We start from the raw sequence: 121,896 nt of genomic DNA, 5'->3' as shown, positions 1-121,896 counted from the left end.
AAACACTTTGACATTCACAATTTGCTCTTCTAGTGTATCGGCAGTACATATTCTTCCTGTTCTGTGAAACAGTGTTTTGACAAGTGAGTTTTTGCAACTGATTGGAAAAAAGCTATTGAAATTGAGATAAATCCCATTCCATATGTCTTTCCTATCAAATGAACGTTGAACTGTACCATCCTTTCTCCGTTTCATCGTGATATCGAGGAAATGGAACTTGTTTTGTTTTTTATGTTCCATAATGAAATGGATGGGCTTCATTGAAAAATTTTAGCAGATTTGTTGCATGTTGTTAATTATTACATACGATGAAGGTATCATCAACGTACGTCGAATAATACATCATTTCATCAATCGTTCTTTTGAGCTTGGTTCTTTCAAAGTTATCTTAGTCTCAGATCACTGTTTAATTTACTGTCTCACTGCTTATTTAGGTTAGTTCATTGTTACAGTTGATATTGGTTTGTGATCATTATTGATTTTTAACACACAAAACCCTGAACAAGCCCTTCATATTAATAATATTTTCATACGAATTTTCATTCTTTCCTTATAAAAAAGGATGTGTAGATATAATAATAGATGAATAAATAAGTGTAACGTGATCCATATAACAGATGTTTTGTAATACTTCCAGGAAGTGTCTGAATTGTAATGGCAATTAATAAAATTATTATTATTAATGTAAAAAAGTGCTTTTAATCAATAAACTTATACTGAACATCTGAAGACATCCATTAGCATGTCCTTCTTCTCATGATCGATATTTACACTTTATTAAATACTACTTTAATAATTTTGAGCAAATAATGGATATTTCCAGTTCAAGTTTCATTAACAGAGCATATCTTTGACCTACATTGATGAAGAAATATAGATCCTTGGATCATTTGAATCAACAGGTGAAAATACCTCATTGATGCTTATTTTATGGGAATTAAAAAATAACAATAATAATTTAGTTACATTTCAAATAATTAAATTCAATGTATTCACTACAAGACTGATAAACAATAAACACGATTTTGAAAAGGTTTGCAAAATTTCATGGGATTATCTTCATTACTATATATACATATTACTAATCAATAATAAACAGAGCAATGATTCATCTCCTGTAAAACACGAATTCCATTATATCCGTGAGAAAGAAAAGTTCGTATTGAAAAAAAAATGGACATCTGACTTTCTTTTCCCTAGATCCATAGTAACTTATTCCATTATGTATCATCATAAATCTATTTTGGAACTGTGTTATTTCACAAAGTGGATTTTTTCAAAGATGAAGTCAAACAAATATACTTATTTTTCTGTCTTAAATATTAGTCTATTTATCATTCTATCTAGTCTTTCTTTACATAAAATAATTTATTATTAGTAAGGCCATACATTTATGTATATAAAGTACTCTGAATAAATATGCAGATAGATACAAGTAGGACGAAGGGTTCAGTAAACGAATAAAAGTGTTTTTTATAGTTCTCTCACTCCCTTTGATTGTTTTTAGATGGTTAAGCTGTAAAAATATGAAACTATTCAGTAATGATAATCATGAATAATTAGTTATTTCATTTATGGAATCAACTAATTTGTACTTACAAAATCCTTAATGCAGGTACATGTTTGTAGTTACCATAAGAAATGATATGTCCGTTTTGTATAATAATATAATCTTTAAGAAACATAGTTGATTCGTTTTTACACAAATAAACTGAACGAAAATTTGCAAACCAACTAGTAGTTATGCACAAAATTTGATACACACATTTGCACACACTAAAATGTATATTGTACCATTGAAAATTTGTTTAAATCTTTATTTTCAACAACAAAAAAGACAATAATAAAATAAAGGTGATTTAATAATCTACTATGCGTGTCAGAGCACAATCATCACAATAAATAACTTTTTTATTCAGATAATTAAAATAAAGATGTGTATATTGTTTAATACCTATCAATGTAAATTAAATTAAAAATAGTCAATTCAACCTGTAAACCATCTAGTTCATTGTATCACTTCTCATGTAATCATTATTTAAAAAGATGGATATTTTCTGTAAAACTAAATGTTTTACATCAATTCATACTATAATTATGACAAAATGTATAACTTTATTAATTATTTATGGACTGATAACTATTACAATATCTCCTACAATTATAACTTGTCAAAAGATTAGTTGGGGCCTTGTTCATTCAATGTAAGTGATTTATATTGTTTCTATGGGATATATTTTTTTAATGTAAAAAAAATTATAATACTGTTTGTTGATCATTTTCAATATTTATTTAAATGAAATTGTTTAATCTTTGTCGTTAGGTATATTTCTGTATTTTTATATGATTTTTACTACCCTTTTTGATGTGACTAGTACAAGATGAATATTGAATTCACTTTTAAATACCTTAGAAATATATATATGCTTGCCTGTGTTACGATGGAACAATCTACTGATAACTAAAATTACTATGCTAATTGAAATAATCAAACTTCAAACTTACAGATATCAGGAAACAGTAGCATTAACTAATACAGGACTCTCAGTTAAAATAGAATGACTATGAGTTATTTATCAATTTTAAAAAGAATGTTTAGTGAAAAGTGAAGATAAGATTTCAGTGATCAATCAGGTTTCCTTTATTCCCTATCACATTAAAGTGATATTAAATTTGTCTTTAATCTAACACAACTTCAAAAACTCTAGAGTATCTGTATCTAAAATCCTAAGCTATGATCATCATCTTTGTTTAATGATTATTTAAACGTCAATAAGATTTAAATCAATCCTCTTGATGAGTTGTTAAATCAAGAGTACATAAATTATAACTGGTTTATTTTATGTTTCCTTTTCGAATTCTTTGTTATTATTATGCATGTTTAGATATTTAGAAAATATTCTGAATAAATGCACATCATCAGCATTAATAATAGATGATACTTTGTGAATACATAGCTAGCGTTATAATATATAGTGATGTTTGACTAAAATAATCACTACATACTATGGTATGGATTCCAGGGAAAATAAATAAATAAATCATCATTCACAGGCACAATTAATTCCACTATCAGTTAAACTTAGCAACATTCGATAGGAATTCTTAGATTTACAGTCTCAAATTCGAAGAAATTCCAAATGCGTGATAAATATTATATCCATAATGCAAACTTGTTAAGGTTATGATACAGTACAGGATTATAATAATTTGGTCATAATCACTTTTTTGTATTGTCCATAAAATGAATCTTCCTTCTAGAATATCTCTCCAAGAATTCACTTGATTTCGCAATAAAGTCGATTAAAGCTATAAGTATATTTTGTTACGTTGGATATTTAATCTCATAGTTGTTTCTTCATTTTACAATTAAAGTAAATCATCAGTACTTATGTGTAAACAAGTGATTAGATGCTACATTTGAAAAATAAATAGTTGATAAAACGAGTACAAAAGTTCTTATTTATAAAACATCATAGTTATTTAGATGTTGATTTTATCAGGTCTAATATTTGTAGACACTTATTCTATATTTAAATAATGCAAAATTCTATTACTAGAAATGACTGAAATTATAGCCAGTATGGTTTATATAACCTTTGAAATTTCAGACATTATGACTTCCTGTTTTCATCACGTACTCCCTTAAGTGCTGAAATATGTATATATTCATTATGCATTTTTTTACACTATCATACTTCATATCTCATCATTTGGTTTATTGTTATTTATCTATACTTGATATCATTTTGTGTAATAAAAACATTTTGTTAAACATTCCTAACGAATTCTTGTGAAAATTACAGAAAATATTAGTTTTCTTTAATTAGTTGACTGGTATGACTGAGGTGAAAAATGACTAATGATACATTTTGTTACTGGTCAGGAAAACAAACTAGAATAAAATGATATTTGAGGAATAAGTTCAGTTGTAGAATGAAAAATTAAACGTTTTCTTTAACGGTTTTATGGAAGTTATATTCATCACATAGTAAAAAATACCAAAGTATAATGGTATTGAATCAACATTACTTTCAAGTTTATATGGTGACAGAAATTTATTCTAATTGGCCTAAGAAATGGTTGTGGAGATGTGGTAAAGTTCCATATTTAGAACATAAAGGATAAGCCAAAAAAAAGAAAAGAATTCGGTGTTATACACAACTCCACGACATTGTAAAGAAAAATGTAAAACAACTAATGTCTGATTTGTCTCTTTGTAATAACAATCCAAAGTTATATAACAAAATTATTCATAAAAGTATTTATTCTCTCTGAAAAAAAGATTCATGTCTAATTATGAAATAAAAGTTTGAAAACTTGTGAGAAATCCCATATTGATTCTAATTTTTGATCTGTTTCATCCATTTTTATGGATTTTTCAGTTTTTTCAACAAAAACCAATTCATTTAGAATTTACAATAGTCCAGCTGTAAGTTTATACAACACATGGTAATCGCCAAAGCGAATTCCTTTAACAATAGATTAGGTCTAGAGACTAAATTGTGGTCGACTAAAGAAATATTCCTTTAAAATATTACAAATATACTTTGTTTCATACTGAACGTTGAAGGTCCGTGTCGCAGAATGATTTTGTATGACAATTATTAAAAGCTAGAAAAGACTAAACAAACTCTTCATCCTCCTATACGACAGATAAGCAGTCCGCATCCGTAGTTAGACCTGGGATTGAAACCAGGATCTTCAGGTTGATAGTGATTATCCTCCAGACCGGTGAGTTAGCATTCAGTGGTGTACATTTCTAACTTGGGACAATTTTCAATATTGTGCAACTCCAACTTATTTCCACTGACGATATTTATCTCAGGTTTGACATGCATAAACTCCATTAATCATGGCTACCACTAGAAGTCTGAGAATTACCTTTCAATGTATCCATAATTTTCTCCATCTGATTTCATCATAGTTTGAATGAAGTAATGACGCATTTGTTGATTTACTGTGATACGTTTTCACACATTTACAGTTTTTAAGTCTAGTATTCTAGTCTTTTTTGTTGTTATTTTTCAGTTTTCATAAAGATGATAATTTGACTGCTGCGTTTTGTAAATACTTGTTGTGACAATTTAGAATGATCGTAGTTTTGTAATAAGAAGATTCCACTACAGTTAAGTTTACGATAGCTTGAGAAAATATTGTTTCAAACAACTGTATCTCTTTAGAAAATTAATAAAGTCCTTCACACGCTCTTCTAGAATAAAAGTTTCTCAACAGGAGTAAAAGAATGTTAATGGACTTTCTGTTGTTGTTCATTATGACAGTTCAATTTGATCATTAATAAGTGAAGAAAATTCTGTTTTAGGCTTTCAAATGTAAAATAAAATAGAGTTCTAGTTTTCGTACCAGTCAATTATAGTATTTCAAGTGTTCAGTTAGTTTATTTGTAAAAAGTAAAACCCTGGAATGAAGATGCAGTAATTTGATAATTAAAGCAACTTGCTTTTCGATGTCTTTACATAATGAAGGACTCATAATATAGCAAGATTTTGCGCCTTTATTCTAGCCATCAAAGTAATAATTAACAAACTTCACTCTAAGACATTTAATGCACAAGACTAACAGATTATTAACTAACAAATTGGAAATTTCATACAGTTAGTTTCTTTTATAAATTTTAACAGACCAAAATCAGCAATCGATGCAGAATAATATGATTCCACATGAATTTGTGTTAATTACTATTCTTGCTATATTAAAACGTGAAATGACATCAGTGACTCACGTTAAAATGTAAAGACCTCACCAACAGACCTCAACATTTAGTAATCAATCTATGAGAGGCAAAGGATGTATGAAATATAGTGTTAGCAGTTCCATATAGCTAAATGACTTTAAATGGTATTGAACTTTATATTCTTACTTTTGGATTTCCGAGACAATCGTAATATTCTTTTAAAAGTCGTTATCAAATATATTTGTTAGATAGATGGATAAAGGACAGGACAAACTAATATGATCAAATACACTTGCATCATATTTATAGACAATCCTATCTTGGATTATATAATGTCGTGCTGATCGAATTATGCTCTAAGTTTTGGAATAATCATAAGATTAACATAATGAACTAGCTAGTATTTTATACATTTTTTAAAATGTTTGTTAGTATACGACTGTATGTAAGTCCAGTTCTTTAAAACTAGTGGACAGACTTCTTGTCAGATTCCTTACTAACAAAAATCTTTAATCCGGTCTTGTCAATATTATTGGGATTTAGTAACGAATAAAGATCACTTTGTTTATAATTTAATATAAGATATTGGTGAAAAGTATCGATAAGAACATCAATAATTATCATTAGTCTTAACTGTTTAATGTGTAATACTTTATCCTTAATTTTTAAATCATGTTTAGAATGGTTAAGTATAAAGATTAGAAATAAATAAAATATTCTACATCGCTTCGAGTGACCTTTTTTTAGAAATCCTGTAGCGAAACCACGTGTTAAATAATTAGTTGGTTTAATTCAAATTACAGAAGAGTTTCAGCCACAATTTTCTAGAAAGTACGTAAACACTGGAATAAGATCTTTCTAAAAAGTCTGCTACTACTATTTAGAAGGATCCAAAAATTTGACACTTAGTGAGAATTGTGTAAATTTTTGAACATTATATCTCTTACCAATCTTAACTTGGATTATACTACGGCTTGTTCCCAAATGTTACGACAATTACATTTACTCCAAAATACTTAGGTAGTTAAGAAAATACAATGTCTCTACGAAATTTGATAAATTTATACCCAGAATTTTATGGATTCTCATACTTATGGATTATATATTGCTGGTAGGAATAGTTTTTTTAGAATCATATGCACAATAGATAGATAATGGCTAGCAGTGAAATCCAGGACGCACGTTTCGTCTTATTTGGGACTCGCCAACTGGATGTACCTGAATCTCCGAGTTGATCTTCACTTTGGGACTCCAACCCAAATGGCTATCTGGACTCAGTGGCTAAGTGGATAACACGATGCCGTTTGAAGTGAACGGTACTGGGTTTGAGTCCCAGAGTGAACATCAACTCTGAGATGCAGATACATTCATCTGACGAGTCCCAAATAAGACGAAACGCGCGTCCTAGATTCCACTGCTAGCCACCATTATCCATCTTTGCTTATAATGTTTATGAATTAAGGTAATATCAAGGCAATACACACGGTATGCATACATGTCAACAAGAGACTGATCAATTTCAGTTTTAAACATCAATAGGAATATTCAAGTAAAACAATATCAAGTGAATTCATATCCATAATAATTTTATCAGAGAATTCCATACGTAATATGCATAAAAAAACAGTTAAAGTCAAATATAACACAAAGTAATTTATTTCAAAATATACTGTTACCATAATTAATAAATTCAGTAATCATGCTTATACACTTAGAAAATTTACTGTACATATGTCAGCATTATTATTATTATTATTATTATTTTAGTATAAGAGATTTCTAAGTTAAATAAGCCTAAATCTTATCAACTAAGTCATAAATCTATGAAAAATTACTTTAATAATCTTTAATGACTTTTAGGTCACTAAGATTTATTCACACAAATAATGTAATGATCATAAAAATAAAAATTAAAAAAATCTTTTTTATTATCACTATTGTGTTGTTTTTTTTCTCTTTTTATTATATTAGATTAACCAATAATTTGATTAATCAGTGAACTTTATTAGATATTTATACTGTTGATGGAAAGAGTATGATTGAAATTGAAAGAAAAATCAAAATTTCATTCTTTGTTGAAATTCATGAATTTTCAATCTTCTTGAACTTGGATTGAAATACTTAACTATTATTCTAATATTCATTCTATTTATGTGGTTGACGCCTGTTACTCAAATTTTCTAGAATATAACAAATGTCACTGTTCGATTTTCACTACAATTTCTAGGTAAATATATTACTTTAACTCTAGATCAAATGTCAGATATGCAGAAGCGGAATTTAATGTGACATTAAGTAAATACTTGGTATTATGTATTTTGAAGTACAGTTGTTATTAACAACTCACTTCTGATTAATCTTCATTCATCTTTAAGCAAGTTGTTTGGGTAAATTTAAAGTCATATTAAAATGAATAATGAGACAATCGATAACACTGTCGATAACTCTCACTAATTGGCATATGACACAAAAGTTCTTATTTTGGGTCTGTATTTCAAACATCTTAATTCTGATTTTTAAATCTATTTTTCTTGTCTTTGCACACACTGCCTCATAAATCATTTTTTGAAATTGTTGGTAAAAAAATATCGCTACATTCAGTTAAATTGTGATTCATATCAGTTGTGTTTAGTTAACGCTTAATTACTAATAGGCCAAACCGTATAGAAGATGAATATTTTCAAAATTGATAGTCATAGGTGAATGTAACAGAACTTGCTAGAGTTCACTTGTTTTTGAAAAAATGAAATGTTCAGAATGTGGAGATCAATTCAATAAACACTGCAACAAGATGCTTTAGCGGTTATTATCGTTCAGAGAAGTTCAGTAAGATGGGCGGTAATTTTATTATGAATACTCATCAATAGTAGGTCATACCAGATTTGTGTGACAATCAATCGACTCATTATAGCCCAAGAAAGCTCTTCCTGGATTTTTATGTTAATATTTATGCTACTCATAAGTAGATAAACACAAATCAGTTAAATTATCTTGATGACGTAGGTAGAGGGATAAATTCATCTCTGTACGTGAGTTTAAGAAACATAAAGATTCTAAGATTACGACCCTTGGTTTAAAATCTATCAACTAGTATGATGTTGGAGAATGGACTGCATAGACATATTTTAATGGCAGGTTGTAGTTTATGAAAGCTTATTCATAACTTCTTAGAACCCATTAAATCAAGTTACCCTGACAGATTTAAATCATCAGAAAATTCAACATGTCCGGAGTGAACAAGATAATCACATAGTTAATCTTCTAATAGAATATAACTTGGTTGAGTACTTTCAGAAAATTCAAAGGAACTAGAAAAGGCTATTCCTAAGAAATAAACACAGGAAATGTAAACTTTCTAAGCAACTTGTTACCTGTAGTATATTATACGAAAATCATACATGGATAGCCAATGTTAATCCACATGTACGTAAAGACTGAAATGATGAAATAGAAAGGCGATCCAATAATTGGTTTATGTGGCCAGATAATCTCACATTTTATTATGCTTATAAAACGTTATCGTTGGATGACTTTCTTCTTTCGTTATAATATACTTCAATGATTTTTCTGGTTGGCGATCTTTAGCGAGATTCCTTTGTATGGGGTATGATTTTAACTTTGCCTCTAGCCCTACTGCTTTGTCCGAGACTGCAGCCGAAAGTTACTTCATAAGGATTTTACTTTCATGAGTAATTATTAATTACCAGTAGTTGTTTCATACCACATATCTATTCACCTTTAAACATTGAATTTAAACGAATAATAGGTTCACAAACAGTTTTAAGCTGATAACCGATTACAAACCTTACAATCACGAAAGTGGATACGTACATCCATATGGAAGTTATGGAGAATACCTGTATTAGCATTATATTTGATCAATTTAGCGTTGATTTGAGATATGAAGGGTTTTGCTTTTAAGACCAGTTGGTCTCTCGAAGATACAAAGCAGTACGAACTTACTCTCTTTAGTTCATAGGTCTCGAATCCCGGGTTTATATTGTACTGTTCAAGTAATAATCAAAGAATTTGCTTGTTAAAATTACCTGAAAACATCAGCAATACTAAATATTAAATAGTGCTAACCTTGTATCACTTCCTTTACTGGATTGTAGCATCGTCAATTATGCTCCAAATTATTATACAGCTCGTCACACGTATGCGGCAACGACGTTCGGGTAACCGTTGTTAGATGTTACTCAGTGACCGTACTGGTATATACTTATAAAGTCACTAATTTTCAAACTCATTTAACTTCGAACCACAAGAGCACTAGTAGTAAAGTGTATGTTTACAGTTGTTTCAACACCACCAAATTAATCAGAAAGTTTGAGATTTATTTATTTATTCACACATAAACATTAGTACAAAGAAGAACCAAAATATATTTAAGCCACATAATAAACTGTTAAATTTCTGTGATAGCTACGATACTGCCCGGCTGCTCAAACGGAAGCAGGGCAATTCAACTAACATATTTACCTACAAATTTAATGGAACAGCACATTGTAATACAGTTATGAGGAAAATACACTTCTAAAGATCTATTTTATTTACACTTTTCAGGATATATGAAAATTAAACATTATCACCTTTGCAAATTAGTGTATTCTCCCGCTTTATTATTTGTATTGGCTTGGAACTGTTTTTCACTAGGCTGAATATATATATATATATATATATATATATATATATTCTATCCTCCTACTCTTTTCATCTATCATCACTTCAACTAGAAAATTCAACCTTAAGACTACTGGTCTCACATATTAGGTGTACACACTTTTTCCAACTAGTAATTCTTATCTTAGTTTCAATACTTTTAAACAGATTGTCCATATTTTAAATTTACAAAACTGATTATTAGCAGTTTGAATTATGTTTTATTAGTGATAAATCATTTTATTTTGTACATCTAGGTCAAGGATTTCAGTTTTTGTATTGGTTCTTTATTATTTTTTTTGGAAGAAATATTTCATGTAATTCATGTTTAACAATAACAACGTTGAACTTACTTGTGTCAATAGTGGTCATGTCAATGAGTAAATGATTGCAATCTACACTCTTTTTTTCTTCTTAAAACATAATACTTTGTCCAGTGTCAAATTGATTTATCTATCAATTCATGAATTAATTCCATTTTATTTTATTGTTTTGTACGATCTAATAAATAATTAGAGAGGGGATTTGTGGATATTATATTAATTTTAATAGTTGCTTTCATGAGTCAATTGAAGCTATACCATCATGGATAACACGGAAGTACTAGGCAGCCTATTCGTCCTAGTATGGAACTCCTCAACAGCGCGTATCCATGATCCAACCTCGCGAGATTCGAACCCAGTACTTATCAGTCTTGCGTGCGAACGCTTAACCACTAGACCACTGAGCTGTTATCCAACGGTGTTACTGTCCAACATCAAATAATCCGCAATGAATGCACACTGCTGAGGAGTCCCATACTAAGACGAAACTGCCATCCAGTGCTTTCAAGTTTCCCATGGTAGTTTAACTTCAATTGACTCATGAATTCAACTATAAAAATTAATAAATATTTGTTGCATATAAAAATCTAATTCAGAAAAAAATTGACTTTGTTCTGAGTAAGATTTTTAAAGTGGATAAAAATATATAATTTTTGAATCATGTTTAAGCTAGAATACTTAAATTGAATGTATACTAATCCTATCTAACTTCAGTCACTATCATCTATTATGAAAGTTTATCTATATGAGATCAATTTAATATGAATGTGAACTATTGAAATATGCCATCACATTTATTCCAATTAAAATCATTAGTTATTTACTTTTCAAAAAAGAAAACATGAATTTCAGTTTTTTATTTACTTATACATTGTTGAATGGATGATGAATCGATTACTTAGTTGATTAGTTTTTCTTTTCTTTTCTTTTTGTCATTAATTCGATGTAGTAATCTGTTATGGATTATAACTACTTCACATTGTATATAATCGATAAAAATATTCCATTTGTAACTTAGTCATAGAGATCATTTCTATTGACCAGATAATAGAACTTAATTCTTATGAAATCAATAAGGTTGCAAAGAAAGCTGAACAGTTGGATAGCTTTGAAATTATTTGTTTGATTCTTTATGAAATATTAGACCCACTTGAATGGCCCAATGTTCTTAGTTCTAAACATTATACGACTAACAATTACAAGTCTTTACACTGTGCTTCCAGGTTTTTCATGGTGGTCTAGCTTCAATTAACTCATGATCTCAACTATTGAAATTACTGTAATATCCACAAAAACCCCTTCTGATATTAATCAACATATGCTCACTAGTGACTGCCTTCAAAAGGTATTTCCTAGAGTTCTAGTGAATAGCAGTGACCAGCGGAGTTCAACCAGGTCTGTTGTGAGATAGTAACCCACTGGTGACAATGGTGAATGTGCCTCTCAATTTTGTGGATTAATTGAATTTAGATATTAACATCGTTGGATGTCGGCCAGCTCAGTGGTCTGGAGGTGAAGCGTTCGTGCACGAGGCCGATAGTTCCTGGGTTCGAATCTCTCGAGGCGGGATCATGGATGTGCACTGCTGAGGAGTCCCACAATAGGACGAAACGGCCGTCCGGTGCTTACAGGTTTTCTATGGTGGTCTAACTTCAATTGACTCATGATCTCAACGATTGAAATAATCCTAAAGTAAATATGTCATTCTAGCTCATTAAAGAATGTTAACATCTAGTTAGGTAAAAAATGTTAGCTATTACAAATTGTTTAATAAGATTGTAATGAAAGAGGAATTAATAAAAGGATTTTGACCAATTGTTTTTGATTAATTTCTTCCATGGATCATCTGAAAACTCACCAAACTAAAGGGTTCAGTTTTTATTACAATCATTAGCTCTATTGTTTTTTTTTCATATCCTATCTCAAGGAGAAAAATCATTTATAATTTATCGTTAATTGGAAAAAATTCACACATCTTTATTCTGTGAAGGAGTGAAATGTCTCAACTACAAATAATGTCTAAAAGATCTTTGATGACTCAGAAATCAAAACGTAAATGATATTTTAAAAAATGCTAGAAATTTATACCAATTCAATATTTGCAGATAACCAATATTCTGTTGTCTGATCATGAATGATGATCGAATTTCATCCATCAAATTTCAATGTGATCACTAGTTTAAAAGACCCCAGAGTTCTGTTCAACCTTTAGTAGACAGTAACAGAAATATCTTCAACTGCATTTTAGGTTTAACAGTAATAAACTAAGAAACGATGACACAGGGTTATACTGAATCAAATCCTACAAACAACATTTTCTCTTTCAATAATGTAAATATCTCTTATTGGCTATTATCAACTATTACAAAACTTAAGTTGATATCTTGCCTTCAACCATCTAAAATAATACAGTCTCATGAAGTATGAAAATATTCATACTTTCTTATTCATAATAAATAATGTTTTGGAAATTTTCTTCTATCAAATTCATTTCATTATTATGATTACTATAATCTTGACACTGTCCATGTTGTTGTTGTTGTTCTCTTTGTTTATTATCAACAACAAAAAATCTATAAAACCACTCGTCAGGAAATATTGATCAGAACAACAAATTACGGTTGATGACATCATGACAAAGCTGTATTACGTAATAGAAAATTTTAGTAATCATTAGATGATATGTTGTTTGTTTGTTTTTCTTTGATAAGAATTTCAGTAAGAATGAGAATATGAAATAATGCAACTTTACACATATATATAAGCACAAATAAGCATTATCAGTTTTACTTTGCTTGACTGATTTATTTGAAGATATAAAATTATAAACTACTAAATATAGAAGCTTGTCAAGATAAAGTTTAATTTATGAAAGTGATAAACAACACATATATTCACTGTCTCTTATTACATTACCATTGATTAAACAACATAATAAAACATAGAATACAGATGATCACAATAGGTTAAACTGTATTATCAGTAGAATTTATAACATGAAATTGAATGATAAGAAACCTGAGCTGCATTTAAATTAAACAAATCTGATAGAACAAAAAAGCACATTAAATTTACAAATGAACTGTACATCAGTATCTAACAAATAATATACTATTCCAAACAGCATCTGTTCACTTTAGATCATGTTTACATAGTAACTTTTAAACAGGACTATGAGTAATGGTCTAAATGGGTGTTTGTAGTTACATGTTTGGTTGTCAGGGTCAGTGAGATTATTGCAATTGACGATTGGAGACATTAAGAGACATGACTCAGAATCTGTGAAAACGTTCAATTACATTTGTTCTTTGTTTTGCCTTATACCCTATTTCTCAAATAATTTCGAATTCACTCTTTCTCCTAAGATTATCTACTGCCACTGATACTACTACTCCAGTATAGCGAATGGAACTTCAGTGAGTGAAAAAAACTAGTCGATAATTCTTGGGATTTTCTTAATGAATAATGATTCGTTCTTAAACTTTCAAATTCACTGTGGAATAAGAGCATAAATTTGTTGACTATTGATTACTAGTTTTACATAGTTTCTATGTATCTTGTAAAGTAATAATTGTAGTCAATTGGCTTACTTTTGGTTCATTTGGCAATTTCAATAGAAGCACAACGATAATATCCCTTCAGACTGTGTCTCTGAACTATGCAAAGACGATTCATGAAGCGAAAATTACTAATGTTCTTGAAGACAACCACAGTAATCCAAGTGAATAAAACCATTAGTTCTTCTTTAATAATTTTAAAACAAACACAGACTGTTGTAATATTGATTTAGCTTATCTTTCATATTGCACAATTCATTTAACTAGTAGGAAGAATCAGAAAAAAATTGGATCATATTTGGTGGGTAACCTACACAAAACAATACGTCTGTACTTTTCAAAAGTATTAATTACAAAAATTTCAATAATACACACATACTATAATAAACATATTTTTTATTATATCCTAGTGAGTAGAAAATTGTATTTCTAATGTTTCGTGACTTACTGTAAGCCACTTCTTCAGAGTCAGTAAATAACTGATCGAAAACATTGGAAATATGATTTTCTATCCATTGAGATATAACAAAAAATATACTTATGATTAACTTTCTACCCAATACTCAATTTATATGAAACTAACAAGTCCAACCTTGGTATTGACACCTACCAGCAAGTTATAAATCAGTCCAAGCTAGTTGACTTGAAAAATGTTAATTCATAGGTTTAAAGCTGCCTAATAAATATCTGACAGCACGTTTAAGAACATAGAGTCTATTTATAAAAGTATTTTTAATGAGTATGGTCTTCGTTTTCCTTACCATTTCAATGATCGAATACATTTAGCCTGTTTTTTAAACTTTTGATCAAGATTACTGAAGTTAAAAAACGACAGCAATCATGTATGTATGTATAAAAATTGTTTTATACAACAACTTATTTGATACCATATTGGAAATATAAAGATTGAAATGTAAAATTAAGTAGATTAATTATGTTCCAAATCAAGTACGCAGTTAATTTTTATTCATCAGTATGGAATGTCGCCATGAAAAAGAATGTAGGATTTACATAACACATTGATTGCAATGATTATAGTTTGTTCACGAATATTTCCAGTCATTAACCTGTTGAGTTATTCCATAATAATGTTGAAATAATGCCGGTTTGTCTTGAGAGGTTTCGACGCGTACTTGAATTTATGATAAGTCACCATATTTCTTATTATTATTTGTGTCTTACTGATGAAAGCGAAACCAAAAAAAGACTTAGATTTAAAACTATTTTTCGAATTTTGCCGACAAGCCAACATCTTAAACTTAAAGGTCTAATCTCTTACATTGGTGACCTATTCGTAAAGTTATTCGATGGGATTTGGATTAGAAGATAGAATGCTGATGACTAAATGATTCCTAACTCTATTTATTTCTGTGTTATATATTATCTATAAAAATAAAGTTTGCCCAACTATAAATCGAAAATCAATTTTCTGTCAATGGATATGAGATCAGTGGGAATTCTAAGGAAGAAAATAACATCTAGCCACTTTACATAGATGTAAGCCAATTAACAGACAGTACCAATCCTAGTAGAACATTTTCTCTTAATCATAAGAAAAAACATCACCCATAGAAAACAAACCAAGAGATTTCTATAAGTCAGATTACTGTTTATAACGTGATTTTTATAAACTTCGATTTCATATGTGTATGACATACGACAGTGTAAATGTGAAATTTTATTAAGCCCAGTATGACCAGTACATAAGTTGTAGAATATTGAATTTGTGATGAAAATACCAAACATTCTAATTTATTCTTGCAATGGCTACCTAGTTTAATTTGGTGTACATTAAAATGATGTACTATGGAAAAATGTAGGATTTATGTCATCGAATCCAATGATAATTCCAGTTGGTTTAATTGTTTTTGTGAATAACTTCAATCGAAACTATCTATCATGCGCTGTCAAAGATTTTTATTGTAAAGAAATTAATTGTAAAAGACCTTCCGTGCAATATTTAATGTAAAAATCATCAGAATGAAAATCATCATTACATATAGTACAAAAACCACAGCATCTAATGTGTAAGCTTATTCCAGTTGGGAATATACTCTATTAAATTTTGACATTATTAATTTGATTTCATCAACAATCTTTTATTCATACACTTTTATTTTCAAAGATGAATTTATCTTAAACCTGATTATTCCATTATATTAATAATCTGAATTTATAGCTTTAGAACTTGGTAAGAAGTTCATAAAGAGAGAAATATATGTGTATATATTCTTTGTTCCACCAACCCAACCACACTTGATCGCGAAACTCTGGAAGATGTATAATCCTTCACGAACCTGGGAAGTATCATCGATGAACAAGGAGGATCAGATGCAGACGTAAAATGCGAGGATTGGCAAAGCAAGGGCCGCATTCCTATAATTAAATAGCATATGGAACTCAAAACAACTGTCTGTCAACCAATATCAAAGTGAGAATCTTCAATACGAACGTCGAAACAGTTCTACTGTACTAAACTGAAACTTGGAGAACTATTACAACAATCATGAAGAAGGTACAAGTATTTATAAATAGCTGTATACGCAAGATACTCAACATCCATCAACCGGACACCATCAACAACAGCCCTCAGCTTCCAGCTGAAGAGGAAACTAGGAAAAGATGCCTCAAGTGGATAGGAATATACATTGTGGAAATCATCAAACCGCATCACGAGGCAAGCTCTAACTTGGAATCGTGAAGGGAAAAGGAAAAGAGGAAGGCCAAAGAACACATTACGTCAGGAACTAGAAGCAGATATGAAAAGGATGAATAACAACTGAAAAGAGCTGAAAAGGATTGCCTAGGACAGGGTTGAATAAAGAGTGATGATGGGTAGCTTACGCTCCTTCACGAGGAGTAACAGGCGTAAGTTGTGAAGTAAAGTAAAGTATTCTTTGTTCATATACCTCTGTTTCATAAACAAACAAACCAAAACAACTAAAACAAACAAAAAAACAAGCAAATATCGATGTATTAATAAAGTAAAAGTAATCAGTCATTCATTAATTTAGTTATTTCTTATTTACATACAAAATGAAACTATGAAAATTTATTATTTTCAATATTCTCATTAAAAAAATAGTAAAAATTTATTATTATTATTATTACTATTATTATTATTATTAGAGATAATTTATATCCCTACACTAAAGAGTTCATCATTGTATAAACCAGTAATAAAAAGGTCGACTAAGCAATAATTCAAATTTATTTGAATTTTAATCTCTAACAATAAAGTCTGGATTGATTTAACTGATAGGATGTAGATTTGATATTTATGCGCCTTTATTTATTTAATTATTGAAGGCCATATATATGAGAGCTTACAACAAAAAAGAAAGAAATATTTAGTAGGATATTTGACAATAGATTGAAGCACAAAAATACGAATATAATCTGAACATGAATTATGCTGATTTCACACAAATACACACACACATTTACATATATATATATATATATATATATATATATATATATATATATATATATATTGACATAGAATTAGAAAGAGAGTGAACATTGACCAATCCAATTAGAGTTAGTTACTGAATAGCGTTAAACACAACTTACTAGGAGGTCACAATTTACAACCACCCTTTAGTTAGATTGAATCATACATGTAAACAATATATCATAGACATGTATATATGTATTTTGTTGAACAAGAAGATACACGAACAGGCTAACATTTATCATTGTTTATAACATTAAAATTTTTGTTTCATTCATTTATATACCCTTTGTCAGTGAATTATGATTTATGAGCTTCTATTAAAACTTAATATAAACGATAGGAAATTCTGTCAGCATTCAAAACTCAAGTCAGACTATTAGTTAATTTTCTCTTTCTCGTTTTCTCTCACTTCTATTTTATCTAACATTGTACATATTTAGAAAAAGATTGCGGTAACTTTGAGCGGTTTATTTACATTCAAAAAAGAAAAAAGAAAAATCAATATTCTTGGATTATAACAAATAAAAAGAAATAACTTGAACACCTAAAAAAAAGAAAAGATCAATCCAGTGAAATGATAAATTTGTACAATGAATACCAGCCTTATTATTGCATATTATTAAAATTAAACTAGTTTATAGTTAAAGCACAAACCATAACTATAACTGTGGATATGTTTTATTTAATGATTATATTTATTACTTGTGAATGATACATATAAGAATGTCTGTTTGGTTAAATATTCTACTATTTCTATGTTTGTTTACTCTTAGTTCACAACTGAGGGAATTACTTATCACAGATATACCAGATGATAATCTTCAATCAAACAGTTTATTACAATCTTCAGAGAATAATAATGTTAAACAGAAACATGATGCTATTGATGGTGATTCAACATTAGTAAATAGATTAGATAAAACTAATCACAATACTGAAGTATATCATCGTCAGACAAATTCTGACTTACGTTTTGTAGAAGCATCAAAATCACAAAGTTTAAATTATCCACAAACAAACAGAAATTATATGAATCCAGATTTAAACACAGATAATTATAATCATGAACGATTAAATCAAACTCAGTTAAAACAAACAATTCAAGATATGAACAATAATAATGACAATATGATGACAACAGAAACATTTGTCGGTCCCGATGGAAAATTACAAATGAGTATATGTGATCATCCGAATGGATTTTTACGAAGACAAAAAAAATTATGCCGTCAGTATTTGCATTTAATGGAAAGTGTGATACGTGGTTATTTTATGGGTTTAAAAGAATGTGAATATCAGTTTTCTGCACACCGATGGAATTGTCAAGGTCATAATTTAACTATTCGAACAGCACCGAATAATGGAATACAGAAACGTCTAAGATATAGAGAATCTGAACCGAAGAGTGATTTGGACAATTCACAAAGAAAATCTGTACGTATACAAACATACTTAGATAAACTATTATCAAAAGGTAATGTCAGTTATATCAACCTTTTCTTATAAGCAAATGTTGTTTGGATATGTTTAAATATAAGTCGACGTAATAATATTCTATCTTGTGAATCAGTGACGAAATCGTGTAGGTACTTGATTCTCAACTACTGGTCTATAAGTTCAATTCCTCTGCATTACGATTTGTAGGTCATTGCCTTATAAATATTTATGTATTTGGCTTTTATATTTGGCTAATTTGAACAAATAACTCGATGTTATTCCTCATTATGAGTGTGAGTAGATTTTTGTCCAACTGGTGACATTAATTATGATTACTAGTAAAGATGGTAACCAACATTATAAAATTATTTAATCTAAAGACTCCTTATTTTGTTAAAATTCAGTCTGAAATGAGTTACTGTGGATCTTTGAAAGCATAGATATTGGATTTTACATAAATGTTTATCAGCTTGTTATTTCTTCATGTTTTCAGTTCATTTTAACTGTAATTTTCATAAATTTCTCTTACTAGATAATATATATATATATGGGTGAAAGCGTAATACTCGTAGGATTTTGCGATGACAGAGACGATTTGCAGCTCGAGTAGAGAATTTTCTTGATGTCGCATTCTCTGAATAGAACTGTTTAATTATCAAGATCTCATTATCTCTCTAGATAACTTCATCTATCTAAACTTCGAATAGTAGTGAGCTATTTACAATTCTTCTTAAGTGAATTACAGTTTGTCATGTCGATAACACAGATCAGAATAAATACTGTAGGTTTGATCCCTTTTTGAAAAACAAAACGGTAAATTCACAAATCCAACAGATTTGTATACAGACAGGAAAAAATATTCAACCATTATTTGCTCCAAGTCATTTGGTTTACTCCTATTTTGTGATAGTGTAAATCCAATGAAGTTAGATAAAATTTCATACCTAACTAAAGTGAGAGGTCCTATTATGGCAGTTTTATCTATAGAGAAATATATTTCATGAATACTAACAACATTATAGTCAATATTAATCAGTACATTTTGTCTCAAGTCTTCAGTTTTCATGCAGATCTTAATCATAATTCCTGAACAAATTGTGCCGGTGATAATAATTTTTGCTATAAACTGATACCAGCTAACGAAGCGGTTGTAGCCAGGGAGGACCAGATGGCTATTTTTTCTAGATAGGAGCTTCTTGTCAATGCACAAAGGTGAATCTATTTAGAATGGACTCTATAAACATTAGGTTGCAACAAGAACACGATACTTTTAGGCCAGTGAGTCGGCATGTAATAATCAGGTTTACAACTTCAATTGGTTCGCAAAATGAAATAACGATTATTGTTTTATGAAATCTCTATGAAAAGTCAAAACAGATGAATTCAACCGAGTCACAAGTGAAACAGTTATTTACCGAAAAATGAGATAAGAATCACGTTTTATAAGAAACTATTCAAAGTTGAAAATCTATGTCGCTAGATATCGATTCGGTGGTTCAAGGATGTTTTTAGGACTTCAATCTCATATGGGGTTATCCCTAACTAAAACTAAATAATCGTTCAGGGATCTATGTCTTCCGCCGCTTCTGCACTTGGCAAAACTTTCATGATAATTAATTAAGTTTAGTAAATTGCGTTACTTAACATTAGTTAGTCTACGTTCAGTGGTGTAATATTATTTTTGTGATTTACGTGAAATGATTAATTGAAAGTTATTCTTGAAATTGTACGTTTGCTAATTTAATACAAATAATCCAAATACTGGCTGAGAGTTTCCTTTTCTTTAGAATAGAAGTTAAGATCAATGTTTAGCTTCAAGTGTCTAGAATATCTTCATCCCAGATAAATACTTACCTAACTAGTTATCATTATTGATGTGTGTGATTTATAACTACTTAAAACCACTACCAACTGTATAAAATTACATGTACTATATATTATTTGATATCTTTACGAACAAAAATTAACTATATTGAGTTTAAGCCTAAAATGTAATCACATTCACCGTAATTATTTTTTCAATGCCATATTGGAAGATAAATCAAATAATTCAACATAAAACTGTACAGATGTTGAACATAAGTTCATTTACATCATAGCTAACACTTTTATCTCAAACAGAACAAAATGTTATCCACAGCTTGTTCTCAAGTACAATCAAGTTAGTGTTTCATTTGCATTAGTCAGTAGATAGTTTTTATCATGTACATTAACACAAATATCATTTCATAAATGATTCTGGATTTTAACGCAGAAGGACTGTTCTTACGTTGATCATACATATAGATAAGTTAATATGATAAATATTATTTATCGAAAATCCGAAAATTATTCTAAATAAATATAAAATCTTATTGTTTACTCAATCAAAGATGGAAGCTTATTGTTTGTAACCAATATGGAGTAGTAAATTTATTGTTTTTTTCAACAGTGGAGATCATTTCTTCTTTCTTCTCCTTCTCATCAATCTACACTATTTGGTAACTTAGTAATAACCAAAATCCTGTTGTCTAGTCCTTAGTGTCAATCGATTGTATCGATCGAATAACCATTAGGTTAATTAAATTAACACAATGGTACATTCTGCTAGTAGAAGAATCGATGATGTACGTTTCACCACATTTAGAACTCATCATTTGAATACACCTGGATCTCAGTGATGATGTTTATACTGAGACTCAAAATCAGTAACTCGTAAAGTTAAACTACCTGATTTTCGACGTTGTGTATTGGAATTGGGTATGAATAAACAATAATTTACAGTAAGGAGTAATAGTAAAATCTCTGTTTTTATATACCTCTGTTCCTGTATACCAATAAAGTACTGAGAGTATGTAATGATATTGGTAGATTTTACCTCATATTTTCCTATAAAAATAATTAAATCAGATAGTTTATTATGATCGTGTTGTCTGAATGGATAGAACATAAAATTACTATAGTACTAAGCCAGATTAAAGGGACTTCGTAAAGAAAATAAACTTGCAAGATTCAAGAATGAAACGTGGAAGGAGTTATTTGCAGAATAATAGATGTTATCATGGCTTAATTTACAAAAACAGTTAAATTTTATAATTTATATCAGTACAATTAACAGTTTAGAGAGCGTCATATAGGGTACTTCTTAGCATCCGATTGGTACATTCATCAAGCTAAGGGAAAATACCAAAATATTTATGACATCCAGAACAATGCTCTATTAGGTGGAAAACAGAAATAAGACACTTCACTCATTTTTGGATATGATATAATAGATATATAAAAATTTGTTTTCTGGAAAAAATAAGGTGAAATTAAACGAACACAGTTCATGTCTATTAAAATAATTAACATTTAGGGTTATTCTATTGGGATCTTTTAAAGTCCCATACATGTTGCAGTCTATCTCACGAGATAGTAATAAATTTGCAGATCATGGTAAATAACACAATATTGTTGACTTTTAATGACTGAATAGTTTGGATTATATGACTACAGAGTAAGAAGAAGAAGCGATTTAATAACATTGTTAGTCGAAATTAGGTAAATATCTGCGTCGAATATATTAAGCACATCCTGGATCATATGTGTTTTCTTTATGTAGGTTTACAGTGAAAAACTTTAGAATAATCTAAAAATGTCAAAAATAAGAGGGACAGTTTTTTATCACCATTAATAGTGGACACTGAAGTAACCTAATAGATAGGTACCATTACTAACATTTAACCTGATAATTTCATATAAACTGAATATTTGGTGAATTATTTACAATAATAAATTAATAATCTATTTGTGATACCCCAATATGTAAAATTTTAATTTTCTTCTCATTAGAGTAATGCAAATATATTATTATATGACCTAATAAAATTCACAAAATGCAGTATAATTACTGATTAAGCAAAAGGTGTAATGAAATGGATTATCGTTAACCTACATACAGAGTATTCCCCCTCCCTCCATATACAAGAACACGAACATTAGTAATATTTTATTCTATTTATTCGTTTCACTCTTGAATATTTCCATCTCCTTGTTCACAGGCCAATTGATTTCAAGAAATGTATTATACATATATTATCTGGTAACTAAGTTATTATTGTATAAATGATTTCTGGAATATTATCATTTTACAATACGATAATAATTAAGTACCAACTGAACAATGGAAAACTAAATAACATATTGAATAATTTAGTAGTTTTGTTATAAATCGAGTAGTTTACTATTGAGTGTAATTACCTGAATCTTACCGGGTAAAAGTTTTAGATGACAAACTCTCAAATTAATATACTGGAAGATAAACACTTCAGTTAATCTACTTCATTTACAGAAATACCAATACAATATACTCATCAGTAACTGCTTAACAAAAATACTGTATCACGAGTTATTCTATTTAAGATGACACGATATTGAATAATCATGCTACATAGTAATAAAATAATAATAGTTCAAGTTTACGGAGAGACTATAATCTATAGACGAACCAATCAGATATAAGATAACAGGTGTTGAATTTTGGTGCAAAATCCATTCATCCATTTGAATAAATAGCGTGTTTTGCAATATAGCTGATATCAATTGGTGATGGAAACTCTAGATCTAGTTCCTAACACTGACCATCAACTGTAAATCATAATTGTAATTACTCACACTACTTTATAACCGTCATTTAGTCCTATTTAATAGGTGGACATTCTTAAGGTCACTTTAGCGTCGCTCATAGATCATCCATAAATTATAGTCTTACCAAGTGTACCAGACTTCTGCCTTTAAAGAAACTAGAATTTAAAATATTCGAAAAATGACTTGAAATTATTTTTTGTGACATATGATTGTACTCGAAGCTCATCTAATTAGTTTCGCACCATATTGTAAATGAAGTTATCTTTTATTACGGAAATTGCTTGTTCTTAGATACTTAACCATATAAAAATGCTATTTTTCTCTTCTGGTATTATTCCAACAATTTTTCTTTTTCTGCTGTATACAAGTGTAATAACGTTGCAAGGGACATGTTGATATCTAAATTAATTATGAATTACTCTCTTTTTCGAATATTAATAGTTGAAGATTCTTAAACTAGAATAATTTTCCAACAAGTATCATTTTGAAAAGAGCAAGAATAGTTGAGATCATAAGTCAATTGAAGCTAGACCACCATGGAAAACCTGGAAGCACCGGACGGCCGTTTCGTCCTATTATGATACTCCTCAGTAATGAGTATCCACGATCCCACCTCGAGAGATTCGAACCCAGGAACTGTCAGTCTCGTGAGCGAACGCTTCACCTCCACACCACTGAGCTGGCCGACATCCAACGGTGTTAATGTCTAACTTTAACCAATCCACAAAGTTGCGCCACCGTACACCATTGTCTTCAGTGAGCTGATATCTCACAACAGACCTGGTTGAACTACACTGGTCACTTCTATTCGCTAGAACTCCAAGAAATAATTTTTGAAGGCAGTTACTAGTGAGTATATGTTGATTAGTGTCAGAAGGTCTAGCTTCCATTGACTAATGACCTCAACTATTAAAATTACTATAGTATCCACAAAACCCTTTCTGATATATATATAATAAAAATTGTCATGAAACAATTTTTTTATATAATTATTACAAAACAGGACGAAATCCACGTCCTGAATTCCACTGCTAGCCACTAACCATATTTGTTTATATTGCTTGTAACTTTAGGCGATATCGAAGCAATTCGTATAGGTTTCACATGTACCAATAAGAGTCTGATCAACTGCAGTCCTAAACATTAATAGGAAGATTAAAATAAACAATACACAATACATTTAACAGTTGCTTCATTTGTAACTTATAACAAATTCTTGTGTCCATTATACTTTTTCTTAGATAAATCAATATTTCTAACAGGAATTATTAATATTACAAAGAACCTTTTAAAAGTTATTCAGTATATAGCTAACTTGCAATGAAAAATTATTACTAACTAGTGAGTTATATGAAATCAGAGAGCACTGAATAGATATTTTGTCACAATCTGATAACTCATCAATAGTTCGTTTTGATTTTCAACTGTTCATCAACTGATGTTAGTCAAGTGATCAAAAGGTAACTAGAAATTATTACTGTAAAATAAGTAATATATCATTGATGATCATCGATGATGACTGAGGAGCCCCATACTAGGACGAAACGCCCGTCCAGTGCGTCTAGGTTTTCCATGATGGTCTAGCTTCAAATGACTTATTATTTCAACCTGTGAAATTTCTAAAATCTCCACAAACCCGTTCTGAAAATATGTTTAAGAGTGATTAAATTAAAATTGATTCAATGTTTATGTTATCATTTTTACATTATCATTTATGTTTGATCATAACCCAGTAACTAAAATCAAATAAGAAAAATCTTGTTAGATATTTATTTTTATTAATATTCATTTGACAATTTAACTTATAAAAATTGTTTTCAATTCAGTCTAGACATTATTCTATTCAAATGAACGAAAGTCAGCATCCACCACACTATATAGAAAAATGCACATACCTACCTCATGTGTAAACATTCATACATGTATACATGTGTACATGATTACACTGTAAATAGATTCTATCGGCACAGTAACAAATAAACTCAAAAAAAATTAAATATAAAAAGAATAATTAATTTTCTCCTTTGGATGTTTTTGCTTCATATATACTCATTAAAAATTCAGTTGAACAAAGCATAAATTACATGTGATTGCATTCAATATTTTCATCTTCAAAAAAACACACACCATTCTTTGGTTAGTTTATTCGATCGAATAACTTAGATGACAGCCATGTTGTCTGTTCACTTATTTACATGTGTGAGTGTGTGTACCGATGTGCATGGAAAAATGACCTGATAGAATGTAGAAAAACGACCATAAAATTAAAAAGACATATTTATGTATTCTGTTGTATATCTATAGACTGATATTATTTTTAATAGGCGATATATAAAGATTGTATCGTATTTGAAAATGGTCATTATGATGTTCTAATTTCTGGAAGATATCTGGAACTAAATGATTAGGTTATTGAACAATAAATACTGCCATGATCAATTTATATATATAATATCAGTGTAGTAGTCATATGACTGTTTCCCTTTACGAATTTGAATAAAGCCAAAAAGAACAATTGAGGGAGAATAATATAATTTCGCTTTATTTCACGGTTTCTCATCAGTTGCATACAACTGTACTAAAAATTTAATCACTTGTTCTTAGCAAGAATTATAACACTAAATTGTATTATAGTTAAAAGAAATTAATGCGTAACTACAGGACAAAAACTTCAGAAATCATTCCCTTATTCGATGCTAAATATGTTATTTGCTTAATTTTTTTAATTATTTTAGACATACGTTAAAACACTAAACGAAATACAAGGGATAGAGAGACTAGAAATTGATAAGTGGAATTACCGCCCAGAATAAAATCAGTTTACCGTTTCACACTAATGAGGTCTAACTGTTCGTTCATGTTCAAACAACCTATTTTCTAGTACCGAATACTTTTGTTTGTCATTCTCTTGTTGAATATAGGAAAAATAAAACAAAATGTCAGTTCACTCATTCGATAACAACATAATTAAGATAATTCCATGTCATTGAAATATTCGTTCCTCAATAAGACGACACCTTGATACGAAATATTTTCAGATATGTTCAGTAAATCCGAGCTCTGAATTTAGCGTCAGTAAGGCTAATATTCTATCCATAAGTTCATAGTATGCTGGTGTTTTTCAGTAAGGCACTCTCATAATTTAAGATAACTACTGCATTTTCAGAAAAGCGAAAAGATCCATTACTATTAAGTTTTTTTTTTTACTGTAAGCAATCAGATTATAAAAACTATTTTATCTCTGGAAGTTACCCGTGTAAATTCTTTGAACTCTTAGTCCATGTATATGTAAATGCTAAACTAAATAATTTGATTTTCTAGGATTGTGTATAAAAAATTTTCATCAAAAGCAACCAAATTTCTCCCCATAATTAGCGATCACCTAAAAATTATATAATCATTTTAGCATATTGATTGAATAAACTAGTGCTAAGTTTAGTGTCTATAAGAAAAAAGTAAATAATTATATGCATTAAGCTTATATAGGAAATATTACAAATAGATGAAGACGGATGAGTTAATAAGAGAAAGTTGAGCTCGTTATATATATATACTTAAACCTGTTACCCCTGACAAAAGACCATAGGCCACCCACCAGCATTCTCTAATCAACTCTGTCTTGGACAAACCTTACCAGTTGTTTCCAATTGCTATTTATTTTTTTCACGTCTGCTCCCAATTCCCGATGTGATATTTCCTTTGGTTTGCCTATTTTTATTTTGCTGTCAGGATTCCAAGTTAGCGCTTGCCTCGTGATGCAGTTTGATGATTTCTGCAATGTATATCCCACCAAACTCTAGCGAATTTTCTTAATTTTCTCTTCAGATGGAAGCCGGCTTGTTTCCTCTCAAAATAGGTTGTTCCTGACGTAGGTATCATTACCAAGGTTTGATTTGATAACTTCGAATAAATTGAGCATTGGGTAGATTGTTATAAATAAAAGTAATATATAAACTTGGGTTAATTTTAATTTGGTTATTTATTCTCTGAAGAAGTGGCTTACACTAAGTCACGAAACGCCAGGTCTAATTCTTCTGTTACTGATGGTTTTCGGCTAACGAATATTCAGTATCTTGCACAGACGACTGTTTATAAATACTTTTACATTTTTGATCATGGTTGTGGTAGTTGTCGAAATTTCAGCTCCGTACAGTAGACCTGTCTCCGTGTTGTATTTGAGAATGTTGCTTTCTCCCTTGTGTATGTGTGAGGCCTACTGCTACAGAGGCTGCTGTTACACTGGTCGTCTTCATCTGCATTTGTTCGTTTGTATGGGATAGAAGGGTCAGATCATCTGAGAAGTCCAAATCGTTTAGTTGTATCCAAGTTATCCATCGTAATTCGTGCTTCTCCTTGGATGTAGAGGTCTTCAGAATCCAGTCCATTACCAGAAGAGAAAATGGGAAGAGTAATTAGCCTTGTCTGACACCTGTCCTCATCAGGAATGCACCTGTCCTCCGTGCACCACCTTGCAGTGCAGTCCGTTGTACGAATTCCGGATGATGCTGACGATCTTCTCAGGTACATCATAGTGTCGAGGAAGTTTCCATAAGGTTCTCTTATCTGCGCTATCAAACGCTTTCTCATAGTTAAGCAAGTTATTATATAGTGACTAGTTCCATTCGACTGATGGTTCAGCGACACTGTTGAAAACGTTTCTTGGTATTGACAGTAGTGTGATGCCTCTTTAGTTCCCATGTCTGCTCGGATCTCCTTTCTTTGGAATCTCGATGATGTGTTCTTCTTTTCAGTCCATCGAGACTTGTTCTTCCTCCCAAATCTCCCTCAATAGAACGTGGAGCGTGCTTCCAGTTACTTCTATATCCAACCTCAATGCTTCAGCTCGTATTTTTTCAGGTCTTGCTGCTTTCCCAATCTTGATTTGTCTGATGGACACCCTGATTTCTTCGATCGTTGGTACAGTATATCTATAGGAAGGTTTGTAGGTGCTGATTTAATGTCCGGTGGATTCAATGGAGCTGGCCTATTCGAGAGTTTCTCAAAGGGTTCTACACGCCTGTTTCTCTGTCCTTGAATCTCAATGATTGGCTTGCCTTTTTTATTCTTGACTGGCAGCTCTGTTTTACCATATTTCTTCGTTGCATCATATAGTTATCTGGCATTTCTCTCGCTTGCAGCTCTTCTGAATCGTGCCCAAGGTATAGGAAGGTCTGTGCGTGCTGCTTCGGTGTCTGTTGGGATTAGTGGGGCTTGTCTATTGAAGAGTTTTTCAAAGCGTTTTACTCATCTGTTCTAGAATCTCAGTGATTGGCTTACCATCTTCATCCTTGGCTGGTCACTTGGGTTTACAATATTTACCTACTTGTTTCTTCGTTATATCATATCTTCTTCTCTTGCAACTTTTTGAATCTTGCTTAGGGTATCTATAGAGAACTGCTCTCTTTGATAGTGTTTCTTGCGGTCCAGCACCTGGTACGTTGAAGTTTGTGCTTCTTCGATCACTTCTTAGTTGTTCTCAATAGTAGCTTCCTCTTCTTTAAGTAGATCTTGTAAGGCTTGAAACCTGTTGCTGAGAGCTATCTGGAATTCGTTGCGTTTGCTAGTATCTTGAAGGAAAGCTGTATTAGAACGTCGTAATGCTATTTCTCCGGTTGTCCTGTGCTTGACCACAGCCAAATGGTGATCCACGGTCATATCAACTCATCTCTTTCTTCTCACTTCTTGCATTGATCTTAATTTTTTAGTGATACATATGTGATCGATCGGGTTCTCCGTAGTCCAACCTAGTAAGACACATGCAACTCTGTGTATGCGTTTGTGGAGGGGTATAGTGCCACCTATAACCGTTTTGTAGACACGTTTGAGAATCTCTCACCATTCTCGTTCCTTTATCCCAACCAGTCCTTGTTATCTTATGATGTCTCCATACACAGTGTTGTCCATTGCGGCTTAGCCGTTTAATTTTCCCATCAGGATGGTCAGATAATTTGCTGGGCACTTCTCTAAGGTCAACTACAACCTATTACAAAACTGATTTTTATTGTCTTCACCAATATGATTGTTGGGTGCATAGCAATGGCGCAGAAGAGTTGTAGCTCAGGTGGATGATTCTGATGGAGTCTTGTTCTCTGAGCTGGATGGTTTGATCATGGATCTTTCATCTTTCTTCTCAACGATATCATCAGCAAAAACTTCATCGCTCTTCTGAAGGACGAAAGCTCCACGACCAAACCATCCAGCTCAGAGAACAAAAGTCCATCAGCAGTTCATAGCAATGTATAACATTCTTTGTGATCCCTTCCTTCTTTGTTTTGAAGGACGCCTTGTTGATTTAAGATCCATGAGTTTCCAATCCTGTAAGTGGTTTTCGTGGTCCTCTAGACAACATCAGTGCGAACTCCTGAGTGACTGGTCCTGCCGGTCTCCCACATTTTCAGGACATTCTATGTACCTATATTAGTTATTGCTCTGGTTGTCAAATGGAGCATCGGCCTCGTGATTTCCGAAGAATCTCAGCCTTCACGACGGGGTGTCATAATTCTTCTGAATGAAGATCCTTTAACTCCCAGGACAGAATCTAAACGTTTTAAATGATTTTTCGTGGTTAACGCTTTTTAGCAAGGTTTTACTCTATGAGATGGAATTGTTGACCCCATGCCCAACTCTCCTCCTTTATCCACGCTGTGGACTGGCAGTATATATATATATCATACATGAATACGAACTGTTTAAGAGCTTAGTTATAAGTAACTTAACTGGATGAACAGGTGGTTACCAATATAGATTTGTCGTCGTACAATATATATATTACAACTAGTAAGTTCTATTTTCTCATTTGAATTATCAATGTCACCTCGTTTCACAAACTCGTTGAATTATCAAAAATGCACGAAACTGTCAATTAAATTGAAATTTTAAACACAAGTGTTAATCTAGTGTATCAATGAAATTATTTACGATAAGGTTGACAATGAACCTAAAAGCTTATTAGACGCTTCAAATGAATTCCATGAAACTCGGAACATGAACTATATGACACGATGAAAATTGTCTTAAAATATTCTAGAACTATCAATCCAAGTATTTATGTAAGCCTGTCCAAGTTTAATTTCTTAACTATATTTGCACTTCATAAAATTTATTCTTTATTTTTCAAATTCCTAATTGTATAAATAATGCAAAATAACCAACTGTATTATATTGTATGTAGCTGGAGAGAAAGCAACGTAATACAATGAATTCATCGCATTCTATAATTAATGTCATTCATTATCATCTTTTTAAAAAACACAATATTACACAATAAATCGTTAATATCACAAATGTTTACTTTAGTTTAAAATATTTTATTGCCTTTTTTGTCATTATCAATAAGTGGTTAAAGCAAACACTTCTAATGTTTTATTCGATAATGGTATTATTATTGATATCGGTAATAATAGTAGTGGTAGTAATGATTATTATTATTCTGAATATTCATCTTCATTTCTTCATACCCTTATGCTAATATTTTATGACAAATATTATCATGATATATTACCATGATCAGTTATCAACAGCATATGCAATAATTATACAGTCATTCTTGTTGTGGTGTTTAATTTTATCATTGTCACATTTATCACGTAGACGTAAGATGTTGTTTACAGATAAGTAATGAATTTCGTTACATAAAAATATGGTTACATTGAAGTGTGTATGTTCATATAGATATTTAGTGTTAACATAATTTATAAACACAGAAATATCTTTGTTCGACATATGTTCGTATGATCACAGGGGCAGATAGGTATTATTATGATTATATTATTTCCACTTTAGGTCAAACAATCTTGTTTTTTGGTTCAAAGGGATATTTATTAAATTTGAAAAGAAATCACTAAAATAATTGGGAGTTTAAGGAGACTGTTCAACATAGAACTTAGCTTCTATCATGAAACGGTATCAGCTGAATAACTGTAAAAAACCAAAGAATGTTGAATAATTGTTTCTTTTTAGTTTACGACTTCTCAACGGTGTACATTGATTATCCCATTAGGAATATAAACTAGGATCTTTGGTTCACACAACGAACATGATACCTGTGGAGAACTAAATCTAATTACTTTAAATTTCCAGCTTTGTTTGATAAGATATTCGACTGCCAGTTTAATAGATGGTAACTATCTTACTCTCAGTATTCTGACACTCGATGTATAATCGATAGTATTGACTAATAATCATGCAGCACTGCAAAAAGATTAATGTTAGACAATGTGGGCTATTGTATTCTAATCCATTAGTTACATCTTGATAGAAAAACCCGAAATTTCTTAGTGTGATCATGTAAAGGTTCGTAAATATGAACTGTTAAACCATCTAAAAACTAAGATAAACCCTTGTCCAGCACATCATCATTTCCAACAGTCCCTTAACAAATGTCATTTTATGACAAAGAAAAATTCCAATCGCAATAGAATTTGAAAATGATTATCAGATGGATCTTATAAAATCTTGTTAAGATCATGTTGTAAAATTTCGGCTGCCTTAACAGCATATAATCGACGTTTTATATATTGTCTAAATTGAAGTTTGAATAGTAACGGGTGTCCTAATTTGAAAATAGGTTGGTCGGTTAGACTAAGATTTATTAATAAATGTGGGTTTTTTCAGGTTTATATATGAATAACTAAATAAAATGCCACACATTTAGATGTTTTTGAACATTCGGTACGGACAAAATTACTTAATTACTTACTTACGCCTGTTGCTCCCAATCGAACATAGGCCGCTGTCCAGCATTCTCCAACCCACTTTGTCTTGGGCCTTCTTTTCTAGTTCTATCCAATTGTTTTTCATTTTTTTTCATGTCTGTCTCCATTTCTCTACGCAATCTGTTCTTTGATCTTCCTCTTTTCCTTTGGCCTTGGGGATTCCATGTGAAGGCTTGCCTTGTTACGCAGTTCGGTGTTTTCTTCAATGTGTATCCTATCCACTTCCAGCACTTCTTCCTGATTTCTTCCTCCGCTGAGATCTGGTTTGTTCTCTCCCACAGAAGGTTGTTGCTGATTGTTACTGGCCAACGGATCCCAAGTATTTTTGCGTAAACAGCTGTTAATAAACACTTGTATCTTCTGGATGATGGCTTTCGTAGTTCTCCAAGTTTCCGCGTCATATAGTAGAACTATCTCGACGTTTGTATTGAAAATTCTGACTTTTGTGTTGGTTGACAGTTGTTTCGAGTTCCAGATATTCTTCCGTCGTAAATCTACTGATCTCGCTTTGCCGATCCGCGCCTCCACATCTGCATCAGACACACCGTGTTCATCAATGTTGCTGTCCAGATATGTAAACGTTTTTACATCCTCCAAATCCTCTCCGTTAGGTGTGCTTCGATTGGTGCGTGTTGTGTTGTATCGGAGAATCTTGCTTTCCCTTTGTGTATGTTGAGATCAATTGCTGCTGAGACTGCTGCTACACTGGTGGTCTTCTCCTGCATTTGTTGTTGCGTGTGTGATAGAAGAACCAGATCATCTGCGAAGTCTAGATCGTCCAACTGCATCTTAGCTGTCCATTGTATCCCATACTTCCCCCCAGATGTTGACTTCTTCATGATCCAGTCGATCACCAGGAGAAAGAGAAAGGTTGAGAGTAAGCAACCTTACTTGACACCGGTCTTTCCCTCGAACAAGTCTGTCAGCTGTCCTCCATGCACGATTTTGCAGTTTAATCCATCATAGGAATTCTGTATGATATTGACTATCTTCTTAGGCACGCCATAGTGTCGAAGAAGCCTCCATAGTGTTGTCCTGTCCACGCTATCAAATGCTTTCTTGTAGTCAATGAAGTTGATGTAGAGTGATGAATTCCATTCAATTGATTGTTCCACAATGATCCGTAGAGTTGCGATTTGGTCTGTACACGACCGATCCTTACGGAATCCAGCCTGTTGATCTCGAAGTTGGGTGTTTACTGAATCCTTCATTCTGTATACGGTTTTGTCATAACGCTCAGTTTCCTACGTATACACGGATTAGATGCTAATTGCCTCAGACGAATATCTACACCAGATTCCCCCCAGTGTCTATTCTACAGGACTTCAACATAACTCGGATCAAGAACACGTGATTAGCCTGACTAGAACATATATATATTCCCACACCGAAAACCTACAACAATCTGACACAATCCCAATAATAATCAGGATAGGAGAGTATATAACTCGTATAACGTCTGTCAGACTATCTACTAGTCTGACTAAGCAAATGACCAATCATTATCATCCTCGCTCACACATCAGGTTTATAATATAACTTTGGAGTTAACTTATAATGACTTAACTATGATCCCGTGAGCGGGATTGTGGTTGCGCACTGATGAGGAGTCCCACAATAGGACGAAACAGCCGTCCGGTGCTTCCAGGTTTTCAATGGTGGTCTAACATCAATCGATTACGAAAGTGATGGAAAATTTACCGACAGAAGTAAACTCAAACTCTCAATCTAGTGGTAGAAATTTCGGAATTATTCTCCGGAAAGGGGACGTTGAATAGAAACCTCATAATCTACAATACTCGGTTATTCAAATTCAGATGGTACATAAAGGTTTTTGGTGCAAGTTAAACTAATTCAAATATTAATCTACTTGAAAGCCACATCCGTTAAATAACGCACTTTTACTTTTAATGATTTGTATGATTATTATCAAAATACTATAGTATGTGTGTCCTGATTAAATGTATCCAATGTTAGGTTATATTCACAATTTATATTTAGGAGAAACAGAAAAACTGGATATCGAGGAATTGAAAAAAGTGTTCAAAAATATTTGATTATATACTGTTTAATTACGTGGGAAGGTGAGTATTTGGATGGATAATAATACAATATGTAGTCAAACTTAACACTCATTATCAATAAAGTTATTAGAATAATTGATGACGAAATAAACGGAACAGATGATAATCTCTTCAATAAATCCTCTTCAGGTTCTACAATTAAAACCTTAAACCCTGTCATTTTTTGGATTATGAACTTTGATGTATAATTGTAGAACCTGAAGAGAACTGATTGAGAAGAATATTCTTTGTTCATATATCTGTGTTTTAGTGTGATGGGAGTTTTTCAGATAATAATCTGCTGAAACTATTGTTTCTGAATTTTGTAAAACAAGCTGCCACAGTTCAGTGGCAGATATTAATTTTTCTTATACTCAGTCTGTAAGGCATTAAACGTATTCCAATTGTTTGAAGCTTCCCACTCAATTTCATTTTGGTAATCCGGTTATCAGATATATTCGTCAGGACTGAATGTAACTCAAGTCATGATAAGGTTCAGGCCAGTGATCTCCACACCAATTAATCAGACCCAGACAGACTAATCTATCGAGTTTAAGTTTGTAGTAGGTGTTTCTTGAAACTATTCACAACACAAAGAAGATAAATGAAAAATTCAACCAAATTTATTCATCGTACGTAAAGATTCCTCCTATAAAATCTGCATAAATCTAAATGATGCTGATGTAGAAAGAGGTGGAAATATCTATAGACAATATCAAGAGTTAGTATCACGTACATATGAGTGATTTCCAGTTGGTGACAAAAAGTCGACTCAACAGATAAGACGGTTATCAGCTGTTGATTAATAGAAACCCTCAGTGACTTACAATAGTAATATCATTTGCACAGAAAATTTATTGGTCGTAAAATGTTTCTTCATTCTACTTATTAGCTAATATAATATAACGAATTAGAAAACAAGAAAATCATTAGGTTATGTACCGATTGAAAGTGATAATCTTCTGATTACATAAAACTAAGTGCTAAGTATATTAATTGAACGATTATTTCAGCATAATCTATTTGAAGTTATACTATTTCACTGTAGTCGTAGTTGCCGATAGTTAGTCTACAGGAGTGCATATGTCACTTGGCCATAGGTTGGTTTATGAGCACTGTTTTATTAATGATATCCTGTATAATTCATTCCAAATTATTTGAAAGTAGATTGCGTTAATCATTATGGTTTACTAGTGACAATCAATTACTACTTTCAAGGTCTAAATAATTAAAATCAGACTTCTTTGATCTCTTTGGGCTTTATATATATAATACTGATAGGTTGAATGGCTCTTCAGAGCTGATTTTCATCACAATTTAGTATTAATTGAAAAAAATTTTAAAATCAAGATATACTGTATTGGATTTCCATATTAAGCCAAATGTTTGTAGTATCACCATACTCGGTAATAATTATTTGTTCACTGATATGAATTTGTTTAGTTTTTCATATAAATTGTTGGTGATTGAATAAATGGGTTCTGCATTGAGACGGTAACTCTTGATGATTCTGAATTTAGATTTCAGTATATTACAAACTAACTGACGTTTCAAAGACAGATTATTAGACCCAAATTTAGTGGGTAAAAAATATCTTGTGTCCTACTAGATCATTGACTTGATCCCATTGAAATGCGTCCGCACGATGAATCTCAATCTGGAAAAAAGTTATTATCCAATGTTCTCTAGTATTTAGGGCTTCTCTGATTCATTTCTGTCCGTCATAAAAATGATCACTAAAGATAAATTCGTCTCACTTGATATCCATTGATATATATATATATATATATATATATATATATATATACTCATGAATTGAATAATACCACTTCATGACAAAACGAATAAGAAAGTCTGACTGTATACGTTTGAGTTTGTTCAAGTTAATTTCAATATTTTAAGGTTGATCCACTACAAAGTGCATTCGTATATTTTTAAATTACTAGAATAACACATTTTATATAATCAGAAGTTTTGTGGAGATTTTAGTAATTTCAATAGTTGAAATCATGGAGAACCTGGAACCATTGGACGACCGTTTCGTCCTAGTATCCGACTCCTCCATCGTGGTCTAGCCTCAACTAGCTCATGATTTCAACTATTGAAATTATCAAAATCTCCACAAAACACATTCTGATAATAATCATCTGCTCACTAGCCACTGAAATCAAGACGCGTTCCCTGGAGTTCTAGTGAGAAATAGTGACCAGTGGAGTTCAACCAGGTCTGTTGTGAGATATCAGCTCACTGAAGACAATGGTGTACGGTGGCTCAATTTAGTGGATTATTTGAAGTTATACATTAACACCGTTGGATGTCGGCCAGCTCAGTGGTGTGGAGGTGAAGAGCTCGCGCGCGAGACTGATAGTTCCTGGGTTCAAATCTCGAGAGTTGGGATCGTGGATGTGCACTTCTGGATAGTCTCATACTAGGACGAAATGGCCATCCAGTGTTTCCAGGTTTTAAATGGTGGTCTAGCTTCAATCGACTCATCATTCCAACTACTGACATTTTATATTGTCAATTTAGTTAGTTAACTCACCACCAATTGTACACAAAATATTATTTATCTTGGAATGTGTATTTTACGCTGATTTCATTTTATTCTTTAAGAGAAAAAAAAAACTTCAAACCAAATAGGATACATAAAATAAATAAAATAACACGATTATCATGATTATTGATTTCGGATTGTTTTCTCCCCTTATTTACACTGTCTTTTTATGTTATTTTCATTTTGTAGTCAGTAAAACAATCTATCAACCTATATGTTATATGTCTGTACAATTAGTAATGAAATTTTGATGATTAACATGACAAGGCATAATTTCTTTGTTTTTCTTTGATGAAGAAGAAATAGACAGTTGACAATATAATTTAAAGTGAATCAACTGTTTATTTCTTTTCTTTAAGTTTGTATCAATTCTATTTGATTATTTGGAAATAATTATTAATAGTATTATTATTTCTTACTTATACTTGATACAGAACTGTTAACATTATAAGATGACAACCTATTTACTAATCCTTAAGTAACTCATATTCATTTTACAGTTTATGATGGCCAAGTTTAAAACTTTTGACATTCAGGGATGAATTGTTCACCTAAATCTTTTTTTTAGATAAATTCGATAATTCACTACCATAATCTGTCATAGGATCGATTCTATGACATTCAGTCTCTCCGGTAAGCATCATAGGTTTAACAATCAAATCTACGGTAACTTCAGTGACATACAGGAATAAAATAGGTGGAGCTGGCGAAAAGCATCTATTATGATTAGATATTGCCCACATTTATTCATTATTTTTACCCAAGTATATAGATCCACTGAGTGATTACCATCTTATGGGGTTAAATTTGTAATTTTACTTATGGAAATCTCAGAAATTTGAGATCAACTTCAACGAAAAACATATCATTTTAGAATAATTTTGAGTTTCACCTTCGTTTTGTTATTTTTTCTATCATTTGGTCAGGTTTTACGCATGATGGGCAGAATGTTATTCTCAAAAGTTGTTTCTGAATAAGCTCAATAGTTAGAAGAATAAGTTGTTTTTTTCTTTTCACAATTTCCTACTATGAAAATGACTATTTGACTTCAAATTTCTATGCTAAGATACATCAGCCTTTATGGAATTTCACTAGATCAGTATTTTCCGTGAATGTTGATTTGCATTTCATGTGTCACTAATGAACACAAATCTAACCTAAATTAAATAACCCCTTAACAGTGAGATGATTATAAATAATTTCTATTACAAACTGATATCAGAAGAAATGTTGAAAACGGATATATAATAAGTCAATCGTTCGTCATATTATGTTTATTATACAGTTAGTACATCTGAACCACATCTAATCTAAGACTCTCATATCTTTCGTCAAGTATATTAATTGTAGTCTAGTGAGTTAAATTCCAATAATTCGTATCAACCGAGTTGTGACAGAGAAATCAATATGTTTGCATTTGTTATAAAACTGAGGTGGCTAGTCTTGATTATCCTTCGTAAACAAATTAGATGTACTAATTATTTTCATAGGTGTATTCAGCAAAAGTACGAAGTTCTAGTACTAGTTAACATCTGTAACGATTTATTAGTCTGATGAGAATTCGTTTTCGATTAAAATATGCTCTAGCATACTTTGCTTAGTTTTCCCAGATTTACAATGGTGGTCTAGCTTCAACTAACTCATGATCTCAACCACTGAAATTACTATAATATCCACAGAACCCTTTCTGATATTAAAATAATAATTGTTTTTATTAACAACAATATTTTAAGTATAATATCCTATGGTATCCTATGAAATATGAATTTTAAATTAGAATTCGCAAATAATATGAAAATATGTATGACCTCTAATGTCTGACAGTGTTTTCTGGGTCTATTTACGCATTAAACTCCCAAACACATGATGTATATAAATATGCATACCTAGATATTTAGAAACTAACAAGTTTACACTTTTCTTTGGAAAAATGAAATTTAATCCTGACTAAACTAAACAAGCAAACAAAAGACAGCTGGAAAAAAATTGTTTTTTTCTCTTGACAGTTTTGGCACTCGTTTTTTTCCCTTGCTCTTTTTTGTCATTTACCTTCAGATTAACTGCACTAGAGACACACATACAAGTACATAGACAAAGTAGGGTTAATCTACCACAGTGTGTTTAGAGATGCATATTTATGTTTGCGTGTGTGCGTATTAATGCAACGTAAATTAAGCAGTTAGTCAGTTGACTAATTCACATTCGACAGGGTTTGTCTTCCTTCCTCTTGATATATATATATATATATATATATATATATATATATATATATGCACGTAATGTTGTTTCGTCTCTGATATCGAACTTTTCATTAAATGTTCATGACGTCACATGATTCTAGTAATAGTGAAGTTCGATTATAAATTTCATTTAATCTCATGGCATTTTTGTTTATTTATTTCTCTCGTTCATTATAACCAGTTGCTTTTGTTTGTGTTTCGAAATAATAGAGGAAATTTCTGTTAAACTCAACAAAAATTATCATGTAGAATTTATTTGCATTTATTTAATCTATCTACTTACTATGTCAATAGTAAACGTTAAATAAACATTTCGCATAACTGTCTACAAATGAACTTACGAGTTCAGTTATACATATCGAAAACTAGAAAACACTGGGTAGGTGTTTCATCCTAGTATGTGACTTCTCAATAGTACGTATGCACGACCCAGCCGAGGGTCATGTCCAAGATCTTCAGGTCTCATAGAAAGCACTTGACCTTGAAAGCAATGAGGCAGAGCTAGACGATTTATATGCCTAACTTCAATTAATCCATGATATTAGGTATCCATCTTTTAATTTAAATGGTGGCTGACTGCCTCACACAAGATATGACCGAACATTGCTCACAGCTTCTCACTAAAACTCCAAGATCCTCTTCTCGAAACCAGTCAGTGGTGATCATACAATAATTATCAGTATGGTGGTCTATGGAGACTGTCTTCATTTTTTTCCGTCTCCAGTCTGGATGTTTGGAAACCAACATTTCCAGCTGTATTAATGGACAGTATAGGTTTAAAAAATAGTGTACAGAATAGCAAATGATCAAAAATCGCCTTACTAGACTTACACGTTCTTATAATGTTTTGCTCTGATCAGATTTTCTAGCTGTAAAATATCAGCCAATTTTCTGCTAAAACAAATGGTAGTTAGTTTTAGTTTTGTTAGTACTTATAATGAAATAAGGTAGATTACCAATTTCGTACGTTTATCATATCTGTCTGTTTGAAATTACTTTCTTGACTAAAATCACAAACTTCAAAAACGATGACTTGAGCATTCTATGGCTAAATTTTCCAACAACGAATTATGTGCAAAAAGTCTTTATGATGTCTGAAAATTCGATTTAATGTTTTGTGGATATATTTGTATGATCAAGGATAATTTGCATTATAGACTCAGAACTTTCATGTTCTGCAGAGTACGATGATTATGGATCACCTGGTAAAATTCCACTGGTATACAATATTTATGGGCCTCAAACTAAGACAAAACAACCATTCAGAATTACACTGCTTTTCAAAGGTTTTCTAGCTGACATCAGTTACTGAATTAATTTTGATAGTATGAACATATGAAATGAGTGATAGCTACCTGAAAATAAACCGGTTATTATTAGAATAATCAAAAATCTTATTTCTGTTAACTTTTGTTGTCTTCGTGATTGGGAGAATTTATGACCAAACAATACGCAACTCCATCCCACTAGACATGGTCGATAGAGGTCATCCAGTAGATAGAAACAAATCATATAAAATAATCTATCGAATGCCTACTACTTCTCCTTATGGAGTTCGATATCTTTTCTTATATATAACAACAGCTACATGTATTCGAGCTAAAGATCAAAGTTCTCGTATTCATTAGAAAATTGTAGCATCATTATGTCTTTGTCCGCCAAAATGGTCTTAGTAATTCATTTTACATATTATTACCTTCCATATCCTTCATTCATTTATTTTTCTTCACACATTATTCAAACATTTTCTCCGGTCTAATTATTCGGAAACTTCTTGCTACGTAATTCTGATAGTTTTTAATAAACTTTATAGTAGTGTCTATTTTTCTAGTTTCAAGCCTACTTTCTTCTTTAAAACATTCATTCAAGCCCTTATTATTCTCATCATAACTAGAACACACACAACCAATTTGTACTTGTTGGTTGTATACTATTACCACTGTCTCATAAACTGCCTTGATTAGTTTGATATTCTCATAAATGTATATAGATATTACTGAATATCAAAGTGGAACCTGATGAGAATCTAACTGAAATCAATACCGTTTGCTTAGATATACCGTTCTAATTTACAATATGGGAATTTTTAATATTTCAAGTTAATAATCAATTACATATATTCCTTACTTCATAACGACATTAAATAATATTGCAACAATAAATAATTGACATTTTTGTAGGATAATACGAGAATAAGAATCTAGTGGAATTTAATTGAACATTTGCAGTGCAGTGTGTTAGTTATAATGACCTGACATTTTCAATTCTCCATCAATTGAAGAAAAATTTAAATAATTCCGAAGGCCACAGCAACGGAATACAACCACGGTAGATGAAACTTTCTGTGTTGACTTAACAAATAAAAGACTCCCTTCAAATGACTTTTCAGCTGGCCAGATTATACATTTATAATTACTGCATATTTTGCGGCAAGACTATAATCTATGGATAAACCAATCAGAGTGTAATTAATATGATTGAGTGCAATTACCTGAATCTTACCGGGTAAAAGTTTTAGATGACAAACTCTCAAATTAATATACTGGAAGATAAACACTTCAGTTAATCTACTTCATTTACAGAAATACCAATACAATATACTCATCAGTAACTGCTTAACAAAAATACTGTATCACGAGCTATTCTATTTAAGATGACACGATATTGAATAATCATGCTACATAGTAATAAAATAATAATAGTTCAAGTTTACGGAGAGACTATAATCTATAGACGAACCAATCAGATATAAGATAACAGGTGTTGAATTTTGGTGCAAAATCCATTCATCCATTTGAATAAATAGCGTGTTTTGCAATATAGCTGATATCAATTGGTGATGGAAACTCTAGATCTAGTTCCTAACACTGACCATCAACTGTAAATCATAATTGTAATTACTCACACTACTTTATAACCGTCATTTAGTCCTATTTAATAGGTGGACATTCTTAAGGTCACTTTAGCGTCGCTCATAGATCATCCATAAATTATAGTTTCATCAATTTCGCTATTGAAGATAATATTTGACATTATTACAATCTACGATTAATCTAAGAGACGATAATATCATGATGAATTGTAATGCGAAATACATGTTTTAATATATCCGACGATCTCTGGGTTTCATTAACTGTTGAGTTAATATCAGTCTGTGACAGAAACTTGTGAATAATTGATTAAGTAATGGCATGTGCAATTACACATAAAATATATGTACTGTGAGTTTAGTGTATATGGTTTATAAAAAAATAAAATAATTTTTCAAAAAAATATTGGCATTCCCAAAGTTTTTGTTTTCGCAGAAATAAAATAAAATAAAAATAAAATTGTGACCTACGATGGAATTTCCATGTTGTTTTTCTTTTCTGAATTAAACTAACAATAATTATGTCCTACCTTCCATGAATTCTGAATTGACAATTCGATAGGTCAGTTCAGTTAAAAAGATACAGTAAAACTATAGCATATGGCATTTAAATTTTATTTATTTAGTTTTATTTAACCTAAACTAATTCTCTCACTTAATATATATATATATATATATATATATATATATATATATATATATATATATATACGTTAATATTCTTGTTATTTTGACTTTGATAAGTGTACAAATATTTTTAATAAAGGAAATGAAATCCCCATAAAATTTAGTTCCATCAAATTCTTGTTATTATTATTATTATTGTTGTTGTTGCTGTTGTCATTTTACCTGAAAAGAATTTGCCTAATTTTGATTAGAACTATATACCAGAATGTAATATTAATGAATGATAGAATTTACTAAACTAGTTTGTAATATATACTAGAAAAATTCTGAAATAATTTATTTGTATCAGTCATTTATATATTGAAGCATCAGTTAGAATGTATATGTATTCAGTTGAGTGCATAACATTACGTAATGAGTTAGTATTTTATCTTATACACTATTTCTGATATTGTAATAACAACAGAAAGTATTATCATCAACATTATTCAAGTTACTTCAATAGTTGAAACCATGAGTCAATTGAAGCTAGACCACCATGGGAAACCTGGAAACACTGGATGACCGTTTCGCATCCACGATCCCACCACCCGCGAGCTCTTCACCTCCACACCACTGAGCTGGCCGACATCCAACGGTGTTAATGTATAACTTCAAATAATCCACTAAATTGAGCCACCGTACACCATTGTCTTCAGTGAGCTGATATCTCACAACAGACCTGGTTGAACTCCACTGGTCACTATTTCTCACTAGAACTCCAGGGAACGCGTCTTGATTTCAGTGGCTAGTGAGCAGATGATTATTATCAGAATGTGTTTTGTGGAGATTTTGATAATTTCAATAGTTGAAATCATGAGCTAGTTGAGGCTAGACCACGATGGAGGAGTCGGATACTAGGACGAAACGGTCGTCCAATGGTTCCAGGTTTTCCATGGTGGTCTAGCTTCAATTGACTCATGATTTCAACTATTGAAATTACTAAGATCTCCACAAAACCCCTTCTGATTATTCAAGTTAATTGAATATTGGTTACCTGCAATTATACATTTTACTAACTTCATTTCAGAGGAAAACTAAACGAAATTTTGTCATACACGTTAGCTACTATGAACTAAATAAAGTTATACTGTAAAATTTGTAGTATTGATCGAGTATACAACCAATTGTTTTCATATCATTTAGAAAGAAAAAAAATCATGATTTAACCGAGAGGTTGATTATACTTAATTATGGATTGTATTGAATAGGTAAACTGTGAAAATCAATGGAACACGGGATAATTGTTTTTAACCTACTTCTAGCCTCTTTAGAAGTACATACAACTCAACTCAGGATGAAAATCGATTGGAACGATGATCTTGTCTTATCGTAAATTTATCACTGTTAGGAATATAAATTTTAAATGTAGGTAGTAGATTACTGGAGAATCCTAGTATTGGATGTACAATTATAAAACTCCTTTATGCTGTCTTGTTGTACTTAAAAAGCTTAAATCCTGATCGTACTCTTTACTAATTTATTTAAAAAGATCGTTTTGTATACCTCGAGCATTTTAAATAATATTAATGATAAGGGGAAACTATATTTACTTAACAGTCATTGATGGGATAGAGGCTTTGACATTTGCAAAAAATGACTGATTTTTATCTAGTAAACCGTTAGAGAAACAAGTGTTTCTTCATGGTAAGGAATTTCTCAGGAGTGCACATCCATGATTACTTCAGAGATAATACTTAGAACCTTCAGGTTTCGCACCGAGCATATTATCTTTATATCACTGAGTAATCCCTTTAATCCTTCAGCTTTATTACAAAAACACTATTTAATTAAAACAAAGAATCATTATGGATACTGGGGTCCATCTAATGCCCATTTATTTTACTGAACAACAAATTAACACTAATCAGCCTTATCTGACAGAATATACAGAGATATGAATTATAACTTAAAAAATAGTCTAGACAGGAAGACTTAATAATTCATATGAATACTGTCTATTTACTTATAAGATATATATGTTATCGAACTGTTCATGGCATACTAACTAATAGTTGTTTTATTTTGTGGGCTGTTATCTTGTAGTTGAATAATTGGAAAATTATCCATCGACGAAGAGTGTTAACGCTGTTAATTTTGTTGAATATTTACAAAATTTTCAAGCAATTTACAGTAAGGTTATCAAACACACAGACATTTATTCAACATAAGTATTCTTATAAGACAAATAATTAACAATAAGGTTATCAATGACTCTATAAATTTCCTTCAACCAACTGTCATTCATTGAATATTCATAAATAGAATGAAAAAATATCGGAGAATAAATTTATTTCCCATCGGAACAGTGCTACAATTTTAAAGATTTTGAATGAACAAGTCGAATTAAAATACTTGGTTGTTACTCGTTGACCAAGTTCGGGTTCATGTAATCAGCTACGAGTTATATGCTCTATATGATGGTTATTGATACTCTTTGGCCATTGAAACCATAGTAGATAGAACGATTTTCGAACATGCTATCTGAATTTAGATAGTAATCCATTGACCATAAAACCATCACTCTTTTTAAATGACTTTCGTTTCATTTGAAAAACTTGTTACCATCAGCAAAAGTTAGTTGACATCAAACTATTGAAATAAGATTTCTAGTTTAGCGGAAATTTTTAATTTAATAAAATATCTCACAAACATAAAAAAATTAATTTACTTATTTTAGCAATGCTTTTATACGACAGCATTATTTGTATATCACCAGTTTCTTCAGTGTCTTGAAATGCAATCACTAAGACTAAGCTTCATAATAGCTGCCACTCGTCACCAAGATACATTTGCAAACATGGAAGAACTGAAGTTACCTGTAGGATTTTAGCCTTTGTCATAGTGTCCTATTCAGTGACAATAATGGTAAGCTATTCAGATAACGACTGATTTTCTATAATACTGGAATCCTTGCACTAATGGACTATTTGGTAGTAAAAGGTGTTATATTTTCAAGTCACTAGTCCTGATAGAATTCTATCAAACAAACTCCATGTCTTTGTTCAAGTCAATAACAAATATTTTAAATTGTCATTGTAACATAGCCGAAAACGCTTTATATTGGCCACTAAGTAAAACATTGCAATAACTGATGCTTCAATTAACCATGATATCAGTACTGAGCTGTTCATTTTTAGATAACACCTAACCGCATAGCTTTCTACACTAAAGGTGAATAGATTTTCTATTAGCGATTGTTGTCTTCCCTTAAACTAAGAGATTAAAATCGCTTCATATCTTTCTTTCTACTAACTAATTCTTTCCTCCTGTACTATATCCTTATACACAATCTTTCTTTTATATATTACCACCTTTGACCTAACCACTGCTATGAATCCGGTGTTCATCTTGCTATGCTAATGAGGTATGGCAACCTGGACCGATGTATATATGTGCCTGGTCCTACGTTGTAGCTGACTGACTGACTGGCTGACTGACTGTTGAAAAATCTTATAATAAATCAATACCGCCTTATGCATAAGGAATTCCACTAAATGCGTTAGGCGTTGAACTAGTCTGCTACAGCTTTAACATTAGGTTGACATTATTAAGAACAGACTTTTAAATAAGAATTGCTGGATTACTTTACGTGCAAATTTAGCTTGTTTGGTGGGTAAGTAAATGGATCTGTTAGATTAATTATGAAAAATGTATTTAAAAATAAGATGATCATTATTCAACATGAAGAAGTTATGAGTTTTACAGTGATCAAAGTCAGTATTGTACAAATCTCTAGACTTTGACAGAAAAATATAACCACAAAACATAAGGCTGCACAATAAAGATTATTCCAAATGCATATTGAATTAGTAGTTTGAAGATAACAATTCCAAAAAACACAAAATATTCCACCCTATAAATATTGTTTGGAAGCTTTAAATGGAATAAGACCCAAAACTGTGACCTATTGGTTGAAGACGGATTCCGTTATATCTTATTAACTTATCCAGATTATTTACAACATTATTCTAGGTAATTATTTGCCTACCTATCTTATTATTACCTTTGGGCAAAAATAGCTCTTATGTCCACTAATATGTTGACCAGTTTAAAACATCTGGTAGTATAAAAGAAAGGCAAATATCTTATTCAGACATTTCCAGTTGGATATATTTCAAACCAGGTGATTTAAATTACAGAAGATTTAACACATGACTAGTAGACTGATACGTAATTCGATGTGGTATTGGTAGTAAAGTAGAAATAACCGATATCACTTCCATATGTTCAGTTAAAACAGAGAGAGAGTCGGTTGATATCAGAATAGTTAAATGAATTTGTGTTGTGAATCACTAATGCTTACACTACATCGATAATAAGTTTCAACTAGGGTGGACGATTATTCAGTGGGATGGACTGTATTTGTAAAAAAATGAACTTTACATGTATGAATCCCAAAATTTTATAAAATATTTGAGGTATCTAATCATCCAAACGTTTAGACATTATACACTATAATGAGTATGTGCCTATTAAAAAGATCAAGCTTAAATGGTAAAAATCTATTTTCCATCAAATAGTCAAAGTATTACAAGAGAAAATACGACAATTTTCTAGTCCAGATGATAGTAAAGAATTGTTTTGGCCACTAATTTTCACCTGCACGACAAAAGTAAATTTCACAAGGCGTAAGTAGATCCAGTTTATTTCGTATTCTTCTCCCGAAATATGAGAGGTTACCACTTGGTTATCTATATAATTCTTCTGATTATCACCAAGACTACCACAGTTCATTTATTGAAGATACCAGTATGTATATATGAACCTAGTATGATCCAAAGTCATGAAAATAAATTACCAGGAAGTTCCACAGACTGTGTTTTGTTCCTTTTAAAACTTTTTTACCAAACACATATCTGTAATTTTCACAAAAATGATACCCGCTGTTGAGTTTAGATACTCTTTACCCGGTGTCACAATCTTATAGAAGGTCGGTTGAGGCTCGAATGGCCTAGCGGTACATGTTCTGACCGCGATACTGGATGATGTAGGTCTGAATCTCACAAGTAGCATAAATTTCCTCAAAATTTCAGATACGGCTTCAGAAGAAATACCAACTAGCCCAAAATCTACATTCAGAGCTTTCCGTCAACTTCATTCAATCATCTAACAAACATGGAACAGTGCGTCAATCTGTGTTTTTGTTCTAAACATAGATAGTAGACTAGTGAACCATATATTAGCGGAATATCAAACACGTTTACCAATAAAAAACATTCATAAAAATGTCCATAACAGGGAAGTGAGGGATTTTTTCATCAATAAAACTGCCTGGTAAAATGCAATTTTAAATATACATACATTTTAGTACGTCAGTTTATTGCATATATAAGAATCCTAAATATCACTATACTGAAGTTAATTTATTTACAATCACACATGATCTATTCTTACCGAATAACATATGATTGTTAAAATTATAATTCCGAACTACCTATTGAAAACATTATGAAACAGACTGGCACGAGCTTTGTCACCATTTGACCAACATATTTTGACTACATTCAGTTAACTGAACGATTAAAGAATAAATATTTGTTTATAGATTAATACTAACCATAAAAGAGTTTTACAATTATATATTTTCTAGAAATTTAACTGAATATGATTATTTTCTATCAACTATATGAAATACTGAATGTAATACAACAAATACAATAATACACCAGTTCACCGGGAATTTTGAAATTCTAGGAATTTTACTGAATTGCAACTTAACTATCTTGATCGGATGACTATGAGAGTCATAGTAAAACAGAAATGGAACATTTAGTTAACTGAACGAAATTAATATCGTATGATTCTTTCTACAAGATAACAGTCTGAATAAATAAATTCACATGTTACTCATATTTACTAGAGTTCTATAGTTTATTTGCCACTTAGAGGAATCAAATAGTTTTACACGGTGATTCAAAACAACGTCGAGTGATCGGGATTTCGACCTATGAATTACTGATTCATGATATTATCTTTAGTAATTCGTTATCCCACTTTTATATGTTTATCCGCTTATATTCGTGTTGAATTCCTTTTAAAAATATATTATCTTTATTCGATTTTTTTCGTAGGTACAAGGGAATCTGCTTATGTTTTGGCTGTCACATCGGCTGGTGTGTCACATGCAGTCACTAAAGCATGTAGTAGTGGTTTACATGATAATTGTGGATGTGACAGGACAATATATGATCATCCTAGAGAGCCGAATTTTGAATGGTCCGGCTGTTCAGACAATATATATTTCGGAGCAGAATTTTCAAGACAATTTCTCGACGTGCGTGAACGCAACAGGTTGAAGCGTAATCCGAAATTAGGCCTAACCAATTTACATAATAACTATGTAGGAAGACATGTAAGTTTACATTTATAATTGTCGTATACAGTTCAAAATATTTAATGTTCACCTGACAATTAACAGTTTTCATTCCCAGTCAACATAAACGACCATATTCGATCGAATAAGCAAGGTATCCTGGCCATTAAGTTAAACAATGTCGAACCATAATCTACTATACTTAGCTTTGGTAATGTATTCAAAATCATGATATTTTATCGATTTTTTAAGGTTGCACGATTAATAAGTTCATCTCAGTAATAAACGACTCAAGAAACTATCAATTTCAATGCAACTACGGTAAACATATCCACATCAAGAACTATGTATCTACCAATATAGACACTTTATTTCACATAGGTCTTCCTTAACTGTCTACATAAATGTCAGATACCGGGATTCTGATGATAGTAATTCACACTGTTGGCAAGTAGGAATTATTTAACCTATCTACATACCAGGATAATTAAAGTTATATTATGAAATGTGCATTATTTTGGTGTTCATTCCAATCTATTAGAAACAAGTGGACTAAATTTAATATACGAACTATTATTTGTATTACTATTATTGAGGGATATCAAATAAAATTTGAAAGGTATTTATTGTCCTCTCTCTGTAAGTGAAACATGTTTATGCCAACATTCAATTCATAATTAGACATTAACACCGTCGGATGCTGGCTCAGCGGTCTAGTGGTTAAGTGCTCCCGCGCGAGACCAGTAGGTCCTGGGTCCGAATCTCGGAGGGGGTGGGGTCGTGGATGCACACTGATGAGGAGTCCTACAGTGGGACGAAACGGCCGTCCAGTGCTCCCAGGTTTTCTATGGTGGTCTAGCTTCAACTGACTAATTATCTTAACCATTGAAATAAACATTCTTTCTGTTAAAATTTCAAAGATGTTAGTCACAAATCTAATTGCATAGTGAAAAATTTAATAGTAAACGTATATAAAAATCATCTTCAAATCAAACTTGTATTAGTGATTTTGAGTATAACAATAAACAGAATATCTAGAATCAATTTGAAGTTTGTATATTTGACAATTAATCCTCACACTTCTAATGTATTAGAGACCACAGTTCTGGCAATTAGTCAACTACTAATAATAAATATCTGAGGCATAGTGTGTATCAAATTCAAGAGACATCCCTTTTGGAAACAAAGGAAATAAATATACCTTTCTTCAGCTCCAACTGCTAATAATGTTTAAGTATCCAATTATAGTATTTTCAACCCACTGGTTCTGACCAGTCAGAATATGTACAAAAGAAACTTAAAGGGAACGACAATATACATCGATTCCCAAAGAAATATGTGAACTTAATTTAATGCGATAAATTTTCATAAGGGTTTCTAAATAATTGTATGGTGTGAGGATAATATTAATAAAGTTTCTACTAGGGGTTTTCTTTCTGGAGATTCAAAGACATTTATCTTTGGAGTGTCAACTGTTATTCCACATTTAAGTCTAGATTTGTATAAAATACATTACGATCAAGACGATGATTTTTGTAATTTATTTCTCATATCTACATTTGCTAATTTCCTCAAATAAATCACACGAGTTCTATATGTCATCCATCATCATGGTGTGAATGTGGGTTCCGTCAACCAGACCCAATTAATGTGCAACTTATTATCAAAATATCTGTTACTTAGGTAGTTGTGTAGCTAAAATGGTTTCATAATAAATCATATCTAGTTAGTTTAATTTCTGCCTTTCATAAATACCAAATTAACCTAGGTAGTTGTATAGATACTTTATTGAATTCTCATCACGAACTGACGTTATTTGGATTACCATTAAACCCCAAGGAAAACTGAAGATTGTTTTTGAGACTAATCAGCAGGTTCTGAACTTGATTCCTTGAGAAGTTATGAGTACATAATTCTAAAAAGTCTTCTAATGTGATGAAAGAGTTGTTATGTGCTTTTTAGCACCCTCTTGTTTTCTCAGCAAATTTGCCTACATGATTATCCATTTCATCTTGCCAATTTTCTAATTTCTAGTTTATTATTATATACTTACGCGACTAAATTATAAACTCCCCTGTTGATGAAAAATGTATAAACCGTATAACTAGCATTAAATAAGGAGGAAAAAGTAACATGTTGATTACTTTTAATTCTAATACATTTCGAACATTTTGTTCACCTTTTCTATATGCTATGACATTTCATGAAGTGTTTGATTTTCTTATCATGATAACTGTCTATGCGTACAGGACTATTATCACCACTATTACATGTAATAATGTTCATGCCACTACTAATGTAGTTACATTTTTTACGTTATTATTAATAATGATGGTAACATTATTTCACTTGACCATAATCTTAGTTACATCCTATTCCCCTTGAAACTATTAGAAGTATCAAGCTGATTATTGTACACCAGTTTCTTTATCTCTGTAACTGTTTTACTCTCTTAACCTACTCCTATATATTTTTGTTTTTGCTTCCTTCCTTTCTTTTATTTTGTTTCTTTCTTCATAGACTTGGTATTAATTTTTCTTAACCTATAAACAATTTATTCTTTGGAAAAGAACTATTTTAGAAATTTAATTTCTCTCTCTTACTTTCATAAAATGTTCATCAACTTTTCCCTTCCATTTTCTTATATTATCTGCTAACTAAGTAACTTCACTATCATTAACTATCAAATAAATCATGTTACTTCTAACGATACATATATATTACTTAGATGTGTATACAGTCAGTTGACTATTACTAGAAATTGGTTCCAATGTTCATACTAGTAATAATCATAGTAATATTATGTATGATAACATAATTGTTTGTTTGTTTTTAATATCTTCAACGAAGATCAATGGTAATAAGATGAGTAAACTAGGTGATTTGATTAATGATCATTGAAATTGAACATATATAATAAATAACCCAATGTAAGTTATAACTAATGTACGGGGGTGGGTTAGGGTAATATGTATGGGTAACTGACAAAGATTATACCAAGTCTAAAAGTTAAGTGATAGTGTAGAATATATATATATATAGAAAGGGATGATCATCATGATGGTTACATTAGGAAATGATGATAAATGTGGGAAATTATTTTTAATCTAGGGGTTAACTAATCATATCAATACATTTAATATAACCATATGCGCACAATACACATCATCTAAATTCTATTTGCATACACATTATATGGTTGTTTTGGTAATCATCTGTGTTGCGAAATATTTTTTACAAATGTAGTAAAAAAATTACGTCAGATCCAAGGTTTTTTTGACACTTGTTTGTGAATTTTTACCAAAATAGGCGTCAAAAGTGTTCTTTCTCGTTAATTTCTTTTTCCAATATTTATCCTCTCACAATCAAATTCGTTTAATGAAATGTGGATGTATATTGCCTTGTTCCTTTATAACACAATTGAACACTCACTATTCTGCCTTACACACAGACAAACATATAAAATTATATGAGAATTAAACACCACCTAGGAAATCTTCAACATGAATGCTATTGAACTGACTTGTTAATAATTAGATGGGTGCTTACTTGGAATAAATTTCATTGCCTGACATTCTGACTTCGATGTATTGTATGAAATACGTAAGCAAAAAAAGGAAGCTTCACGTTAAATAGATACGGTTTATGAAATAGAGTATTTATACTATTTTTCTTGACGGGAGGGTATATCACATAATAATTTTTATGGGGATTATATAAACCATTTGGATACAAGTAATGTTTCACTTATCATCAGGACTGATTAATAACTTAATGGATAGTTGTTTTTAGTTCATCGATAAATGGTAGTGGAGGAAATACTATCGTTTTTATTTAACAACACAGATTACACACCTATCATGTACGCAATAAGATGATAGAAAAGTCAATTATTTTCATCAAAATCCGGCTATAAACATAGTTTCAAAAACACTCCCCAAAACTACTCCATATTATTATAGTAAATATTTAATGAAGTAATTAGAGATCTGAAGACAAATAGGCCAATTATAATGGGCAATAATGATAATTAACAAACAAAATATTTAATTTTAATCGTGGATGCGCACTTCTGAGGAGACCCATACTAGAACGAAACGGCCGTCCAGTGTTTCCAGATTCCCCATGGTGGTCTAGCTTCAACTGACTCATCATTTCAATTTGTAAAATTTCTAAAATTTTCACAAACCCCTTCTGTTAATGATAATAGTTGGTTAACGTGAATTTAAGAAAAATTTTTTATTAGCTTTATTCAGTATTATATTTTTCGTACAATATAGAATTCTCAGCACAAAGTATTTCAACAAGTTTCCGTTTCTTACTTCTTGGTCGATCCTGACGATAAATATTGAGTGATCGTCAATTAAATGTTAGCGGTCTAGGAAATCGACATCAAAATAATGTACATTCTTTTTCCTGAATATTGCCAACAACCACGATATCTCTGATTGGGCCTTTTGTAACTTGTACACCTTTCAGAAACGCAGTAGAAGTTTGAAGACTAAGCTGATAATATTCTGTAAAAACTGGGAGAAAAGAAGCAAAGTATTCAGTATTAATGAATAATGGCCTATTTCAAATTTCTCATTGATAATAATAATAAAAATTAAGATTGTAATGACAAGATTAAAAGCGAGTTCATGTTTCCGTTCAGTAAAATATTTTATCTTTAATTCAATGTAATATTTATATATGGTATTCATTTAGTATCACAATTTTTGTATCGATTTGGTGTCCTGTTCACTCAGTGTAGCATTCACCATTCCTTGTATGAATTCCGTTGTAATATTTGCTTGGTATAATATTCGGTTGCATAATTCTAATGTAAAATCAAGTCATATTCCTATTACTTCACTTATGTACAGTATTCGATGACCAGTGATCGAATCCCTGAAAAATTTGTACGTATATGAGTGTATTCAGTTAATAAATTGTTGTCATAATTTTGGATGCGAATGAAGCCTTCAACTGACATCAGTTTTTGTCCTCTCTCATGTGTTTTCCAACTCTCAGGTTCTCTCCTTTTCAAAGTCCTATTTTGCACAGTTGTAGAAAAATCACTTCATCATCCAGTTATTCTATAGATCTTAGTGATTTTAAGCAACTATGTAGAATAAGATATGAGAACAGTTAAAGGCGATAAAGAGCATCATTACTTCAGTCGATAAACATTAATTTTTCCCAAGTGTAATTTCATTTACAATATTTTTCTTTTATTAATTTTTAATTAGATGGTTATCAATAAAATGGAAGTTCAGTGTAAATGTCATGGTGTAAGTGGATCATGTGAGATGCGTACATGCTGGAGATCGCTACCGAAATTTCGACATTTAGGTGCACAACTACAAGAAAGATTTCATGAAGCTATACAGGTCGCTTATATGCAAAACCGTTTGGTTTCAATGAAAGCTTTAGAACAGTTAAATAAAGAATCAAACGGAAACGCGCTTTTACTTTCGCACCCCGCTTTATTACCATCGTCAGTATCTGGAGCATCATCATCTGGAGCAGCAATGTCATCACGAGTTAATCGAAATACCTTTGATTCGTTAACTAGTTCAACATCACTATCTCCATCATCTTTACCATCACCAACAGAAAATGATTTAATTTATATAAGCGAATCACCAACATTTTGTCATCATGACCCGCGGTACGGCAGTATCGGTACATATGGACGTCAATGTGACGAAAATTCCCAAGGTTTAAATAGTTGTCATTATTTATGCTGTGGTCGAGGATTTAAACGGCAAACATTTGTTCAACAGGAAAGATGTGATTGTAAATTTCAATGGTGCTGTAAAGTTGTCTGTAAGACATGCCGTAAAACAGTGGTCATATCAACATGTAATTAATAACTATGAATATGCACATATAAATGCATCATTTTACGGTTTGAAATCATTTTATGTGTTTGTTTTCACTTTCGTACACTAAATTCCCTACCTCTATGATTCTCTTCACATCTATTCCAAAAATGCTTTTCTCCCATTCTTGTATTACAAAAATGTCTGTATTGAAATTGGATCCATTGCTAATAGTGACAAAATAGCAATCACAGTCATCATGATACTATTAAAATGCCTAAACCCAACAGGAGAGATTACAATCAATTGTGACATGTTGAAAACAAATAAAAAACTCATCAAGTTGTTGGTATTTTACTACATGAAGGAAATTAGAAGACTATCATGAATAATCAGAAATAAACTTTTTTTAATGAGTTTAGTGTGAGTAGTACAGAAAACTGAAAAAGACCAAAATAAACAAATGAATATACATAATTTACTGTTTTTCTCAATTCACTCTTTTCTTGTTCACTGTTTTTGTTGTAAATGTTTATTTTCTTAATATACTAACTATAACATGTGTATATTCTATTTATAGTCACTCATTCACCAAATCAATCAGTTAATCACAATTCATTATTCTTAATCTTTATATGATAAAACAAAGCATAAAATGAACACCATGAATGATCATAAAACGAACTCATCTGTTGTATTTTAATATACAAATACATATTCATTTTGATCTGTCCAATATACAAACATGTAAACATTCAGCTATTTATGAGTAAAAAATACATAGTGAAAGGTTACGTTCTGAAGTTGGTCTTTGTCTAAACACTTCCTTGTGATTAATTGATATTATCAACAACATGAAAGTATCCAACTTAATGAGAAAGTACTGATTTTCAGAATTATCAACACTTTAAAAAATACTACTTATGAGTAGCCCAAATAAAAATTCTAAATCATTTGACTGATGAGAGTTATATAATCGTTGATTAAGGTACCGGAGGAAAATTTAGTTTTATTTTCTGACTGATATCATTTGTATAAGCATGGAAATCCTGGGATCAGATATTGACACATATATTCATCGTTAATATTCTAGTACACAGAACGTCTTCATTTATAGTTGTTAAGTACAACATTGAGTGAAAATTCATACGTACCAGACACATTCTGCACCCTTGAAACCAATATCACGAATATACTGTTAAGTCAATTGAATCGATAACAGATCGTTTGATTCTCACTTGATAGGGAAATAGCAATCATTGTGTGACACTAAGCTCCTATATGTAGTGGTTTCAGGAGACCAGGAATAAGGTCCCACGTACTCGAATTGTTTGCATTAGATGAACGAGGTGACAAATGAACGTGAGAAGGGTTAGTAGTGGAGATAGGAGTTATTAAGAGGTATAGGAAGAATTTGATAGTGACCAACTTGGTCTCGTGTGCTGTTACGGGTATGAGAGCCGATGTCACTTCCCGGCTTCCCACAGCGTAGAAGGGTATTTATTGAGTAACCTGAAAAGGAGGTTTGATTAGTAGTGGTTTTAACGACCAGGGAGCGTGATCCCAGAGCCCAAGGGACAACTGCTTGAGGCTGGTCACGCACGGTCCTTTCGTGGGAGGTTTTTAACGTGTTACCTCCGTTCTTCGGAAGGCCTTACCGTCAGAGACGGAAATCCGTGAGGTAAGGTGAGGTGTGACATATCTAAACGCGACCTTTTCTAACCCCTTCCTTCCTTGTGGGAAGGCAGCATCGCTGCAGATGCTGGTTGTCCAAAGGAAACACCTTACTGCTGTCACACCCCTCTACAGTCAGCAGAACGACTTCGCTCTCAGACCTTGAGTTGCTGCTTTTAGTCTTACCGTTCTCCAATCGACCTGCCTGGCATGGTAAGACTTATAAGAACATATGTTCCAGCCAATATAGCCCGGTTGGGTCATTACGTAGGCAATCCCGACCACCACGTCAAGGTAGCAGCTACGGCTGCTTACAACAAAACGATCTAGAATCCTACAGTTTTGTTAAGTGCGAAGTATTGTCTACACTGTGTCAAATTGAGAGGCTCATGATGCTAATTTTGGAGTGTTATTCTCTAAACCTAAATGAATAGTGTCTGCTACATAGGTAGAAATATCAAGGACATAGGAAACTTGTTGAGTGAAAATATAAGAAGACAAATAATATGCAGGAGGTATTAAGATGAATTTGAGAGTAAAGTCAAATGTTAAATATGTTGCTCTTAAGTAAACGACCACCCTTTATGAAATATCTGCAGAAAAGTCTTAATTCAGTTTATCGATCCGATTTGAGAAACTGGTCCTTCAGTACGAAAAACTGGCCACTTTTTTACAACATACAGTTTATGTAGACCAAGAGTACCATCCTCGCTAAATAGTTTTAATTCTTCTTTTAACCAATAATGTTGCTAGGCACCAATTACGTCCTCAAAACGGAACTTGTTACTTCTCTGGCTTTTATAAATGAAATAAAAATGCAACTCGTTTACCAAGTACAGATTTATGCGCTTAGCTTTGAGCCGAATCATTTATGTGACGCCAACCAAATTTTCAATCTTTTAGAAATTATCATGTCAGCCTCGATGACTCGGACATATGAACTGGTTACAAGGTTCTTCTATGAAGATAAAACAAAGAATAGAGCACTAACCACACCAAATATTCTGAAGTCGAGGTTTGTTCAAACTAAATTGTGATAACCAACAAGCTTAATGGATGGAATTCTGTAACCATTTGCTAGCAATGTTATATATATATATATATATATATATATATATATATCTTGATAAATTAAGTAAAGATCTTAAATCTAGAAATGAATTTTAAGTCAATTTTCAAACACCTGCTTCATTAAGATCAGGTGCTGTCGATAAACTATAATGTCTAATTTCTAAGAAAGTTTCTGCTAAAATTCATATTTACTGTTGAACTTGCATCAGTTCAGTGTGATGATATAATTCATTTGTGTACTGATTGTAACTGAAAAAAAGTAGAATCATACTTATATCCTTGCAAATAGATACACAAGATATAATAACAAATTATTCAAATGTACTTCTATTTAAAATGACCGATTTACAAATAAAAACTAACATTTAAAATACGAAGACCAAAAGACACAGAATAACATTTTACTGTTCAATGGTTATTTTTAAATTAATAATATTTCCAAAATCTGGAGAAGAATAAGAACTAAACGAATATGGATAACATGTAATATAATTCATGGTCCCCAAATATTGAATTCATAACAATTAGATAACTATAAACATAATGTCTAGATCGTATCAAAAATCTAACATAAATTCACAACATATTTTTAGAAGAAATTAATGTAAAGGAGTAAGTTTTTCAGGGTTTCCCTTAAAACAAATGTCCATTCTAAATGGTCTTTCGAATTATTTTACTGACAAAATAAGAGTAGACAAGCTATAAACAAATAAATACAAATCTTGTAAAATAGATAAATAGGTAACATGGAATAAAAACGGTCCGAATGGGAATAATTATTCTGGCTACTGCTCAATAGTATATATATATATATATATATATATATATATATATATATATATATATATATATAATATATATGAAACTCATCAACCATGGAAGATTCAGTTTTGTTAGTTAAACTAGAAAAAAAAAACGAAAAAAGTATTAGTTATATGTCGATATAATTAGTTTAGTTATATAACGAGCTTCGGGTTAGGTGTGTATCAATTATTAGACTAATGAAAGATAGTGAAGTGGTTGACACGGTCAATTACTTCACCTATGTTGGAAGTCTAACCAGATTTGGTGTCTAATAAAATCTTCATAGGAATACAAAAAACTCAAGTGACTATCGCGAACACACGACACTTGTAGTGTACGTAAGATTTTAGTCTGCCAACCAAAGAAAGAGTATACTGCTTTATAATTTGCTGTTCTACCTTATGGATATCAAATGTGCACTTTAAAAACAGAGGATATTCGTTCGTTACTAGTACCTAGTCACAGGTGCTTTCAAACATCATTAGAGCACTGTGGTACCATCCGGTTAGCAACGTTGAGATTAAGCATAAGGTACTGAGAAAACATGTCAAATCGGATGGTAAGGTGGTGGTTAGTCTTTATAAGCTTAGATGGTTGGGACATGTATTACATATACCTAACCACCACCGAACTCGACAAGCAATGTTTGTTGGTGTAAGGGTAAGTTGGAAGGTATATAGGAGTGGCTAAACCAAAAAGTGACATTAGACCATGAAGTCACTGACTACTGAACTGAGCTGTGTAGGTAATTGGAGACTAGTTGGTTCGGATCTGTACGACTACCGTGAGCAGTTTTAAGAATATCTTATACATTTCTATTTCAGGAATCCATTTTTTCTCGAATCGCCTAATCTTTCCTACTATCACTAATACTGTCGATGTTCCCAGTAACTTGGGATCGACCTATACTGATATAGTGTGACAACCTGAACCGACGTACGTGTGCCAGGATCTACGTTGCGCATGACCGACTGGTACAATATCAAAAAGATAATTATTTACCCCAAAATATTACGATTACCAACATTATTAATTATAACTCCCCTTTTCATATGATAACAATTTTTACAGATATCAATGAAATAACGTTTCTCATGCTTTAATTTCCACTCACATATTATTAAATAAAGCATGTTAAAAGTTTATTTGTAACTAAAATTTAGGCCGTTTACAACTGATGAGAAGATAAGCCTTGCAATTTATTGTGCTCATTCCGTTTTAAAGTATCTACAGAATAAGATGAACGAAATACACCATCGTTTTATTCACAAAGTGTTGTTTAAAGAAAATACAAACTCAGATATTACAGTCTATAGCTAATTTACAAAAAAAATCAACACAATATAACAATGAAATAAATTGCCGACAAATTCCTTTCAATAAATATGCTTTGTGTTGTGTATATCGAATGATAAATATAACGAATAGTTATCAGTTATTTACTCTTAATATTGTACTGGAATAAAAGCTTTGCAATAATGTAAACACTAAAATAAATATCTAATTGGTATTCATTGTTAATTTAGCTACTTAAGTGGTGATAACCGTGTAGTTGTGAAAAGTGATTAACGTTCACTGAATTCTACGGCCCTATATTGAATGTACTAGTTAGCAGGTAAAACTAGCGGTAAGTATAGTTTGAAGTGGTACCAAATACCTGTAACTCTGAATCAAGTAAACAAATATTTTACTGTTTTTAGGTCTCGAAAATCAAAAATCAGCATAATCTTTCTTTGAAAATTAAATAAAAGTCTTGAAAAAGCATCTTCTGAGTAAATACGTCATTCGAACACGATTTACTTATTAATAATAACGTTAACGCTGGTAAGGGTATCGAGAAACAACTAGTTACATAGCATTACAGCTTCAAATAAAAAGTATACACGAATTAAACTATTGCTTGCACATCTCCGATACACAGGGTGATACCGGTGAAGTGTTATACGTTCATAGTTTTAAATCTCAACCGAATGACGTGCAACTGAATAACTATTTCTTTCGGTAGTATGTTTATGATTTAAATGTGAACTAATAAACGAAACATGAGTTTTGAATCTGCAAATAAAGCTCTAATTATATATCTTTATCTGACTGAACGGTACTGCAATCTACTACATATCTGGAACAAATATTATATCATTTCCATCGTTATGAACACTAGATTATTATTGTTGTAACTTGAACAAAACACTGGTTTAGTCACTTGTTATAATTGCAGAAAAGTTATTACTTGCTACTTACTAGGAATGAACAAAGACTGATATGGTTCGAAGCAAAGAAGAAGGGGAGACTGCAGATAAAGATTTATTATAAACTACGAAAAAAAACATCGAAAACTATGTATAAATACACTAAACTGGGTAGTAGTTGACACATAAAAATGTCATAATTAGATTTTTTAAAAATTAATCTATCACTTAAGAAGCATACCTTTAACACGTTTCTGAATTTCCACGAAATGAAAAGAAGCCAAGAATTTATCCAAGTTAAAAGATATTACATCACTCTTGTTTAGTAATTTTATCAGTTTTGATACAACAATTTTTAATCTAGCAATTTGTACATTGTGATCAGCTGATTCTAATTTAGCCACTAAACTGTACAAATTGACGCTATCTAAAGAGTGAAGTAAAAAGAGAATAAAATACTTATTATTACTGTTGTTTAGAATATGAATTATGTAAAATGCTATGACAGTGTGACCAAAGTGTATCACAGATCAACGTAAATATTTTCCACAAGACACATCTTTCCTTTACCATTAAATTAAAACATTTGATACAATGATCAAGGAATTATAGTGGATATACATCTAGGTCGGTTACTATTTACCAAACACATAAGTGAATTATTTATGATTGCTTTGTACTTTATATACTTAACGGTACACGTTACTGGTCACACTCCCAACCTTATCGATGTTCAAGCTTCCCAATACAGTGTATTGGTGTTTATAAAGCATTAGCGACAGGATATTAGGAAAATAACAGTAGAACCTAACTTTTCAAATGATGGTTATAATTATTATCAGAAAGATTGCTTCCAATGTGTTATTTATAATGTCTTACATAAAATCGGCGCCCAACTACTGGGAAACTATTTTTTAAAAATCTACACGAAGGTTATTGCATGCTATAAATCTTAAGTAAGATATTACAAACTAACTACCTAACGTTAATTAGGCGCGATTATTGTTTCGAGGTAAAAAAAAAACTAAGCAATCAAAATGCTTAGTACTTGTAAGGCCAAAAAGAAAACAAAAGAAAGACCGTTTTGTGATCCAATTAGTGTTATAAAAACTGATTGCTTTTAACACGGTCGACTGGTTAGCCTAAAATATTAACGCAGATTATTACGTTAATCAAATTAAACTAGAGACTAAATCAACAAAACAACCAATGTACCACATACTTTGATCACATAACAGATGACTTTCAAATTTGTAGGTACAGAATTTCAATAACGAATCTTACTTAGCTTAAAGTGACAAGCTTGAACAACAGTCAAAAGATGAGGTTGCAATTCAAAAATTTCGTTTGCCAATGAATTTTCATTCTGTAAAACAAGATCGAATTGTAATCAGTATAGTAAACGTTTGTACGTCCGCGAAAAATTAATCAAAATGAGTTGATAATAAATATGATAGTAACATTTTAAGGTCCGTAGTTTATGCATCCATGTTCCATACATATATTTCATTAAATTTTCATCAAATCAATCAATTATCTTACCAACTCATACACTATAGGCACACCTTTTATTCTTCAAATAATAAGGTAAACAAGATAATTATCTTAGGGATGAGGTCAGTCTAAAATGGATTATGACTCTCCATTAACCGGGTTAAATAATGAATAATTTGTGCGCTTACATATTATTTCTTTTTAACTACAAGATTTTCATTACTCATAAGTCATACATCTGAAAACTTACTGGAAGGTCTGGGTGTATCACACAGTTTCCTGTGAACATAGAATTGTAAGTAACTTGGTCTGTATGATCAATAGATAAGTTGGCCAAAAAAGAACGTAGACAACGCCAAGAAAGCTTTAAACGTGTTACGGAAGCCATTATATCACACCAATCAGTAAGCGAGACGATACCTATTCGAAGTCAAATTTAATAAGTTTATGTATTAGACAAAGGATGAACAGTATTAGTTACAAACTAGATTATGTAAAAATAACCCTTCATTGACTTTATCTATCTCTATGTTCTTATAAGTGAACCAAGCCAATTATGGGGGTGCTGTGAGTAGAACTTGTAAAATCAATTCGAAATAAACGGATATATATAGGGCAAACTGATTACTAGCAAGTTTGCTACCTGACCCGGAAACACGATAAGGAATATTAAAAGCTACTAAATTCATTACCAGCCAATACCCTGACTTGATTTATCCACAGACCCTATCCAACTTATCTCTATTCAAGTCAACAAACATAGAGAAGTTGAATAGCTCTCCCCCAAAATGTCAATAAGTGACATCTATAGAAAAAACACTGATGTGCACAGATACAAATTCATCCCAAGTATGTAGAAATATATTTACTGAGCCAAAATTGTTTAGTAAAAGAATTTATGAACATCAGGCTTTAGAAATGATAAATATGCATTTTGTTTTCCCATATAAACTAAAAGTGCCATCATTTTCATTCAATAAATAGAATATGTTCTCGCTCAACAGTTACCTTGGTGATAAGTAATATTTAATTATTATCCTTAGTTTGAACTAAAACACAATTCTTTTAAGCCCGAACATATTTTACTCGTAAAATAATTTAATGTTATAAAGGTCAAACGAGAAGTCACTTATTGCATCGAATATCCTTTAAAACATCTACAAAGGGAAGAAAAAGTGATAAAATTACATAGTGGCTGCTTTACTCGTCCTATTTTCCTTTGCAAATACAATGTAAGGGCACTAACCATTTATTATATTATCCAAAAAGCAGTAACAAACTTATAACCTGGTAGTCATAACAACTATAGTCAATGTATATTATTGTTGGTATGTAATTCAGCTAAAGAATACTTTTTTTAAACGAGTGCATTTTCGAAGCTATACAACGATACATAAACAATGAACTATCATTAATAAAATAAACTGATTTGTATATATCAGAATATCAATAAGCTATAATCGTAGAATTGGTTAAACATGTTTATTAGCAAAACAACCAATTAAAGAGAGATCTAAAAAACTCAATGAAAGAATATTTAGTCGTTAAATGGTCGAACTTACTAAATGTGAATAATTAATAATCAAACTCAATAACTGAGTAGTTTAATGTACTCAACTGTAAAGCAGAATTTCTTGTGTGAGGTCTAGTTAAACTAATTAGTACCCTGTCAAAGTAGGCGGAGTGCAGCATGAATCCAGAATCCAATAAGGTGAATAATTAAAATAGAAATAGTGTTGTGTGGATAAAAACCAGGAACCACATACAGACAGATTTGGCAAAATTTAAATAATGTATAAATTGAAAAAAAAGATCATGTCTCCTCTTACTTTAACAAAAAAGTAAAAACATTTATATTAACCTGAGTTATAAATGTCCAGTTGACTGAAACATCCCAGGAGCTTTTCTTTACGATGAATTATCCGTTGCCATAAACACACAAATGCCATATTAACAGGATCATTTAATCTGAAGTTATTATCATAAAATTTATTAAAGGAAATAGAACAAAGTTGATACTTTCACAAAAAAAGTGCTAAAGATTATTTATTACAACAACTTTTCCTACCTACATTTGAAATACAGAAAACTATTTGAAATGTAATATAGAAGCTATCAACAACAACAAAAAGTATAATGAACAAACAAACTTTAATATTATCACTTACCTAATGTGTAAATTTTTTAAAAAATTCATTAAATGTAAACTTAATTTAAATATCTACACACTAATAAAGATTATAATATAATTTAGAAATAAATAGTCATTGCTAATGGCAACTAAAATAACTTATTTCATTGTCAACATTTATTACAACTTATCCTAAGAAAATAAAACATAGTTATCATGTTATGTTATCTGTGTAAGAATATACAATATATAGGAAATTAGATTTGGCAATGATTGTTAATAACCTACAAGTTGTATCAGTAAATTGTGCATCTTAGAGATAACAGCAATGTGAAATATTACACGTATTTCATGCATTCGAACAATGATATTAATAAAAAGTTTTAAACAAGACAGTTCAATTTCGCTGGTTTCTTGATGGATCCATACGATCTAAATGATTATGTAAATAACCTTTGCATCAAAGTAAATGTATAGGACTTTTAGATTCAGAATTAGATTTTATTTATATAGACAAATGGGAATAAAAGAGTATTAAGTGTTTAAGAAATACTAAAATATGATAAGAGATGAACATACTTAACATACGTAATGATAATAAGTACTGGGATCTTAATTAATTTAGATTGCAATCAAATAAGACAAACAGAATTTGATGACAGATGTGTAATCAAAAGTACTTTTAAGTCAAAACAAAAGGAGAACAATGCAGAACTATCAAAGAAAAAATGGAAACGTGAAAAGATGGATACATTTTTAACACTTATTTTCAGATACAATAACTTAGCAGTAAAAACCAGTAGGTGAACTAAGTATATTTAACTTAGAATATTTACATAATCCAGCCTGTCTTTTCACTGGAGCAATGTGGTTGATAAGACAATTCAGACTAAACGTTCCTATGTTTGCTAATTCATGTCCTTTATATATACGCAGTTTATTTAAATCTACCTATTCCTCCTAAGTTGAATAATATACATTGGGGACACGTCTCCGAACAAAGAAGACCTAATTTTTCAACTGATTTTCTCTACAAAACCGCTGGATTGAATGATCATCATAATTATTTTGGTCTTTCACACAGAAACAATGAATTACTTCCTTTCTAGGTTCACACTACCTTCTCAAAAACCTTAATAGATAACCATTGTGGTGTAGAAAATGGTCAATCACTTTCAGCTTGGATCGAAATTCTTTGACCCAATAAAAGTTCTTTAGTGGTGATCATGAATATATTGAAGTCTGCAAACACTATGAATGGAAATCTCAGAGATTCACCGCAATTTCAGATGAATAGTTGTAAAAACATATGACAAAAACGTTGTATTCTCGCGATCGCTTTTCTGTGTCGTCAGTGAAACTAGACACTAAGTATCACCATCTGAATGTAATTAAAAGATCTACTAGATACCACTGAATATCGATAGTTGTATAAACTGATCAAAACCCTAAATAAATAAAATACAAAGAACTTACGTCCTGTCATTATCTAATAATTGATCCTGTATTCGCATAAGAACAAATACATTCACATAGATGTTAAGCGATGCTGAAAAAGTATTTTTTGGTACACATTTTATCGGATACAGAGAAACAGTAGCGTTTGGGTTGGTTATTTGATTGGACTCCCTACCAGTAACACAAGCATAAGCACCCTCATTACTGCGTAGTGTGAAATAATCGAATGATGAAAATATAGTTAAAACTTTTCCTGAGTGGGAAATATGCCATCCTTCCATATGGCATTCATGAGATCGAATAATCATAGAGAAACCTGTTGTACCCAAGAAACTATCAGTAATATCGGAACCGAAATAACAACCTGCACCACGGAAACCGTTGGGTCTACATCCATCTTTATCTTGAGGATCACTCCATAACAAATCTAAAACCTAATGAAACAAAAAACAATAGAAGCACAATAAACAACTGCATAAGAACTAAAAATATCATTGAAAATGTTCACCAAAACATTAATGTGAAATCAAAACCGTTAGAAAAAGAATCGCTTTTCAGTTCTATTACAAAACCATAAAAACAACATTCATTAATTTTTTACGTAGGAACAGTTAAACATCCATTTGTTTCATACCTGTTGCCAATCATTAAAATTTACACAGTTATCCCCATCCAAACATGGTTGTAGAAGTGAGGAAAGCTTTGGAATAAAATTCAATAAAACAAACAGAGAAAAAATAAGAGCAGCACATTATATGATCAAACAATTAGGTGAAAGAACACCCTTTAAAATTAAAAGTATCGTATACGGATACAGATAATCCACCCTAGGGGAGTTAGAAAATCCTGATCCCAAACCAATGGTGCACATGGGCTCCAGGATTCTAAGGAAACAAATGGCGTATGAACCAATTATTGGTCACCAAGTACCATGGAACTGCATCTCCAGACGTTGCTCCACTGACTTGTGAATTAGACTTTTAGGTCAAAGGCTTGGAGTGTGGTACCCTAAGGAAACCACCCGCTTCGGTTTGAGCATTCGAGCAGTATCCCAGCCCTCACACAAATCGAATGATTTGTGGCGCATATCTATCTGGTGCCTTCTTGTACCAATGTTTATGTGTTTAAATAAATAAAAAATAATACACACCCACAATATATCCTTTGCACTGATCATAGGACTATACTAAAGTTAACTTCAAGGGTTAATAGAATTTCCAAAATATATCGTGATTGAAAAATTTAAACATTATTCATATATATCCAAAAATATAGTAAGTAAAATTTAGATTTTGTTGAAATACACTACATTTTTATTCGTTATAACTAAGTTTACAATCTATTAATTTACATAAGATTGTATCCCCATCTTATTATTATTTAAATCTAAGTATCTTCTTCATCGTTTTGAATAATTGATCATTCCAGTTAATAATCCTGAACTATCATATATTACTTTCACAGTAAAACTACTAATTTATATTGTATTCTAACTATACTACTATTTATCTGGTCTATTATTTGTAAATAAGATGACCAATTCCTGATTTTAAGTCGCTAATAATTAAATCATATTGGTTAATACAACATTTACAGTTCACATGAAGTGTATTCAAAAAGATAAATAAAAAAAATACGACAAATTCATTATATTCTGCGAATTTTGCTTTTCTTGTTTTGTTTCGACAAATAAAAATTTGATATTTGTTTTAATTTTTAAAAAAAACTAATTTTAAATCAAAATAAGTCTGCTTTTATCTCACTTTAAATCTATTTAGAAGCTTTAATTTCATAAGATCTGTATGTTTTGATATACCACCATGGCAGATAAATATTCTTTCATTGACGATAGCTCCAATTGGTAGAGAGCAGAACAATTTGTCACATAAGTGTATTAAATTATTTCTATCCTTCTACAAATTGATAAGATAATAATAATAATAATGGGCTAAAGTAATCGAATGGATTTTTAGATCTTGATTTCAGGACAATTTTATGATAAGTAACTGAAAAGTCTTTTTTTTAATATAATGGTTAGTTTATCTATTATAATTTGGCTTATAGGATTAGTATTTTTATTCTTCATGAAGGGAGTTAAATTCATTATTCATTCAATCATTTCATTTCTCATTATATGCAATATATTACAAATTATTATTTAATTTCCTAGCATATTATTTCCCGACACTACCCTTTATATAATTAATGAAATCAAGGTTAATGATATTTCCATACCAAAAGAATAGTAGAACATAAGACTAAATTCTTCCAAATGTGAATTGTTTTACACAGCTAACAATCTTAAAAAATACTGTTATATATTTAGGTTCATCAATCGTTAATTAAGTGAAAGTACTTCTGATGAAAGTTTACTACAATGTATCAACATTAGACAATCCGTTTAGATATAATAACTTAACTAATAAGAAAATATTTACTAATGATAGATTACAATCAAGTGTTATAGCAAATAAGATCAGAATATTGAGACATAAATAAATATTATTGATAAAAATTAAAACTAAACGGTATGCAATAAACTAAGAGTTAAAAATTCCCAAGCATCGCTTAACTCAATGATCCATGCAAACTAGTAAAACAGACAAGAGTTAAAATAAATCAAATCAATACCAGTTTGTAAGTTGACTAACTATTGTGGACAGGTACAGATGTCCTAGTCAAGTTCGATGAAACAACCATAATAGAAAAACAGGAGCGAAGGAGAGAGTCTATTGAGCTATCGAATGTGTGCATAAATATTCATATGTATATATGTACTCTGTAGAAAATAAAACCCATTTCTTAGACAATTACATGCACTTGTCCCTTAGGACATATCCGATTGGTACCAAATGACTTTTTCATTCGGCTACTTCTGATTACCCCACAATATTAAAACTCTTCTAATGGTTAGACATACTTCCGAATTAGAACAAAATTACTACATTAAAAACTATAAACAACAAGAAAACTTCGAGATGAATCTCGTTAAAAATTTAATTAAGAATCCTACTAATTAATGTCTGAAAAAAATGTTTTTAAGATACAATTACAAGATAGTTGAATAATGAACAGACTACATTAATGAAGTCGAAACTGTAAAACGACAATACAACTTACAGAATATTTATTTGATAGTTCTTTTACAAATCCATACCTAAACAAGTTTGCAACAGAATAAAACTCATTAGAATGCAGAAAAAGCTTTAGTGAAGATAGCCGTCAGTAAACATTAAAGTACTATTAAAATAAAATGGATTGAATCCTTACTACTATCACTGTCACTGCCAATAACAAATTCTCACGAAGTAACATCTAAAGGTTTGGAGTCGTGGCTTAATGTGTTCGACTTTCTACTAATAAGTCGTATGTTCGAGCCCCACTCCACCTACTTCCGTTTGGGCACCCGAATAATAACCTATAAACATAAATTGTGGCTGGAAGCCGGGTATACGAATGCATACTTTGTGAACTGCATGAAACATATAAAAGTTATATATGGATAGTCAGCAAAAACAAGAGATAAGAAAAAATAGAACACATGATACTGAATTTTAATACTCATATACAAGTCTATATAAGAGAAAGTCGAGTAATTTAAATATATAGATACAATGGAATAAAACATTTTGAGTTTAACCATTAGATATATATATTCTTATGAGCTTTAGCAACATTCAGTTGACCCGTGCACGCGTTTAGCTACTCACAGATAATTACTATTCTTCTAAAAAAAATAGGGCGTAATCGAAATAATAATATCAATAAAAAATATCGGCCGAGTATTTATATGTTTGCATAATGCAACTGAAAAAAATTAGGGATCTATCTAATAAACAGTAAGTAAATGTGAAGACAAAATGGTCAAAGGTGAAATGATAAATACACAAAATAATAAATTTTTGATAATACCATAAACATTTCGTTTACTGGAAGGAAAGAACAACAATAAGTCTCAATAATTTATACTACACTTTATAAAGAAATAAGATTGTTGTTTCAGAGAATAAAACAAACTAAACTTTCAATTAAATTATGTCCACTTATAAATGACGTAGTAATTTCATAAAATGGTTCACAAGACATTTCAAAAGCATTTTTCATAAAGCAAAAGTGTGTAAACTCCATAATAAGGCAACTGACTAAAATTAAGTCGACCCCACAATAAACTAACACCGGCTGGCGAATTAATGAAAACTAGTAAGTGATAAACAGCTGCTTTATCTAAGTTTGAGATTCGCTAACAGTGTGTACCTACTAGTATCAAACATAGCAACTTTAAATCTCGCAGCGAGTACAACATCACTAAATCACTGGCAAGGTCGTACATGACACTAGAACAAAACAAATCCGCAGTTTTTCTCGGTTTTTAATTGGATGTGCGTCAGTAATGAAGACGAAGTTTAAATTGGACAACTCCCAAACCTTTAAAAATTAAATGAACATTTGTAAATGACTATTATTTTGTAAAAAAAATCCGAAGTTAATTACAACTAACTTTTAAAACTGCCCAGGTTACACAAATATTCTCTTTACGTGATGAATAGTCGGGTACGCTTAAAAACTGAAATACAAACTTGAATATTTTCAAGTCGAATATTATTTTTTGACGTACAGAGAAGGGCATATAATATATTGTTAGATTTATAATAAAAACTAACCTTTCATTCACCATGATATCTTCGTGATTTCCCCGATTAAGAAATACATAGGTTGGGTAAGTTAATACAGCCATTAACAATAAACTTAACACTTCGACTGATTTAGTTCCTCGATCGACAAAATCCCCATTGAATACAAAACGATTCCGAGAGTTCGGTAAACCAGTCTATAAATAAGATAAAGTTAATATGAGTAATTCATGAAGCTTAGTGAACACATCTTTTAGAAATGTAAACTTATGGATTTTTTTGTGTTTGTCAAGTTTGACTCTGAATGGAAATAGTATCATAGCTGTTAGACTGAGAAACTTTCCATCATGATAAGACTGGTTTAACATCGGGTAGTTAGAGACAAGAAGTCCTTGGTAATTACACATGGAAATCGATCGATGGAGCTATATAAAGACTTATAATTAGAGAGAGAATGACTTGTTGATACCTAATAGCTAATTGATGGTTGGTTCAATAAAAAAAGGTTTAAAACGTGATTCGAATGCCCAATTATTAAGGTCTGTGACCTCGGTATTCGGATATGTAAATTTAAAATTTGTGTCTAGCTACTTCGAATTTGCAGATATTTGCTGCTGGTAAGTGACAACAAAACTAAAACTAGATTTAAGACATCCAATTTAACCTATTCAAAGACCTAACATCCAAAGCGAATAGAACAGAAATTTAGAGTACACTAATTTCTTACTGCCAATGTAGCATAAATAATCCCGATTCGCTTTTATTAAAGCTTTTAAGTACTTATCTTTACTGTATTAACGTTTTTTGAATTCATCTCTACTTGGTTTATAAGAAAAACTTTAAAATCCATTTTAGAAGCATCTCAAAATACATATGATTTTTTGTGGTTAACATCATCGGTTTCTGTCATATTCTGCATTTGAGATATTACGAGTCAAGAGCTTACACTATAATGGGTACAGACTAAAAGGAATCATTAGAGATCGAACGAGCAACATATACTAAACTTTAAATGATACTTAACACTGAACGGATAATAATGAGATAAGACTAAAATTTGTAGAAAAGATTTTAGTGTCACAAGATAAGGCAATCTTACAGATAAATACTGCTGATTAACTACTGCCTATATGGCTGAGGAATAAAAGCAACAAGATAGTTTGCTATCAGTGATCAATCAGTTATTTTTGGTGGACCCAATAAAATGTCTAGAAAAGCTTGAACTACCATTTTGGAAATAACTCCGAGTATGTGGAGAAAGGAAGACATTGTCCTTATTCAATGTTTGCAATAATTGATATCAGAAATATCAAAATCTATTGATGCAATAAAGTTTAAATACTGTTTATCGTCCATTAAATAATTCGTACACCTTTATGCGCCCCCTAATGCCCTGGTACGGCCGAGAGTGGGGAGAGTCCGCTCTCCCTCTCGAAATACTCTCACACGACCGCGCGTATTCAGCCTCTGCCAGGGAAGTCCTACTCATTGCCTTCTCGTGGCGGGGCTGTTGTTTACGAAAATGAGAGGACGAAAAGCGAATGTCCGGCGCTTTAACCGGATCCCAAACCAATGGTGCACATGGGCTCCAGTATCCTGCGGGAACAAATGGCGTATGAACCAATCGTTGGTCACCGGCTACCATGGGATTGCATCTCCTTACGATGCTCCACTGCCTTGTGGGTTAGACCTTTAGGTCAAAGGCTCGGGGAGTGGCCCCCTAAGATAACCACCTGCTTCGGTCTGGGCACCCGGGCAGTATTACAGCCCACACACAAATGATGAACTCTCTATGTCTGTGGAAATTACTTTTCTCGCTTCGAAAAACAATCAATTGATTCAATTTATTATCATTACAATTATTGTCATTATTAATACTATTATTATTATTACTATTATTGTCATTATTATTATTATTATTATTATTATTATTATTATTATTATTATTATTATTATTTTCCACATTATTCACCCTCTTTTATACTTATACAGCGGCTCGTCTTTGGTGGAAATTCGACTGTATCTAAACGTTCTCGTGTCAATGTCCGGTTGAAAATTGTATGTTACCACCGAATATGAGTACTGAAGCAGTTTTTCTGAAACCACGTGCACCATTCAAACTGGCTGCCTTCAACGTTCGCACACTTATGCAGGTCGGACAACAGATAGGGCTGGTTATGTCTTTGGAAAGTTTTCATATCGATGTCTGCTGTCTATCCGAGACCCGTATTCAAGACTCTGGTGAAGTACTACAAATTCGATCTCCATCTGTCGCTTCAAAAGCTTGTTTTACGTGCGCTTATCCGGGGACCCTGTGGCATCTTCGTCTGGTCTCGCTGGCGTTGGTGTCGCACTAAGCGCTAGAGCTGAGGCAGCACTAATCGATTGGATCCCCATTAACAGTCGGTTATGCGCTGTTAGATTAGAAAGTTCCATCAAAGTGAGAAGAAATCGGCGTGAGAAACGATGTCTTTTCGTCATCTCCGCCTATGCCCCGACAGATTGCAGCCCGGATGCAATCAAGGATGAATTCTACCACCAGTTAACTGTTCTTCTCCAGAAAGTGCGTTCGACAGATATTGTAGTACTAGCCGGAGACTTGAATGCTCAGGTCGGGCGTCTAGGCACAGAAGAGAGTCGTTTAGGTGGCCGATGGGGACTCGTTGGTCGCAGGTCAGATAACGGGGACGGGGACCGTCTACTGCAACTGTGCACAGACCACAACCTGTTTCTGGCTAACAATAACTTTCGGCACAGTCATCGCCGATGTGCCAACTGGCGTCCTCCCTCTGCATCTCAAGCCTGGACTCAGATTGATCACATCGCGATCAGCTACCGCTGGTGTGGTTGTGTACAAGACTGCCGCTCCTTTTGGAGTACCTATCTGGACTCTGACCATGCCTTGGTCTGCGCCAATCTTACCTTACTTTTCAGTGGACAACGAAGTGACCGCCATCAACGGATTGATATTAGCAAGCTGGTTGCAACTTCTGTTGCTAGTAAATATCGAACCGAGCTAGCTTCTAGGCTAGCTACCACTCCACCGAAAAGTATAGATGAGCATTGGTTGCAATTGCATGACGCCATGAAAATGGCGGGTACAGTCAGTTGTGGGTTCGCGAAACGTCCCGCTTATAAACACTGGGTTTCTTCAGGCCCCTTACAACTCAGTGGAGCCCGTCGGTCTACTCCGGGTGACCGTGAGTTTGACCATAAACGAAGGATGTTACGTAAGGAAATTGGGCAAAGCTTGCGTAAGGACCGAGAAGCCTGGTGGTCGAAGCGTGCTAATGAGCTGGAAGCAGCAGCTGCATCTGGTAATTACCGGAAGCTCTTCCAACTCATCCGAGCCACTGGCAGCAAGAAGTCTGGTGTGAGTGAAACAATCTGTGACGATGATGGGATGCCAATCACTAACATCCATAGACGTCTTGGACGATAGGCAGAATTTTTCGAAGGGCAGTTCAACTGGCCTGCCGCTCCGGCAGCACCGGTCAGACTGTCCTGCTCTCCATGGCCGGTGACGACTGATCCACCAAATGAGGCGGAAGTCCGCAAGGAACTCCAACTCTTGAAGCGCTACAAATCACCTGGCCCAGATGACTTACCTCCGACTCTTTCTAAAGATGGTGGTGACTTTTTGACTAAGGAATTGACGACGCTGTTTACAAAGGTTTGGGAACTAGAGAGTGTACCAACGTCATGGAATGAGTCGATAGTTGTCCCTATCTTTAAAAAGGGTTCACGTCGTTCCTGTAACAACTATCGGGGGATAAGTCTACTTCCGATTGCGTTCAAGCTATTGGCTTCCGTCATACTTCGTAGGTTGTTCAAAACCCGAGAAAGATTGACTCGCGAGGAGCAGGCTGGGTTTCGTTCCGGTCGAGGATGTATTGATCATATCTTCACCCTCCGCCAAATGTTAGAACACCGTCATACTTATCAAAGGCTAACAATCGTAGTATTTCTTGACATTGGGGCCGCCTTCGATTCGTTGGACAGAACTGTTCTCTGGGATTGTCTATTGAAGAAGGATGTGTCTGAGAAGTTTATTAACATCCTAAAAGCCCTATATACAAACACCTCAGGCAGAGTGAGGGCATACAACCACCTCTCTCCATTGTTCCATTCGAGCAGTGGGGTTAGGCAGGGTTGTCCAATCTCACCATTCCTCTTCAACTTTGCCATCGATGACATTCTGGAAACAGCTCTAATGGATGTAAGTAATGGTGGTGTGGATCTGTTGCCTGGAGAAAGACTTCTCAACCTTGAGTATGTGGATGATATTGTCTTACTGTGCGATAATGCCCAAGCAATGCAATCCGCACTTAATCAGTTGGCAATCGTTGTCCGTAGGTACGGTATGTGCTTTGCACCTTCGAAGTGCAAAGTACTTCTACAAGACTGGCAGGATTCCAATCCTGTACTCACCCTGGATGGTGAGCAGATAGACGTAGTCGAGAAGTTCGTGTATCTGGGTAGCTGCATAAGTGATGGTGGTGGCGTGAGTGATGAGATCAATGCACGTATAGTGAAAGCCAGAGCGGCTTATGCCAATCTGGGCCACCTTCGGCGCCTTCGTGATGTTAGTCTGGCTGTAAAAGGTCGGATCTACAACGCGTCGGTGAGAGCAGTTTTGCTCTATGCTTGTAAAACCTGGTCTCTCCGAGTGCAGGACGTTAGACGACTCTGTGTTCGATCATCGCTGTCTCCGAAGGATTGCTGACATTCAGTGGCAACACCATCTCAGTAATGCAGAGGTTCGGCATCGTGTGTTCGGGCACAGAGATGATAATTCAATTGGTGTCACCATCTTGAAACACCGACTTCGGTGGCTTGGACATGCTCTACGAATGTCGTCCCAGAGAATTCCACGTCGTGCATTATTTGCTGACTCTGGGACTGGTTGGAAGAAGCGGAGAGGTGGTCAGTGCATGACATGGTGTCGTGGCATGAAAGAAAGCTGCAAAGGACTGGCTTCTGTTGGGCCTTCACGACTCCCTGGCTGGGGTCTGAGAGATGGTGCTACACAGTGGCTAGAGACGTTATCAGATATGGCTCAGAATAGAAGCCAGTGGCGATCCTGCTGTAACCTTTTACTTTCTTCATAAAAAAGTGGTTGTGTCTCCGTTACCTGAAAGATTTCTTCTGATTGTACCTTTCCGTTCCCTCATTTCTACCATACTACCTTGCACCAATCTCCTCGTTATTGTTCCCTTTTTTTGCGCTCCTTAGCTTTTTTTTCTATTTCTCTTCGAATTCTCATTGTTTTGTGTGACGCATATATATTGGCGCTCTCTTGTACCAATATTCATGTGTTCAAATAAAATAAAATAAAATATACACCTTTGTGCCCTATTTTTGTGCAATAACATTACTATCTAAACAAAATTATTTAGGATAATCCATGTGACTTAATTACTTTGGCTGTTTATTTGTAAATTAAACCTTATCGGTTATTACCCAGAGTTATACATTTAGGGTTGGTGATATTGGGTAATAGTGGTACATACAAATTGTATTTTATTCTTATAGACTATATTATCTCAAATACACTTGAGTTGTAATCTGAATAGATTCTAAAACCAATAACAACTACTTAAGATGTAGTCTATGAGCTTGATAATGGATCCAACAACACTGTCATAATGTAGTTTAAAAATTATGACGAGGATGGGTCGTGGTAGGATAAACTAATAATCAAATCGGAATCATATATCCACGTAGGAGAAACAGCTTCTTTGCACAAAACTCTAAATAAAATAATCTGTTGTAGTTATTCTTAAAACAAGAAACCGTAATTGAATTAAAACTACCAATTCATGGAAAATACATTGAACTAAATGTTAGACAGGTTTCTCTATACATTAGTAATCTAAATACGTAATTTATAATTACTGACAGCAATAAATATCATATCTTAATCTACCGTAGCTAAATAGTATCGTTATGTATCCACCATACACCAAGGGCCACTTCAGATGCTAATCGTGATCTGAATTTTAAGTTAAATTTATATTCATCTATTAGTCTTGTTGTTTACTCCTCAACCATGTTTTATTGTTTCAGATATCATGATTAGACTTCGTTAACTATGCAACGAAATTCTTAACTTAATCTGTACAACACAACCACATACATAAATATATGATGAATTAATAAAATACAGTAATAACTAAGGTAACCTTGATGGAATGATACAAGCCATTAAAAATATGTAATTAAAAAATGGGTGTATCTCAGTAAAATTATATATATATATATTCGATCGAAATACATTGAAATAAAAATATTCTAAAATGAACTGAATCAATTTGACCATTTTCTTTCGATTTTCTACGAAAGCTTACTTCTTCAAAAACTCTTAAAGCTGCAATCAAATTGCCATGGAGATCACCACAGATAATCAAATGATGTTCATCCTCAAGTTGAATTTCTGTTAGATTTGGTTGTTGGCTAAAAAATTCTGTAGCTTTGTTCAGTATCAAAGTGAAGAAGTTGGTGGGAATTATCTAGCAATCAAAAAAAGTAAAATTCATTTACAGAGTAATATAAATGAGATAACTTCATACTCCTTACTAATCATTGTAGATTGTAATGATGAAACAGCACGACAGCAGTGGTTAATAGACTCTAATATAAGTTATTGAGTCAAGTCCGAACGCTATTCGACCTACATCAGCTAGGACAGTATCAAAAACCCACATAGAAAATACATAGCTCAAAAAGCGGTGCAGGAACCCGTGTTGATAAATGAGTTCACCTGGATTTACAAATTTATTATTATTTCTAAGATACGAGCAAGCATACCAAATGACTTATTTAGGTGATTAGCGGCGGACAACAGGACCCTGGACCTAAGTTTCGTGCTAGCTAGCGCCCATTGGCAGGGCGTATCTGTAGATTAGAGGGAACACGTGCTCCCTCGCAGATTTGACACCGACTACCTTCAACCTCCAAACATATCAATAGTGTATGCAATGTCGATGCGCCCAACTACTTCATCATTTATAATTAGCGTGGCCATTGATATAGATCAGTCCTGAAGCAATAAGGAACAAGTAGGTTGCTATGTATAAAGGATGTTCTATATATTAAAAAGGAAATTATATATGTGAAAATCCCAACGATTCACATAAAAAAATAACTCCAAAGTTTCGCTAGGCATTCTGCTGCGGGAGTCTTCAAGAAAATGATTAAAAACCAGAATTGTCGAACAAAAACTGAGTTCATAAAATAATTGTAAAATAAGTGATCATCCAAACAAGTTGAGATACGGTTATTTTGTGAATCCTATATTCGATCATTTTTAGTTTTAATTATTACCATGAAAAAGTTCAAAACAGAATACCAGGCAAAATATTGGAGTTCTTTAATTTCAATTGCTGAGATTTTTCCAGAGATAATTTCGTTTTGATGTCTTCCATAAACTAGGAACCCGAATATTGTGAAACTACTAATTCAAATTTAGACAAAAATTCCTACAAAAAAGGATATTATAGATCATTAGATCTATAAGAGATATAACACTAATTAGAGTTATGGACACTATCACTCATTACTTGCTTGCTCTAAAATAGTAACTAAAAGTATATTACATCTCTAAAAATAAAGGAAATGTTACCGTAATTGATGAACTTGTTGTTTCAAGAGATTGAACATACCTTATCTGACTGTATCCAATTAAGAAAGGATAGAAACATTTCTTCAGGTATTGGAAAGTGTATGTGATTAGGGTCCGGATTAAAATCGCTTGTAAATGAAGGTTCCCTATTACACAAAAACTTTTTGGATTCTGAAATAGAAAAATAAATGAAGTGTAGGACTAGGCAAATAATAAGAACCACATGGGTATTTGGCAGTGTAACTACTAAAACTTTGGTAAAATGACCAATTGATCGTAAAACTTTGGTAAAAACTGTTCAGAACTTTAGGCCAATAACTAGTAAGTTGGGGGAGACGAAACTAAAACACGATACTCGATATTGTCAAGGGCTGAATCATACTGGGAACGAATACAGTATTGATACGAATCACAAACCAAGTACGAAGGCATGTCAACTCATTCAATTTGAAGGAAACGCTTAGATCGAATTAAATTTCTACTTAAAAAGGAAGAATTAGTATAAATAACTCCAAATAATGACGAATTTCAGTGTAGAGGCTGTAAAGTATTGAATGTTGTTCAAAAAAACTTAATTAATTAATTGACAAATCCTATTATACAGTACAATTTGCAACCACTGATAAGTAAACATCTAACTATCTCACTGACAACTGTTCTATAAACTCTTTGTTATCTTTTTTTATTGACTCTTGTCGTTTTGGTCCTTCACGTTGTTTCAAACCCACTAAGTTAGAAAAAAAAGAAATGTCTTAAACTGCTAAATTGTTGAATTATATATCATCTTATTTAATTATCTTTGACGAACAAATAATTCAACTAATTTTTATTTTATTGTCAAGGATGAGGTTTTCGATAACTCGGTGAGACGAAATTTTCGATTGTTGAAATCAATGAATAGGATCATCATAAATGAATGAACGCAATGATACAATATGGCCAGATGATGGCTACTCATGAGACCGTATTATTGACTTAACCCCTCGGACGTTTATTAACCCAAAACAAGACCACTAGCCAAATGAATGGATTTCTGTGCAGGAAAATTACTTGCTGAGACACAGAAGTTAGACATTAACACGGTTGGATGCTGAATCGGTGATTTGAAGATTAAGTATTCGTGCGCGACACCGAAAATCCTGGGTTCCATTTCCGTGTGCGGAGTCATGAATAGGCACTGCTGAGAAGCCCCATACTGGGACGAACGGGCTATCCAATGCATTCAAATTTTAAATGGTCTGGATTAGATTGTTTCATGATTTCAATGAAATAATTGCTTAATCGTCATTTACATAGCATTAAAAACAACGATATGATGGAAATTACAAATTTATTGTGAAATACTTAGTAATTAATTTAGTGCATTACTGTCCTAAATGAGAAGGAAGACAAGTCTATACAAAAATATGCGCAACAAAACCTAATTAAACACTCCCAAATGGTAGTCATCCATGTATTTTAGCTACTAAACAACATAAATTTGAATGCCTTGTGGATAACACGATAATAAAAACCTGTGAATAACTGTACACAATTTATCAACAGAGAAAAATTGTAGCTCAAGATTAGACGGATGTTATTTCATATTCTCGGAAGTTGATTTTTCGTGAAATTAAAAGACGAAGTTGCTCAATTTGGTGATCAAAGCGTGATAGTTAAATATGAAAGCCCGTATCACATCAAAATTTACTACTATTATTACTATTTTCACTTTTACATTTACACGTTATATATTTATTTATTGTAGGAAGTTTTAAAAAAAGAACCGATTACAACAGATATGGGACAACACACAACAAACAGATAACAAATGATAAATCTCAACTTGATTTCATCAGTGTTCGCTAAAAATTTCCGTGCGGAAAACATTAAATTACCCCAACCAAAAAATATAGCGACCTTACCATCTCCATTACCAAAGCTAGATAATATGAGCTGTAACTAAGCAGAAAAGGCAATGATAAAAATAATTCTACAATGAGTAAACGCCGTAGACAGAAACCGTAATGTCCTAGTTTAAAAACATATTGTTTAGGAGAGTAAATTTAGCTCTTTTTAGTGAATATTCAGCTACGAGACCCAGAAAAATTAAGTGTCTTAAAGGCAATGATAGTTTGGTTTTAAATTTTCGTACAAAAAACTCGAAGTAACTTGGTTAACATTTGAGCTTCTAAAACTTTTAAATTTCAAAAGATAGAATTAAGAAATGTGGTTTATTAAACAATAAAATAAAAAAATTAAGATATACAATATGAGGTTCAACTATTTGTTTTAAAATAGATTTGACTATATAGAACATAACACCACTTAATGTACTTGGTCTAGTTTTAGGTTTTAAATAAAATTTATGCATTAGATATCTCTGTTAAGTGTATGAACAAATATAATTGAAAATTTTACTGGACCTAAAAACACTCCGAAACCCCGAGAAATCAGTCAGTCAGCTACAACGTAGGACCAGGCACATATATGCATAGGTCTAAGCTGCCACACCACATTAGCACAACAAGATGAACACCAAATTCATAACAGTCACTTCAATGGTAGTAATATATGAAAGAAAGATTGTGTATAAGGATATAATACAGGAAGAATTAGTTCGTAGAAAGAAAGGTATAAAGTGATCTTAATCTCAGGGTTTAAGGGAAAACAAAGATTGTATACACTTACGCCACGGTGATCGATTCTGAGCAATGCCATCTAGAGCCTACAATCACTGGGTACGACAGTCGCGCGGACACCAACCAAGTAGTTTGCATCTACCAACATGGCTCAGACCAGACGTTAGTGATTTCAAGGACTGATGCCACGTTTTGGTTTGGCTGCTCCTAACTTTCTTCTAACCGTCTCTAAAACTAGTCCATGTTCAGGCATATGTAACACGTGGCCATATAAATGTCTCTACTAGCTTGAAAGCATTAGAAAGGATACGATGATAGATTCGTACATCATTAGCAGTGGTGAGCTCTAAAGACTTAGTAACCTTTCTGTAAAACTGAATTAAAACTATCTAACCCAAAATTCCTTACCTGTAGTCCACAACAGAGGTGGATATACATTATTGAAGGTCCGCAAATCTGTAGATAGTATGTCAGAGGCCGGATATACAAAGTACTAAAGTGTTCTTAATTAAAATAGTTAAATTCCTGCTTTCCAGGATTAATTTTGATTACAGTTAGTATTCTACCAAACGAAAGTGGTTACTAAACCTTTTGATACAAATGGATGTAGCGTAGCGTGAAAATAATTATCAAAATCAGTTTGGACAACTCCACTTCTACATAAGTAGACGTAATATCACTACATAAGTAACTACAAGCGCTATTTACTTATCCTACGACATTCTATTTTGATGTAACTGAGATAATTATATGGCTATGATTGATACTTGTCCGGCGCTTTGACAGGATTGGTGGATATAGAGGATCCACCTAAGGGAGTTAGAAAACCCTGATCTCAAACCAATGGTGCACATGGGCTCCAGTATCCTGAGGGAACAAATGACGTATGAACCAATTGTTGGTCACTCGCTAACATAGGACTGCATCTCCCCACGTTGTTCCACTGTTTTGTGGATCAGACGTTTAGGTCAAAGGCTATGGGTGTGGTGCCCAAAGAAAACCACCTGCTTCGGTTTGGGCACGCGTTCAGTATCATAGCCCACACACAAATCAAATGACTTGTGTGGCGCATATGTATTCAGTGCCCCTTTGTATCAATATTTATGTGTTCAAATAAAGAAATATACTTAACATATATTTTAATCTCCTATTCTGACCAAGGATATTAAGAACACGATAATCTGAAGAAAAATATAATCTATCTGATGAGAATTAACATGAGTCAATATACAGTATAATTAACGAAGCATCTTTGAGATTTTATTATAGATCCATGTTACTTCTAAATAACCTCAAATTATCTCACCTCTATCTGTTTTTACGTATATTTCTGAGTGATTGTGCAGGACTAAAAAAATCCTATGGCTGACTGAATGACGACCGGAGGCTGCAGTTTGTTTACCTTCGGTAAACAATAAGTAGTTTTAAATACATATGCAACCAAAATATGTACAAGTTTCAAACGTCAGGACATGTTAAATTAATAACAAATAAGAGCGAAATATAAGTCTTAGTCATTAAACCAAGTACATGATAGTCTAGGTTAATATACGTGGTTAGATTTGAAATAACATCAAGTTTATTGCGTCTGATTTTAATATGACGTCAAACAAATGACCACAATAAATTTTCACTAACCCCTTCAGAATCACTTTCATCCGTTACATATTCTAACGACTGGTTTACTTGCCACGCACACTTACGACGAACTTCCAACCTCGCTTTGCACTTTCTGTACCAACACTGAATTATCACAGCAGCTTGAAAAGCTAAAATAATGATAAATTATAGTACATTCTCTAATTCATTAACATATATTATCAATCCTAGGATTCTGAACTAGCACATGCAAACATTTTGGATACTGCACTACATTGACTACTAAGAAATAATAAGTATATGTCCGAATTTTTGACCTGCGATCTTACTAGGAGGAAGTTAAATGCTTTAAAAAACCTACTTCGCCAAAATGAATTTGATAAAAGTTAGTGTCAAATGTTAGTGAACAGTAAGCCAACTATTTCAGTAGCTAAAAGTCAATTACTTCATTTAATTGTGTGTCTACAGCTTTCACTGAGAATACTCAGGATTTAATGCTGCAGATGTCAGTTCCGTCGAAATCTGATACCTGACGTTGAAAATCTACAATCTGAATACCCAAAATGGAAATCAAAGGATAAATGAGAAGGTAGACTTTAGTCATATCTACACGTTGTCGCTATTATATACAACGGGTAGGACGATGGTTTAGTAGTTAAAAGTTTCAGGTTAGAACCCCATTTCACCGATTTCGGTTCAGTGAGCTAGGTAGAATCATTAGTTCTCCAAAAAAATGGCTCAATGTTAAGAACATGGAATTCGCTCTCAGGAAATAAGTTAAACTAAGATATATGATGAACTTAATATCTAGAGTTATTTTACGCCGAACGTTACCACCTATAAGTATCCGAAATAGAGATTGAAGTGAATTGAAAAGTACTTAACTTGTAATACAAGTATGTTCTTGTAGTTTCGGTTACTATGTTAAGCCCACATAACTTATTCTAGTTTCTGGACGAGCCAATTTATCCATTCATCTCAAGCTAAATATTTGAACCTTGTTAATTATTTACTTATCAACACTGACTTTTTATATGAACGTATGTGTGTGTACATTTTATCCTATTCATCACACGTCTGTAGCTTATTTCTGTGTGACTATAAATATTGATTAACGCTTGATTAAATCGAGTTGGTCCACATGCCTTCTCCACCGCGCATCATTTCGTTTCACCTCGTTCCTTTGATCGTCTAGATCAATGATTATACAAAATATACGTATTCGAAATCCTTTCTCGTATTTGACTTATTTTAATTCCATTATTCACTAGCGCGAGTTAAGTCGATAATTATATACGAGGATAACCAGGATGTATATTTTAACAACAATCATTCATACGGTCTAAATGGAGTCAGATATTGAGCCACTAAATTCTAAAATGGCCTAGGGTGAACTATAATGGATTAGATCGTCGTCCTTTGTCAACCTGTCACAGTTGTCAGTCATAGTGTCCAGTAAGTTTTTTCGATGTCTTACTTCGATGCTTTTCTCTCACAAAACCTACGATTCAAACATAAATAAACGGTGAAGAACTAGACGAGTGATAGGCTTAATTGTTATCGACTGTAAACCGTAATTCTCGAGCAAATGGTAGGCAAGTTTCAGATTTACAAAAAGCGAGTGACGTATAAATCTATATTAGGAACTAATATTACAATCGACTGAGACGCCCGATAACTTTGTTGTTTCAAGATTTTCTAATCAAAAGCCACTTCTGAATGCAACTACGTGTGAACACCTTGTAGCATGTATATAACTGAAATATATAAATTGGAGAGACAAGTGTTTAAGGCAACTTGCATCATAACGTTTGTGTGGTGCATATTCTAGTCCAGATGTTTTGCAAAATTGTGTAGCTTACCTGAGTGATACGTAAAAACTACATTACTTCAAATCGATCCACTACTATACTAAATCTGTATAGCTTACCACGGAATTATATATATATATATATATATATATATATATATATATATATATATATATATATATATATATATATATATATATATATACAAACGAAATAGGATACTATATGAAACAATTTCGGGTTGTCGTGTAAGGTAAATTTCCTAGCGGATATACGTCGCTCAAAAAAATGCTTAATGATATTAGTTACTTCTAAAGCAATCAGTCCCATTTACAGAGTTTAATAGTGTAATTAAATAGAATTGATTTCAATATTTCGAAGAGTTAACTCTGTTTTCATAAATAAAGCTCTTGTGAAATAAGTGTGACCATACTGTTCCAAATGTGTTGTGCGAACTTCATCCAAACACATTATCGAAAGATATTAGATACACGTTGTAAGCATACCCCCACGAAACAGTAATATCTTGCATTACATATGTACATAATGGTTAGTTAAATATGATACGCACTTACATAACCTTTGGTCAACATCAACAATCTTTTCTTTCCTTCCAAACATCATAAAAAATCAACAGTTCATAGTCCCATAACATGCGTTATATGATTGCACTTTTTAGACTCCCAGTAATAGGCAAGCTAACTAATATAACTAAATTGCAATAAAGTGCTTTGTTGGTGAGCTGTAAAATAAAAGACGGTCATACAACATAAGATAAAAATTGTATTGTTTATAATATAACTGAACTACGGTGTGGGTGAATGGCTAGTAAGATATCAAAGCAAAACGTCTTTTCTGTTATCACATGTCGATAGGGTATATTTGCAACAGTGATCAGTCAGTCAGTCAGTAACAACGTAGAACTTCGTACATATGTACATCAGTTCGAGTTGCCACACCACATTAGCACAGAGATGCAGTTGTCGACTCAAATCCCGCGGTGGTAGAGGTAGCAAGAGTATAAGCAGTAATCGGGAAGATTAGGGTTTGGAAATGTTATTTAAAGAGTATAATCCAGTGAAATAAATTTGGAAAGAGGAAAAAAGAGACATGAAGGATTCAGAAGATTAGAATTTGGGAGAACACAGAGAGTGGATGCACCTGCGCCATTGCAAACGATTTTGAGCCATGTCATTCAGGGTCTCTAACCATCGGTTGCTATCAACAGTGATGCTTCATATCGATCTACAACACAAACAATACACAATGGGTGCAAACCGTACAGATATTTATTTAATCACCGACACTTCTATACACTGCATGTAAGTGACTACGTTTAGATATAATCATCAACAGAGAGTCCTTTTCGGAAAATTATAGACAAGAAATTTTATTTTATCCCACAAGGTTTACAGTAAACATAATAGTGCATATGATATCCATAGGTTCTAAACGAGTCCCAAGATGTTTAACTTCATGCCTTTTTAAAACAGTTCATATCTGGTTCATCCAGACCCACCTAATGAACTAAGTTGTCGTGTCACTACACATTATTCAGTAGGAAACAAGTTGAAAGGGTGTTTAATGAGAATAAGACATCGAAAAGCTAGCATGAGAATTCCTAGCAGTGTCCTTCGAATAGGGACAAGAAGCCGATTTTTTTTATAATGACGGCTTCATCCTCTAAATATGATTGCTATTATGTGGGATTACAGAAGCCAAGCGGAAAATACCGTGTGATAATAATCCAAGTTTACATTTTAGACAGACGTTTATAAAGAACATATGGGGGGCAACTAGATTACAAAATTGGAACTATGAAGAGTTTGGCCTCATGTTTAGTTTTAATTCGACCTACGTTCAATGAATGGAGGAAGAAATCAGGAAGAAGCGCTGGAAGTGGATAGGACACACATTGAGGAAAGCACCCAACTGCGTCACAAGACAAGCTCTCACATGGAATCCTCAAGGCCAAAGGAAAAGAGGAACACCAAAGAACACATTACGCCGGGAAATGGAAATAGACATGAGAAAAATGAACAAGAATTGGATGAAACTAGAAAAGGCCCAGGACAGAGTGAGTTGGAGAATGCTGGTCGGCGGCCTATGCTCCATTAGGAGTAACGGGCGTAAGTAAGTAAAAGTAAGCACATTCAATGAATATAATCCTAACTCTTGTGATTTCAATTCATATCTAATTCATCTGTAGTTAACAACTCGAGTACTTGAGATATGACAACTTTATGGATTATTTAAGAAGTCAATACGAGGATATTACGCAAATACAGTAATCAACACAGACATGTCGAATTCACACAAGCGTATACCCCCAGATGCCCTGGTACGACCAAAAATGGGAAGGGCCCTCTTCCTCTAGAAACGTTCTCACACAGCCGCGCGTATACAACCACTGCCAGGTAAGTCCTACTCACCGCCTGCTCGTGGCAGGGGTGCCGTTTACGAAATTGAGAGGACGAAAAGCGAATGTCCGGCGCTTTGACAGGATTGGTGGATATAGAGGATCCACCTAAGGGAGTTAGGCCCCCGAATGCCCTGGTACGACCGAGAGTGGGGAGAGTCCGCTCTCCCTCTCGAAATACTCTCACACGACCGCGCGTATTCAGCCTCTGCCAGGGAAGTCCTACTCATTGCCTTCTCGTGGCGGGGCTGTTGTTTACGAAAATGAGAGGACGAAAAGCGAATGTCCGGCGCTTTAACCGGATCCCAAACCAATGGTGCACATGGGCTCCAGTATCCTGCGGGAACAAATGGCGTATGAACCAATCGTTGGTCACCGGCTACCATGGGATTGCATCTCCTTACGATGCTCCACTGCCTTGTGGGTTAGACCTTTAGGTCAAAGGCTCGGGGAGTGGCCCCCTAAGATAACCACCTGCTTCGGTCTGGGCACCCGGGCAGTATCACAGCCCACACACAAATGATGAACTCTCTATGTCTGTGGAAATTACTTTTCTCGCTTCGAAAAACAATCAATTGATTCAATTTATTATCATTACAATTATTGTCATTATTAATACTATTATTATTATTACTTATTATTGTCATTATTATTATTATTATTATTATTATTATTATTATTATTATTATTATTCCACATTATTCACCCTCTTTTATACTTATACAGCGGCTCGTCTTTGGTGGAAATTCGACTGTATCTAAACGTTCTCGTGTCAATGTCCGGTTGAAAATTGTATGTTACCACCGAATATGAGTACTGAAGCAGTTTTTCTGAAACCACGTGCACCATTCAAACTGGCTGCCTTCAACGTTCGCACACTTATGCAGGTTGGACAACAGATAGGGCTGGTTATGTCTTTGGAAAGTTTTCATATCGATGTCTGCTGTCTATCCGAGACCCGTATTCAAGACTCTGGTGAAGTACTACAAATTCGATCTCCATCTGTCGCTTCAAAAAGCTTGTTTTACGTGCGCTTATCCGGGGACCCTGTGGCATCTTCGTCTGGTCTCGCTGGCGTTGGTGTCGCACTAAGCGCTAGAGCTGAGGCAGCACTAATCGATTGGATCCCCATTAACAGTCGGTTATGCGCTGTTAGATTAGAAAGTTCCATCAAAGTGAGAAGAAATCGGCGTGAGAAACGATGTCTTTCGTCATCTCCGCCTATGCCCCGACAGATTGCAGCCCGGATGCAATCAAGGATGAATTCTACCACCAGTTAACTGTTCTTCTCCAGAAAGTGCGTTCGACAGATATTGTAGTACTAGCCGGAGACTTGAATGCTCAGGTCGGGCGTCTAGGCACAGAAGAGAGTCGTTTAGGTGGCCGATGGGGACTCGTTGGTCGCAGGTCAGATAACGGGGACGGGGACCGTCTACTGCAACTGTGCACAGACCACAACCTGTTTCTGGCTAACAATAACTTTCGGCACAGTCATCGCCGATGTGCCACCTGGCGTCCTCCCTCTGCATCTCAAGCCTGGACTCAGATTGATCACATCGCGATCAGCTACCGCTGGTGTGGTTGTGTACAAGACTGCCGCTCCTTTTGGAGTACCTATCTGGACTCTGACCATGCCTTGGTCTGCGCCAATCTTACCTTACTTTTCAGTGGACAACGAAGTGACCGCCATCAACGGATTGATATTAGCAAGCTGGTTGCAACTTCTGTTGCTAGTAAATATCGAACCGAGCTAGCTTCTAGGCTAGCTACCACTCCACCGAAAAGTATAGATGAGCATTGGTTGCAATTGCATGACGCCATGAAAATGGCGGGTACAGTCAGTTGTGGGTTTACGAAACGTCCCGCTTATAAACACTGGGTTTCTTCAGGCCCCTTACAACTCAGTGGAGCCCGTCGGTCTACTCCGGGTGACCGTGAGTTTGACCATAAACGAAGGATGTTACGTAAGGAAATTGGGCAAAGCTTGCGTAAGGACCGAGAAGCCTGGTGGTCGAAGCGTGCTAATGAGCTGGAAGCAGCAGCTGCATCTGGTAATTACCGGAAGCTCTTCCAACTCATCCGAGCCACTGGCAGCAAGAAGTCTGGTGTGAGTGAAACAATCTGTGACGATGATGGGATGCCAATCACTAACATCCATAGACGTCTTGGACGATAGGCAGAATTTTTCGAAGGGCAGTTCAACTGGCCTGCCGCTCCGGCAGCACCGGTCAGACTGTCCTGCTCTCCATGGCCGGTGACGACTGATCCACCAAATGAGGCGGAAGTCCGCAAGGAACTCCAACTCTTGAAGCGCTACAAATCACCTGGCCCAGATGACTTACCTCCGACTCTTTCTAAAGATGGTGGTGACTTTTTGACTAAGGAATTGACGACGCTGTTTACAAAGGTTTGGGAACTAGAGAGTGTACCAACGTCATGGAATGAGTCGATAGTTGTCCCTATCTTTAAAAAGGGTTCACGTCGTTCCTGTAACAACTATCGGGGATAAGTCTACTTCCGATTGCGTTCAAGCTATTGGCTTCCGTCATACTTCGTAGGTTGTTCAAAACCCGAGAAAGATTGACTCGCGAGGAGCAGGCTGGGTTTCGTTCCGGTCGAGGATGTATTGATCATATCTTCACCCTCCGCCAAATGTTAGAACACCGTCATACTTATCAAAGGCTAACAATCGTAGTATTTCTTGACATTGGGGCCGCCTTCGATTCGTTGGACAGAACTGTTCTCTGGGATTGTCTATTGAAGAAGGATGTGTCTGAGAAGTTTATTAACATCCTAAAAGCCCTATATACAAACACCTCAGGCAGAGTGAGGGCATACAACCACCTCTCTCCATTGTTCCATTCGAGCAGTGGGGTTAGGCAGGGTTGTCCAATCTCACCATTCCTCTTCAACTTTGCCATCGATGACATTCTGGAAACAGCTCTAATGGATGTAAGTAATGGTGGTGTGGATCTGTTGCCTGGAGAAAGACTTCTCAACCTTGAGTATGTGGATGATATTGTCTTACTGTGCGATAATGCCCAAGCAATGCAATCCGCACTTAATCAGTTGGCAATCGTTGTCCGTAGGTACGGTATGTGCTTTGCACCTTCGAAGTGCAAAGTACTTCTACAAGACTGGCAGGATTCCAATCCTGTACTCACCCTGGATGGTGAGCAGATAGACGTAGTCGAGAAGTTCGTGTATCTGGGTAGCTGCATAAGTGATGGTGGTGGCGTGAGTGATGAGATCAATGCACGTATAGTGAAAGCCAGAGCGGCTTATGCCAATCTGGGCCACCTTCGGCGCCTTCGTGATGTTAGTCTGGCTGTAAAAGGTCGGATCTACAACGCGTCGGTGAGAGCAGTTTTGCTCTATGCTTGTAAAACCTGGTCTCTCCGAGTGCAGGACGTTAGACGACTCTGTGTTCGATCATCGCTGTCTCCGAAGGATTGCTGACATTCAGTGGCAACACCATCTCAGTAATGCAGAGGTTCGGCATCGTGTGTTCGGGCACAGAGATGATAATTCAATTGGTGTCACCATCTTGAAACACCGACTTCGGTGGCTTGGACATGCTCTACGAATGTCGTCCCAGAGAATTCCACGTCGTGCATTATTTGCTGACTCTGGGACTGGTTGGAAGAAGCGGAGAGGTGGTCAGTGCATGACATGGTGTCGTGGCATGAAAGAAAGCTGCAAAGGACTGGCTTCTGTTGGGCCTTCACGACTCCCTGGCTGGGGTCTGAGAGATGGTGCTACACAGTGGCTAGAGACGTTATCAGATATGGCTCAGAATAGAAGCCAGTGGCGATCCTGCTGTAACCTTTTACTTTCTTCATAAAAAGTAGTTGTGTCTCCGTTACCTGAAAGATTTCTTCTGATTGTACCTTAGCTTTTTTTTCTATTTCTCTCCGAATTCTCACTGTTTTGTGTGGCGCATATATATTGGCGCTCTCTTGTACCAATATTCATGTGTTCAAATAAATAATAAGGGAGTTAGAAAACCCTGATCTCAAACCAATGGTGCACATGGGCTCCAGTATCCTGAGGGAACAAATGACGTATGAACCAATTGTTGGTCACTCGCTAACATAGGACTGCATCTCCCCACGTTGTTCCACTGTTTTGTGGATCAGACGTTTAGGTCAAAGGCTATGGGTGTGGTGCCCAAAGAAAACCACCTGCTTCGGTTTGGGCACGCGTGCAACATCATAGCCCTCACACAATTAAAATGAAATGACAATGATTATTGGCATACCCGCTACAAAATACAATCATGAGCACTTTGTATATTGTTATGCACCCAATCCGAAGTACAATGCTGAATTCTTTCTGACTTAAGTGCTGGTACAGCCGTGATTATTAGACTGTTCTAGAAACCCCTGGTTTGTATCCTCGTCTACTTTTACTTAACAGTTTATTAATCTATTCATAAGCACTGCGCCTATTTGTACAACTAGTTATGTCTTTATCTGTACAATATGTGTTTGTTTATCTTCTTATCAATCTTACTATGTCATTTTTCTGATCTGTATTAATTGAGATACTTCAACTACATAACACTTCATAAACATTCGCCTTATACATTACACTTCATTTTAATCCAACTCAAATTAAACCTGTGGGATACGACCTTGGTCTATTATAATTTGGCTACCAGTGCTGGACACTATGACAAGCAATTCCTTTTCTATATAGTTACTCATAATGCTAGTACCAATGCAATTGGCATTCCAATACAATCATAGAAAGCTTTGATCACAGAGTCAACCCAATATTTTTACTTCACTAGTCTAGCTTGCTGTCAGTTTATTACCATTCCACTTCGATTCTATGTACAATTAGCGTACGGATCAATTTGTTTAATTATTCAAACATACATCAAGTAATATAACTATTCAAGTTTCCAGTCAATTTGTCTGTTTTAAGTCACACAGGATAATGACACGAACGCAACAATAAGCAAGAAAATAGTCACAAACGTGATCAATAAATAAAAACTTACTGTTGAACAGCTACGAACTAACAATTTCAAAACTCCCTCCTATTTACTTTATATGTATCATCAGTACAAATAGATTCATATTCGTACTTTGAGTGAAGAGCAGAGAGTCAAGCTACAAATCTTCCAGGCTGTTTCTTCGTGTACTTATTTCACCCTTGGATATGTCGAGCGAAGACGTAGACACTTATACCAGAAAGGTTTTTATTGTTGACTATATTTTTGTTGTGTCTTTGGTTGTTCTGGCCTAGTTAGGAAGAAAAGAGAAGGCATATTCCGTGATTTTAAGGTACAATAGCGTGAACTGATCCAAGTCACAAAGCCGTTCATCACAAACTTCAGTACATCTAGAGTTGAATGAGTAGCGACTATCTTATCCTTTAACAGGTAATTTGATTAACCTTTAATAGCGGCAAATAAATCCCCAAAATAAATAGCTCTGTAAGTCTTCGACACTGGATGATGATCACATTAGTTTTAACGGACTCACCTAGCTGAAGGCACTCGGCCAAGCATCCGCACCAGATCACGAGTGGGAACGCCATGCTCAACATCCCATACAATCGCTAGCCAGATTAGATCAGACGACCCTCGATATATTGATAGCCTATCAAATATATCTTTGAACCTCCTCGCTTCTGTCTTTTGTTTTCACTTGGTGGATACGATTCATATTAGAAGGTGTTACTGGTTAAAGCGTTGTCAAACTCAAAATACCTGTGGCATCTTCACTTTCAAACTATGAATTATGCCCTATACACGGTCTCCGAACTTTAGTCTTACTGTTGTATTGAACATGTATTCATTTAAACTTGCGGATGTCTATAGATTGCAGTTTTTGTGATCTCAACTTTACCTAAATAATTTCATTTTTAGGATGATAGATAAACCATCATGATCTCTTTGGGCTATTCTGTATTCTCACATAGTCATCCTCTTCAATTATTAACTTGAAGCATTATGAGTCTTTATTTACGTACTCGCATGTGTATATTCCACTACGTGTATTTCATGCATTGTCTATTTCAACATACAAAACATTATCCACACTAAATACGTCTGACGCTTGGGTTATTCGATCTCCGTATTCATTCTTATCACTCGCTTGTGCTCCACATAGATATAAAAAATGTCCGGGCAACAAATATAGCTGACATCTATTTTTTTAAATTTTGTATTGAAATGAATAGTGAATAGATATCCCAAGTTATATGGGATCTATTTTTCCATGGCCGCCAAATGTCCTGGAACGTGCGAGGACGGAATGAGCCTCCTCTCCCTTTCGAAATGCTTTAATATGGCTACGCAGATGTAGCAGACGGGCTGCAAGATCCTGAGGAGATAAATGGCTCAAAAACCTGTTCTTGATATCCGTTTACCGTGATACCGGACCTTCTAATGTTGCCTCACTCCTTGGTGGACTACGTCTCCAGGTCGAAGACTTGGAACCTGGGCAATAACATGCGTATTTCAAAGGGAAGAAGTTTTCCCGAGTTTCTGATCTGTATTTCTCAACTTTGACAGTGGATAATTTGTCCCGATGGTCGTATTTATGTGAATCTCGGGCAAGAACTATCTTACATGTTGAATAAGTAAGGTTTTTGAGGAGTTTAAATTAGAGAATCAAATTGGATCTGAGCCTTATTTTCCAAAGGGGTTCTAGTCCTAAGATATGGCATCGGGAACTGCAATCAATGAATGAGTCATTCTTAAGTATTTTGCGAGTGAAATCTCGTTGTATTCCTTACACATTAAGCATATCGGATAGGCGTGGGCTGGAAAATAAGAACGAATAGTATTCAACAATGGGTCGTACACAGACTTTATAAAGAATGATTTTAGATTCATTTAGAAAGAAATTACGGAGAATGAAGCCAAGCAATTTTCTCACTTTAGATGCTTTAGTTTAGATATGTTCAGAGAAGTTAAGACTGTGAGTAATGTACCCCTAGGTCAGTTACTGATGTCAGTCTGGGCAGTGTGTTCTTGTTAAGTGCTAGTTTTATTTTAAGAGACGTATCTTCAGCACATAGCCAGCTGCATTTCTCTGTGTTGAACTCTAACATCCAGTGTTTGCACCAGTTGTCTACCATATTGAATTCATGTCGGATTGTTTGTATAGTATAACGTACATCGCAAATGTCAGTTTTATAAATGACTTTTAAGTCATCGGCATAGAGGTAGGTCTTACCTGTGCTAAAGCACCCGCATATATTGTTGATGTAGATTATAAAGAGCAATGGACACAAGACACTACCCTGCACAACACTGGTTATTGGTCGAAGTGTAGATGTTGTACAGTTAATCTTGGTTATTTGGTATCTGTTTGTCAGAAAAGACATGATCCATTGCATTAGGTGGTTTGTAATTCCAACTGACTGAAGTCTGTTGATTAGACGGTTATGAGGTACTTTACCAAAGACTTTCTTAATATCGAAATATAGCATAACCACTAGTCTTTTCGTCACGTATGTGAGTTACTTCGTTAAAGAAGTCTATCAGACATGTACTTCAGGACCTTGACCTAATGAAGTCATGTGACGGGTCTATTAGATCTTGATTTTGTATCACTTTTTCCATTATGCGTGATATAACTGGAGTGATATTTATAGGTCTATAGTTTTCGACCCTGTTTCTGTGTCCTGATTCGTGTTTGGGAAGAACATACGTTACCTTCCAGGTCTCGGGATATGTACCTGCCTCTAAAGATAATGTGTATATTGTGGGTAATAGCGTTTGTATGTCGGGTCCTGACATTTTATAAACGACTGGTGGCATGTCATCGGCACCTGAACTCTCATTGGGCTTGAGTTTTGACGGCGGTATGTATAGTCCCAATATCAAAACTTATGGTGCTAAGGTCATTTTTGCTGATGCACTTGATGTCAATATCTGGGGTACGAGATGTGTATCCATTGTGATTAAACCATCCACTTAACAGCTCACATATGACGGTTTAGTCATAATACGTCACACCATAGTACAATAAGGAGTGAATTTTGTGATCTGCGTTCTTTCTTATGTTGGATTAGATATTCTACTGAGACAACCTATAACGTGCTAACACGGACTTTTACATTGGGACTATATGGCAGGCATCGGATGGAAAAAAATAAGATCAGACAATAAAAGACATAATTATTAGTTTTCTTAACACTTTACTCTCTATATGCACTTTCCGTTCTAATAAACAGCCTTCCTTATTCCAACCTTGACTTCCCTCACTTCATTTGAAATTACTCCACCTTGGTAAATATCACAACTGATTGTTCTTTATTACTGCGTTCTCTCATCTAGAGGCTCTAATCACAATTCATTCTAGCAACAAGAGCCAATATGAATTTACTCTAATAATTTATCATACCTCCATATGTCCCACTAAAAAATGTCAAGCATTGTTTAGCGTTCATATCCAAGTGCCTTGCCACTCCTCTGTTTCTCTTTTTTTCAGGATCTTGCTCTGAGGGCACAGCTATGGAACTTTTGACATCTGAAACAAACTTGACGTACGTGTTTCTCAAGGTCACAGTTCACACCAAATGCTCTACAAGTCTACTTTATAACGACTATAAACTTAAAATTTGCATTGCATAAATACTTAGCACGACCGAAATTCTAAAATTATTATGCCGAGATCGGATCTGGTGTGTAATGTGGACTCCATGTCACTTTAGAAAATATTTTAAGGACTACTCAGTATATCTTCTTGAATGAACTGATATTCGTTTTCATAAATTATATTTATTTAACAACCCTACTGTGAGCCAATACATGTTGTAATCTGTATATCATACCTGCGAAAATGGCGTGTACCTGCCCTTGCATATATATATTTTATTATTATTATCAAAATGGGTTGAATATCAATATATATTCAGTGTATTCTCGATGAGGTTTATCGCCGTGTTTCTTTTTTTCTCAACGGCGCGCGCTACGGACTGAACGTTACTTTCAGGCCGAGGCCTTCAGTTTTCTTTTTCTAGGATTCTTGCGGAGCTGGATATATTGTTTTTTGGAATCATGGAAGATAACTCAATCCTGAACTATTAACATATAAACTGTGAATTTCATGCCACATGATAAAATCTGAGTTTAACTTATTCATGGTATATATGATCATGTTCATACAATAATTCATAATCATGTACATACATATATTGATTTTGGCTATTCGATCAAATCATGCTCTGTCATTTTTAAAACCATATATAATCATATTCGACGAAGAATTGCATTTCATATTTGCATTTTATTCCTTAAGAAATGTAGCTATATCGTGTTTGGATGCTATAACCTACGTACTTTAGGTACTTACGGGATCTATTCAGACCTCTACTCAATATCAAGAAATATATACTATCGTGTATGATAAGGAACTGTACTCACTATTCTATAAACTATCATTTAAATAATAATTGGATACTATAACTCATTTAATTTCCGAAATTGCCTGTCCAATTCGGTGAGTCTGTCATAGTTTTTTGACAGCACTTTTATCCAAAAAGCTGTTTCATATATTTGTTCATAAAGCAACATAATAAACTTAGACTGTAATAACTTTTTAAACCACTTATCTCTGCACCTCGCAATTTTTACTTTTATGGACTTTCACTTTATATGTATCCAAATACCGTAATTACTTTGATTGTTTGATACTAATTATCGACATTTCTGGACTACTTTATTATATAAGGCTATCTTTCCGTGTAATAAATATGTTAAAATTTACACAACGTGCTCCTTTATGTTCTATTTTGCCTCCACATAGATACTGACATAAATACTTCATCTCCACTACTATCTTCCTGCCATTCTCATCTCTTGTTTTCGACACCATCACTAATCCACGCGATACATTCTCTCTTGGTTAAAACATAGGTTTTGATTTCTAGACTAACTTGAGCCCTCGGCACTGATTTTATCACCCATTTCTATTTCCAACATTTTGTTCAGTCCATCTGCTTTTCGTCACGTTCTTATCATGCCACAAAAGAAAATGAAGACCCTTGCTTCTGGGCGTCCAGCCAAACGTGGGAAAACGACACAATCTAACACTACTACTGACACAATTTCCGACAGTTTCAACGAGACGAGCTACTCCGTCCATCCGGAAGCAGACAAGCTTTTACCAGTTGTCTCCACTCCAGACATGTTGAAGACTCTGTCGGTAAACAGTGATGATAATTGCAACTGCAACCATATGGATGATATAAAGAAGTTGCAGGTTGACATGAACATTCTCAATCCGCTTAAGTATCTCATCAACTCCAACCTCACCGAGACTCCAGATCAAACGAAGGACATAAATAATTTCCCAGATCGTGTCGCATCAGAGGTATTTGAAAGAATAAGACGATCTAGCAACGCAATTGTGTTTAATATACCGGACACATATGCCCTTAAAAGTATCAAATCTAGTTTGCTTGAAGTCAGTAGTATGACACACGTGCCAAGTGTATGCACAAGATTAAAAAGGAGTCACCCTGGTACGCACTCACCGATCTCGTTCAAATTCAACTCATCTGTAGACGCCAGTGAGTTTTTAGCTTTCTCCAGTTCATTGAGGCAAAAACAGATTTTCAAGGATATTAAGATTCTCCCAGATAGAACACCATGCCAGCAAAAAGCAGGAAGAGATAGCTACAGACCATCAGCGTCAAACTTCCAAACGTACCATAATCCTAATGGTCGTAAAATTATGTCCGATTCCAAGAAGACGTCTGGCTTTAAAAGTATGCCGCCACCGAAAAACTCTTCTGAATCTCCTAAAGTTCAAAACCCAGAAGAAAGTAATCCCAATGTAGGTGGTGTCCATCCTCTTAAAAATGTTGACTTAGATTCAACCCGAAGTAGTTGTGCTGATGACGAATGGGATAAAACAGTCCAAATCCCTGTTAGTGCAACACCCAGTTACAGCAACGGGTAACAGGAAAACTAATCATAACACTTCTATAACTAGATACACACTTGATGTCGATATATTCGAACCTTGCAAACCATCGCAAGTGCGTTTAACAGCACACGATTCTGCCCAAATTATAGAGAAGCCAAAATTAATCACAAACCTTGGAAATAAACGTCTGGAACATTTTACCCGTACATCAGGCGTAAATAGTAATCTGAATTGTAAATGGCCACTTGGTCGCACACATAGACCTGATAGTCTTCTTGGTCCGGCTCCCAATATGTACACTATAACTTTATCGGATGTTATATCTAATAGCAATGAGAAGACTTTTTTGTAATTTCGCCGGCTTTCCTGCCGACAACGGTAAACATATTTCAAATGGTGACAAAGTAGTTGAATCTATTTCCCCTCGCAACAAAACTCTTACCTTAGCCAATCTTACGAATATTCATGGAACAACCAATTGCGATTTATACTCTAACCTGCTTCACCATGATAACTCTGAGTTTCTTATTCTTTCGTTCAGCGCCTGCTCTCTGCTCAGTAAAATTATTCATCTTAAAACCCTTTTATTCCTTGTAAATTCAACCACTGTACTTATTACGGAAACGTGGTGCAATTCATACATATCCCATCACTCCTTGAATGTAGATAACTACGTTTTCTTTAGAACCGATAGATGTTATGGATTAGGAAGTGGTACAATTATCTGTCCGTTCAGACATTCAGGCGTGCAAATTTGAGGATAAATCTCTTGATGCTGTAGACAACTCCACTTGGGTTACTGTAAACTGTGGATCTCAAAATTATCTACTGGTGGGATGCATATACAGACCACCTCATGCGGATACTAATTTTGACAGATTACTAAAAAACATCTTTTCCATTGCTTCGCACCAACTGCATACTTTTAAAATCACCTCCGATGATTTTAATCTACAAAAAATTACATGGGGTTCGATCCGGTACTAGGTCGATGTAACAAGCTAGTTGAAACACTAGAAATTTGTGGATGGGTTCAACAGGTCCGAAAACTAACTAGAGGAAATAATATGCTTGATTTATTGTTTACAACCATCATAGACTCTATCTCAGTGCATACCAGTCATGGTCTTTTTATGAGTGATCATAGAGTTGTATTGAGTATTATTCATTCTCTAAAAGCCATAAAATTGAACTTTAAAGCTTCGATGATGTACCAGAGCAGACATTTTGATCAACAAACCTGGAAACGCACTGAGACTCTTATTCAATGTTTACCATGGGAAGCTCATTTTACCACAAATAATGTTGACATTGCGCTTTCCAGTCTATACCACAACCTGATATATTGCCTTGAATGCACTGCTCCAGTTATTGGCCATGTGGCTTATAATGCTAATGGGGGCCATAATACTTTTAAAACTTTTAAAAGAAAGCTGAGGAAATTAAGACACCGATGCAACGAGCACAATGATGTGTATGCACTTCAGAGTATACTTAACTTAAGCGATAGAAATGCTTCATATAAACGCAAGTATTTGACGAATATAGAAAATAAAGCCCTAGGTAGTAAAAGCCCAGAATTATCAATACTTCGGCTTTTTAAATCCCGTGTGAAGTCAAATTTTCTTGGCATGACTAAATTTTTCATAGTAAACGGAAGCATTGTTGACGACCCTAATATTATTTGCGAACAATTCAGCCAGCATTTCTCGCAATGCTATAAAACCGGAACTGAAAGCTCTATCAATCATTTCCAATGCTGATATCCAGACACCAATCGAAAATTGATTTTGTACCCTCCAAAATCAAGCAGGCCATAGCTGCCTTGAAAAAGTCTTATGTTGGTGGACCTGACGGGATCCCTTCATCATTTTTGAAATATGGAAGTAGAGAATTCCCACTCTTTTGCTTGAAACTTTTCAACCAATCTATGGAATATGGGACCTATTCATCTGTATGGAAAACAACTCTTATCACCCCTAGATTTAAAACAGGATCACATGGTGATATTGTTAACTATAGACCAATTAATTTAACATTCGTTCTCTCAATAACCATGGAAAAAATCGTCCACAAACAGCTATTATCATTTTTACTTTCGGCTAGTCTGATTAGCCCATTCCAACACGGGTTTATGACTAAACGCCCATGTTTCACATCGCACCTGGAATTTTTTGATCAAATTACCCAGAGAAGCGATGTTGGTCAGTCAGTGATAATTCTTTACTTCAATTTTAGTAAGGCTTTCGACAGTGTCTCACACAAACTTCTTTTAAAACTCTCTTCATTTTGCATACAGAATCCCCTTTTATCTTGGCTCAAATCTTTCTAGAAGAACGTGGCCAAGTCGTTCGCTTTGCATCTTCCTACTCTAAACCTGTGAATGTAACCAGTGGGTTAAACAAAAAGTGTGATTGATCCGCTACTGTTTATGCTTTTTATGAATGACGTGTTGTCCCTCTTTCGGTATGACAAACCTTTTTGCCGATGACCTAAAAGTAGTTTATTCATTCTCTTCTCCCACCAAAGAAAGCTATATTTCAGCGGTAATCCAAGAAGAAATAAACAAGTTATACGAATGGATTATTTCATAAAATTAGCCACTTAATGTTGACAAAAGTGGATTTATTCACACTGACCGCTGCCTTAACTTAAATTTGACTATACACAAGCATACACTGAAAACTCTCAACACTGTTTGTGACTTGGGTTTAAGATATAGCAACAGTTTGAACTTTTCTGGGCACATTGCATCTCAAGTATCCAAAGCTAGGAAGCTCATCGGATTCATAATGATAAACTTCAGTAATATCGAATCGAGATTATTATTATGCAGAAAATACATCTTACCCATTCTTGAATATGGAATTTTAGTTTACAGTAATCGCAGGCATAATGACCTGATTAAAAAAGGTGTTCAGAGAAGGTTCATCAAAGCTGTTCTGGGGCATTCTGACAACAAAGACTATCACCAAAGATGTCAACAACTGAAGTTAGAACCTCTCTGGATCAGACGCATCAAATTAAACCTTGTCTTTATCTACCAGATTATTAAAGGCATTTCCTACTCTTCGGTATCCACCCCTTCAGACGCTATGATATCCAACAGTCTTCGCAATAAGGAAAATATTCTAGCGATTCCAAGAACTCACACAAACTTACGCCAGACTTTTTTTGTCATTCACTACTCAACCATGTGGAACAGACTGCCAGTGAACCTCCGTTGCAGTGGAGCTACAACCCGGTTCAGAAGTCTCCTTGATGATTTTCTTTCCGAAAGTGGATTGTGTCACCCATTGAATATCAATGTGTGTAACGACCGGACTGCCAATATTCGGTTTGAACGCAGGACTGACGAACCAAAATGTATTCGAATAGTCCAGACTACGTTCTTCTGTATAGCTTACAAAGCGTTTTTGAGAAACTCGTATTACATTATATCAAAACACAAACTTCGTGCTCAATTTAAACGGTTCTAATTTAGGAAATAGAACAAATTATATCAAAAATACAAAATATTTCAAACGGTACAGCCTGTGCTATTTAGTCAAATGTTTCTCTGACGCAAAGTAGAGCACTAAACAGCAAAAGAAACAGTTAATACTAAAGGGACCGATACCTAAGAATCAATAAAAATATTCCAAACAAGATGGGATCAAGTATCTACCTGCAGGGATTCCAGCAATCTTCCCAAACAGACAGTCAGAAGGTTAACAGTCACACCCTGAACCACGCCGTGACCTTGAGCTTAGTCAACCACGACCTTACTTTCAATAATCCGGCAACATGCAATAGAAAATTAGATAACAAAAGATGAGTTTTTAATCAAAATCACATAATAAAAGCCCGGACGATGAAGACTGAAGAACAAAAGGTGTGGTTAAACGAGATCTGAACAAAGGTTAAAATACACAACAGGGAGAAGAAACAACTAAATGACAGTACTGTCCAACAAAAAAGCTGCGGAGGGATTTTCATCTTTCTCTTTTGGTTACAATGTGTTTGATAATGATTTATACAAACAAGGTCCGTCATCCATCTAAATGACTGCAAAGCAAAATGTAACCTTTGAAACTTTTCACGTCCATTTTATTTTATTTCTTTTCATCCTAATGTGTGAAATCTGCTTATGTTCGGATCTATAATTATTATTGTTATTAATATCATTATTGGTCCCCCGACACGTTAGATATTCTTTTTTCGATTCTTACCCTTCTAAACATACTTAATTCCTGGTTGTCCTTTGAAATTAATTGTGACTTTCATAGCATCATTCTTAATTATTATTGCACAAATGTTTATACTAACATTCGATTTCACTCTGTATATTATTACATAAATCTACATGTATATATTCGAGTGCACTAAAGGATTTATTTTATTTTTCTGAACTGTTGGTTTACTTCTGAGGTCGATATTCATCATACAATTATTATTATTATTATTATCATGATTGAACACTTTCACCAGGTGTTCGTTTCTTTCCTCTCTCTTTTTTTCCTTGTACATAAATATTGTTCTTAAGTTTACGAAGTTTGTAATTAAGACAATAACTTGTGTTACACTTAAATTACTAATTTGACGATACATACATAGTCGTTTATTCTTGTTCTGTGTTCATAAACACGCCTATTAAACTATCCGAGTATTTCATGTCCTCTTTATTCCCATTCCCTTATTTTCTTCCTTTCCTTCTTTAAACTCGATTCAATATTCTTCTCAATTACACGGAACCTGATTTATTACTATGTTTCTATTATTATTATCATTCCTTTCTTCAAATATGGCAAATATAATGCTAACATTATTGAAGTGGTTTCTTCACAACACTTATGTACCCATAAGACGTTTGCGAATAATAATAATATTAATAATGGTATGTAACTGCCCTTGGAGCAATGTATTATCTATATCTATAAAATTGGAAACACGAGTCTGAATGGTGAGCGTAAGAGAACAACCTCAATATCATACGTTGATTGACTTGTTCTTAATCATAAAGAGCCCGATACGAACAAAATGTTCTGCCCCACAAACATGGGTGGATTGACGTCATCGTCCTGACTATCAATGTTTCGTTTTCAGTAATGAATGAAATCACATACATGAAAAATACTCAGAGTTATAACATATCACATGCTACGTTTCATGTTGAGCATAATCCATGTTAATTTAATACAAGAATTTAGTATCCTGAAAAAATATCTCACCGAAACAAATTATTATTATACCGAATAAAATTTCGCACTGGAAATCAAAACAAATATTACAACAAGTTATCATCACATTGAATTAAAACGTAAGGATGTTGAGCAAGGATCACAATGAGTACAAGAATGTAAGCTTGCTTTTAATTCACCTCATCTCACCTCCCCTTCTTTTCCACTGTAATACGTTAAAATACATTTCCGTGGAGAATACATTCGAAAGGTTGTTGTTTTTCGTACTCGCTAGGGTCTCGGCCCGTCACGCGGCCGTATTTCAGCTTCTACATGGATTTTTCAGCTTCATTTAAAACAAACCTATTTAACCATTCAACTTTTATGACATACTCCTTCATTCAGTGCTGGTGACTCGAAAGTCGTTCATAAAGCCAACATTCGTGACGTACTACTACTACGAAAACAATCCAGCATGAACTCAGTGAGGTAGATATCTGGTATAATCACTGGAGCCCAAAACTCAACACAGGGAAGTGCGGCTGGCAGTGTGATGATGATACTTTGTTAGAATAAAACGAACGTTTTACGAAAAGGCAGTATCAAAACTCACACTGGCAACTGACCTTAATGTGCATTACCTACACAATCTAAACTTCTCTTCATATATCTCCACTAATGCATCTAAAACGCGAAAATTGTTAAACTCCACTCCTCGTAACTTCCTTCAGAATGAATCTAGAGACATTCTTTACAAGATATACGTAAGACCTATTGTTGAAAATTATTCGTTCTTATTTTCCAGCTTACGTCTGCCCGATATACTGTTGGTGGAGGAGATACAACGGGATTTCACTCGCAAAATACTTAAGACAGATTCACTCATTGACTATCGTCCCCGATGCCGTAAGCTGAGAATTCAACCCTTGTGAAAAAGAAGGCTTTGACTCCAAGCTTCTCAAAAGTCTTGCTTACTTCACCAGAAGGTTAGTATTATATCTAGAGCTTATATTCTTGATATGCCGCGTGTGACGTGAGCACTTGAACGCTACAACCCTTCCAAGTCGCACATGAGAAGACAAAAAACAAATAAAAGGATTGTTACTCCAGACAGTGTCAAGTCATAGTACAAAACTATAAGGTATTAATAGTTTTTATTAAAAATTAAATCATCATTATAGCTACCCAATCCGCACACAAGGGTTTATTAGCACTGTCCAATCGGGAAGCTACATGTAGAGATTCTAGATTATTCTTCCAAAAGGCGATTGGATGGGATATCTTCGGCTCTTTCTGAGCTCCTTACAGCTTCCTCGAGTTCACCCATGGATAGTCCTCACAGTTAGTAAGCAAAAAGCGTCCAAGTATTTATATCAAGGCAATGGCCATCAGCAAAACTTGGCTTATCGTAACATTAATAACAAAGAATCTTTCGTTGATGGCTTCCAAGAGTCTCACAATGAAAGATCTGCCACTATCGGTGGTTCGGTCGCGTATTACAGATACATCTTCAGAATTCTCTAGATTTCACTTTCCACGATAAGTCAAAAGGACGTTTCACGATGCAGCACAAGGGGTATATGTGGTTCCTGTCTCGTAGGTGTAAATTTTGAACAACACGGGGCACATTCAATGCTCGTCTGGTTGTATAAAAATAACAACAGCTGGAGGGCACACACAAGATTTGATCTGCATTTAGACGTTGGTCGCATAATCACTGTGGCTGAAAAAGGAGACAGCGCAATGAGCTAAAAAATCGAAGCAAATAACCCGTGAATTAAAGTCGTCACTTTTAGACTTCTTATGTGACTTTATCGATAACCTCTGTGTTCGATGTGATTGTAGATTGTTTTTAACGGTCGGTTTTACTGCTGGAAGGATCAATGATTACCTGTCCTCGTTTTGTCATTAGTATTAAACAAGCTATTACATAGTATCCATGCTCAAGTATCGGCTGATGATCTTATTCGTAAGACCATAATTGATATTCACAATTAGATTTCAATTTCATGCTGGCGTTAGTTCATTTCTTACCATTTCCTATTTGAATGATTAAAAAGTTCTGGAAAGAAACCAAAATTCAAGGCAGGGAGTAAATTTAACGAACTTGACATTATTATTCATTAAAACACACTGGTTGAACTTTCAATGTATTGTTGTTGGTTATCGGGTGAGGTGTCGCAATAGTGAGACTCGTGTATTTTGACTGTAGAAAAGGAAAGCGCTTGACTAGGGTTTCCTTCTAAATACGCGGCCTTGAGACGATCGATTCCGATGCCATCTTTAGTTCCGTTCTTATAGATGCTATAGTACTTAGGTTCAGGCTGAAAGACTTTGAAGAATCCTTCGTATGCCGTTTCGAGAGGTCGTCGTAGTGAGTCGCGACGTACAAAAACATGTGTGCTATATCGCTGTGCAGGCTGGACTGAAATATCACTTGACTGCGGCCGAGTGGAAACAAGTTTAACTAAAAGCAATGCGTCTGTAAGCCTTCAAGTGTAGGAGTTAAGATCCATATTCATTGACGAAGATGAAGGATCCATAAATTCTCCTGGAAGTCAAAGTGTCAAAGTGCTGTTCTGTAATGTTTCCAATGCCATCTTTCACTGCATTGCGAATACCGAGTAAGACGAGTGGAAGAGAGTTGGTCCACTGTGAAACGTTTGCAGCTGATAGGGAAGATTTTATTTGTCGGTGAAAGCGTTCTACCAACCAGTTTACATGTGGGTGATAGGCTGTCGTTCACAACCGTGCGATTCGTCATAGTGTAGTCAGACAACTGAAAATTTCATATTCAAACTGACGTTCACTATTCGTAGGGATAGTAGCTGTGTCTTTGATTGGTACTGCTTCTGGCCACTGAGTGAAATGATCTACACAAGTTAAAAGATAAGAGTATCCATTTGAATCTTGTAAGGGTCCTACTAAATTATTATTATTAGTAGCTCTACTTAATATTATAGTTTTGGTAAAATTTCAACAAGTTTCTTTTTCTTATTTCTTGATCGATACTTGCGACAAATATCGAGTGGTCACTAATTATATATTAACAGTTCGGGAATCGACACGTGAATAATGTATATTCTTTTCGATGCGTATTGCTAGCAATCACGATGTCTCTGATTGGGCTCTTTTATAACTTGTACAGAGAAATTTCGTAAACTCACAAACACACCTGAGTGGGTAATTAGAATAGCGGGAAAATGATATATTAAAGCAAGCAAAACAACAGATAACTTGTTGGAATATCTAGATGGCAGGAACAGGTAGCCCTTAGTTTTCTGGCAGCTTACACAAGAACGCGCCCGCTCCGCCACATCTTCATTCATACCAGGCCAGCAAAATAGTTCTCCCATGAGCTTGATAACTGCACGAACACCTGGAACAGAAAACTTGAGCAGCGTATTGAAGATGTTGCGTCGATAATATTTCGGCATTATTGAATGATCCTTACTTTTTCCCATCTGTGCAGTGCGTAGTTTGAGGGTTATCGAAGACAACTCGTGCCGGAGACCACTGTCTCCCTTTTGAAACTGGACGAGTTTAAGGAGAGCGATTCATTGGAAAGTGTTCAAGGAAGCTACACGAGGCGAAGCGCCTGCAACTACATTGTTCGCCCCAGAGATGTGTCGTATATGTGAAGTTAACTGTGGAATGACGTCCAGTTGTTCAGACTTTCAAGGGAGGTACTTGTCTGAAAATGAGCTCAAAGTGAAGGTAAGAGGTTTGTGATAAGCGAAGAGATTGAATTCAGTCTTCCACTGAGTGTTGAAAGTGCTGTACAGCACAATATACGGCTAGGATGATCAGGTTTTTGATTGAGATCATGAACTGATTGATGTTAGACCAACATTGAAAACCTGTATGCACCTGACGGGTGTTTCGTCCTACTGTGGGACTCTTCAGTATCGCACACCCACAATCCCGTGCAGTCTCGAGCGCGAACGCTCAACCTCTAGACCACTGGACCGGCATCCGTGTGCTCACTAGTGACTGGCTTCGTGGTGGAATTCTCGGAGTTCTAGTGAGTGGCCGGGACCAATGGAGCTAATCCATGTTGGGTAGAGACAGGTATCTACCTCAGTACGATGGAAGATAGTTTCGCGATTCCGTGGATTAGTTGAAGTTAGACATTGACGCCGTTGGAGGCCGACTCAGTGGTCTAGAGGTTAAGCGTTCGTGAGCGAGATCGAAGGCCCTGGGTTCGAATCCCACGAGTGGGATTGTGCATGTGTAATGCTGAGGAGTTCCACAATGGGATGAAACAGCCGTCCAGTGCCTCCAGGGTTTTGGTGGAGGTCCAACTTCAATCGGTTCATGATCTCAGTCAAAAACATGACTAAGAGCTCCATACCGTAAAGTCTGTACCTCGATTCGGTGTATAGCAACCATCTCAAGAAAAATGCCAAAGGTTGTCAAGTGTAGTTAACCCATTGTTGTAAGACTCCTCCGATTGCCGAGCTGGAAGCATCCACTGCGATACTAATGGGTGCTTCGGTGTTCTGGTGGGCGAGCAACGTTGCTTCGGCGATAAGTTTCTGAACTGTGGAGAACGTTTATTTCATGATGTCGCCCATATTGATGGATTTCGCATTTTCACAAAGTTGGTTGGTTAAAGGCATCATAAGAGATGCTCAATTATGTATATGCCAAATATAGGAACTTCCTAGGCCGTTGAACGTGCATAGTTGCTTGACTGTTGTCGGTTCTTATCGCTTCGTAAAGGTCGGGTACCTTAAGCATCAATAGTACGTCCGAGATAACCTTTCTAGTCCGTTCAGATTTGGCATTTCTGAACCTTTACAGTTATTCCATGTTTTCAAAGTCGTTCGAAAACAATGTCCAGGTGCGATCAAGCAATCATCTACATATGGGTGTACGCAGTTGCGACCTCTAGAGATATCAGTGATGAATCTGGAGAATGTTTGTGCGGCATTCCTTAAACCAGAAAGTATACTTAATAGTTCGTGTAGTTCAAGAGGGATGATGATAACGGTTTTAGGAGTGTCGTCAACAGCCATTTTAGTTTGGTTATACGCTTCAACCACGTAGATTTTTTAAAAAAACAGTCGTACCTTTCGAGGTAACTGTCAAATCGTGAATCTTCGACAACATTAGCGATTGGGAGTGGTGTGCGCATTTATTCTTCGGTAGTTAACAGTTCGATGCTGATCACTGTTGTCCTTTTGAGGGACCATGAGTAAGGGTAGATGCTTATGAGCTGTTTGATGGCCAAATGATTCCGAAATCTATCCTACGGTTGAATTCGCTCCTAGCCAATCTCAGCTTTCCAGGAGCTGGTCGGCGCACTTTCGAAAATAAAGGTGGTTTTGTAGTCATGATGTTGTGTGTAACGTTGATGGCTAAACATGGCAATTTCGGTTACGTTTGATGAAGATCAGGGCCTACTAAGTGCCTTACAGTGATGTTAAACAAATTTATAATTTGGTGATTTCATCAACTAACCTGCGTTTGCGCGTGTCAATAAGTAGATTATGGTGTTGTAGCGGGTCTTTACCAATAACTGACGTGAAAGCATCTGCAACAACGAAGATCAAGTGAATAAGTTTGTTTAACTCCACTTTAAGATACGTAAATCGCCTACAGTATGTGGCAATCGGTTTCCGATTTGCCGCCTGTAAGTGGAAGGCCGGTTCGTGCAGTCTGTCGTTCGAGTTTGCTGGGAGAACACTTAATTCTGCGCCAATGCTGGAAAAGTAGCGGACTTTCGTCACCACATCAGTAACGTATAACAGACGGCTATGTTTGCCGTTAACTTTCGCCGGCTGAGGAATTTCTTGAAGCGTTCCTTGTACCACTTAGGTTTGTGGCTTGGAAAACTGTAGGGTTTTCAACAATTTCGAGAAGAATTTCCGTGGCGATTATAATACCAGCATCAATCGAGGTCACGTCCCTCGTGATTTACAGATCGCTTTCATAGAGCACTCTTTCGAGGAGTTTGGGAGTGTCAACGGTTATGATGAATATTAAGGTAACGTGTCAGAGTACGACGCAGTTCTGTAACATCATTTTGTGTGCTTTGAGGTTTTTCTTTAACTGAAAAAAACCTTGGTCTTCGATGGTCTGGTAATCTCCAGAACCCGGTCGGCATATGTAGACAGTTCGTCGACAGCGTTATTTTGAAATGAAGCAAAGACTATTTGTACCTGTTGAGGGAGCCTAGACAGAAAAAGCTGTCCAAACAGGCCAGTGCCAAAAGTCCGTTAACCTGTAAGGTCTCGCGTTCGTAGCAACATGTCTGTTGCTGAGCCCTGTCCCAGCTCAATGTCGTTGGAGAGTTGACCCAGTATTTATCGGTCGGTTAGTCTTTCACGCTTATGAACAGCCCTCTTCAAATTGTCATCAGGTTCCGAAACATCACCAGTAAACTTAGTGCAACATACCTGTTAAAGTCTCACGGTAGTGCCTTCACTGCCGCGAGGAATTAAGCACGTTGGTCTGTCACGCCGTGCTCAAGGAAGTCAGCTTCTGCGTTGCACAACCAGGCTTCGATATTGTCGGCCCAGAACGGCATGAGGCGAGAGAGGCCTAATCATAAATAGCTAAGGCACCCGATGAAGGCATAACGTATCAATAGGCGATAAAAAATATTGAAAAATATGAGAACAATATTATTGTGCTAAGAACAAAAATGGAAAGAATGGTGCATAATGTTCCATCAAAGACCAGACTCACAGCTTACTGTTTGGTTTGCCTGGTCACATCGAGCTCACTACTAGAGATGTCACTGGTATTCAGACTCTTAAAACGTTTTTCATGTAACAATTATGATCGAAGTATGCCAATCCAGCCAAATCAAAAGTCAGAAGTGAAGAGGTGTGAAGAAATATTTGAAAGGATATCGATAATATCGGGGAGCGTTTAGTCTAAGCTGGCTAACGGTCGCCGGGGATGCGTAGCACCATGTACTCGATCATGATCTGTTGCGGATGCCTGGTTGATCTCTTTCAGCTAGATGTGTCCAGTGAAACTAATGAGGTCAACATCAAATGTTGAGGGCTTACAGAACTATTCATTTTGAGGATTCATTTTCCGCCACAGGACGTTTTCTTTCTGTCATCGAGAGACGAGAGGCTGAAGTCACTCGTTTTGGTGCTATCATTCTTTAACATATTTTAATTATGTTTGGACTTTCTTTCAATTTAACGGAGGTAGCAAAGCCCAGATGCTGGTGAGACAATCATACACAAATTAGCCCATTAACGGGGTACATGATGCTACAAGCTTTGTGGTTCTCGTCACCAGTCGTGTCCACAGGATATAGAGTACATTTGACGAAGGACAGGTGAGGCACAAACAGCACTGTTGAAAGAGTTGTGGGAATTTAAGTTTACTGTGCTTTAAATGGACTGTAGATATGAGAGTGACTCAAAACCTAGTGTCTTCAATCTGTATCGCTTCTCACCGCATTATAACAACTCAGTGCTGGCACCTACAGCTCTAATGGGCTTTCACTATTTGAGGATTCATTGATTATCACTTAAAATAGTTTTGCATCGCAATTCGACACCGATAGGCAGGGTGATTGAATCATACACTGACTTGTACATAAGAAGTTGGCGACTTGGAGAAACAGTCAGACGCTGTTGCGCTTAGACTGGATACTTACAAACGAAGAATTCCTAGTTGACAACCTCTCAATCCTGGTTCCCCTGGGGGAAAATCGATCACGCCGTCATAGCCCACAGTTTTATCAGCAAAACTGATCTAAGACATCCCACCAACAACGGGCGCTGGAATTTCAAACGGTTGAAATTGTCAGATTTACAGGGGTATCTACAGCAGGTGGATTGGGATGTTCGCCCTCAACTTGATGTGGATGCTCATTAGGACTTCTTACTGCACACGCCCTTATGCTCTATAACGCAGTCAATTCCTCAAACGGTCTCCAAAATCCACAAGCAACCTAAAATCATCAAGAACTGCACTTTTCGTTTGCTAATCCGTAAAAAGCATTGTTGGGTGGAATACAAACGAACTGACAACAATAGAGCGTACAGGCAATACAAACACATAAGGAACAAATGCACAAAAGTAGTAAGAGAAGACAGGCTTCAGTGCCAGATAAAACTCTGTCTCCAATCCGAAAAGCTCATTCCGTTAACTCTACTTCCTTTCAGGCTATGGAATGTCTTAGTGAGGTCCCCAAGGGCTCAGTACCAGGGCCTCTTCTCTTCTTGATCTACATAAATGGTCTTCCACAACAGGTATCGTCTGACTTATTACTTTTCGCTGATGACGTGAAACTTTGGAGAAAAAAGCAGCCAAGACGATATACACGCACTTCAGAAGGATCTGACTCGACTTCAAAGTTGGGCGGACAATAACGGACTTACCGTTGACACTTCAAAGTGTAAAGTAGTCCATCTGAGACATATCGCAGACTACAGTTGCAACTAAGAGAACTCCTCTCTAGAAATATACGAAGTTGAAAAAGATTTAGGAGTGGTGGTGCCCTACGATTTGAAGTCTTATGCCAACTGTGAGAAAAACGCTTTTCGAGCAAACCTTGCACTGGTAACATTGAAGCGCAATTTCGGCCAGTTTGATGAAAGATCTTTCCGCATAATCTTCAAGAGTTTCATTCGTCCCCATTTAGAGTACGGAAACATAGTATTTCCTCCCTCACTCCAAAAGGATAAGGACACTCTGGAGCGTACCCAACGGCGAGCCCGAGAGCGGTTCGGGGACTCAAATTCAAGCCTTATGAAGAGCGCCCCCATTCACTAAACCTTTACCCATTAGAGTATAATGGCTTACAGTATCTTTAACACTTCTGAACATCACCTTAAACACTTAAGTTTAGCTTTAACACAAACCTAAGGGGTAACACACAGAAACCAGAGATGCAACACAGCAGAACGGACTGTGGACACAACTTCTACTCCTTAAGAGTTATCAAGTTATCAAGCCGACTGAACTATTCCAAGCGACTTCACAGGAGTCCTTTAAGAGGCAACTTCACCTATTCTCAAGGACTAAGGATAATATCCTACTATGTTTTACCAATTCATTTTCCCTCTATTATTGTTAATATACCTGGGTTACTGCCTGAAGGTATTAGTGATCCACTGCTACTGGACACGGAACCCCGTTAAACGAAAGCATTTTCTATTCCATCCACAACCATTTGAACCATTTGAATCTTTAGTTTTAAGGACATTCACAAAAATGTTGGGACTAAATCTATCTAAAAAGCACTTTCTTTGATGCTTAAGTGTGATAACTTCTCATTGTGTAAAGGTGGTAGACTTTACATACAAAAGCTAATCAAAACCAGAAATTTTACCACACGGGGGAGAATATCACTCTTTTTAAATAGCCTTTAAAGTGTTATAGTCTCTAGTTCATATCATCATTAGGTTACCTCGAGCAGCCTGCACAAAGTACTTTAAGTTAACTATTTTTTAAAACTTATTTCCTACTGTTGATGAATGTCACGGTTTGTTTTAATTTGTATACTCACTTTCAAAGCTAGTCTGACGCTAGATCTTTTTGATATGTTGGACGAATCATGTGAATCATCTGACGGATTAGATAATATTTTTTCAGATGATTTCAGTAAAATTTCTACCCTAGAAGAGGCAGGAGGGCTGCCTACGTTGTGTGGAATCTGTGAGAAGCCATTTACTAACCCGGTTATTCTGAGTTGTTTGCACATATTTGACCGTGATTGCGTCCGAAACTTCGAGAAAAATGATAGTATGGTACCTTACACTAAATGCCCACGATGTGATACTCTATCTGGGAGTGTCAAGACACTGGAAGCTTATGATTTATCGGTAGCCCAAACGCGCTCTGAAGGAGACGGCTCCCATAAAGTGAGTGGTGCAACTGTTAAGTGTTCAGTATGTACTGATGGAAACGATGCTCTTTACCGATGCCTACATTGCGCAGGAACACTGTGTGAACGGTGTCGCGATATTCACAAGGTTTGTTCCACATTTTTGATTTATCTAAAATGTTAGGTTATGAAAGTTTTCTCAAATCACGAAATACTTGACCTAACTGAGGAAGAAAAGGGAAATGCGGAGATTTTGCAACGCAACATGCTGAACACTAAACCAGTCATGTGCACAATTCATCCAGAATCAACGTTCACTTCATTCTGTTTGCAGTGTCATGTAAAAAACTAGTCCTAAATAATTTTTCCTCTTTAGATTCCTCTTTGTGAAACGTGTTTTGAATGCGAACACAAAGGACATATAACCATCCTTTTGGAGTTGGTACCCACACATATAGACTCTTTACTGTCAGATATGGTCGAATGTTGTCGGTTGAGGCAAAAAGACTTCCGCGATTCTATTGAGATGATGCACAGTTTGCTTTCAGAGTTAAGTTCATCCAGAGATGCCAACAAAACCCTGATAAATAAAACGTGTAAACAGTGGATAACATCCATCGAAAGAATCAAGGTGAGTGAGCTAGATACAATTTACCTTCTCCTAGGATCAGTTTGTCCACAAAAACAGAGAAATCCATGACGAATTAGAGATGAAAATATGGTCTCGAATTAACACTATGAGCAAGACTGTAGATCATGTAGATTTTGCATGTGACTTTGTAAAAGTCTACTTAAAAAAATGTTCCAATATTGAAATTTGCAAGCTCTTTAAAAATGTGCTTGCTTGTTTTGACAAGTTATCAAAGCAGCAAGTTATCAATGACCCTTCAGCCAAAGTTGTTTTCTCACCAGGATTATCAACTTACGATGTCATTCATCAACATTTCGGTACCTTCAGCTTTACGAATGGATTAGACCAAGATTTACAACAGGTTTCTGATTCTGTATTAGAAGGATTTACGGCCTCAAACTCCCATATAGCTGTATTGAGTAGTGTGGGTGATATAGCTAACGATCTCAAGCAACTGACTCTCAAGGTTGATGGTCACATGGGTCCGGATCATCTTGGGGGCCTAGATCATTCAGCCACAGTGCATTTACCACCAGTTAGTCTGGTACAGCAAGACGGTACGTGTGAAAATATCAATCCATCGGCAGTTGGCAACGGGAATATGATTAACTACATATCGAGGTCTAGCAATTCAGGTGCTCCTGGACGCCATACTAGTAACTGGTGTGATTTGAATGTTACTTTGCCAAGTCTTGAGCCGCCTGATTTCTTGTGTAACGTAACACAAGTCGACCCAGTTTTCAGCAATCCGTTTATCACTACAGACAACCTGAGGGCCCCAGGAAGTAATGTATCAACATTAGATGTGGATTCTAGTCTTATTTTAAAACAAAAGCTTCCTGTCAATTATAATGCAACCTTGTACGAATACAGTCGAATGAGAGCGGCCCGCTGTTCACAAATGAATCTCTTGACGAAGTGGGGTTCTCTCGGTTGCGAATTAGGACGTCTGAATTCTCCCCACGGCTTTTGTCTTGGTTTTGAGGAAGAGATAGTTGTTGCTGACACATATAATCATCGAATACAGGCAAGTCTTTTACTAACTTGTTAACTTTTCATAGATATTCACAAAGCGTGGTGACTTTGTATCATTCTTTGGAGTCTCTGGTAGAGTGGATGGCTTGATGTGGTATCCGCGCAAAGTGGCAATTATTAGACAGAGCCAACGATATGTGGTGTGTGATCGTGGGAACGAACGGTCTCGAATGCAGCTGTTTAGCCGAAGTGGTCATTTTGTACGACGTATCCCGATTCGGTACATCGATATTGTTGCAGGGCTTGCAATCAATCAACATGGTATCTCGTTTTCTATCCTTTTAACTTTGCAGGACACATTGTTGCTATTGATAGTGTTTCGCCATCGGTTTTTGTTGTATCAGAGGAAGGTGATCTAATCCGTTGGTTCGATTGTAGTAACCACATGAGAGAACCATCAGATGTCGCGATACATGGTCGAGAGTACTATATTTGCGATTTCAAGGTAATGTTTCGGCTGATTAAATATGCATTTTCAGGCACATTGTGTCATTGTTTTTCAGGAGGATGGGTCCTTTATTCGTCGTATAGGAGGCGAAACAATTACTGACTTTCCAAACGGTATAGATGTTAGCGACCATGGAGATGTACTAGTTGGAGACTCACATGGGAACCGTTTTCATATTGCTGTGTTTAGTCGATCGGGAGAGCTGCTAAGCGAATTCGTTTGCAACCAAACAAAAGTCAGTCGCTCATGCTGCTTGAAAATAACGACCGAGGGTTATGTTGTTACGCTTGCACGCAGTTCTAATAATGTTCTGGTCCTCAATACTTTATATATATGTTAACAATGATTTTCAGCCGGTTACTATCCACAGCACAGCCAGCATACTTCCCAAGATATCGTTCTTCCACTCACTCATAGCATCACAATGTTTTACTCGAAATCATATTTGGTTTTACTAAGTATTCATTCTTGTCCGTTTTGGACAGTTTCTAGCTTTCGTGCTTCAAGAGTCATTTTCCCCCGTGAGTATTTCGGGGTGCTCGTGATAACTTTTTTTTTCAATTTACAGTATGTTTTTTCGGTTTATTCATGTTCATTTTTTTCTTATCAGTTTTGTGGACTCTAGTTTCAACAGAGTTCGGCCTTTTCCCATATTTATATTGATTGTTATTATTGCTATTATTTATTATTATTTATTATTATTATTACTATTATTATTATTATATTATTATTATTATTATTATTAATATTTCATTTCTTGGCTCCGTTTACGGTTTCAAAAAACCATCGAAAAATTTAATTTTACTGAACATTTTTCGGTCTTAGAAACATTAGATAGCATTTTATCTGGATTGTTTTCATGGTATTTTTGCAATATTTTTGAGATTACGGACTATTGTTTTTTTTCTTATTGTATCATTTATTTAGTCTCTTGTTTACTTAGTCTAGTGCATCAAGTCCGATTTATTATCGGCGGTGCATACTAATGCTCGTATGCAGTATGTTGATTTTTTTTTTCAAGTGATTACACACGTGCCTTTCATAAATTTCTTTACATGACAATTAGCTGTTTTCACAACCACTTTTACCCTAGTGTTGTGGTCTCGGATTGCTCATACTTCAGGCTCAGGCCGTTTTCATAGTTCTCAACATTCTTTTAATGGTCATGCATTTGTTCCGTTGTTTTTGGCTCCTTAAGGGGATGTCTTAATAAGTGATTACTTTCCTTATCCATTCCGTTTTTCTGCATTAATTGCTGATTATTTCTTTGGTCCTATTGACAATTATGTACCAAAATCTCAGAGTTTAATGTTTTTTTAATCGTCACTTTCACTTTTGCATTATAAGCAGTTTCATTTTTGTCTTTCTTTAAAGCTCCAGAATAATAAGTCATGTTTTAGCAATAATGATTCCATTTTCATGTTTTGAAACGTACAATTATTGTCATTTTTTCTTTAGAAGGTTCTGTAACAGTCTATTTCGAAGCCTACATTGTGGCTTGTATTTCTCACCTGTTGGTTTATTACATGTTTTCTTTATCCTAGTTTTTAATATCAACGAATGTCATGTAGCGGCTGTCGTTTTGTATTGTGGTTGGTTTTTGTGGTGTAAGTGGTTCTAATGAGTAGATACCTTACTTTCCATTACTTGCGCTTATCCGAATAATGTATTGTTTGTAGTAGCCCGTATCTTGGTTGTAATTAGTAAAATATTAGTGATTTCACCAGCTGCTATTTTCAAGATCATGACGCGATCAATGTTAGGCCACCATTGAAAACCTAGAACAGTGGTCTAACGATGGTCGGTTCATGATTTCAGTTAAAACTCAACTATCTCCACAACCCTATGCTGATTTTTTCGAAATGTCGGAATTGAAATTGTAAAACATGAGAAAGTGTATACTGCATTTGTTCCATAGTGAGTACAGTAAAATTGCTAAGTTTCTAGTCGCAGCCACTGATCAGGGGTTTGGCTAATAGAAGATATTACAAAAACAGATAATCTCGCAGGTGTCACAGCGGCTGCTTTATCAAAATACACCATTCCATTCACGAGTCCGAATTTTTCCTAGACTACTATGTTCTAAAATGGTTATCCCAGTTATTACGTATAACTTAATAAGTGGAAATGCCTTAGGCCGCTATGTGCTTTACACAATTATTTGTAAGCTTCAGGAGATACCTGTAGAAAGTAGGGCTGGGACTTGACTGTCGGCAATCTACACGGAAGAGGTAGTTTGCCTCGGGAACGGTTGTGAGTCCTGACTTTGTTTGGTCTGGGTAACTTTTGTTGTGTGTTAACCGAATAAAAATAAAAGCAAGCATGACTAACGTTCTAATAAGATAGAATTTATCGAGAATGCCTTTATCCTAATATTGATCACTAGTAACGACCACAACTAGTCGTACGACTTACTTGAGCGTAGAACGGAAGGGTTTGGTCATGATACATCCGTAGTTTGTTGGCGGCTATTATTATTTGCAAAACGGACAAACTTTAAACCTAAATGGCAATCATCGTAACCAATTGTTAGGGACCGGATAAGATGGCTCATGATCTCTTGCAATGGTGTAGGTCTGCTCTCTTTTCGTCTCCTTGGATTCAAGCTTTTGGATTTCTGATAACTTTTATTCACTCCACTGATTTATGTTCTTGAATTGTATCTTCGATTCCTAATCTTTCCTATAACTCGTACTCTTACTGCATCTACTGTGGGATTTGTTCTAACAATTTCATCTCGTCCTAATCGAGTATGGCGACTTGAACTGATGTCATAACGTACCAGGTTCTACGTTATTTTCCACTGACTGAATATTAAACCACAATAGTATTTGTAGAGATCTGTGGTCTAAACTCAAGTGAAGCCGTTCCACGATAACAGTGAGTTACTGTTGGAGTTGGTCCGTCTTTAGATATACACACTCGTCAAATAAAAGGCTGTTGTACTGCTGTGATTTTCTCCTAATGAGTGGTTTATTTTATGCTAGTTGGTCACTTAGCATTCATCATTGCAATGTCTCGTCCTAAGTGCTTGTAAGCTCTTACCGTCATAGTGGAATCACTAGTCCAAATAGTGCGATATTTGTGGTGAACTTGGATGTCGAAGATTCATAAAAAAGGAAAATAACAATGTACCTAAATTTGACAGTATACTCGTATTCATCAAAAAGATGTGTGTAATTTTGAAGAGACTAATACAAGTTCGTAAGTGATATGGGCCCGGATTTCCTGGGGTACATCAGTTAGGTTGTTGACGACACCCAACCAGTTCAAATTCTATCTCTAAGACATGGTGTCCATTACCTCCAAGCACGTACCATAATCATGTTTGTTTGTTAGAGTCGAGAAATTCTATTGACGATGTAAGAAGAAAAGTGTGAATGATCAATTTGTCGCAGGTGTTTTTGACATGGTTAGTGGAATTTGGTAGTCGGCATACATTGTATCTAACCGTTCATGATATTCACTAGTACTTCATGGAGCGAAATACTAACTTCGCCTCCTTTGTTTGTTGTTTAAAACTGATGCAACAGTATTTCGTGCAAACTGGCAGAACAAATTAGTTTACAAAATATCTCGACATAAATTTCATTTAGTGTTTGTAAAAGTTATTTATGTGAGAACTAAAATCTGGTTATGTTGATGTGTATAGCTTAAAAAAAGCGATCATGATATGTACTTACGACAGTATGTTCCCATCGAGTTTGAAATTCATACAACCAGACAGTATGCTAATGTAAGTATTTACGGAGTCTTTTTTATACATTAGAGTATGCATATACAAAACCAATGAGTATCATAATTAGTTTGAGTGGTTATGAATTTGGCCTAGTTACCACTTGTGTCTGTTGCTATCATTTACTCATCATTAGGGAGATAGTTTATTACTGTTAACATGATTGGATTCGTAGGGTATATGGACCAATGTTTTACACTTTTACTATTTAATGCTAACAATCAGGATACAAATGTACTTATTTGATATTCGTAAGACGGGGATGTATTGAAGTAAAAATATAGGTTTCATTGAAATAAAATACTATTACAACAATTTAACTATCGAAATTATGAAGTTGTATTCGCGCTAACTGTAATCTCGAAAATCCAGACATTAGTAGAAACAGGTAAAAGTATAAATCTGAATTTAAAAGAATGTGGATCATTTCTCTGCTGTATATTCTGAATTGTGTATCCTTTAACCCTGTATGTACCAGTTATTTGTTTACGAACAGTTGAGTTCTAAAGTGTGAATAAAACAGTGTTCACCACATATACATGGAATTTGAAACTACTTTTCACAACTTATCTAATGAATAAATATTGATTTTTAAGAGTACGTTTTAAGGTTGGGTGTTTGGGTAAATCGATAGAACCTTTATTATTTTGTTTTCATTATTTTCACGGTCTATACAGTGTCAGTCTTCGTGATACGATCCATTCGTAATTAATAAAATGCCATAAATTAAACTTTACCATTTCGTAATCTCTAAGTATTACTAACAGATATTAAAAAAAAATTGATGTCACCAAATTTTGCATATGTAATCGTAATAACCACATAACTGATTTCACAATTTATAATCATCTGGATTACCAAAGAGGTCTTTGTGTGTAAATATAATTTCTCAGTCTAATTAGGTAAGGGACGTAATACCTAGACGAGAATAATGAATATTTAGACCAATACTGATCAAATAATCATGTAAGTATCGTAATTTTTATTTATTTATTTGAACACATGAATATTGGTACGAGGGAGCGCTAATATATATGCGCCACACAAAACAATGAGAATTCGAAGAGAAAGAAAAACAGGTAAGGAGAGTAAAAAAAAGAGAACAATAACGAAGAGGTTGGTGTAAGGTAGTGTAGTAATAATAATAGTAATAATGAGGGAACGGAAAGGTACAATCAGAAGAAATCTTTCAGGTAACGGAGACACAACCACTTTTTTATGAAGAAATTAAAAGAAGGTTACAGCAGGATCGCCACTGGCTTCTATTCTGAGCCATATCTGATAACGTCTCTAGTCACTGTGTTGCACCATCTCTAGGACCCCAGCCAGGAAGTCGTGAAGGTCCAACACAAGACAGTCCTTTGCAGCTTTCTTTCATGCCACGACACCATGTCATGCACTGACCACCTCTCCGCTTCTTCCAACCAGTCCCAGAGTCGACAAATGCACGACGTGGAATTCTCTGGGACGACATTCGTAGAACATGTCCAAGTCACCGAAGTCGGTGTTTCAAGATGGTGACACCAATTGAATTATCATCTCTGTGCCCGAACACACGATGCCGAACCTCTGCATTACTGAGATGGTGTTGCCACTGAATGTCAGCAATCCTTCGGAGACAGCGATGATCGAACACAGAGTCGTCTAACGTCCTGCACTCGGAGAGACCAGGTTTTACAAGCATAGAGCAAAACTGCTCTCACCGACGCGTTGTAGATCCGACCTTTTACAGCCAGACTAACATCACGAAGGCGCCGAAGGTGGCCCAGATTGGCATAAGCCGCTCTGGCTTTCACTATACGTGCATTGATCTCATCACTCACACCCCCACCAGCACTACTTCTATCTGCTCACCATCCAGGGTGAGTACAGGATTAGAATCCTGCCAGTCTTGTAGAAGTACTTTGCACTTCGAAGGTGCAAAGCACATACCGTACCTACGGACAACGATTGCCAACTGATTAAGTGCGGATTGCATTGCTTGGGCATTATCGCACAGTAAGACAATATCATCCACATACTCAAGGTTGAGAAGTCTTTCTCCAGGCAACAGATCCACACCACCATTACTTACATCCATTAGAGCTGTTTCCAGAATGTCATCGATGGCAAAGTTGAAGAGGAATGGTGAGATTGGACAACCCTGCCTAACCCCACTGCTCGAATGGAACAATGGAGAGAGGTGGTTGTATGCCCTCACTCTGCCTGAGGTGTTTGTATATAGGGCTTTTAGGATGTTAATAAACTTCTCAGACACATCCTTCTTCAATAGACAATCCCAGAGAACAGTTCTGTCCAACGAATCGAAGGCGGTCCCAATGTCAAGAAATACTACGATTGTTAGCCTTTGATAAGTATGACGGTGTTCTAACATTTGGCGGAGGGTGAAGATATGATCAATACATCCTCGACCGGAACGAAACCCAGCCTGCTCCTCGCGAGTCAATCTTTCTCGGGTTTTGAACAACCTACGAAGTATGACGGAAGCCAATAGCTTGAACGCAATCGGAAGTAGACTTATCCCCCGATAGTTGTTACAGGAACGACGTGAACCCTTTTTAAAGATAGGGACAACTATCGACTCATTCCATGACGTTGGTACACTCTCTAGTTCCCAAACCTTTGTAAACAGCGTCGTCAATTCCTTAGTCAAAAAGTCACCACCATCTTTAGAAAGAGTCGGAGGTAAGTCATCTGGGCCAGGTGATTTGTAGCGCTTCAAGAGTTGGAGTTCCTTGCGGACTTCCGCCTCATTTGGTGGATCAGTCGTCACCGGCCATGGAGAGCAGGACAGTCTGACCGGTGCTGCCGGAGCGGCAGGCCAGTTGAACTGCCCTTCGAAAAATTTTGCCCATCGTCCAAGACGTCTATGGATGTTAGTGATTGGCATCCCGTCATCCTCGCAGATTGTTTCGCTCACACCAAACTCCTTGCTGCCAGTGGCTCGGATGAGTTGGAAGAGCTTCCGGTAGTTACCAGATGCAGCTGCTGCTTCCAGCTCATTAGCACGCTCCGACCACCAGGCTTCTCGGTCCTTACGCAAGCTCTGCCCGATTTCATTACGTGACATCCTTCGTTTGTGGTCAAACTCATGGTCACCTGGAGTAGATCAACGGGCTTTGATGAGGTGTAAGAAGCCTGAAGAAACCCAGTGTTTATAAGCGGGACGTTTCGCGAACCCACAACTGACTTTACTCGCCAGTTCCATGGCGTCATGCAATTGCAACCAATGCTCATCTATACTTTTCGGTGGAGTGGTAGCTAGCCTAGAAGCTAGCTCGGTTCGATATTTACTAGCAACAGAAGTTGCAACCAGCTTGCTAATATCAATCCGTTGATGGCGGTCACTTCGTTGTCCACTGAAAAGTAAGGTAAGATTGGCGCAGACCAAGGCATGGTCAGAGTCCAGATAGGTACTCCAAAAGGAGCGGCAGTCTTGTACACAACCACACCAGCGGTAGCTGATCGCGATGTGATCAATCTGAGTCCAGGCTTGAGATGCAGAGGGAGGACGCCAGGTGGCACATCGGCGATGACTGTGCCGAAAGTTATTGTTAGCCAGAAACAGGTTGTGGTCTGTGCACAGTTGCAGTAGACGGTCCCCGTCCCCGTTATCTGACCTGCGACCAACGAGTCCCCATCGGCCACCTAAACGACTCTCTTCTGTGCCTAGACGCCCGACCTGAG

The 121,896-nt window shown here is 34.5% G+C and overlaps 3 protein-coding genes across 3 annotated transcripts; 2 read left to right on the top strand and 1 right to left on the bottom strand.

Annotated features, from left to right (window-relative positions):
* The first annotated feature begins 1,826 nt into the window (after positions 1–1,826).
* On the top strand, positions 1,827–57,704 carry WNT4 (Protein Wnt-4). The gene is made up of 4 exons (XM_051209348.1): positions 1,827–2,204; positions 18,471–19,171; positions 48,923–49,203; positions 54,396–57,704. The coding sequence occupies exons 1-4, from the start codon at positions 2,047–2,049 to the stop codon at positions 55,017–55,019; spliced, it is 1,764 nt and encodes a 587-aa protein (XP_051074800.1). The 5' UTR covers positions 1,827–2,046; the 3' UTR covers positions 55,020–57,704.
* Positions 57,705–58,577: 873 nt separating this feature from the next.
* Positions 58,578–91,541, bottom strand: PPEF1 (Serine/threonine-protein phosphatase with EF-hands 1). Its single transcript, XM_051209347.1, has 14 exons — positions 91,506–91,541; positions 84,654–84,820; positions 82,307–82,437; positions 78,088–78,218; positions 76,774–76,935; positions 70,454–70,620; positions 68,913–68,949; positions 67,556–67,705; positions 66,427–66,492; positions 65,811–66,226; positions 64,065–64,171; positions 62,454–62,623; positions 61,994–62,075; positions 58,578–61,136 (listed from the first exon to the last, which is right to left on the bottom strand). Exons 4-14 carry the CDS (start codon positions 78,124–78,126, stop codon positions 60,934–60,936), a joined length of 1,599 nt encoding a protein of 532 aa, XP_051074799.1. The 5' UTR covers positions 78,127–78,218; positions 82,307–82,437; positions 84,654–84,820; positions 91,506–91,541; the 3' UTR covers positions 58,578–60,933.
* A 20,460-nt stretch (positions 91,542–112,001) lies between these two features.
* TRIM45_1 (Tripartite motif-containing protein 45) lies at positions 112,002–116,042 on the top strand. The gene is made up of 6 exons (XM_051209346.1): positions 112,002–112,507; positions 112,544–112,699; positions 112,736–112,990; positions 113,025–114,286; positions 114,319–114,470; positions 114,505–116,042. Exons 1-4 carry the CDS (start codon positions 112,010–112,012, stop codon positions 114,039–114,041), a joined length of 1,926 nt encoding a protein of 641 aa, XP_051074798.1. The 5' UTR covers positions 112,002–112,009; the 3' UTR covers positions 114,042–114,286; positions 114,319–114,470; positions 114,505–116,042.
* The last annotated feature ends 5,854 nt before the right edge of the window (positions 116,043–121,896 follow it).

The sequence above is a fragment of the Schistosoma haematobium genome, chromosome 1 (assembly GCF_000699445.3).
Source record: "Schistosoma haematobium chromosome 1, whole genome shotgun sequence".
Classification (NCBI taxonomy): domain Eukaryota; kingdom Metazoa; phylum Platyhelminthes; class Trematoda; order Strigeidida; family Schistosomatidae; genus Schistosoma; species Schistosoma haematobium.
Note: the sequence above shows the minus strand (reverse complement) of the source record. Positions and strands in the feature narration are given on the sequence as shown.

What these genes read in the sequence shown, in the direction of transcription:
- WNT4 (XM_051209348.1), top strand. Translation starts at nt 2,047, where the DNA reads ATGGATATTTTCTGTAAAACTAAATGTTTTACATCAATTCATACTATA. An exon ending in AGATAAACTATTATCAAAAG is followed by an intron (nt 19,172 to 48,922) that starts GTAATGTCAGTT and finishes TTTTTTTCGTAG; the next exon opens with GTACAAGGGAATCTGCTTAT. An exon ending in ATAACTATGTAGGAAGACAT is followed by an intron (nt 49,204 to 54,395) that starts GTAAGTTTACAT and finishes ATTTTTAATTAG; the next exon opens with ATGGTTATCAATAAAATGGA.
- PPEF1 (XM_051209347.1), bottom strand. Translation starts at nt 78,126, where the DNA reads ATGTTTCTATCCTTTCTTAATTGGATACAGTCAGATAAG. An exon ending in AACTATCAAATAAATATTCT is followed by an intron (nt 67,706 to 68,912) that starts GTAAGTTGTATT and finishes ATCAATTTGTAG; the next exon opens with AAGGATAGAAATAATTTAAT. An exon ending in AGCTTGTCACTTTAAGCTAA is followed by an intron (nt 61,137 to 61,993) that starts GTAAGATTCGTT and finishes TTCACTCTTTAG; the next exon opens with ATAGCGTCAATTTGTACAGT.
- TRIM45_1 (XM_051209346.1), top strand. Translation starts at nt 112,010, where the DNA reads ATGTCACGGTTTGTTTTAATTTGTATACTCACTTTCAAAGCTAGTCTG. An exon ending in GGTGTCGCGATATTCACAAG is followed by an intron (nt 112,508 to 112,543) that starts GTTTGTTCCACA and finishes CTAAAATGTTAG; the next exon opens with GTTATGAAAGTTTTCTCAAA. An exon ending in CATCCATCGAAAGAATCAAG is followed by an intron (nt 112,991 to 113,024) that starts GTGAGTGAGCTA and finishes ACCTTCTCCTAG; the next exon opens with GATCAGTTTGTCCACAAAAA.